Source organism: Nicrophorus vespilloides, unplaced genomic scaffold (genome assembly GCF_001412225.1).
Source record: "Nicrophorus vespilloides isolate i.1.1-1 unplaced genomic scaffold, Nicve_v1.0, whole genome shotgun sequence".
Classification (NCBI taxonomy): Eukaryota; Metazoa; Arthropoda; class Insecta; order Coleoptera; family Silphidae; genus Nicrophorus; species Nicrophorus vespilloides.
The window spans coordinates 1-115,524 of NW_017098659.1; the positions used below are offsets into that span (position 1 = coordinate 1).

The following is a 115,524-nucleotide window of genomic DNA, read 5'->3' on the forward strand; positions in this document are numbered from 1 at the left end:
TTGCATACTTCCACTCCTTCGGAGTGGAAGAAACAGAAACAAACGAAACAAACTTTTGAATCTTTGATTTAATATGATTCTAATAAAAATTATTGATTTTAGTATACAATACAAACATTTCGCATATTCACGATATTGTGTACAAATTATTCATTTAATTCATATAATTTGTAATAGCACAGTGAAGTTCAATAGTAAATTACTGATATCAGAGTTATGTTAAATAAATTATTTAAAAATGACAACACTTTGCACTAATTGCAATTAATATTCTAATTTTCAGATAATACTTGATAGAAACATGAAAAATATTAAAATTGTTCACATTTTTTATTGAAATTTACGTGAATTTACGGAAATAAACATTTGTCTTATTAAATATGATTTTTTATTGTATTAAATACTGAAATATCTCCTTCATATCTCATGCGCAATAATGAAATGTTTGGAATAATCTAAGGTGAATTAAAGTTTTTTCTAAGAACTCTATTAGAAAGTACTCTGGTTCATTTAATTCGGATGAAATGGACGTCTGTTTATTAGATTGATGGTTTGATTACACGCATAAATCAACCGGAATAGCATGCAGTAAACCATAATTATTTAAGAGGTTTTCGCGTTTACTTTGGCTAGGCGAAATGTAAATAGGTTATTCATGATTCAATGGGTCTTTTGCCTGAGGGGAGTAAAACTATTGATTTGCAGACGCCGCAAGTCGGAACTCTCGCGGAACAGTGGTCTATGCGTAGGAGAATCGGGTCGATATTTGCTTTCTCACTGGAAAATTTGCGGCCGAGCGCAGCGGAAGACGGCAGCCTAAGATCCACCACTCCAACATATAAACAGGACGTCCCGAACATGTCCAAATATTTGTATTAAATTGATACCAAGGATAAAATGCGAACGCGTAATTATAGAAAACAATAAACAAACTGCCGCGGCTCTAGGCGATACTCAACGCCATGCCTCTCACATTAACGTACTTCTGTATATACATAGCGCTGTTAACTTCGAAAATTGGTAAGTGCTGCAGTAATCTTAAATGAAAGCATGTAATCTCTCTCATTAATCTTCTGCCCTGGCAGCTCAATCAATTGATTGCTTCAAGTGTATTTCGATAAACAACGATTACAAGCCTTGCGATGATCCTTTCCACAACAACTACACCACGGATATTTTCGAATCGCCTTGTATGGGTGGTCGGAAAGGACGCAACGGACTCTTCCCCGCCACCTCCTGCATCAAGATTACCGGGAACTTTGGTATGAAGAGTGCTCTACTATTCCGTTAATTACAAGTAAATTATAATGCAATTGCATTTTTTTAGAGGATAATGGGGAGCCAATAACGGTGCGTGGATGTGCCTTGGATAGCGGTACCTTAACCACTGATACCGAATTAGTAAGGATGTCGCATTGCGGTGGATTCTATTACAACGACAGGTAATTGATACCAGAGTAACTTGAAACATTGATTCCTATGAAGAGAGGCTTCTATCCATTTCAGATACGTTAAAGGATGTGTTCAAAGCTGCAACGATGCAGATGCTTGCAACGGAATCTACCAGACCTACGCGTCCGTAGCTCTAATATTCTCGTTCGTTTTACTACTGAATGCTTCGTAATCTTTAAACCATGGGATCAAACATGTATATTTTGGCCGTCCATAAAGCAATCTGTGCTTGCCTTTGCGCATTATGTTCATCAGTTACATGTCAATTTCATATACACATTCAAGAAACTTTCTTCAATATCCTACATTGTCATGAAACCAAGCTTTTCAACCACACCATTTTCATACAATTCAATCCACAGATCTGACTTAATATTTACAATAGTAGAAGACTCCATAGTTCATTTTGAATCGCTTAAACCGATCTAAATATCAAAAAAAAAGAACTGCTATTGCAAAAGAAGGCCTTAATATTCAATGATCATTGATACAAATAAGTATATTTTCGTATTGCTCACATCGTTCAATGTACAATATTGAAGAACGCTTCGTTCTGTATACAAGAAAAGAATTAAACATATCATATTCATTACAAAAAAAAAATAATATCAAACATTAACATACGCATGGATTTGAACTTAAATTTAAGTACAATTTAACTCATATATAGACTTAAGAAAACAATTTTCCGAAACGCGTAATTCATTAAATTGTACTTACGTTTAAAATTCATTAATAAATAAAGAAAAGTGCCTAACTCTTGTGTTTATCAAAATAAAAAATAATTATATATATATTATAACATTGAAATAAAATCGACCAATATAAAATGATTTTCGTTTTTTTTTAGTATTGACTATATAATATAATTAAATACCACATAAAAATTGTTTAAATCTCTTTGTTAAATATATATATGTATTGATTGTTTAAAAAGGAGGAATTGATGAGATGAATAAAAATAAAGAAATATGCAAATACTTTATAAAAAAAACATAATTAAGACGAACTATATTTCGGTTTTGTCTCTTGATCTGTCACTGTCCTTATGTAAATGGTGTCTTCTGGTAGCGGATTCGGTGGGTTTTCCTCTTCCAAGAAGTAAGAGCATGCAATAGCCAAAATTGAACCTTCACCATAAAAAAAGATTATTAAAAAAAATAAACTTTATTATTATACATTGGATTCTTACCGTTATGACTAAAGTTGAGAGAAGTAATTGATGTGTGGTATTGATGGAACTGGCAAAGACGCTTCTTGTTGAAGCCGTCCCAAATATTAACGTAACCGTCGGATCCTCCCGTAGCAAAAGTACTGTAAATCGGATGAAAGCTGCGAAAAAGAAAACCATGAATATTACATGAAATCTGGATATTATAAATAAAAATTACCTTATAGCATTAACGGGGTAAATCTTTTCAACGCCATCCACTTTAATCCTGTGACACTTGAAAGCATATTTCTTCTTCTGTACCTGCGGCACCGAATCCAAATACTCGACAGCAACTCTTCCTTCAATACTACTCAACGCAAACCCTTGTTTATTGGGGAAACAACGAATCACGCGAGTTTGGTATTTCAAATTAGATTCCCTCCTCTGCAGAATGTATGACATGTTGCGAATGTCCCAGACCAAAATCTTCCTACCCGCAGTGCCAACCACAAGTTTTTCTCCACAGACACTCATTGTGAATACTTTATCTCCTTGATTGTAGTTACCATTGCATCCCTGAGTTCTGGGATCCCACAACTTCAAGTGATGATCCCAGCTGCCAGTTAAGATTCCATTCACCTCATTACAATATTCCACACAACGGATTGCATTATCATGTGAACCTATTGTTGTCTCAGTGGCAGCATTAAAATCAAATGTTTTTAATGTATTGTCTAATCCCCCACTATATGCATGTGCAGTGTCCTAAAATAAGATTAAATTAACAATATCTTAAGAAAAAAATGATTTACACATTCTTATACTCACAGTAAAGCAGCAATCAAGTACTGGTGCATCATGCATATATTTGTGTCTGAGGTTGTTGGCATTGACATCATAGAGCCGAACACTGCTGTCCCAAGAACTTACCAGTAAATACTGACTTGTGTTTGGGCCAAATTTAACAGAAGAAATAGCATCTTCTGGTGCAGATTTCAACTTGTATTCTGTTTGGGATTTCATTAACATTCTTCTACAATAAATATATGATTAGTAAGTAAATATTATATGCAATAAGCACTCACTTCTTATGCTACTGGTTAAAAAAAATATTGCCTCTGTACAGTAAACAATTTATTTTGAATGAGGTTAACTTAATATCAAATGCAGATAACTTTTGTAGTTACTTTTTTGGTTTACAAGTAACCAATATAGTGCCAACATTAAATTCCAATAGGATTATAAACAGTTTACATATATAAAGATAGTTATTTTAGGATATTGAGTAATGTTTTTAAATAAACTAACGAAAGTTTTAACCAACATTTGCTTAAAGATTGATGTTAAAGTTGTTAGTTGGTAACTAGGACATTAAAGTTATTCCACCATGTCAAATTTGACAGTTAGAATAGGTTTGGATCGTTGGCCGTCATACTAGGTGTGTATTAATCATCGTTGCAAATATTAATTAAGTAATAATGGAAAGTTATGATGTTGCGTTTAATCAGCCAGTTGTGATAGATAATGTGAGTATTATTGTGTGTTTCTAATATATAAAATGTTAACGTGAAACCTTAGGGCTCGGGTGTTATAAAAGCTGGTTTTGCTGGAGATCAAACACCGAAATGCCGTTTCCCGAACTAGTAAGGAAAAATACACTGTTAACTGTAGGAAGTTATATGATGAAAATCCTATTTTAGCATTGGCAGGCCCAAACACACCCGTGTGATGGCAGGTGGTTTGGAAGGGGACATTTTCATTGGGCCTACAGCTGAAGAGCATAGAGGCTTGTTAGCTATTAAGTATCCAATGGAACATGGCATTGTTACTGATTGGAATGACATGGAGAAGATCTGGAGTTACATCTACAGCAAAGAGCAACTGTCCACCTTCAGTGAGGAACATCCTGTTTTACTGACAGAAGCTCCTTTGAACCCTAGACCCAACAGGGAGAAATCAGCTGAAATCCTATTTGAATCTTTTAATGTGCCTGCACTCTTTGTTTCCATGCAAGCTGTACTTAGTTTATACTCAACTGGTCGTACTACTGGTGTAGTATTGGACTCAGGTGATGGTGTCACACATGCTGTTCCCATCTATGAAGGCTTTGCTATGCCACATAGCATCATGAGGGTGGATGTAGCAGGAAGGGATGTTTCCAGATACCTCAAGTAACTTTACACTAAATGTGTGATCAAGTTAGCATTTACTATTCATAACTTTGTTATAGATTGTTGTTGAGGAAGGAGGGAATCAATTTCCGTACCACCGCTGAATTTGAAACTGTGCGCACTATCAAAGAAAAGGCATGCTACTTAGCTAACAATCCATTAAAGGAAGAAACTTTGGACACTGAACACATTGATTACATTTTACCAGATGGCAATAGCATAAAAATTGGTCCTGCTAGGTTCAGGGCTCCTGAGGTGCTATTCAGGCCTGACCTGATTGGAGAAGAATATGAAGGCTTGCATGAGGTTCTCGTATATTCTATTCAAAAATCCGATTTGGATTTGCGTAAAGTTCTGTTCAAGAACATCGTTTTATCCGGAGGTTCTACATTGTTTAAAGTACATATATTCATACATTGATCACTCTCAATATACTAATTAATAAATCAATTTTTTCAGGGTTTTGGTGATAGGCTTTTAAGTGAAATCAAAAAAATCTCGCCAAAGGAAGTGCAAATAAAAGTAATTAAATTATATTTCAATTGATGACGTAATTTGCTAATGTACGTTTTGTTTCCACAGATTTCCGCGCCTCAGGAGAGGCTATATTCCACATGGATCGGAGGTTCAATTCTGGCAGCTCTCGACACGTTTAAGAAGATGTGGGTTTCGAAGAAGGAGTACGACGAGGAGGGCCAAAGAGCCGTGCATAGGAAAACGTTTTAGTTAAAATATATATAATACCAAAAAAAAAAGACAGGAGAAAAAAACACAATAACAAAAAAATTATATATATATTAAGAAAAAAAAAACAAAGAAACTTTCTTCTTGCGGCTCTATATGTGATAAATATTGCATCATTAACAACAATTTGTTTCCGAACAATATTTTTATATAAGATTTTGTTGACTCTTACCTTGTTTTTCATTTGTGTGAGACAGATGCACAGTTTATTCGGTCGGAGTTTGCTTTCTAGTAACATTACGTACATATAAATATACTTACGATTTTCTTTATTTTTGTGATTTTGTGAAAATCATCATATTGTATACGTTACTATAATATATAATACTTTTTTTTTTGTCAAAAATTGATAATTACTAAATTGATTAAGGTGTAATTATTTATTTAATATATATATACAGATATATATTTATAACATATAATTAGATCTACTTGTAGATGTTTTTTTAATGCTTTTTCAAATAACATTCTTGAGCACATCAGCTTTAAATAGAAACAATATTAGCAACTCTTTACTATTCCTTACTATATGATTTTTTATGCAATAATAAAATCGAATTCCTTTTACTAAATTGGAATCTGCTCTTGTTTTATTTTATTCTTGTATTCTAACATTTTTAAATTACTAACTACAAAAAAAAACATGTTTAAACATAAGAGCATCTTGGCTTTGCTCTGCACAAGATTTAGGACGAAACAAATTATGAAATCAAGATTTAAGAAAAAAATCCTATATTTCTTGGAATTCTTTTTTTTTAATTGGAACAAAAAGCACAAAATTAAAGACGAAACAAATTATGTAACGAGATTAAAAAAAATCATATATTTGCTCTTGCAGTTGCTCTTGTTATGTTTTATTTTAACATTATTACAATACTGAGAAAAAAACAACAGCTTTTGGGCTTTGCTCATCACAAAATTAAAAAACGCAACAAATTATGTAACCAAATTTTTTTTCTATGTTTGTGAGAAAGAAGTTTATTTCTCATAAGAAAGTACTTTAAAATGATGAAATATTTACGATAATGTATCATGTAATAAAGTCTTCTTAACTATATGATCATGTAATTGTTTATATCTATTACCATTTAAAAATTACCATTTTTTAAATGAAATGAATTATATATTTCCTTGTGCTTTAAATATAATCATCTTTTATCGCCATGTGTGATATTATGAAAAATACATGATATAAATATATAATTTACCTTTTATATTTGTATCATTTGAAAAATAAATATTGAATAACAATAAACAGTTTTTATATATTAAAAAAAGTATAATTTTTCACATTGACATTATTATAAGGAAATAAGTCTATAACCAATTATTGAAAAAACTCCGAAATAGTTTGAAAATATTTATCATAAGACCTAAACAATTTGTTTTTTTACTGAAATATTTTACAACTTTACTGCATTTATTGTTTTTTTAATAATCCAGAGAATTTTCATGGAATAAAATCATGTTTAACAATATAAATTCTTCCACATACTGTTCCTGTTTTTTTTTTGTATACCAACAGATTCTCCTTTATCTTATTTATACATGAAATGAGAATATAAATGAGATTTTAGATAAAGTCACCTTATAACAATCCAGAGATGCACTTATGAAATCCATAAATATATTTAAGTCATGTAAAACACAGGAAAAAGTATTATTACGACTTTGTTAATAAAAAAGAAATATTAAAAATAAAGCTAAATTTTGAATAAAGTCGTAACGTTTGGTCAATAAATATAAAAAAATAATTCACTAAATAAATATCATAAATACAACAAAATAGTGCTTAATAAAAAAAAATATAATAATTTTCTTTAAATAAAATATATCTTTAGTGAATTATTACTTTTCAGTTAAATGTAGATACTTTCAAAGCGTGAGTGTTCTACATGACCAAAATCTTGATAAGTAATTTATTTACTTTTAACAATGGATTGTTAATAAATATATGTGTAATAAACACATATTGTTTACAAGTGGAATTTTGTTGTTATATATTTACTGGTAGATATCATGAAAGTCAATATTGTTTTAATCTAATTATATAATGTTTATCGTTAACAGGGGGAGATAACGTAGTTTAAATATTTCTGACCGCAGCCAATTCCCAGTCAGTAAAATGTTGTTGATAATAAACGTTCTCTTTGTATTATGTGCGCTTTGTAATTTAGATAATTAGTTTATTGTTTTAATATTAATGCATTTTAGATAGTTGCCTTGCAAAGGATCTTCCTCGAGTTACATTGAAGGATGGTTCAGTTGAGGGCTATTACAAAAGTACTCTGAGTGGTACGGAGTATTCGGCTTTTGAAGGTATTCCTTACGCTTACAAACCAATTGGAAAGTATAGGTTTGAGGTGCTTAGTTATTTTTTTTTGTATATTTATTGTGTATTCATTGAATATTTATTTAGGAGCCAAAGCCTATAAAGCCATGGAAAGGTACTTGGCAAGCTAAAACTCTATCAACTTGTATGCAATATTATCAATACACTAAACCAGGAGATGACTTTGTCATTGGTAACTATCTAAGGAAGAATAGGGAATTATGATATGCAAGATGTTGCTTCTAGGTGATGAAGATTGTCTGCACGTTAACGTTTATACCAAAAGCACCAATCCTAAACATCTAAAGAATGTGATAGTCTTCATTCATGGAGGCGCTTTCATGTTCAACAGTGGAGGATCTTATGGAGAGAGGTTCTTAATGGACTACGATGTAATTTACGTGACTTTCAATTATAGATTGGGACCATTAGGTGCTATGCTCATTAATCTTCAATATTTCTTTGTAACTTTTTCATTAAAGGTTTCCTAAGCACTGAAGATCGAGTTGTGCCTGGAAACAATGGCTTGAAAGATCAACAATTGGCTTTGAAATGGATCAAAGAAAACATCCAACGGTTTGGAGGTAATCCCGACTCTGTTACTTTAGCAGGAATGTCGGCTGGTGGAAGCAGCGTGCATTACCACACCATGGCTCCAATTAAGAATGGTAACATTCGTTTCATGATTCAACTTGGAAATACCATAATTTGATTACAGATGTGCAATTATTCCACAAAGCCATCATCCAGAGTGGAACCGCTTTAAATCCTTGGTCTCAGACTGAAAACTCTAGAGAAAAGGCGTTAAAGATGGGAGCAATTTTGGGTTGTCCAACGCATGATACCTATGAGATGTTGAAATGCATGAAACTCAGGCCCGGTAAGCAAATCGTGGCTGCAGTTAAACAATTTCAGGTAAAATAAATTTATTTTATTTTACATATTATGTAGTAGTTTCTTTTAGCCATGGTTGTATAATCCATTCACACCTTTCGGTGTAGTCGTTGACAAGTGGTCTGAAAATCCAATCGTACCGCAACATCCGTACAAAACTCTGAAAGAGAAGAACGTTATGAGCGTTCCAACTATTTTCAGCAACGTTCAATCTGAAGGATTGTATCCATCAGCTGGTAAAAATGAAACTTCAATTATTTTTTAGTTATACTTAGATTATAAGAATATACTAAGATATAATGTTGTAGAGTTCTACGGAGATAATCATTTTGATGAAATTGATGCAAGGTGGAATGAAATCATACCGCATTTGCTTGAATATAACTACACTCTCAATCCGACTGAAAAATTAGATGTTTCGAGTAAAATCAAGCAGTTTTACTTCGGAAATGAAAAACCCAGTCGTGATAATTTCAATAAATTCATTGAGGTAAGATAAACAAAATATTTGGGTTTAACTTTCCCAAATTGTAATGTTTTTCTAGATGATTTCGGATCGAATATTTTTGGTTGATATCGAAAAGTCTGTTAGATTGCACGCCGCAGCTAACGAAGAATCAACTTATTATTATTACTATGGTTATCAAGCTCTTCATAGTAAGGTGGAGCCAAGATTGAAAACGCGTAACATCTTTGGTAAATTTTCTTTGTATTTGTTGTAATAGTAGATTTGGTAAAGTAATTGTATATTATAGGTCCGGCTCATGGAGACGACACGATCTTAATATTGTCTACAAACATTGATACTACCTCTAATAAAGAAGACAAGGAGATGTCTACTATTTTACAAGATATGTGGGTCGAATTCTGTGCCACCAAGTAATGATTAAATTATATAAAATATATAATTATATAAAAATATAATATTTTTTAGGAAACCGAAAGTCTTAGATGTGAATTGGGAGAGCGTCAGTAAGGATGTTAGCAAACCGATCAAATTTTTGAGGATCAACTCGAAGGATGACATCCATATGGAACAGAAAGAGTATCTTGGAAACAGGATTAACTTTTGGAATACGCTTCCGTTCAAGGAGAACGAAAAATTGCTTAATATGAAAGATGAGTTATAAAGCATATACATATATATTTCTTCTGATAATAAAAATAAATTAAACTGTTACACCTACTTCACCTAAAATGCTAGTTAACCTTTTCTGATAGGCATTTACAGAATTCTGGTTCGAACCGTTGCTGCTTCTGCTCAAAAGCTGGAATGCATTTATATACTCCAATTCGGAGAATTCCGGTCCATTCTCGACGATACCATTTAAAATTTCCTATAAAAAAAAGTTATATAATAATTGTTATTTTATATATGACATATTTGTTTACTTCTGGTGTCAAAAAGAATAGTTCGAAGTAATGCCTGGCGTGATCCAAAGCCACTTCTCTGGTCATTGTAATATTAGTTAACGTTTGTTGCAAAGCGAATACGTTTCTGCACATTCTCTGAATGCCGCCTTCATCAATGTTCTTCATGTACTGAGAGGAACTGATTAAAATTTTCGCTATTAAATGTCCTAAACCTTCAAAAATATACTGCAAAAAAATATATAAAAATACGGTGATCATAAAAAATATTAAATTCAATACTTTGCATTTTCTGGGATGTAAACTGGAAGTCATTGCTTCGTCTACATTCGCTAATACTCGACTCAATTCGAGTACTTTTGGGTCGGGCTCGTGCGTTTCTTTGTTGTAATCGCTTTGGGCTAACAAATAATGGAAGCATTGGACTCGAACTTCCAAATGGAGGAGCAAGAGACAAGTGTTGGCAAGTTCATCGAAGTCTTGCGCGACGCTTGTCAATTGTTGCAAAGTGTTGGGGGATATGGTGACAGACGCATCCAATGCGTTTGTTGTTGGAGATAAAGTCGGATCTTGGCGAAAATCGCTTGCAAATTGGAACATCTGCACTGAAAACCATTCCTGCCAAATCAAAAGTAACATTATTATACCCGTCTATTCTATAAGATAAATCACCATGCTCTCTTGTAATTGCGCAAGTTCCTTTAGAAGATTCATGTCGGAGAGGATTTCACCGGCGCCAACTCCTCCTTCGCCTAAATTACTAGCCAAAATCTCAGCTTCCCTTCTATTACGTTGTCTAATCTCTTCAGGACTCTCCTCTTCCATCGTGTGCTCACGGCGCACAGTCTTCCTCCTCTCGTTCCGCGCTTGATACTCCTGCTGCGCCTTCAAATTTTGCCAATTAGGTAAAGACCTGAAACACGAAGTAATTTCAAAACTTGCAATCTTTTTGTTACACAATGAAAATCAAACTTTAAAAATCTACTAATATCTTCATCTTTTAACCAAGCGGCACTGCAAATCCTTCTATCTTCAGAATGAGGTTGCACTATTCCCGCGTACGCCGCATTGCAGGTCTCTCTGTAGTCGCGCAGAGCATTACATACATATTTGATGATAGTTTCGCCGTATAAAGGTAGCGATTCCAAAACCGTTCTCCATTCCTTCATGAACTTCTCCACCGTTACAGTACTCTGCAAAGCGAGTCACGTTCAATACGATTTTACATAATAAAACAATTCAATTATCTACCACTAAAAGAGGCTTGTAATCAGTTGTAATGTCTAATAGGACGGTGGATTTCCAAGCATCGGCCATTCTAACAGTGTCCTCTATTTTTCTCAGCGTCTCAATGTGCCGCCGCGTTACGAACCTGTCCGTTACGTAATCGGAGAGGAATTTGTGCAATGGACACTGCGCCCTAAAAAGAAAGTTGATGTTACATAATTGATGCGATGGAAGCGTTCCCGGTACCCTTGTTGCAGCTCGAGTATTTGTTCGATGTCTTCAATGAAGCACATAAATGGAACGAATATGTGCAGAATGTTGTTCGGGTCCGCCGGGCATAACAAGATCTTGTCCTTTTTCTTGTTGTTCACCTGAGAATCTTTGAATTCGTTCATCGTTAACGCACTCGTCGATCCATCAAACTTGAAGAATGATTTCTTCTTGCTAAAATTATATAACAAAATTATTACTGTTTAAATTTCGAAAAACAGGTGAATTGAAATTAATTTGTTAGAAAAAATACTGATTTTTAATATATTATAAACATAATAATATAATAACTTATTAGTAAAATTATACTAAATATATTAAGAAAAAAAAATTAAAAATATTACAATTAAAATAAAATTTTAGAAATTTGAAAAACAAGTAATTTTTTTAAAAGCAAACGAAAGAAAGAAGAAATATTGAAATCATATCACATAGTTTACCTTTGTGGTTTTCTACGCGAAAAGTAGCTAGAAATATCGTTGGGATTTGTAAAACTGTCGTTGAGTTGAGGATCACTGGTTATGTTCTGAATATCCAGGTAGTCATTAAGCATTAATTGCAACTGAAATACGCTTCATATAATCAATGTTATATTAAGTATTTTAATGACTTACAACTCCCTGGACCTGAGCCCAATAATTCTTAATGCTATACAGATTAACATCGACGTTATGGCACTTGGAGGCTTTCGAGAAATGGTCGAGAACAATTATGTGAGCTTGACCAATTTGCTTGAATTGATCGAAAATCGTTTGAACCAACTCGACGAGTGCAGAGTATTTGGTTTTAGTATCAACAGACTGCAAACTGTTATAATCGTAAATGTGATGCGTCGTCTTTTGTACGATATGCATCAACTCATTTTGCATTTCAGTTTGTAGCTCCTTAAAAGTATAATTAATAATATTCTAATATTGAGTTTAAATCTAATCTTACATTAACTGAAAACGGAATTTTCTCTAATAAAGCCAAACTTTTAACGAGTATTGCCATGAAGTGCGTAGAATCCGATTCTGGATCGAGTACATCAATATCTTCAACCACATCAAAATCGTTGGAGGATGTATTCAACCTAGAATTCAATCAAATTAATGCTAATACTATTATTATTTGGCTTGATTTTACTTGGAGGAATCAAGGAGATTTTTTCTTATATTCGATTTTTGTCTGGAGGATATTCTCAACTCCAAACTTCTTTGCAGAGGAGAATTGAATAGTCCTTCACGACTCGAACCTTGCCTCCTGAGCATCAACACCTTTTGCGACGTTTTCAAGTAAATATGTTGCTTCAATTCTTGCATCAGTTTAATATGCAACTGCTCTTTCTTCTGCTCCAACTCTGCTGTTAATTCCTTCAGTGCTTCAACCTTGCTCAATCTGTCCTTCCCTAATGTAACTGCTTGCACCAACAACTCAGTGGCATGTAAATATTGCTTTCTCATCATATGATCAGATAATTGCTTAGGCACTTCTTTCATTTTTTCTCTTTAAACAAAAGTTATAATTAACACAATATATAAAATAGGTGTCTGCTTACATCTCATCCAAGAATTGTAAAACATATTTGTACTCCAATCCTTCCATCCATTTCTTCTGCAAATCATCCTTTTTACAGTACAGTAACTTCTTGCACTCCTCCAAATTTGTTTTGACTTTGTGAATCCGCTGCCTGGAGTCACTCACCAATTGAGAAAGTGTACCAAATACTTGCATTACCTAAATTATAATAGTATGTGGGTTGTTATTACACAACTCATGTTTGTATTACCTGTGTGAGATCAGATTCATGTTTAGATACTAGCTCACCCAATTTCTTATCACTGAGCTCATACTCTAATTCTAGCTTAGCCTTCTCCCTTTCCCTCTGTTCATTGGTTTCACTAGCCGATAAGGTTCTTATTACAGACATAAGTAGCCCACTCTAAAAGACAAATTGGTTTAACCATTAACATCTTCATTAGGTTTTATGGTAACTTACAGTTTCTTTGATAGGTTTTACACCCCTAGGTGGTTTTATCGGCGGAGAATTATCCATTTCTTTAATACTGTTCAAACAGTGTTTTGGTAGGTAAATTAACGCCAACCAAAACACCCATTTGATGGCACTTGACGTTTATCCAGCATGCAACCAAGTTTACATATCGATGTAATAACAAGTAGTTCAAAGGCATTGAAATAAGTTTGGTGAAGTTTCTTGCAGTATTTGGCTAAAATTAATGTTATTTATTATTTTCTTGATAAAACTAACTAATAAATTGTAAGTTTCGCTAAGTACATACATAATAATATCGAAATCAATCATTAAAATTTAAATCTATAAGAATCTGTTCGGAAGTCGAAACTAACTTCCGGCGATTCTTTCTTGTTTTTTGCGCGATGTGTTCACAAAAAGCTATTTTGTTCCAATTTCAAATCATTTGAGCGAAACTGTTTTTTGCATCTTTAGAAGTCATATAGGGTCATTTTCGGTCATAGAGTGTTTAAGGAAACATCGAGATTAACGAAGAAATAAGGTAAAAGTTTTCATTAAATTAAATGATCCAGTCTGTGTAATGTGTTAATTAATTATAAAAAGTCCAATATTTGATGGAATCCATATAGGAAGATTTATTTCATTTGTTTTGTAAACACAACCGTGGACTACTTTTAATCATTTGTTTCATTTTTGTACATTTAGTCATTGATTATATACAATTATCTAGTATATTGTGCGTGACGAAATTATATTCGAAAAAAAACAATTCAACTAAAGTTCCTGGCATAGCAAATATATAAGTTTCAAAAGCTTGAATAGATTTGCCTACTACAAAGAATTATTTATTTTAGAATGCCGAAAATGGAGAGGCAGAAAGGCTTAAGTAATGGGATATATAGGAGGACGTATCCCGACGAAATAAACGAAGATTTTCGTTTAGAGATAAACGATATAATTGCGGATTTTGTAATGCAAAACGATATGAGATCCTACAAATTACCGGAACTACAAGCCGACAAAGTACTGTACGTATCTAAGCAGATTCCCAGACAGTTTTTGTTCACAGATATCGTAGACAACCAAATATCTTTAATAAAACGTCTGAACAACATCCAATTCCAATATGATATCTCCGAAAAAGCTAGAAGCATCTTGAATGAAATGCAAATTCTTACCGTCGTGATGCCACAGTGCAAAAAGACCGGAAGGAATCCAAGAAACGTTGAGAATCTCGTGGGAAAGTTTTGCCTGAGCCCGATGCGTTTCCTAATCCCAGAACCAACGGAGATGCGGGAAATTCCGGAACAGATACCAATTACTGCATACAAGTCGTACATTTTAGGTAAAATCTCCGCATCATCGAATGTTTTGATTGCGGGATGTTCAGGGAGAGCAATTTACGTTCCAAAATTCATATTGGAAGATGCATGCAAAACAAAAAGTTCCGTCAACATAATTTGTTCACAGCCTAATAGGTTGTCTACGATTCTAGTGGCAGAGAGAGTTGCTGCTGATAGAGGAGAGAAAGTTGGAGAGACAGTAGGTTATCAGGTTAACTTGGAAGGGAAGGTCGGCTCTCAAACTTCATTGATTTACTGCACGAACGATATATTGTTGAAGAACTTCATGTTCAACCATGAATGCCTGAAGAATATTTCGCATTTGATTCTTGATGAAATTCAGGAGAGGGACAAGAACACCGACATGATTTTACTTTGCTTGAAGAATGCCATGACTATCTTTCCTAAATTGAAGGTCATTTTAATGACGGCTGCTTTGGATGTTGAACTTTTAGTCAATTACTTTGACAATTTAAATGTGATACAAATAACCGAACAATGTACCGCGTCTGATTTGTATTTGGAAGAGATCATTGACAACTTAAATGATTTACAAGACTGTTCCGAAAATGATGATGAATCGAAGAATACAGTGGGTAAAAGGTTGCTGGAGGACTATTATAGTACAGGAAATGATAAAAGTATTGATGAGCTTCTGAATATGATTGTAAATAAAGAAGTATCCATCAATATAGTTGCTGATAACAATGTTACTCCTTTTATCGCTGCAGTAAAGCATGATAATGTACATTACGTCGAGAAGATGCTTGAATTGGGTGCCAACGGCTTGATTCTGGAAGAATTAAATTCTTTAAATATTCTTCCCAGTAATCAAATGCTTAAAATTTTAGAGCAATTAGACGAAACAAATTGTCTCCATACCAAATCAAATATAAATCGTCCTTTCGGTTTTAATCTTCTCAAGGGCATTATTGAATATATCGAAGGCTTGGGTCAACTTGGATCGATCCTCATCTTCCTGCCTAGTATTGATGTCATAGATCAATGTCACAGGCATTTGAAAAACATGGACAATTACAGAAGTTTTAAATTATACACCGTACATAATAACGTAAATTATAAAGATCTCGCAGGTTTATTTGAACCCTCGCATTCGGGAATTCGTAAGATTATTTTAACAACGAAAATTTCTGAAACTTCGATTTCTTATAATGATGTAGCTTTCGTTATTGACGACGGAATCGAAACTACAGACCGTTTAGATGCAGTAAGATAATGAAAAACTGTTTATTATTTTTCATTAATTATTTTTTTTTTAGATGACTCAAAATATTTATTATGACGTGGAATGGATTTCAAAAGATCGCATTCTAAAGAGGAGAATATTAGCTGGATCTGGTATTTGCTTTCATTTATACGAAATTGACGAATCAACATTTTTTAATATGAAAATAAATGCAGAGATTTCTAAGGTACCGATACATGTAAGTATTATATCATTGTAGCAATTAAGTCCAACAATATAGCGCTTATTCTGAAAATTAAAATATATTAAAGTTCTTTAAAACTTTTGGTAATACCAGAAGACATATTTTAGAAAACAGCTCATAAAATTTATAGACTAATAACCATAAAAGACCATAAAGGAACCACAAAGAAATCTATTAAATTTAATTTTGACGCTTCCTATTTCAATTTAGTTTTTAGGGTTTGTATATTAAATGGTATAATGATTACACATATTTACCTGAGAGTCGTAAATAAATGATTTGGAGAAGTCTCGTTTTCTTAATTCTCTCGTTAACTGTAACTGGACGATTAAGAAAAATAACATATTTTTAATATAAGAAATAAATATTATCGATAAAACACAATCCTTATAAAAAAACATTTACAAATCAGATAAAGTTAAGAAAATTTGTCAGAATTTTTAAAACATTTTAAATCTTTATTACTTAAGTCATTTAAAATAAGATGAAAATTCTACGTTTTCGAGAAATCTTCGAGAAATGATTATATAAAATAATTATTACTTTTTTAGAATATATGTCTTCAAAGTATTGTCCTGAAAAAGAAGCAAGAGTCAATTGCAATGTATTTAATGCAGCTCATAGAACCACCACCACTGAATGTGATCCAAGAAGCTATACTCTCGCTCTATGATCTAGGCGCCATAAATCCCAACGAAAACTTGACGACTTTGGGCGATTTCCTTGTGAAATTTCCTACTCAACCGCAATTATCTAAGATGTTGATTTACTCGTGCATTTTCGAATGCCTAGATCCGATTTTGACTTTTGTCGCCATGTCTCATAATTAGTAAGTGAAAATCTGGTTAAAATTTTGATTAATTAATAATTAGAACATGTAAATAGTTTTAGCTACTTCGCCTCAAAAACTGAGTTAAACTTGTTGGACGATAATGGTCATAGCGATCATGTGATTCTTATAAAATTATTCCAAAAGTGGCAGGTAAATTATAGCTTGTATGTTTTTTATGTTTATGTTAATTATTTTACTATTATTATGTAGATGAATAAAATCAAGCAGATTAATCCTGGATCTGTAATAAGTACTGCAGTGATGGAATCAGTGATGTCGACCCGATCGGAACTGTTGACCCAATTGAGGGCTTTAGGATTCGTAAACACCACCCACGTCGACACTATGGCTTTACTGAATAACAATTCTAGCTGTTGGCCTATGGTAAAATTTTGTATTGTGGCAGGAATGTTCCCGAATATCGCCACTTTCGTCGATGATTATCTATGCTCAACTCAAAACAAGATCAAAGTTGATGAATCTTCAGTACTCGCCAAGAACAAACAAAACTCCAACAGTTGGTTTGTTTTCCAACGGATTAACAAAGTACTGAACTATAGTTACGTAAAGTATTTAACTGCAGTCAATCCTTTAACTGTATGTAAACATATTATATAATTCATCTATCAATATCTTATGTTGTTTGAAAAATTGTTTAGGTCGCTTTAGTTTACCGCATCTGGAATCGTCGTAAAGAGTTGAATATTAATTTCAATGGTATTAACATTGAGATTTTGCAGAACAACTTAGATTACATAATTTACAAGAAATTGAATTACCCTCGCTCTCGTTATAGTCACGGAGAGAAGACTTTTATAAACTTAGTATCTCAAATTGTCTCTGCCGAAGACGTTGAATACGAAATGAAGCAACCCGAAAATGTAGGACAAAGACCAGCGTTTTTAGACATTAGACACAATGTTGAAAGCGGCTCATATGTGCCAGCTTGCTTTAGGAGTAACAGATTTGTGAATTTGAAACCTTCTACAAACGTTGTTCAGAAAGAGATCAAGAAAAAATCAAACGATTCTTTGGAATATCGCAGCGATTACTTATTTTTATTCCCCGAAAACGCTTACTACGTTATTATAAAACCAATCGAAATTAAGAGCGTCTTGATTAGCATGAAGCAGAACGTCTGGACGTTCTCTCCGCAAACAGAAAAGAAATTGATGGAAGTTTTTGGAGTAAGGATTAACATTTTTAAGATCATTTCTAAATCTAACTTTTTTTTTAACAATTCTAGGCGGGACAAACAATTATTTTGATATTCACTGTACGTAGTACCATGACTTTCCAAGGAATTGCTAAGCTACTGAGCACTAATTTTGGGGAGCAAAGTCGTTCTTGCAGAATTAATTGGATCAGCAAGACCAACATGCAGTATCAAGAAGTCAAGTATGTCATTCATGTTTGAACGCAATTCGTATATTATATCATCATAATTTCAGATCGTTTATACATCCTAGGATCCATTTGACTGAAGACGGTCAACAGTTGGATTCTAATTTGGGTAGGCGATTGTGCATTTCTATGGTTTTGGATAAATCTTCGGATATCACTAATCCATATTTGAAACGTGCAATTTTAGGTAATAATCGCAGTGAAAATGCTGCTAATTTTGAGTAACAAATATTTTATTTCTAATATAATTATCTATTTAAAGAATTTCAATTTAATTTTAAGAATATTATATTATCCTGATTTACTAGTATTTTTTTATGTTTGTCATCTAAGTATATTATATTTTATTTACGTATTTTCAATTTGATCCGTTTTCAATTTATTTATGTAAATTAACCATTAATTTTTCTTGAGATAAAATTACATTTCATTGAATAATAAGAATTATGATACACTTGTATATCTTAATTAAACCATATTAATATTAAACTAACCATGTGTTAATAAATAATTGAAAAGGAAGATCTAAATTTGTTTGATTTTTATTACAAATTGAATTTGAATCTTAGCGCTTTTTGATGCTTGTAATTGTTTTGTATTCAGAAACATAACCTACTTTTGATGTGACAGTGACAGAAGAAACGTCAAAGATGCCAGAAAATCGTTCGATTCCAATAAGAAATGTGAAGATGATGTTATAAAATTATCAAAAATTAAGACGTCAAGACATTGTAAACATAGGAAAATGAGTTCTGAAGTATCAAGTGATAAGTTGGAGGAACCAAGTGAAGAAGTGGATTTAAAACAGGGAGAAAATGTTGAAGATACACAAGTTAATAACTTGGAATCAGACAGTGTTAAGGAATTAAATGAATTGATAGCACAACTTAGGCTTGAAGTGAATTATGGTTTAGATAGAATAAAACAATTGGAATCACAGAATGATAGGGTGCAAGGTTCATTGAAGGAATTGAAAGGATCTTATGATTTGGTGATAAGGGAGAAAGATAATGCATTTAGGGAGAAGGATAATGCTATTAGGGAGAAGGAATCTATGGTGATGAGGTATGCAGTCAGTGAGAAGAATGTTTTACAACAGCAAAGTGCCAAAGAGATGGCAGAGAAGAAACTTAAAGAAGCTCATCGTGAGAATGATTTGCTACAACACAAGCTCACATCTATGGGTGCTGAAAAAACAAGGATTTGTAATTTACTTGATAATAAGGTAAGTTTAAAATTGGATTTGTGCAAGTTTATAGTTTAATAAAAGTTTGTTTCTTTCAGTGTTATGAATTGAAATCTAGTCAACAAGAATATGAGAGAATAAAAAGTGACTTAAATGCCTTAGAAACTAAACTGAAGTGGTCTCAGAATAGTTTAAAGAATGAGATTGAGTATAGGAAGGATGCTGAGGCAAAGGTGGATAGTCTTAATGGAACCATCCAAGATGCCATTAATGATGCAGAGAAGACTAAGCAGAAAGCTTTGGATTCTATTAAAGAATTTGAAACATCACAAGAGAATAGGGCATATACATTAGGTAATAATTTAATTGATCTTAACTCAATGTAAATTTGACTGTTTTAGATCAACAAGTTAAAGAGCTGCAAGCTACGCAAATTTTGTTGCGACATGAGCGGGAAGATCGGGAATTGCAAGTTAGGAATTTGCAGATGGAGCTCGAGAAGTCGCAGAAGAAGCAATGCGAGACTTTGCAGGAGAATAATTGTTTGTCGATGAAGGTGCAACAGTTGGAGAAGGAAAGATCTGAGTTGGAGCAAAAATTCAGTGAGCTTAAGGAATGCTCTGATCAGCAAAAGCAGAATTCCGCGGAATTGCATGCAAAGACTGCCCAATTGGAACAAATGAGATTGCAATTAACAAAGTATTTAAAAATATTTTTCTATTTTTTTAAATCTTAAAATTATTATAATTTATTTCAGTGAACAAGAACAATTATTAGCTGCAAATGAACAGATATTCATTTTGAGACAACGCAATTCCGATTTGTTAGCTGATATAGAATCTTGCCGACATCACGAAGCTGAGCTTTTGTCTTTTACGCATCAGTTGACTGACAAGAACGTACGTTTGCAATCGGAATTTACGGCGATGGAAACTAAGGTGCAGCAGTTGACTTGTGAACAGGCTGTCTTGAAGAGATCAGCTAAAGAGCACGAAACAAAGGCTAGTTTATTGTCAACGCAGTTGTTGGAATTTAGAAATAAGTCTTCCGAAGAGATTGCGAGACTCACCTATGACCTAAGCGAGGCGGTTAAGTTGAGTGAAAAATTAAAGCAAGACGTGGCAGATCAGAAGGGAGAGAATACAGTTATTAAAAGAAAGTTGGAACTATCATTAAGAGTATTGCAATACGTTATTTTGTCAATATTAGAGTAATTTAATTATACTTATTTGTAGGAAGTGAATAAAGAGTTGACTCAATGTAGGAAAAAGTTGGAACAATATGAAAATGTTGGTACTGCAAGCAGTAGCAGTTCAAGTACTTCTTTAAATACTGTAGAGAGGAATGACAATTCTCCAACACCATCAAATGATCAAGTTAAGGTAAATTTATAACTTAAATTTACTTATTCAGACTTGAATGATGTGTATATTTATACCTTGATATATTTTAGGTGGTGCAACCTGAGAGAGAAGTGGATAAGCAAACATTGATAGAACATATCGTTAAGCTGCAAAGAGCAAGCGCTAGGAAGTCGGAAAAACTGGATTTCCTCGAGGAGCATGTAAATACTTTAGTAGCCGAGCTGCAGAAAAAATCAAGGTTGTTGCAGAGTTACGTACTTAGAGAACAAGCGGGAACGTTGTCTTCCAATATGATGGATAACAACAAGGTAATTTCTTAATATTAGTATTTTCATCTGAATTGAAAATGCTGGAAACTAATACTTTTTATTTGGTTAAACGCTATCTTGTCGATGAAATGAGATGAAACATAATCTATAACATATTAATGCTTGATATCTACATTTGCCTGAAATATTCAAAGACTAATTGGAATTCTTTTGCTTCTTTCTTTCCTCTATTGCTTGCTATTTTTAGTCCTCAAAATTTTGGTAAGTAACCAAATTGTTACATCAAGGTTTGCGTAATTTATAGATGAGGTTCATGTTTCTAATATTGTTTTTATTAATAATGTGTTTATAATTCGAAAAGGCGCACTTAGCAAAGCATTCTGGAGTAATGGCATCTATGTATGGATCAAAGGTGTTAGATGAAAATCTAACATTGGAGCTTTCTCTCGACATCAACCGAAAACTCCAAGCCGTACTAGAGGATGCCCTGCTCAAGAACATCACCTTAAAAGTAAATAATTAAAATAAAAACTTTTAACTTTTTCAACTTTTCTTTATTTATTTACAGGAAAGCGTCGATACGTTAGGAGCAGAAATTGACAAGCTACTGAAGAAAAGCGAACCATAAGATGCGTATCATTCCATAAATATTAAAAAAAAACAAGTATTAAAAAAAAGTACCTGTAATTTGCTTTTTTTATGAAATTACGAAAAAAATATATTATGTCATGTTTTTGTTTTGTTTTTCTTAAGTTTCTTATTAAATTTTTTAATCATTTCTCGAAATTTATTGTGCCAAAAGAAATGTTTAAAAAATAGACGTTAACAAGTAATTTACGCGTTGGTGCACATTAGTAATCCACGTTCTTGTCCTCGTCTTCGTCGCCGTAAGCCTCCGAGGATACCTCTTCATAGTCCTTCTCGAGAGCAGCTAGGTCTTCCCTCGCGTCACCGAACTCTCCTTCTTCCATGCCTTCGCTAGTGTACCAATGAACAAAAGCCCTTTTGGCGTACATTAGATCAAATTTTCTATTCAGTTTGCTCCAAGCGGAAGCGATTGCAGTAGTATTTGACAACATGCAAACAGCTCGTTGGACTTTAGCCAAATCACCTCCCGGAACTACAGTCGGTGGTTGATAGTTGATACCCACTTTGAAGCCAGTAGGACACCAATCGACGAATCTCACATTGCTTTTGGCCTTCATTTGCGCGATTGAAGCGTTAACATCTTTAGGGACTACATCACCTCGGTACAATAAGCAACAGGCCATGTATTTACCCTGACGCGGATCGCACTTCACCATTTGGTTTGTAGGCTCAAACAATTCAGCTGTAATCTCAGCTACAGACATACCTTCATGGTAGGCCTTTTCGCCAGAAACGACTGGTGCGTAAGAAGCTAGAGGGAAATGGATTCTAGGATAAGGTACCAAATTCGTTTGGAATTCTGTCAAATCCACATTCAAAGCGCCGTCAAATCGCAAAGAAGCTGTTATCGAAGAGACTACTTGACTTATGAGTCTATTCAAATTCACGTAGCTCGGCCTCTCGATTCCTAATTTCCTGCGACAGATATCGTAGATTGCTTCGTTGTCAACCATAAAAGCACAATCCGAGTGATTCAAAGTGGTGTGCGTGGTAAGGATAGAGTTGTAAGGCTCCACAACAGCAGTGCATACCTTGAAATTATTATTTTTTAAATGATTGTTATTTTATTTGAAGTAATGTTAATGTACTTGCGGGGCCGGATAGACGACAAACTCCAATTTGCTTTTTTTTCCAAAATCTTGTGAAAGCTTCTGCATTAGTAGAGAAGTAAAACCGGAGCCGGTGCCTCCTCCAAATGAATGGAAGACGAAGAAGCCTTGAAGGCCGCAGCATTGCTCCGCCAGTTTATAGATCTTCTCCATCACAGTATCGATCATCTCTTTGCCAATGGAATAATGACCGCGCGCATAGTTATTAGCGGCGTCTTCCTTTCCGGTAATCAATTGCTCTGGATGGTACAGTTGCTTGTACGTTCCGGTTCTTATTTCATCTACAACTGTTGGTTCCAAATCTACCATAATAGCTCGTGGCACCATCTTCCCATTTTCCACCTCGGAGAAGAATGTTCCATAGCTATTATCAGTAGTTGACGAAGAGGGTTTGCCGTCCACCTCGATGCCATGCTCCAGGCAATACAATTCCCAAGTAGCATTTCCAATTTGGACACCGGCTTGACCAATGTGAACCGATATACACTCCCTCTAAGAGTGAAAATATTATAGATATAATGAAATGATGATTAAAATCGGTAGCACTCACCATGTTTCGAAAGGAAAACGAAAATTTGTACAAAACACGAAATTTCAACACATTAAGAATTTATTAGTGAGAGAATCTCCTCACCAAAAATTTTGATCGACGCGAGTTATTGAATTGAATGCATTTACTTGTTTCGCCATGGCTACGCCTTTAAACTCTAGGCCAACTGAAATTTCCATTTAAAATAATAAAGAGGCAATGGGTTGAATTGAAAAATATAGATGTTTTTGCTAATTATATATATATCAATTTATTTGTTTTCTGCTGATCTTGCACTAATCGACAATCATAGCAATTAATTTCGCGATTCGAATAATTTGTATCATCTCCAAGTATTGGACAATTTTGGGTAGATGAGAACATTACTTTGTTGGATAATCCAAAGTAATGTCGGTAGGCAGTCAATATAATGAGGTATATGAATGTGAATTGCTTATGTCCATTAATGGAGTTAGAGTGTGTATCGCAACATTTTACAACTACAAAATGACAGTGTAAAATTGAAAAAACCACCAAATGATTGTTCAAAATCGAAATACGTATATAACAAACGTGGTTTATTATTAATGTTCACGTTAAATGCAAGAAAGATCCGTATAATATTACTAGGAATAAATCTTTTTTAAACAGCTCACAATGCGCAATCATTTTTGTTTTCCTTATATAAAATACTATTTTTTTGCAGAATACTCTCAAAATGATTCACGTTCAACTTGCTTATAAGTTTTATATAAATATAACAACCATCAAATATAATATAGAATATTAATACTATATAATGAGATCTTAACTAATACTATATATAATTAAAAATAATATATTAAATTAATCTATGCTTAACCTACGCGATAATACTTAAGTGAATCTACTTCTTTCCGTGACGTGGTCTGTACTGGTGATTTCTCGGACTACTGTTGAAGTTATTTCCCGGGAATTTGTTTTGCTTCTGGATTCCCATTTTCACCATCGGCACTTCGCATTCAATGTCCTCATTGGTCAACAATATACCCAAGTTCCTTACGATGTTGAATTCCTCGTTATTGAAAGACGTCCTCGGGAAACAAATTTTCTTCTTGATCAGCTCGTCGACGTTCGTACGGAACTTTTGTAAATCGACATGCATAAATATGAATACGTGTTTATCATCGAGGCACACTTCGTCTACTCCATCCGAAAAATCAGCATCAACTCCACACAATAGTGCAACCTGTAAATTCGATAGTCGTAATACATGCTTTAATAACATCATCATCTTAACTTACCGTCAATGCATTGAAGACAGTCGTGCATTTAATCATGTTCTTGCCGTAGTTGTTCCTAAAATTTTTGGTCAACTCTTCGTAACCGATCCAGAGTTCACGTTGCTTCTCTCTATTAGCAGAATCCTTTCCTTTGTTGATGGATGAGCTGTGAACTTTCACACGTTCACCGGCGTTAATCTTCAGTCTATCATCATCGTAGTACGCGAGTTTTGGGTATAAACCTGTGGCAATGCAACCTTTCACCATAGGCCAACAGTTAGAGTTGAAATTCAACTCGTTATTATTAGAAAATGCAGTGGGTGGTACGAAACCTAGCGATTTCAATTGATTCAACAGTTGCTTAGCAGTTTGCTTCGCTGTGTCCATGGACGACGGACTGATAAAATTTTCATAGCAGAAAGCAAAATGCTTGCCCACGGATCGAGCTTCATCCCATTTCTGGAATAGTCTTATCAATATGAAATGATCACTGGATGAATTATTTCCGAAGTTGAAACGCTGCGTTCTGTTATTTGCTCCCAAAACAAACGGATCCCTGAAAATATGGAAATTAATATAAATACTTACTACAATTATTAATTGCTATACTTACTTTTGAACTAAAACTGATACCAGGATAAGAATCGGTTCTAGACATTTGAAAATGCAAGAATAAACAAGCATTTTTCCTAAATGCGCAGGCAATGAAATCTTGGCCAAATGTTTTCCTAAATCAGTTAAATTTTCATGAGCGTCCATGGCTCCCAGGAATTTCAAAGACATAATAGCACTATTAATTGAATCTGTTGATGGTGGTTCTATAGCTTCCTGCAAAAAGCAAGTGACTGATTCTTCTTTAGAAGTTAGCACTTTAGCCTGAAGACACAATTCCTAAACAAACAAAAACATACAATTAGTTTATGTTTTATATTGCATAAATATATATTATTTACCTGCAAAGGAGTTCTTAAAATCTCCGGTATCGTATTATCTTCCAGAGACTCGTAACATCTCTTGGAATATATATGAAAACATAGGCCATCCTGAGTACGACCGGCTCGGCCTGCCCTCTGCTTCATACTGGCTTTGGAAATCCATTGTGTTTGCAAACACGATGCTTGTGTCGCCTGAATAATAGTTTAGAATAAAAATAAATATTTTAACATTTTATAAATAAATGTATACTAACCAAATCGAAATCTTTAACTTTGGCTTTGCCGCAATCCACAACATATCTAACATCGTCGATGGTTATGCTGGTTTCAGCAATATTTGTGGACAGTATGACCTTCTGCTGATTCTGAGGAACACGCCTAAATATCTTCTTCTGTTCACTCATCTGGATGTTACTGTGTAGCGGGAAAAGAGCGTAGTTCTTGTTGGTTTTCAACTTGTTTAAACAATGCATTATATCATCGTATCCTGGTAGAAACACCAGAATAGCTCCGCTCCTATCGTAATTGGTGTGGATATAATTGATTACAGACAAAATAAGTTCGTTATCCAGTTCGTAATCCTGGCAGAACGTTAGTTTTTCGTATAAGTTGAAGAACTCATCTGCGGGAACCCTTTCCAGGAACCTCCTTTTATAGTCCTCTATGTAATTAGCAACATCTATATGTCCATTTTCCCGAGCTACCTCTATCACAGATTTAGCATAATATGTAGAATGTGTTGATGCACCTAAAACAAATTACAATTAAGTTAGTGTAAATTAATAATTGTTGTTAATTTGTTCATCATACCTAAAGGTAAAAGAGTCTGAACTAAGTCAAGTCTTCCATGATAACACGCCGCTGTTAATATTGTAGGAAGACTAGCGTGGAAGCCTACATAGTCAACGGGGATGTTTTCACATTTGATCAACTGCATCATATGATCGAAGCTTTGCGGATTCCCTTCATTACAGCACACGCTCAAAGTTTGGACGACTTCCTCGTCCAAATCGGGATCTACAAATTCTCTGGATGTTTGTTCTCTTGGTACCCAATCATACTCTACAAAATCATTCTTTTCTAAATGATTCATAATAGTTAAATCCGTGTATCTAGTCATCGGCAATATATCATCAAGAAACAATGAAGTAATAGGGTAGGATCTTCCGGCAACGCTAACTATTTCGACTTTTTTAAAATAATTCACGTATAAATCCATATCCATTGTGGCTGACATCAGAATAATTTTCAAATGTGGAAACTTCTCCAAAGCCCTCCTCAAGCAGATCAAAAGGAAATCATTATTCTTATCCCTCTCGTGAATTTCGTCCACAATAATATGCGACATGTTTTTAAACTGTTCTTCACCAAACATAAGAGTTTTTAACAAGATACCGCTAGTGCAATATATCAATGATGTTTGCGCTGAAATGCGCGATTCTAACTTTATCTGATACCCAACCGTATTTCCTATTTCTTCTCCCCTTTCTGCAGCCACTCTGTTTGCCACTGATATTGTGGATATTCTCCTTGGTTGAGTGCAGACAATCTTCACAGGTTTTCTCTTCTCTGCAGCCTCCTCCAATATATACTGGGATACTTGTGTGGTCTTTCCAGAGCCTGTCTCTGCTGACACTATGACCACTGAGTTTTTAGCTATCGCTTTTAAAATTTTCTGTTTACTGTTGAAGATTGGAAGTGATTCTCTTTCTTTCCACATGGGGCTTTGAGTTTTCGATACATTTTTCATGGGTTCCAAGCACAACTTCCCTAGTGAGTCATGAACTCTATTGTCTTCAATACTGTTTGCTGCCATAGATATCTCACACTTTACATAATTGTTTAAAATTTCCTTGTTCTTGTTGCACATACTATGTGGATGGACTCTTTGATCCATACTTTTGAACCTCGATTTGCTGATACATAATGTTTGGAATCCGGGACTGAATGAGTTTACTTTTGTGTAGAGGTTTAAGGGAATTGTCTTGGACATAAAATAGTTCTGCTCGACATCAGACAATCCACTAAGTACTTGGGAGCCCAATGAGGGATTTTCGACAAATGATTTCAAGAAATCATCCACATATGTTCTGAATTCATCATCTAATTCAATACGCTCAATTCTGTGGCTCAGATCATCCTCTGTTTCCCAATTCTCCGCTGAATAACCCGACGTGCTGTATAAAGAAATCATTTTAATTAATAATTGTTTAAGCAGTTTTAAGGTTACGGATCGAAATTCTCCAAAAAAAATTGTTAACAATCAATGATTCGTCTGTTAACAAAACAGAGTTAACGTTTGCAACAGTTCGTTTATCTATGAAATTAATTAGATTGCTTGTATTTTGAAATTACTATCTATCGATTTGTTTAACAATAATTAGTCTTCCCAATTAACAGTTTAATGACAATTAAACACACACGAACTACCGTAGTTTCGATACTTTGCAAGTGCTCTATCAAAAGAAGTAATGTTTGCTACAAACCTTGACATTTTAGTTTATCACAAAAATATACACTCGCACAATGCACACAGCACCAAACTTCAAAACAGGATCAGATGTTAACCCTGTGAAAGCAACAAACTAAACTGAATTCTGAACCTGGACAACCTAGACTATTTAAGGGACTTTTTTTTCCCTTTCCTCTCCTATCTTTGGTTATCCAGGTAGTCCCCCTCGGTCAATTTTTGTGCGAATTATTAGTATACAATTAACCCTGTCATAAAAGTGTTTACAACTCCCTTTACCTTCCATAAGTTATTGTTTATCATTATTAGCTACGCTACACACGTGTTTAGAAAATAAAGAATAAAGAAACAAATCAATATTTATAATTTTAAGAGTAATTAGGGTAGTTCTTGAAATAACCACACCCTAATATTTGTCTGATGATGAAGACTTTAAGACAATTAATTAGAAAAAAACAAAGTTTTATGAAATTGTTCTATTATAAATTCAAATTATTTATTTAAAATAACATGACAAGAAAACAGTTGATACATAGTCTTTTGTTTTTAATAATATAACATATATACATAACCATATAGAATTATTTGAATATAATTTACTTTTTGAATACCACAATTAAATCGTTTTGATTAATGAAGTTTACATTAATTTCACATATGTATGCAACTTATTCAACGAATCAAAAAAAAAATAATAAACTTTATTTTTTACAATAAACTTTATTTACAACTGGCGCTGGTAGAAATAGAAAAAGAAAAAACTTTAATTAATAATAAATTATATAAGATTTATTTATGTTATGTTTATTAATAATAATATTCATTTATTGCAACAACAAAAAACAAAATTAAAACTTTTCATGCAACAACAATAATACTAAAACAAAAAGTTATTTGTTGAAAAGTGTTATTGACTATAGGTCTTTCTGACCAGGAAATAATAATATAGTGTATATATAATTAATAATAACTTCAAAATTAATCAATACATGGACTAGAATATAAACAAAAATGTATAATATTATATTTAATTACAATTTGTTATATTCCTTAGTTTGGGTGAAAGAGCTAACAACATATGTCCTTCTACCCAATAATATAATTTAAAATAATTATAATTTAATACAGAAAAATTGAATGGAAACATTTATTGAGTTTATTTTAAATGATTTATTGTCATTAGTTGGGTAAGTTAATGATAAATACGTAAACCATTTTGGACATTAATCATGTTTAAATTGTATTTTTGTTTATATTGGAAATTACTTGTTAATAATAAGAATTTTGTGTGAAATTTAGAGAAGTAAACTTTTATTTAATCCATTAATAACAAAAAAGATGGCGCATCAAGGATTGAAATGAAAATAAATCGTTACAAGTCACGGTCACAACGAGAAAGTTCTCCTATATTTCAATTAAATTCAGCAACAAAAAATACTTGCCAACAATTGTTTAAGAAATTTTGGTCATTAAGAAAAAAATCGCTTTTACTAACAAAATATTTTAAAAATTTATTAACACATACTAAATATCTGTAACATCTAATTCTAACATATTGAAGTAACAAAAAATATTGGAAACAAAAATGAAAACAAGTTACTGAAAGAAATAATATGATGTTTTTAAATTCTTTATTATATTTAAATGCTTATTTCTTTTAATTGCGTTGTCAAGAATACATTTTTAATTTTATCAATTTTAGTTATTGTTATACTATGATCTACTGTTTCATTATATTTTTGCATGTCATTCATAAATATTTCTATTCGAAATTTATATTCTTCATAATAATTATTATTGTTTATTGTCTTTAATATTACTTTTAATTATTATGAATTCTGTTTTCTTGGCCCTCAATTAGGACAAAATTTATAACCCACAGTCTTTCTGGCTAGAATAATTAGTTTACTAATTATTTTTATTAAATATTATTAAAAAATAATCAGATTTGTAACAACTAATTAAATTTTTAAATCTTTATTTTATTAAATTATTAAGAAAGTCATATTTTTGAACAAATTACATTTATGAAATTATATAAATAAATATAGTTCTATTTCGTTGAAATTTATGATTTTCACAATTAAGCAACAAACAGAGATTACCATTCTGGAATATTCATAGATAATAGAGGTCAAATTGAAAATAAAACATGTTGTTCTTTAATGAGCCTCCAATTAGCGTCATGTAATTAAATTAGGCTTGAAAGTAAAAATAAAATGACTTGAATATATTTATTAATCAAACGGGATTGCGCATATTCCGACGGACGTTTTGTTTTTGTTGAAAGTGATTTTGCTATTTTTCGTTTATCGTCTTCGCAGATTAGCTTTTATTTGAATATTATCGGTAAATATTCCGCTGGAATCTATATAAATGGACGAATCAAGCAAATTCTGTGCAGATGCTACTAAATCACTTCACTATGCGATATTCTCTGCTTGTAATTCTGGGTACGTTATTTAACCAATGAAATTATTACATAAAGCTTAATGATTATTTGCTGCAGGTTTGGCTTACACCAGTTGCTCGGAAGTTCCATTAGCTGAAACTCCGAATGGAAAAATTCAAGGAACTTTCAGGACTTCTTACGGAGGTCGTGAGTACACTGAATTCGTTGGCATTCCTTACGCCAAAGCTCCGATTGGAAACTTAAGATTCGAAGTGCGTTAATGATAAATTTGGTGTGGATAGTATTAAATTTTATGTAATTTCAGGAATCTCAACCAGCTGAACCATGGAAAGGTGTATGGATTGCAAACCAATCCACTTCTTGCTTGCAAGTGAGTCATTGGCCTAAACCCGCCGGCGGTAAATCTGCAGGACAAGAAGATTGTTTACACGTAAACGTTTATGTCCCAAATAAAACCATTTGTCCGAAAGCTAATTTGGACGTTATCGTTCATATCCACAGTGGATGTTTCATGTATGGCGCTGGAAACGCTTACACAGGTCCAAAATATCTCATGGATAAAGATGTCATCTTCGTGACATTTGCCTGGAAATTTGGGCATGAAAGATCAGGTTTTGGCGCTGAAATGGATCAAGAATAACATCAAGAATTTCGGTGGAAACCCAGATTCCATCACCATCACAGGATTATCAGCTGGTGGTGCTAGTGTCCATTACCATTTGCTCTCTCCTCTATCTAGGAATTTGTTCAACAAAGCTATTTCCGTATCCGGAAGCACTTTGAACGCTTGGACTTTGCAAGAAAACCCGTTGAAGCAGGCAATGAAAATTGGAGAAGCCGTCGGTTGTACACAAACCTGCAAAAAGGAATTAGTCGAATGTCTTAAGAGTAGAAACGGAGCGCAAATCAATGAAGCTACTAGGGTTTTGAGAACTTTCGCATTCAACCCCATGAATCCTCTAGGAGTCGTCGTTGATGGTTATTCCAAAAATTCCTTTTTGCCTCAACAACCATACGAACTTTTGAAGCAAGGAAAAGTTTACGATGTACCTTGGATTGCTTCTGCCACAGCCGACGAAGGGCTTTACCCAGCGGCCGGTAAGTTACCTTTAACAGCATATTATAAAATTAGGTATCTTATAATTATTTTTTCCAGAATTTGCTGTGTGCGACAAGAACTTCCAGAAAATGAACAACGAATGGAACCAGGTAGCTCCAGACATTTTACAGTACCGTGAAACCGTTCCTGAAAATATGCTAGATAGCGTTTCGCAAAAGATTAGAAAGTTCTACATGGGTGACAAAGACATCAGCAGACAGAACTTCCATCCTTTGATCCAAGTAATGCAATTTACATTAATTAAATGTTATTTATCAATTATTTCTTAATTAGATGATTGGTGATCGCCATTTCACTGCAGATATAGAATTATCTGCCAGGTTACATGCCAAGGCCATCAAATCCCCAGTTTACATGTACTATTTCAATCATTACGCTGAAGAAATTGGAACTTTCGCTACTGAATTTACCGGATTAAAGGAAAAATATGGTAAATATTAAAAAACTAAACTAATTATCGTCTTCATGTACACTTCATCTTCTAGGTGTATGCCACGGTGATGATGTCATGTTCATTTTCTCCGACGTAAGCAAGTGCACTTTACCGAAAATGACATTTAACGATGAGCAAATGAAGGAGGACCTTCTGGGAATCTGGACAAGTTTCGCTAAAACCGGGTATACTTAAGTTATAAATAATATTTGCGAAATATTTCTCATTTAAATAATTCATTTCAGAGTGCCTAAGACCAAAGTTCAATGGAAACCAGTAGGTAAAAAGTGCGGAGAACCCATTGATTACCTGTACATCAACGGAGGTTTTACAATGAAGACTGCCGATCAATTAGGACAGAGGAAATTCTGGGAAAGCCTCCCATTCGCCGAAAGTGCAAATCTGTACAAAGAAAACGCAAAATCCGAGTTGTAAATATTTAAATTAATTGTTTACATCAGCAATACAAAATAAATCTCTATTTTTGACATTCAATTTTGTTTTGTTTTATTGCAAAAATTATATTTGTTTTTTCTAAATGCAAAACATCCTTTAAGCCATGATACAATAAATGTTGTAGAAGCGTTTCAAAGAAGTAAGTAAGTGTTTGATTGGAAAATGCATTCGCTTTAGTTTGATGCAAGAAATTGCTGTTGCGTTCATGTAATAATGTGATAATTATGGCCTAGATTTGTACGGAAAATGAAAATTATTGCAAATCAACTTGATCTGCGAAGAATGAGAACATGTGATATTTATATTTCTTAAAATGAATCCCTCTGTTATAACTATCATAAAACCTTTTACAATGTATAGAAAAAAAAATAATGATTTTTATTATCGTAAAAAATACGATGAATAGTCAACTTTCAAAAAATCATGTAATAATAAACATTTTTTTCTTTACAAAATTAACATTTCTTATATAATTAATCATGAATGAAAAAATGCTTGAATTCAAATTAATAATTATTGAATACAAGTAGAGTTTAATTATGCGATAAAAACAGTTCAAAAGTGTATAACGTTATAATGAAGCTAATGAATTCGGAAAGTACTTGACATGATTTGCAAATTCAATACTTTCGTTAAAAGTTTCGTAATAATTGATTTGATATTTTTCAGCTTGTTTTGATTGCAGAAGTGTTAATTAATTGATAATATATTCAACAAATATTTTCCGTTCAAAGTCATATACAAATATGCGTTTTCTATCTATAGTTTATATATTAATCTATTTCTTGATACTGAGGTCAAACCATTTGATATTCGTGCATGTGGGACAATACTTGATTATGGACTGGTATCTATGATTTGCATGCTGCGATTACGTAAACACAATTTTTGTAGGAAACTGTTTATCATCACAAAATCGTTAAATGACTTGACCATTCTATCGAGGTTTATCAATTAAATAGTGATTATACGACGATTGCCGTGTTTACACAACTTTATCAAACTTAATATATATTAAGTGGAAGGTTGTTGAGATTCCCGGCAGTTCTGGAGTTCATCTCTAATTGAAACCATGCTTTATTTGTTGTTATTACTTGGTATGTTTTTTTCTTAATTTCTTACATTCACAAAAATTGTTTTTGATAATATTTTTGGTTTAGTATTCGCTTTCGCTAATGGCGAGGAATCGCTTTTGGTGAAGATTCCCGATGGTTTGATCGAAGGATATTTGTCATCTTCTTACAAAGGACGTTCGTACGCCGAATTCCGTGGAATCCCTTACGCTAAAGCCCCAATTGGTAATTTGCGTTTCGAGGTAAGTTATAATCCTGTTTTTTTATTTAGATTTAGTTAATCAATGGGTATTTTAGGATCCTGTTTCGGTTGAACCGTGGGAAGGTAAATGGATTGCTAACCAATCGACGGAATGTACGCAAGTTATGCATTACACCCCAGAAGGTGGTGTTTCCTTGGGACAAGAGGATTGCCTTCACGTCAATGTTTACGTTCCTTCCAATAAAATAAACTCCAACTCCAATTATGATGTAATCGTTCACATCCATGGTGGTGCTTTCATGTTCGGCAGTGGAGATATGTACGCCGGTGAAAAATACCTGATGGATACAAATGTAGTTCTGGTTACCTTAAACTACAGGGTAGGAGTGTTTGGATTCTTGAGCACCGAAGATGAGAATCTTCCTGGTAACATTGGAATGAAGGATCAAGTCATGGCTTTGAAATGGATTAAAAACAACATTAAATACTTTGGTGGTAATCCCGATTCCATCACCATCACCGGTCTTTCAGCTGGAGGAGCTAGCGTTCATTTCCACTTGTTATCTCCATTATCTCGAGGATTGTTTTCAAAAGCTATTTCCTCTTCCGGATCTTCCCTCAATGCATGGACTATTCAAGAACATGCTATTGAAAAGACGAGGAAAGTTGCTGCAGCAGTTGGATGCAATCAAAAATGCACCAAGGAATTGGTGAAATGTTTGAAAACTAGGAACGCCGCTCAATTAAACGAAGCGACTAGACTGCTGAGAACATTCATGTTCAATCCGTTCTCGCCAATTGGTTTGGTCGTCGATTCTGCTAGCAAAAATCCGTTCATGCCTAAACATCCATACGAGATCTTGGTTAAAGGAGAAGTTTACGACGTTCCTTATATGATATCCGCAACTGTTGACGAAGGATTGTATCCAGCTGCTGATTTCGCAAGCGAAACTATTTTGGAGAAGATCAACAAAGATTGGGATGAAGTTGCTCCACTTATAATGCATTACTCAGAAGTTATATCAAAGGAGCAAATGAACGAAGTTTCGCAGAAGATTAGGGATTTCTATATTGGGGATACCGACATCAACAAAGAAAACTATTACCAACTCATTCAGGTATTTATTTAAAAGAAATATAGGAAGAAATTTATAGTTTATAATTTTAATTTTATTAGATGATTGGAGATAGGATTTTCGTTGCTGATTTAGATTTGACTGCAAGATTACACTCGAAAGCGATCAAATCGGATTTATATTTCTACCATTTCAATTATTCCGCTGAAGAAGTACCATCCGTGGCTCTTTTATTCAGTGGAAGTACTGAAACATACGGTTTGTAATTCAAGAAAAAAAAATAGAAATTTTTATTGAAACTTCATTTTATAATAGGTGTTTGTCATGGAGATGATCTTATGCTCATATTCTCTGATACCCATTCACCAACTACAGCAAAGTTGACGGAAGCTGATGAAAAAATGGTGCAAACCATGATTGGAATTTGGATTAGTTTTGCACACACAGGGTAAGTTTTCATTAAAACTATTTTTTTAATAGAATCATGCTTAATGTCTTATATTGCAATTGAAAAATATGAATAGTATCTTCTAATAATTGATGAACTTATATTTTGCAGAAAGCCACAATTTGTACCAGATTGGACACCAGTTAGCAAAAACACCGATGATGCATTGGACTACCTCTTCATCCAAGATAGTATTGAAATGAAGAAATCCGAGGACTTTGGTTTCAGGTCCTTTTGGCATAGCCTACCCTTCGAGGAAAATGCTAATCTCTTCAAAACGAAGAACGTTAAAACCGAATTATAAATAATTTTGTTATATTAACAAAAGTTAAATTTTTATTTAATAAAGAATCTTACTTAGTGATTAAGTAGAAAGTTATGTAGATTTAAGATAGACCTAAAAATAGGTAATCAACCACATCCTGTTTAAATATTTACCAAATCCATTGTTATATTATTTTCCTATTCCAATTTGATAATTTATTTTTGTTGTATGCAAATATTTCCATAGTCGAATTAAATTTAAAAAGATTCGAATCTCTTTCGGCTTCCGGTGAATCTAAGTCATTTTCATACGTAACGATATTATTGTTTTTTTTTGGTTGGTATTCCAATTCCGCAGTGGAATAGAATAGAAATCTTCCTTTAATCTGAAATTATTTTAATATGCAATATGCATCACAATTTTACGAGTACCGTGAACTTTCACATAACCAACAATCGGATGAATTTATAGACTAGGAGAAAACCCATCATTGTGAATCATTTATTAGAAATCCACAAATTATCATTAAATATATACACACACACACACCATTTACCAAATATAGTTGAACGAAGATTCGTAAATTCTGTAACAAACGATGTTCACATGCATTGTTTGTTAAAATAAATTTTTATATACTGTTAATATTACATTATTTTAATGTATTTTTTGTTTTAAATTCGGCTATTATTCATTTTAAAGCTACAATTTTAAGCATTTAGAAAGTGCAATTTAATAAATCATGACTTTTGCCGAACGCTTCTTGTTTTTCTATTTTTAGTGTGTTTTAATTATCATATTTGCACATAACTGTTTTCTAAATGTAATGTAATTGTATAGGGATTATCACGATTCAACAATGAAGATAAACAATAAAAATTGTGATCTTCGAAGATATCATCAGGAGCGTGATTAAAAGTGGATTTGAACGAAACGTAACAATGCTGCTATAGGTAATTAATACAAAAGGCTTTGCAATAAAATAACCTTTCATTTAAAAACTTCAAGATTATTTTGATTTATTTCATAATTTTTTAGTAATAGCTTTTTGCTGTATAGGAAAGTATATTTTATTATATTCAATATTATTTAGAAGTTAATTTTCATAAAAATATAAAATAATTATATAACATTTATTTTTTCGTAACCAATCTTTTAATTCGTCTCGAAAATTTATAAATTTTACTTTTAAAATATATCTATTCTTTGTTGAAACCAAGCTTGTCCTATGGGTTTTTACAAACTTTTCAATTTACTCGGTTTTAAATTCAAAAAGTTAGAATTTCCATTTACACGGAATCAATCTATAGTGAAAACGGGGTATAAGTGTACTTGCATAATTGTAAACGTAACATTCTATATACAGCAGTATCTCGCATATTGCGGATTCGATCAGTGTCGTTTCACCATAGTACAAAAGTTAAAAATAAACTAAATTTGAATTAAAAAATAAATTACAAAATTTATTTTGTATGCATAAAAGATCAAGTTTCTTTTTGTACAATTTATTTTTATGCAACTTTAAAGTCCTCGGTTAGTCCCGTTTCAAACAGTGCTCATATACCGCACTATGTGAGGTATTGCTGTATTTTGAAAATAATATACATTAGTTCATCATTTCTAAGCAGTTTTTCATTAAAAAAAAATATGAATTAGATAAATGATTAAACAATTAAAAAATATTTTTTTTAAACGGTTAAATTTTTTTTGTAGAATTTATATTTAGTTAAAACAGTATCTTTTCTAATATATTTTATTACATGGATAATTGATTAATAATTAAAAAATAATAGAATTTATTATTTTTGTTGATGAGCAATCTATAAAGTTCTCAATAAGTTAAAATAATATTAAAACTAATTGATAATTTAAGACAATCTTGAAAACAATTTACACAATCCGAACTTTAATCCGAAGAGAGCGGTCCATGAAGAAAGACAACTTCTTCATGGGGTTTCTTTGGCTTAGAGTTCGGGGATAATTCTCTTTTTGTCCTTTTCGGTGTACTTCCCAGGGCTCTCAAATATGTTCTTTATAATATAACATATTTTGATACGATTTATGTGATTGGAACCCTGATGTTTTATTTACTACAACCGTGATTTCTCACTAGACAAAACTAGACACATAGATTGTGAACCTTCAGTCCCTTCTGGATCTGGTGGTGCGAGGAGTCAGCGAAATCTAAACTATTTATTCCATACAATCAAATTAAACCATCCTTGTCCCATGTTATAATCAGCAGCCTCTACTTCGGTGTAATATCTTGGTGTCATGTTCGACATAAAGCTTAATTTCAAACTACATACAAAAACAATAAAGTGCAAGTTGAAGCTATGACTAGGTATTTTAGGGAGCTAACGATATGGGACCAGAGATTGAACATTCAAACTCTATCATCTATTTATAAAATCATCTGTCGACCACTCATTGATTATGCCTCAATTTTGTATGTTCCTATTGGAGACCAGTACTTAATAATTTTGCCGAGGCAAAAAGGGTGGCCTTTCGAGCTTAAACACCTGGACAATTAAGTACTGTTGATATTTTGAATAAAACACTTTTGTATATTATATTATTTCATTTGCAGCAGTTGAATTTTATTCCATTTTTTATTATTGTATTGAGTTTTTCTTTTGTAATTTATTGTTGCAATAAATATAATAATATTATTAGAAAATTGTTTATATTAATTAGTTGGTAGGAAGATGATGGAATTTAAATGAATTTATATATAAATAATAATGGGTTATTAATACCATATAAAGAAATTATATAAAAAGTTTTTTGAATAAATATCGAAAACTATAGTTTTGACATGATTTGATGTAAACAATGGAATGATGAAAAGTGTTTAAAGATTATGTAATACAAGTGAGGCACTATTGGAGATATAATAGTGAGAAACGAGCAATAAAAGGAAGCAAGGAAGTTGAGTTTTGAAAGTAGAAATGCTGGGGCATCGTGTAAGTACGGTAAGAGCGTAGAAATAGATTTATATAACTAAACTTATGGATCCGAGGGGGTGACAGTGCATTGAACGAATTGCGTTAAAGCTTTCACCTGAACTTAATTAACATTTGACCCGACGATCGGATTCTTCTGCTGTGGCCAGTAGAATAATCGCAATTGAATGTTCCTAAATTGGGTTTCGTGCAGACTCTAATTGCGTTCAACAAACAATTCTTTGCTCATCCTAATTTCCATGTCCGTGGTCAAAATCTCGGTATGAACTTTGGCAATCGCCGTGTACGGCCACAATAATGAGGAGTTCTCGCGGCCTTTGTCTTCTGCAAATGCGTGTGAGAGATGTGTCCCTCTCTTCTCCCGACCAACTCAATCTCTCGTTCTTTCCTTATTTTCTATGCTGTCTCTCTGTTCTCGCCGCATGAGATATGTGTTGTGAAAGGTCGCAGGCTGCACACGGAGAGGATTAGGAAATTTTCGAATGCCGCGAAAGAGATGGAACGGGATGGAATATTGTGTTTAGGTTCATCTAGAGATGATCCAGTGAAGCGCAAGACTTCTCTTTGGTAAAACCGAACCGCGAAGAGCTACCGAATTGAGAGATTTTTAACACATTTCTTACCTATTTCTTAGCTACTCTGGCTGAAGCTGGATTCGCGTGTGACCGCTATCATCGAATAGCAAATTCTGTGAGCGATTTTTGCCATAAAATCTATTTTTTGGATTTTTTTAAAAACAGGTGAGTTTTATTACATTGAAACATAATTTTTATAAATGAAAAATCCATACTCTATATTAGAAATTTTAACTAATATTTTATATTAGTCAACGATTTTTTTTCTATAATTATTCTATAATATTTTTATATTGGATATTTAAAATGTTTCATTAATTTATTATTTTATCAAATTGATTTTTGGCTTAAAAAATAATTAACAAAAAAAATGCTATAATCAAATTTGTATATAGATTATTATAAAATGTTAAATATTAAAACAGTAAAATTAATTATTAACTAAAATAATTGTATAATCAAATTTATTACTGATTAGGACAAAAAGGACCATTAAATATTGTACAAAAATATTACTGATTATTTTTATTACATTTTAATAAAATAAAATGTTAAGTACTGACACAAAATCTGCAAAATAATTGTATATTCTGTAATTAATAATTTTGTGGATGAAATATTTGCTTTAAATTAAAAAAAATGAGATAAATATATAAATCTCAAGTTTCTAATAAAACTTGATTAAATTAAATTATTTCAGTTACTTTGTTTATTTTACACACAAAAAATAATCATATTTTTTTAATAATTATCCTAATTTTTTAATTTTGATTATTGAAATAATAATTTAGTTTTTAGGAAATTTATATAAATTAATCTACATAATTTATTAATCTTATTTTAATATAAAGAGATGTTAATTATTTTTGTTTAATTCACGTATTAATTAAGAATTTTCTAAATAATGTCGATGATGTAATATTTTCTACTTTTCATCATTTTGTAAATATAAAGTAAATGAATATAAGTAATTTATTTGTGTGCGTTGAGTTGAATGTAAAGTGGATTCGATAAATTCACTGTTTTCTCTGGTATGCAGAAAATGTCGCTGATATAAAATGCTGCATGGGAGCAATTTCCTATTTGATTACGTTAATCGATGTCGTGCAGCACTCTTGAAAATTGATATTAGAAATTTATTTTCCATCCGATTGTCACGCGATCCCATTTCCATAAGCCGGATTTAAATTACTCAATTCAAATTTATTCGTCGTTGCCTTAATGAGGCCTTAACATATTTCATTACGATATTAATAATAAAATATTTCTTTGTTCTATTTATTAATCAAAATATTAATTAAAATCAATTGTGTTTTAAAATTTTAGAAAATTTTAATACAAATTATTAATAACATGAAAAAATCTAATTAGTTACTTGTAGGTTCTGTCCGTTCTCGAAAAGTGTCTTTCTTTTCGATATTTTATCGACGATATTAAAATCGATGAAAATTGTCTGTTTGAAAAAATTAGAAAACTGAATGTATATTTAAATTCTGATAAATTAGAACAATGGGACATCAACATGTTGAAATTGATAAAAGATGGGTGGACATATTTAACCATTTCAAAAATGAACACATTCCATATGAAAATTTAGTTATTCTCTTTGCATTTACCTTGTGTTGCACTCGAACTAATGTAGCAATTGAAAGAGTTTTTTTCAATTGGTAATGATTTTTGGACAAGTGAGAAATCAAGGTTGAATGTTCATACTCTAACTAAAATTCAATATGAAGGATCTTTCTTGCTCCGAAATTTCCAATACAAAGATACAAAAATATTCATTCAATGAAAAAATACTCGTTTAATTAAATAATTAAAAGGGATGTAAGCATAATCAGTGTATTTTTATTTGAATTTATAAAATGTTTCATTTATTCATTAATTTCCCCTTTTTGTTCAACTTTTCATTGTAAAAAAATTGGTGACCTTAATATTAATAATAAAATATTAAATAAATTATTTCGTGCTTGAAATATTAATTACAATCAATTTTAATTGAAATATCATGAAAATTGAATTGAAATTGACAATTAGTTAATTTATAGTTCAAATAGTTATAAATTTATTATGCTTTGTTGCAGATGTTATGGTGTGAATTTATAAAAATAATTGTCAGAAGTTATAGAAGTTGTTCATTTTAGGTTAATATTTTTTATAGTCTTACTTAATATATCTTTTTTTTAATCCTAATCTTTTTTCTATTATAATTATCGACATCCGTAGTAAAAGTACTTTTTTTTTCATTTTATTTGATCACTCCAATTTTCCTTCATAATATATTGTGAAATTGTATATTATCATTGAATATCTAAACTTTCTAAAATTCTTTTTTTTAATTGAAATATCATGAAAATTGAAATTGACAATTAGTTAATTTATAGTTGAAATAGTTATAAATTTATTACGATGTGTTGCACTTATTATGGTGTAAATTTATAAAAATAATTGTAAGTTATAGAAGTTTTTTATTTTAGGTTAATATTTTTTATAGTCTTACTTAACATATGTTTTTTTTTTAATCCTAACTTTTTTTTCTATTTTATCGAAATCCGTAGTAAAAGCACTTTTTTTTTCATTTTATTTGATTCACTCCAATTTTACTTCATAATATATTGAGAAATTGTATATTATCATTGAATATCTAAACTTTCTAAAATTATTCTTTAATTATTGATTTTATAATTAAGATTATTATTATTTAAATATTCTAATAGATGCAAATGAATTAATAAGCAGAAGCTAAACTGTTTGTATTTTTTATGTATAATTTAAGTGTAATATTATAATTCAGTTTTCGAAAAAGATATACAAAAGATATACCTCTCATAGTGCGGGTTTAGCCAATGCAAGTATCCTCCGACTTACGAATTAGTTCCGTCCCAAAGGATTGTTCGTAAGTAGAATTTGTTCGTAAGTCGGGAGAATTAAAAAAAATCTAAATATACATATCTTTATCATGGTTTATACTTTTATATATGTTAAATTCCGTATTACTGACTGCATAAATTTGAAAAAAATAAATTAAAATAAACAAAATACTTACAAATACTTTTCAATGTAGACATCACTATAATTTGGTTTAAAAATTCCAAATTGCTGAGGTATTGCTGCACTCAATATTTTTTTTTTAAAGTCGATTGTAAATTGTGGAAAAAACCTTCTAACAAACTATTGAGATATTCGTGATGCGTGACGTGAAAGTGCGTTACAAATAGGCAAAAAAAGAGTTAATTATATTTTTTTTGTCCGTCTACGAATGCAAATTAAGATTAATTACAATATTCAAACTAGCTGACACCTATACGTCTTTAGTTATTAAATTATTCGCTATCCGCGTAATTTTCGTTTGTATGCAAATCTCAGCGTTATTATATTATTTTTTTCTTTTCTTTTTCTTTTCTTTCAATGGACGCAAATAAAGATCGGCGAGTTTCACATGTCGCAAAAATTAATGCACGTGAAGCGAAAGTGACAATAAATCAATATACACATGACCATTCGGCAGATGCCTCCGGTTTCAGTAACAAAACAATTGAAAAGACCTCTCTACAAACCAACGCTCTTCATATTTATTTATGCACATAATGCACGATTCTGATGATCCATGGACACTTTCACGCCATAACCGTTTCATCTTTTATACATTCCTTTTTTTTGCTAATGTTTAGATTATGATTTATTATCTATATTTATATAGATAATATATTGTAATTTAAACTTAAGATAGAAAAAAAACTGTACTTTCTTACTGTAGAAGGATTTTAGAAAAAATGAAATTCCTGATAAATAAAATATGAAATTTCCAATTTACTATAAATAAATACATTATAATATATTGAATATAATTAAGAAATTTATATTATTTCTTAGGTAATTTTACTCGAATTGTTTAAGTCTATATAGGTTTTCCTTAAATATTTACAGTAATTCAACTTTTACTTAAAGATCTCAATTCTTCATTATTTAATAACAATACATTTTGAGCTCTTAGCGTATATGTCGAGATACATTTTTTTAATTTATTCTTTCAAAATTAATACAATAATTCACATAGTGCGGATCGATTGCTGTTTAAAACCGGACTAATCGAGCACTTTAAAGCAGCATAAAAACAAATTGCAGAAAAATAAACTTAACTGTGAGAAAAACGATAATTTTGCTTAATTTAAATTTAGTTTGTTTTGATTTTTTTAAACCGAACTATAGTGAATCAGGACTAATCGAAACCGCTTATGCAAGATATTGTTGTACTAACGATTTGTTAGAAAAATCGCCAATTTGATGTAGATTTCTGTCGCTGCAATATTTAGAATTTTTATTGAATTACGATAAAAATTCTATCTATTATATAATTTTCAATTACAGTATTTTTCAACTTGGATGTTAATAAATTAGCTAATTTAGTGAAATAGCTTCTATTCTTGGTTACTTTCAATGCTAATAACTTATTTAAAAATAGTTCAAAAATTCTATATAAATAAATTATGAAGTCTACAAATAAAAGGTTTGGTCGTCTGCACATATTATTTTGATTAATGTACTAAATCTTAAAACGTCATTATTGATATTTAATTAATTATGAATCATTTATTTATCTGGTCTAATCATGTTTTTCAGTAACAGTTTTACTAAAGGGAAAAGGTAAATGCATGCATGCAATTTTCCTGGTAAATTAATCAATTTTCATATTTACATGTCTCTTTAAATTTTTGAAATTCTAAATAATTTACAGTTAAACCTGTTTTTGTGCGGTCTTTTTTATGCGATTTTTTTTATGTGGTATATGAAATCCAACCAATTCCAACGGCGTAATGTTTTCTATAAGTGTGCATATGTGCAGCCTGCTCAAACGATTCTGTTAGTCGATTTCGAACTAATTAATCACAAGAAGATGCGCATATTGGATTATCACAAGTAGCAGTGAATTTTGCATGTGCAATTTGAAAATTTCTCCATATATAATATGAGAAATTAAATGTTTTAAAAAAAATCTCTTATTGTACAAAGTTATTTTTTATATGTAAGAATTTATGAAAATCTACCGCATAAAAATAGGTTTTTCTGTATTAATAACAATAAAATTTAATACAAATACGTGTGGAGATAAATTTGGAAGTTGAACTGATCATATCTTTCTATCGAATTGAAAGAAATTATTAATATTATATTAAAGTTATATTCAAATCAAGGTTTTTGTATCAAGAAAGTGGTCGAACGAAAAGCATTCTCGAATCGTCTCTTGCATCTATAATTATTATATAATACATGGCTTACATATTTATTTAGTTTCTTTAAAACGATTGAGTATACATTTTTACTATCACAATTGGATCATATCAGTTTCGGATTTTACGAACTTTCTTAGAGTCAATCGCAATTGTAGAGCAGAGGATCATTATTACACACACACCTTTTCACCTGCCGCCGTCCGCATTGCATCACTTCCATTTCCATTTCGGCCAAGTGTGGAGATTTTTGCACAACAATGGACGAAATTTTTGAAAATCCTTTTTAATACAATCGAAGCGTGAATGAAATGAATGAAATGGAGAGGAAAGCGACGGCGCGAAGGAAAATCCGAGCATACGATATCATAATAACAATAAGGCGACGGTAGTTGTTGATTTCTTGCGCAAATTTCTCCTCGACTTGGTTATTGCCGGATTATTATTATTATACAACACGAGATTTCCCATAGCAATTAATATGCGTATATATGTATATCTCTCTTATTTTTGTTGTTATTTGTTTTGTAGTTGTCGTGTCGCAACGGTTTATGGCACAAATCTCGCGGTTTTCATGAATACATTTGATATTTACGTTTTTTATTTGGATATATTTTATGCAGAAGACATAAAGTTCTTCGAGCAACCGGTCTTCAGGCGTTGCGCAAAGCGTAAATTTAATTCACACTAAAATAATTTTAATTGCTCAAAAATTGCCGTGTCGCAATGCATCTCGTACATTTTTTTTGTGTTTGTTTATTAACCAGAACGTGTGATTATTTCTTCTTTTTTTCTCTTTACGAAAATTAACAACCTTAATTGCAAATAAATCTAACTTACATTTATAACAAAAAAGTGTTTATTTATTGAAATAGTTATCCAATAACAGAAGTAATTATAAAAACAGAAAGAAATAACTCATATACACCAATCCTCTGATTTACATGGTAGATAGGTTTCTGAGAAAAACGTGTAATTCGATTTTGTAACTTTTTGAATGTGAAACCGTGCATAAAAAAAACATAGTTACGTTGTTTATTGATCATGATTTTTTTCATTTTTTTATGGTACATTAATCAAACAAAAATATTGATAGGCAAAACAATTGTTCCTTTTGAACATATCCAGTTTATTTATTTACCGTGTAAAAGCTGAAACGTGTAAAACCACGAATAGGTTATTTTGAACATTTCTTTTTTATACCATATAAAAGCGAAAACGTTTACAAAAAGTACCGTATAAAATGAGTGGTATGTGTATAGTACGGTTTGAAGGAAAAATGCTTTATAATTAGTACACAAAATCTTTTTTTTTGTACATAAATAATAGGTTTTCTTTTCTTGTAGTTAGTTCTTCGATTAGTCCGGTTTAGTAGAGGTATATATAAATAAGCTAAATAATATTGTAATAATTATATAAAAAATTAAATAAAAAAAATAAAATAAGAAAATTTATTCTCTTCAATTCTGAAAATATAAATAATTTTAATATAAATTAAAAAAAAAACAAATAATTGTAGTAAAATGTCTTTAATTAAATAATAGTAATGTAAAATGTTAATGAAATGAAACTGTACATTGAAATATTTGTTTTAACACAGATTAAATGCTAATAAAATTGTCTTACTTTGATGTAAATCTAAGAATTTGCAACTGTTTCTTTCGATGGTTTCCTTTATTAATTCCATTAAGATTAAATCAAGGTTTTTGTTGCATATGGGCTTTGCACGAAACGAAAGGATTGCAATGTCATTGGTAAATCTTTCTATTATTGTGTTTCTTATACTCTAGGTAAAATACGGGTTATTATCATCATAACGATTTTATTTTTTTTATAAAAAAAAGTATTTTGTACCTTTAAGGTATAGGACCTCGCAAAATATCGGTTCCGCCTATAATCCGGACTGTTTGAAACCGGACTATTCAAGAAAGTAAACACATTCAAATACAAATCTGAAAAAAAAAAAACGCAATTAAAGTATAAAAAAATATATTTTTAGAATTTCTTTGTATTTTTCTAAATTAAAATTTTATTCTCTTTTAAAATTTTCCAACCCAGTCTATGTATATTTCATAAAATTTATAATTTTATAGTAAGTTATTAATATGAATAAAATTACTCGAAAATATTTAAGTACATATTTTATTGTAATTTGAAGAAAATTCATTAAATCATGTTTTTATTTTTCTACTTTAACCCTTTCCAGCGCTTTTTTTTTTTCAAAAATTTTATTTTTGTTTTATTCAAATCTTCATAATAGCACTTCTTTAATCTTAAAAAAATATGTTAGCTATTTTTTTTCATTATTCAACATTTCCTAATGTTAAAAATAAATCTTACTTCAATTCACATTAGTCAATTTGGAATCACAAGGCTGAAAAGGGTCAAATGTATTCAATAAAAGAAACCTAAATCATACAGTTAAAATCAAATTAATTTGTTAATTATTTTTCAAGAAATATTCATATAGTTCAGAAACTGTTTTACTTCCATAAATAATTTTATTTAGTTTCCATGCAGGAATATTTTGTATGTATTTTCCAAGTTAATTAATCTAGCTTTAAATTTTTGTAATTCTAATACAAATTTTACAGTATTCAATTAATTATTAGTTATATAATTTCATTATATAAAAAATCATGTAATTTTATTAATAAGTAAAAAAAAAGATTGAAAATAATGACATATTTCTTCTATAAACTTGAAGGATAGTCGAGAATTAAATAAAATTGCGTAATATTTAATACGTTTTTCAATTTTTTTTATTTATTATTGATTGAATAATAGCTACTGTAATTAGCGATAATTTCAATTTATTACACTTCGTTTTGTCTATTGAAAAAAAAATCTTTGCAAACAATAAATATTTCCATTACAACATAATACATATATAAATTATCGAAGATGATGTAATTATTATAAATAAATTAAGCGCATAAGAGACATTTGCATTTAGAAAGAAGATTTGCACGGATTGAGTAATTGCATCGGAGGATTAAAAAGAAGAGAAGAAAAGACCGACAAATGATTTGTTTGCAAAGATCTATCATGGATTGGACAAAAAAGGTCTATGATTAATGTAATTAAATGCCAAACGTGTTTTTTTTGTGTGTGTCTTTTTTTTACTTTGTTACGAACATCTAATAATACACTGAATGCATCATAGTTCAAGAACACGATGCTCCCCATCATTGTTTCAGTATTTTCGTCTTCCAAAAAAAAAAACGATGTTCCCATCGCACTGTTTATGTTTGTTGCCTCTCTATTATTTATTATTTTTTTGGCACTTTCTAAAATTTAAGTGGGAAAAAGTGGAAGACGTGATTTTGTTTTGTATTCAATTTCACGATTCAATTGTCCTTCTACATACAATTCATTGATGTGAACATCTTCATTATTAAATATTAGTAAAATAGTCAAATGAGAATTAAATATTTTCAATAACTTTTTTGTGTAAAAACGAAATATAATAAATATTAAAAAAAAAAATAGATAAATTGCAAATGTAGTTTTTTTTATTAATTTTATTAATATAATTCTTCTTATTTAGTAGCAAATATTATTATTATTAAATATTAATTATTTAATTTAATTAAATTAAGTTACTTTAAGAAGAAAATAAAGTAAAAATTCAGAATTAATTAGTTCCAATATATCTTTCTTTTCTTTTGTTATTTATTTTGTAAATTGAGAACTCATTTTTTCTATGAGAATTATACTAAATATGTCTTCTACTTTCCATAAAATTAAGTATATGATAAAAAAAACAACAAATGTTGTTTATTAATTCATTAAAAAATCATAAAATACGGATATTTTAATTAAGAATACTTAAATGTTTTTGGCAATAATTTACTTTATAAATAAAATAATACAAAGAACAAATAATATAAAGTTCTATCAAAATGATTTTTTTTTATAATCACATTGAGAACAAACCAATAAAATTATTATAAATGAATAACTAGATAATTATAGAACTAAGATTGCACATGTAAACATATTTTATTATCAGGAAGGCGTATGTAAGTGAGTAAATATTTGACATAAAATTGAAAATAAATATGTGAAAACGTGCTATGAAAGAAATCTAATCAAATAACTTGATTATTTCTAAAATGTTTTCATTTATATAATGTAATATAAGTAATATAATATAAGTAAATGAAATGAAATTTATTTAGAAACAATTTTTTAAAAAGAAAACTTTATCAATTCTGAATCTTCCCATGTCGGGACTCACGCCCAGCCGGCTTTGAAGATTTTGTATATTTTGTCTTTTCGTACGCGAAGCACCCGTCGTGTTACAGTATTGCTTTTTCAAATATTATATGTAGAAAATACTTTAGTTTTTACTCAAATTTAGGGATGGAAAGGAATTTATCTACAATGAAGACGATGTGTTATATAGAAATCTTTTTAATAAGTAAATATAAAAAATATTTTTTTTTGCTTTTTGAAAATATTAATTTTACTGTATTATATGTAGGAAATAGTTTATTTTTAACTAAAATTTAATTATTGACTGGAATTTATGTAGAATGGAGACGATTTTGCTACATTAACGCTTTTCTAAACCGCAAGCTTCCTAATAAATATAGAATATACATTTCAAGTTAACAATATTAAGCATAGTAATTATTTTTAAACACTGTACTTCCTTATTATAAATACTAATTTTGCAAAGTTAAATGTAAAAAATTGTTTATTTTTAATTAAAACTTAAGTTATTTACAATGAGAATATAAGAAGTGGTAAGAGTAATAATAGAGCGATGAATGAAAAGGAATGTTTCTCATTCCTAAATAGAAGAAGCATCATTGCATAACATACTACAAGTGTAGCTTTCCTACCATATTTGTTTAAAATACTTTACAATAAATACCGTAAACGTCAATCTTCGACGAAGATTTGTAAATACTTCAACCGAATTGGAATCAAACTTGAAACAAGTTATGATAATTGACAAGGTAAACGTTATTTATAGACACTAAAAAAACACTGATTTTGTATTTAGAAAAAAACATTAAATTTACTGCATGTTTTCAAATAAAATTTATTCCACTCATGTAAAAAAATAAATGAAGATGTCATACAATTATTTATAGATGTTTATTATTAATAATATTTTTTTAATATTCCCATATGATGTAACATTTCCTTTCCTTTTTGCCATTAACATAATCATTATTATTATCAGTATCGAACAATAAACGCACGTGAAAGGCAAATTGCTAGTAAGCCCTTGGTGGATCCGCGTTATGTAAGAAGCTTAATTCTATAAGCGGTTCAGTAATTTCTGTTATTAACATGGGAGACCTACTTGATTATCATTTCCGGAATTGTTCGATCCATATTACACATTCATAAGTCTATAATCATTACATAATTACGTTATTTTATATAATCTGTACACGTTTTACAGTTTGAAACAAATAAACGCTGAATAGAACAAAAAAAAGTATTCTATAGTTTCGTTTTTAAAATAAAAATGAAAGCAGAGATTCCATTCCATATTTTTTTAAAGAATAATAATAAATGTTGAAGACAGCAACATTTTCTCATGAAAAAAACGAAAGTTCTGTGCCGTACAGAAATGACTTTTGCAACAATCCACGATTTGAATTTACCTAAGAATATGCAATACAATTCCGTTACAAAGATGTTTTTATTTTTGCTTTTAAATAACAAATCTGTTTTTCTGTTAAATATTATAATATTTCCTATTTACATATATTTCAATAATACATTTGTTTTTATTTTTCACATTATGGCAGCAATACCTAATATAGTGCGGGACTGTTTGAAACCAGACTAATCGAGGAATTAAATACATGTAAATTTCTTAAGAATTTATTTTGACATTTTCAAACCATACTATAATAAATCCGGACTGATTGAAGTCGCACTATTCGAGATATATCTTACAATATTACATCTGTTTTTGTTTTTCGCATTATATTAAATATAGCAATAACTCCTATAATGTAGGACTGCTTGAAAACGGACTAATCGAGGAATTAAGTAATTATTAACATAAACCATACAAAAGTGAAAAAAAAACAATCATTTATGTGTGAAGAAAATAATTATGTGTAATGATTTTTTAAACCGTACTATAGTAAATCCGGACTGATTGAAGTCGCACTATTCGAGATATAGCTTACAATATCACATCTGTTTTTGTTTTTCGCATTATGTTAAATACAGCAATACATCGTATAGTGCGGGATTGTTTGAAACCGGACTAATCGAAGAATTAAATACATATAAACATAAAGAGAATCCGGACTGATTGAAGTCGCACTATTCGAGATATTGTTTACAATATTACACCTGTTTTTATTTTTAACATTATATTAAATACAGCAATACTTCGTATAGTGCGGGACTATTTGAAGCCGGACTAATCGAGGATTGAAATGCACATAAAAGTAAAAAAAAAGTTATTTATGTGTGAACAAAATAATTATGTGTACTTATTTTTTTTTAATCTATTTTGTTTAAATAAAATATGATTTACTTTGAAATTTTCAAACCGTACTACAGTGAATCCGGACTGATTGAAGCCGCACTATTCGAGATATTGCATCATATAATTAAGTAAACAAATAATTATAGCAATTGGAAGATAAATATGATAGAGGTAATAATAATAATACAGTTACTATAGCATACAATAAATATGTTACATAACAGTTGTAGATAGTGAATTATGCAGCATCTCCTGGTATAAAAACTTTTCCTTATTATTTTCCCTGGAGTGTATTTTATCCAACGTCCGGGTTATTCTCTTCGGTTCGAGTGCGGTGAATATACGTAAATAACGTTACATTGTATCGGATGCAAGAAAGGTCATTGGTTTTAACAATCCAATTAATATTTATACATATATATGTGAATATAAATGCATACATTTAGGTAAAGACATTCCATTCGCGACAGCAGGAAACTTTCGTTTTCGAAGCGTTTGTTCTCTCAAAAAAATATATAAATTGCGGAGATGAAAACTGGCAGAGACGATTTGCATTAATTATCGGCTGCAAGAAAGTGATTAATGCTCGTACAGGATTATCAGTAGGATTCCTACTTTCATTCTCGTTGATTTATGTAATAAAAGTATGCGGTGAGTTATGGAAATAGAAAATACTAAAGACAGAGAGTAGTATTTGATAGTTATGTAAGGGTTATCAATGTTTTTTTTTGTATCTTCTTTTCTGTAGAAGTATTTTAACTACTGTTCTTAGAATTGAATATAAATGGATATTTTGGATGAAATAGATCCAATATATTTTTCACTTTGTCTTCTGTAGAATTATTTAGGAAATTATTCTTATTTAAATTATAATTATAATATATTATAAAGTTTAATAAATAAATATTATTAACAAGGACAGAAAGACCTAAGGTCAATAGCCCTTTACAGCAGTTAACTTTCTGTATTATTATTGTATTATTTTGTATTTATATTGTTTCAAATATGTTACGTTGTATCTTTTCGGGTTAGTTTTGGTTAGGTTAGCATGTAATAAATTAGTTTAATAGATAATACTTTATACACTTTGGGCAAAATTGTCCTATGTAGAATTGAAATTAAAACAAACTTTGTTTTTTTTTGTGTTAATGCAATTTTTGTAACTATATACATCATACGTCTGTTAATAGCTCTGATAACGAAGCTTCGATATAACAAAGAAGATGATCCTTTTTCAGTAGATTTACAAAACTTTGTTAGTAATTAACGAATTTTCTGCAGAAATTATATTAAGAACCAGAAGTACTGTTATGTCCATAGGATTTTTACTTCTGAAAACGATGTATCGCTTAATCGAGGTATGACTCTATAACTTGTTGATCTGTTTGACCTACTTCTATTTATTTTATACTTTTTATTGTAAAAGGACGTTTTTTTATACAATAACTGGGTAATATATAGAATATTTAGTTAAAATTTAAAATAATATAAAAAGAATATAAAGTAATTACAGATATGTCATGAAATAGATATTACATAAAATCTATACTATACTATAAAGAACGAAAAATTCAAAACTGTTGATTCATTTTTTGATTTGCTCCAATGTAAATATGATGATTGAAGCTATGAAAATAAAATTATCTTATGCATTAATATTGTTTACGGTAACCAATCACAATTTGAAGGTGAATTTGGAATGCAACGTTTGAAATGAAAAAGTTGTAGAATTTATTGAATTCGATCACGGAAATCTCTGAAGAATTCAAATGTGCGTTTTCTTATTCATGGAGAAGACGCGGATGGAAAAATAAATGCGAAGGCCGCTACGGCAACAGAAGAAGAAGCACTTTCAAATCGTAATTAGTATGTGCGATTTTGTGCGAACGACACAATCTCCTACACATTTCGACAAGAGCTTGTGTCTTTTTTTTCCTAACGTAATGGGAAACCTATGCAAGTTGGGTCTACTTTTACTTCCGCCCGAGCGCCTTCCTCTCAGAGGGGTCACAGGTCACAGATGCGACTAAAACTGTATTAAGGTTACATAAGCCGTCGCGTGCTTCGACGGGATGAAGAGGTTATGGAAATCTGGAGCGGCGATTTAATTGCATGCAACTTTCACGTGCATTTCGGAAACGAAATGCTCATAGAAACAAAACTTAAAAGAAAAGGAAATCATTGCTTGATAATCGTTCGGGGGAGGTGAAATTAATTCTCATACAGATATTTCGAATCCTCGGGACGTAGTCTTCTTGTAACAATAACTACTAGATATGATCAATTCTGACTGAGAGCGCAGCTCCAATATAAACTTCCGACAATCCAATCGTAACGTGCAAATATGAAAGTTTCTTTGGATCTTCTCGCTATTATTCTTCGTCTGCATCGACCGTTTGCCAATTTCCTACAGCCACTAAATTATCTCCACATCTTGGAACGCTGTATTCCTTGATTGAAGATACCGCGAATTCTAGTTACTTTTTTTATTGCTTTTCTACACATCATCATTATCGATGCGGTTCTTCTGTGGTCGTTTTATTGTTTACATTTTATTTTAAAACGATTTTTCCAAACCGCACTTAATGAAACAGTTAATCACATCGCATATAATCGTTTCAATCCGAACTTTTACTTTTCTCATTACTTCTTTAAATGCATCGAAGTTTGTTATTACTTTCTTTATTAATTATAGCGACAAATTGAGTATTTTATAACTGCTTAAATTATTCCATTAAGAATTTTATTTAATTAGTTTACCAAAAGCATTTTTGTTTTGCATTATTATGGAAGAACTAAAGTTTATTTATTTTTGTAACGTGCATCTTCCTTTAATAGAAACTTGCAGCAAATTACATTTCGATATGCATCATGACTTCCTAGAACTTTTCTCTATTATTATTATATTATACTCTAAACAATTCCTTTTTAGTATAATCAAATACTTAATATTTTTTTAAGATTGATGAAAATAACATGCATCCTTTCAATGTTAGTAAATTATGTATTAATTTTTTATTTAATTTAATTTTTATAATGTTTAAATAAACATATATACATAATAAATTATATTAATAAAATAATATTTATTTATATTATAATTTGTGAAACATTTTCCTAATTGTAGTTAAAATATATGAAAAGAATTACAAAAGTATTTAATTATCGGTTTTAATCTAATGAAACAATTTTAGTATGTAGTTTTCAATAGAAGCGAATGAATATTTAAAAGAAGTATTTCATGCAATAGCTGGAGTCTCATGCGGCTTTTTAGATGAGAAATTGCGGCTCTTAGCTCCCATTCTGAAAAAATCAACATTTTTTTTTAAAGTCAATACTTCTAACCTAACGGTAGATAGGTTCCTGAGAAAAACGTATAAATCGAAAAATTTCATTGTTTATCAAACAAAAATATTGAAAGGCAAAAATATATAATAAGTCTTTTATTAATTAAAAACAAAATACAAATGAATACAAAAATAAAATCTAAAAGATTCATAAAAGAAATATTGTAAAGGTTGATAGCATTCATCACTATCATTAATCACTGTTAATCTCTTCTTCGTGATTGGTTCGATGTCACTTCTATAAGTCGAAATTTTTGTGCTGATTTGATGTTTGAAGTAGAAATATTTATACTCCGAGGAGATTTGGTAATGAAATCCGTTATTAACATTTTCTTTCTTGTTAAATTTGTATAGACCTCATCATATTGAGCCAAGCTGTGATTAATATCACGTTGGAATAGAATTTTTCTTCCCAATTCGAGTCCTTTGCAATTGATTTGTGTTCGCGCATCATTGTCACAATCACTGGTTCAATCAACCATGATCTTCAGTTAATTTTTTTTTCTAAAACGTGTAAAAAAGAGTAGCGTGTAAAACGAGTGATATGTGTATTTTAAAAATGGCTTTCTGGAATAGAATTTTTCTTCCCAATTCGAGTCCTTTGCAATTGATTTTTGTTCGAGCATCATTGTCACAATTACTGGTTTAATCAACCATGATCTTCAGTTAATTTTTTTTTCTAAAACGTGTAAAAAAGAGTAGCGTGTAAAACGAGTGATACGTGTATTTTAAAAATGGCTTTTTGCTCAAAAAATGTTGCCGAATCCTGATTTAGATTTGCAAACGATTTTACATATAAGAAGTTCTAATACTAGATTTATTTTTTTTTAACTAAAACGTTCAAAATCGGTGTATCAATCTAATGAGAAGACCGTTAATAAATACATTTTATATAGCTTAACCAATTTAAAAAAGGAACTTTCCAACATATCACCACGTATGATATGTTGCCTATACTTATGATGTTATTTATGAAATAATTATAGCAGTCCTTCCAAAATAAATTGTCTACCCGAATTTCCTTCAATCTTCTTGTCATCAAAGTCGATGAAACCCCCGAGTTGTCTTATAGAATCTGTCCAATTTTAAAGCACAAAGGTTTCTTCTTTTTCTTTTAAATCTCTACTCCCTTCACTGTGACTGAAAAAATTGTGTCAGTTCGATACAGACTAAGTGCATTAGGTGAGACGAAAGCCTCCAATAGGAAGAAGAACAAGAATTATAGTAGTCTTCAGTCAAATAATAAAAACAATATGATAAGCATCATTTTATGATCAAAAATATATACGTGTTAGTTAAGTTTGGTTTCACTATAAACCGGTCTGACATTTTTTAAAATTGGTATACAAAATTTAATTTTTTTTTAATACATAAATGATCAATTTTTCTCTTTATTTTTATGTGATTTTAAAGTTATGCACTATACGATACATATTTCCTCGATTAGTCCGGTTTCAAACAGTCCGATAACATAGATTATGCGAGTTATTACTTACCGAACATGAAACATTTAATGTTTGTCATCTTCTGCTCATTATGTATTTATATATATATATATCCTTTATATACATACAATAATATTTTGTTTAAACCTCAATCCTCTCAGCTACGTGAATGTTTTGATTGTTTTTTAATTACCTTTGAGGAACATTGATAACAACCATTTGAGTTTTTGGAAATCTGTCATCAAATGTCAAGATTCTTTAGTGTTCTGCGAATAAGCAGATGAATGAACCTAATCAAATTTTATATAGAACGGATTTCACTTCTACAAAATAAATATATGTCGTTTTCCGTTTTCCCAAAAATCATCGAATAGATATAATCTATTGTGTTTATATAATCCACAAATACCTTATCAAATTTTAGATATACTTTTTTTTATAAATAGATACAAATAGTGTTTGAGGTCGATTAATAAATTGATAAAAAAAAAACTGTTTTTGAGGGTTTATTAGTGCATATATTAATGCATATATCAAATAAATAGAATCTTTTAATACAAAAATGAATAAAAAAATATAAAATTCGTAACAATACTACAAAGTTTATAATAATATCAATAAGCTATGAAGTATGTTAGCATTTTTGATAATAATTTCATTAACTTAACCCAAATATAAATTAATATAATGTTTCCCTCCCAACGAGCTACTGTATGAGTGCATTGGGGTCACACCCATTTTGGAACGCATCGTTCGCAAAGTTTTACTTCAGACCTTCCAATCTCGATACAGTTTACCGGTTTTGCACGTTGAGAGTAGGTCTGTGATCGGATTTCCGACTCTTTGTGAACACATTTTATCAACTTGAAGGATTTTGTTATAATTTTGGATTTTTTTTCATGTTTTTTTTTTGTACTATATATTATTATTCCCCGGGCAGAAAGAACTATGGCCAATAGCCCTTTGTATCAGTTAACTTTTTTTGAAATTGTATATATTTATTTTGTTCTTTTTATTTCTGTATATGTTTTTTGTACGACTGATGCAATAAACATTATTATTATTATCATTTTATTTATTTAGTTTAATGTAGGTAATAATATAATTTTTAAATTGAAATAAGTGTTTGTTAATTATATTTTATTTTAATATTCCATGAAATGTAAAAATAATTATATAACAGAAACACTTCGGTTGTTTGTTTTTTGGCCCACATTAGAGCCAATAAAGGAAATAATTTTATGAAAATAATATAATTAATATATTTAGATCAAAACATTTACATTTATCCTTATATAATCATATGTAATTAATAAAAATTTTAATATCTGAATTGAATTACTTTGATTTAATGCATTCGTTCAATTGAGTGATGATCTTGTTTGAAGCATTTGTAGCTTCGTTATCAGTATTAGACAAACATTTATCCACATCACTTTTGATTTGACTTAATGAGAGTGCGATTGGATCAAAACGTTTCAGAAGCTCCTCAGGGTATACTTTGGTGTTTTCCTTAACAACAGCGAGAAGATCGTTCAAGCACGATTCGCTATTCTTTTTAATGCAAGCATCCAATTGATTGAAGTACCCTGCACGTACCCTGTACGCATCACCTCCTAAAGTATTCTGAACCTCATCCAAAAGTTGATTGCTTTTGCTCTTAGCATTGGAACCGCAGTTTTTGATGAGCTTCTTAAGACCATCCAAAGAAGTTGTCAAATCTGCTTTAGCAATTTTCACACAATCATTTTTACCAGTCTGTTCCAATTTAACAATTTGCGTATTCGTCGATGTCTTTAGCTCATCCAGTTTCTTCAACGATTTATCTTCGGCCGAAGCTGAAGCGGCTTCAATTTCAGCAATTAAAGTTTTCAGTTTTTGGGATCCTGTGGCTAAAGCAGAGCTAGTTGCATCCTGAAATTTTCCGATGGAGCTTCGCACTTCTTCGGCGTTTTGTGGATAAGCAGATGCGCTCTATAAATGATAACTTTAGAAGAATATTATAAAATAAAATAATTACTTACATCAAAGGCTGCTAAGGCCACAAGAACAAGGATTGTTTGTAATTGCATGATGGTTGAATATGCACTGGTCACTTGGTCATGAAGAGACGCCTTTATAGTAAGACTATAAACCGGTTGTTTATTTTCGGTAATTTACATATGGAATTCTGGAAATCATAAAGTATAATTTAACTGCTTATTATTGAATATTCAACGACTATTTCTTATAGAAACGTGATTATCAGATTGTTTTTGTCGAACGGTTAACAAACTAAAGTAAATTATAGTCTTATTATTAAAATTCACAATTCCCAGTATCTTTCTCTACTAAATCACATGCAATTAATTTACTTTTAAGCTTGTAATTAATGTTGATGAATATAATAAAATGATATTTATAAAGATTACAAAAATAAATAAATAATTTATTTTTATTGATTAATAAATAATAATTTATGATATTATTATGTTTTTGTAATATTCTCTTTAAAATGAAATGAAATAATTTACTTGTCATTAATTTATAAGTGAATATTGACGTTATTTTTGAAAATTATTAATTATATTAAAACTTACAAATAATTACTGAAAATTAACGGTTATATGATTATTAAATAGCAGAAATACTTCGTTAATAAGATAATAAGTCGAAAATTTTTATTATCTGTTGCATAATCTTAAAATTATAAATAACTCATATAATTAAAACCCTTTTAAGACCGTTGCAACCTTTTATAGTATAAAGATCTAAAGTTATTGACAAGAGGGATTGAAGAGGTGACTTAATTTAAATCTATATTTTTTTATTTTCAGGAAGAGTTCGAATAGAAAGCGCAGATAGGACAATTTTGTGAAATACCTGGTAAGAATACAGTACATAATTTAAAATAATTAGTTTATAGTAATTTAGGAGTTAAAAAACTGAAATTTATTATAACATAGAACAACAACTACAGTTTCTAATAATGATAATTTTCTGATAATAAAAAGGACAATTATTGAGTTTGTGAATAAATCGACCTAAGTGTTTTTGCCCTATTTTTTTTTAAATTTATTTTCCTATTTAAATGAAGCAGTTAAAGAAAATTTAAAAACCGTTGTCTTAAGAATCATAAATATTTTTTTTACCTTTTCTACAATTATCAAAGTTTATGAACGTTTCTAGCGCACTTAGTATCATTACTTTTGATAGCACTTAAAGGTATTGTGATTTGAGTGAAGTCTCATATTTTAGTTTGCAGAGTTTTCAATAAAAGTTCATTTTTACGATAATCAGAACTGCAGAAATATCAATTCCTTTGTGGTTAGCTTCTTCTTGCGATATATCGACTTGCTCATACAAGGCCTATATTAGTCGACTAGCTCGTTTATAATAGAAATTTTATAGCTTTGAATCAGGGATCAATTGACAAACTACAAATTTTTATTAATTCATCGAATCTTAGAGTTGTTGATTTTTAACAAAACAAAGCGATTTCTTTATTAAGTTTTTCAATATTCGCTTAAATAAAATGAAACGCCCTGGATTTAGAATTATTTATTAATTAGAAACAGCAATTATAGCCCAGAGGACAATCAAAAAACAATTACTAAATTGCATTAATTCTTATTTTATAACTTATTGGGAAAACAAGTAGTGAAAATTCTTTGGACAATAAAGAAATACGCAAAGATTGATGCAACTAATAATATCATTATTTCTAAAGAAATCGATATTATAAATATTTTATTTATAAATTTGTAAAGTTTTACTACATATAACACAGATAAATTAATGATTTATTTTTAACCATTCCTTTCTGGATTTGAAGCATTCAGACATTTTGATTACGATACTTTCTATTAATTTTGATGCGTCATTATCAACGTTGTCAACGCATTTATCCATGTCTTTTTCTACATCATTCAAAGAAGTTACAGTTATATTGAAGCGTTTTTTAAGCTCTTTCGGAAATTCTTTGACATTTTCACTAACTACAGCCAAAAGATTATTCAAGCACAATTCGTTTTCTTGTTTCATGCAAGCACTCATTTGACTAGAGAAACCTTCGCGTTTGTAATAAGCTTCGCTTCCAGAAGAGTCAAGAATCTCATTTACCATTTTATTACTTTCCTTGCGTGCTTTAGATCCGCAATCCTTAACTGCTTTGTTAAGATGAACCAATAAAGTTGCAAGATCTGCTCTTGCATGTTTAGCGCATTCGGAAATATCAATTCCCTCATTGCTGGCATCTTCTTCTAAAATATCAATCTTCTTTATAGCTAAAATAATAGATTTATCCAGTTTTTTAAGTTTTTTCTCTTCAACTGCGGTGGAAGAAATGTTGATTTTAACAACCAACTGATTCAGTTTTTGGGAACCTTCGATCATTGCTTTGTTTGAAGCTTCTCGGAATAGATCGATAGATTGTCCTACTGCTTCCTTATTTCTAAGATAATCACCCTAAAAGTTTTAGGTTTTTACAAATATATATATTTTTTAAAATAAAATAATTAGAAACTTACTTGGCACGAAACTAAGGCGGCGAAAACAATAATTGCTTTTGAAAACATGTCTGTAGGTGTACTGATTACTTACCAATTAGAAGAAGCTTTATATACTGGGTTTTTCTACAGTTATTATGTCGTTGAAAACCAAAAATAACTTCGATTTAAAGAATACGGGAAAAGAGATAACATAATTATTTAAAAAAACTAGTTTCTTTTTGATTCTTTAATTTATATAATCCATGCAAGATTACAGATACTATAGCTATCAGCAGTTACGTAGAAATCTATTTTTATTATACCTGAACAACAAAACTAAACTGTCTTTTATCGAAGTATAACAAAAAAAACTTTTGATATAAGTAAAAGTATATAATCAGTAATTATATAACATTTAAATACAAATTAATTAAAGTAAATATTTAGTATACTAAAATCAATAATAAATATATATAATGTAAAATATTAATATTTTTAAACTATATAAGTTTAAATACAAATAACAACACTTTCAAATACCTCTGATACATTCAGACATGTTATTGACGATTTTTTTCGTTTCAAATGAAGCTTTATCATCAGTATTTGCAATGCACTTTCCCAAATCAGTTTTGATGTCTTCTAAAGAAGTTGAGGTTAGGTTGAGACGAGCTGAAAGCTCTTTAGGATACAGTTCAGAATTTTCATTGATTCCTGTTAAAAGTTTATTGAAGCAAGTTTCGTTCTTGTATTCAATGCAAACATCTATATTTTCATAATAATTATCAATAATCAGGTTAATATCAATGGACAAATAGTTTAAAATATCATTAACTATATTAATTTCATGTCGAGCATTTTCACCACAGTTGTTGATAAGCTTACTGAGATTCTTTATTAGACTTGAAAGATTAGCTCTGGCTTCATGAACGCATTTAGTAACATAAACACCTTTGTTTAATTCAAGGTCAACCTGTTTGTTTGTTGATGCCAATGACGCATTAATTTTTATAAAACCAATTTCTACAACTGCAAACGATAATACTTCAATTTCAGCAACTGAAGACTTCAGTAGCTGAGTTCCTTCTTCCAACACAGTATTTGACGCATTACGAAACCGAGCGATCGCTTGACGCACATCATCTGCATTGTGTGCTTGACTAAATGCATCCTAAAAACACGGTACATTCTTATTAATATTATCGAGAAATTAATTTGAAAACTCACTTGAAAACAAATTAAAGATACAATGACAAGCACAGTTGGTAGTTGCATGATTGTTAAATACGTTATGATCATTCACCAACCAAGGAAATCTTTTATACTGAAGATACATCCGGTTATTTAACTTTTTTTTTAATAAAATTATTTGTAATTATTTTCTTCCATTGGTAAAATTACATTAACTTCCCATCAATCCATTTACATCGTTATTGAATTGTTCATTTTTTTTGTAAATTGACGCACGTCTTCAAGAAAGGAATTTAATTGAAGGTCATTGAATATTAATAATTTTAAATAAAACTTAAAATTTTGATTTTGATTTTGATTGTATTAATACAATATTGATTATATAAAATATAGATTAACTGTAATATACAAATGGATTGTTACTTGTGGATTAAGAAAGATTATTGATGATTTATTAAATACAAAATATTTTTATTTATTTTTAAATATAACGAATAATGGAAATTCCAATTAGTGGATATTCTTAGAACAACATTATTTGTTATTATTGCAACTAGCATTTGTGGTTTCTTTCTCCAATTATTTAAAACGAGAGGAATATAAAATTTGATACAATGAGAATTGTTTATATTAACCCTTTGTAAACGGATATTTTTTAAGGTCGCATTTTTAACTGTTTATTGCGAAACTGCTGAGTATTATTATGTTGTTGTTTTGTATTAAGATTCGATGTGTGCGCCAACTCAGATGACTTTCAAAGAAGCGTAGTCTTTTGTTGTAAAGAATAGGACAGCTATATCCGCTGCTCGTCCGCAAATGTTAGATCCAGAATAAATTTATTCTGGATCTAACAAACAATGGTTTGGAATTTCATTCAGTTAAAAAACCTTTAGGACTTTACAATATAAATTATATAATATTGGGATTGATACTAAACAACATAGGGAATTGATGGATAAATTAAAGTACATTTTTTATGTATATTTATTTTATGTTTATTTAGACCACGTTATAAATCATGGAATTAGGGTTTTGATGCATTCATTCATATTAATGACGACTTTTTCCGTTAAATCGGAAGCTTCAACATACACGTTTTGGATGCATTTATCCATATCTTTTTCGACATCTCCCAAAGAACTTTCGGTTTGATCGAAGCGTTTTAGAAGTTCTTTAGGGAATACTTGAGTATCCTCATTAACAACAGCCAATATATCGTTCAAGCATGCCTCGTTCTCCTGCTTGATGCAAATATCCATTTCATTGTAATAACCTTTGCGTTTATAGTAAGCTTCGCTTCCACTAGTTTCCAAGACTTCATTTACAAGTCCGTTGCTTTCACGACGAGCATCCGAACCGCAGTCCATAACCATTTTGGATAAACGTTTTAATAAAATTGGAAGTTCTTCCCTTGCAGCATCAATGCATACGTAAGCATCGATTCCTTCGTTGTTAGCTTCTTCTTCGGACAAATTGATTTGCCTATAGGCCAACTGCATTGTTTCATGAACAAGTTCGTGACCTTTCTCTTCTGCTGCGACGGAGGAAACTGCGATTTCATCAAGCAAAGGTTTCAGTGTTTTGGATCCTTCTACCATTGCAGCGTTTGATGCTTCACGGAACAAATCAATTGCTGTTCTTACTTCTTCCGCATTTTGGGGGTAGAAAGGAGCGCCCTGAATTGAGAAATATATATAGTTTATTTTTATTAAAATAATTAATTAGATACTTACTTGGCAGGCAACTATAGCCCCGAGAACAATTACAGCTTTGAATAACATGGTTGTTAGAAATGTACTAATTTGATAACTAAATTGTTACCTATTTATATAGCATTGAACTAGTATTTTTAGCACTTTTCCTGGATCTCAAAAATCCAAGTTCATTCCGACTAATCGATAAAATCTTGGAGTATTATATCAGATTATAGATTATTTGGTTTATCGATAAGCGCAAATAATGCATTTTCTAGTAATATTCCGCAAATGTAATTTCTGTTAATGAAGCAAATGTTGTAATGACACGAAATAATTTTATTTCTCTTACTTTATTTAAACAATTCTTTTAATGTTTTTTAGTTCATTCAATGAAAAAGTATAAAAATGACAGATACTAACGCAAATAGTTATAATTTCTTGACTTGTAATTATTTTTTCTTTGAAACAGGCCTGATGCGTTATATTATTATGGTACTTCTCAATATTTAACGAATTTTCCTCACCCATATCAATGCATGATTACAAATCTTTGCAGATTTGATGTTTGAGATCTTTAAACTGTTCTATTCATCCGAATTCGAATTTGTTATGAAAACCTTGAGAAACGCATTGCTCAACAACATGTGTTCAATTCTCCATTAATATTTTGGCATACACGTTCCTAATTATTAGAATAATAGAAGATGACAACAAGGCTTTTAAAAAAGTATTGTTGTTTATATAATTGGTTGACAACGAACGTTTAAAGGGCAATTACTGCACTTAATTAGTAACATGATGGAAAGTGTACTGATTCGATATTTACGATTTGGTTCTCCAGCACAAAACGTGGTGACTTTTTGACAAAATTTATTCACGAATAAATCAAAACAAAAACGTTGTTATTATTCGCTGGTATATTATAAAGAGTTTAAGAAAATACAGCATAGTTTAACTTTAGATGTACGAAGATCAGACAATGGAGGTCTAAAGAAACCTAGGAAAACTTGATCCTGACATAGTTAATAATTTAAATCATATGAAAATAATCATATAAAAAAATATATTTTCAGAGACATAAAATAGAAATATTAGATATTTTTTATGATGTCGTTCATTATTTAAATATTTGTTACCAATGTAAACACGTAATATATGTGGTTAAGAATCACTCCAATTTGTATAAAATGTAAATTAAACGGAATCTATATTGGTGACATCTGTTGACCAGCTGAAAAGTTAGAAAATTTCAATCGTTCTGAAGTAAACCGTGTAATTCGCGTTTTCATAAATGATCCTTTCGGACGGGATTTCGAATGCCACCAATAATTTTTAAGTATTTTGACATTATTTAATTTTTTAATGTATAAGATTTTGAATCTATATATGTAAGTCGAATCATTATTATTAAGAGTTTTGACCATGAAATTTACGCTGTATCATACTTTGGTAAAAAAAAATGGAAATAAATTAAGAAATATTTTTAAACGTAAAATTTAATAAAAAAATCTGTAACTATTTTTTCATTAATTTAAAGTAATTTATTTAAGATACACACATAATTACAAAAAGTGTAAAACTTACCGAAAAATGATTTAAATTATTAATAGTAATATTTGAAGAGAACAAAAATAATTTAAGTAATAATCTTACACGAGAATAAAAAAAAACAGTTGTTTAAATCATTTATTTAAAAAAATACACGCACAGTTTATAAAATAATTATAAGGTTACAGAAAATATATAAAAGTAATGATAAACAATTAACGCATTAATTTTGGAAGATACATATTTTGTAGCTTTAATTAATTAAAAATAGTGAATAATGAATAAATTAAAAAAATATTTAAAAGAAATGTTAAAATTAAAATTAGTTATTTAATTTTTTTGTATAATTACGTTAATATGTTACTTGACATACACAATTGTTAAAATATGGAATAAAAAAAGAAAGTGAAAGAAAAATATCTTAAAATGCATTATTTGACTGCGGTTTTAACGCATTTAGATAATTCTATAACGATCATTTGCGAAACGTTAGAAGCATTGACGTGGTCGATGCATATATTCATATTATTTTCAATATCATCAGGATTGATTTTATTATCATTGAAGATTGTCAAAAAGTTATTAGGGTATTTTCCTGTGAAATTATTATTATCTACATGATGTTTAACACATGTTTCGTTATTTTTTTTGAGGCAGTCATCTGTTATTTTATAGTAAACATCACGGTTGTGGTAACCGTCGTTTCCGAGAACATTCATAATTTCGTTTACAAAGTCGTCGTCTTCTTGGATATCTTTCGTGGGTCTATCCATCCATAATTCATAACCTCTTTCTATAGAGATGGGCGAATAAACTTTAATTCTATTCGGGAACGGTTGTAACGCTTTGAGTATCGGAGGTTTTGATATTTCGTTTAATAAATCGATCGCCTGCTTTTGCGAATAAGCACCCTAGATAATTGAAATTTGGAAGTTAATTTGAGAATAACATAGGTTAGTTACATACTTGGCAGGCAAATAATGCCCCGATGAGGATTACAGCTTTTAATAACATGATGGTTAGGAATGTACTAATATTTTGAGTTTCGGATTTTGATTTCGTTTTTGGCTCGTATCATACAGATTTTTTTTTACAATAACTCATACATAAAAACAGTACCAATAAGAAATCCGAGAGAAGTTAAATGAAAAATTAAAAGAGAATACAATTTGGAGTTACTAAAATAGCAATGGGCGGAAGGACTTATGGACAATAACAGTCTTTTGCTATAGTTAATTTTTTCTATTTTTTTTTTATTATAAGTGTAAAAATATTTATTTTCTTCCTATATGTAATTGAAATCACTATTTTGTAACGTTTATATTATTTGTAATTAATAGATACAAAATATGAAATTATAAAATCCTAATTAATATAATTACGTTTCTTTTAATTAAGTTATACGTTTGAAAATAGTACTAATATATTTCAAAGATAACAACAATTATGCTAATTAAAATTTTGTAAGTTTTATCAAATATAATTAGTAATTTGTATATTAGTATATTTTAATCTTTAGTTACTTGCATATAGGTAAAATAAAGAAAATAAAAATTGTCTTTGCATTTATTTAAAACTCATTACTCAGATAAAGGGTTAAGATAATAAACATTTTTTCACTTATTTATAGTCATTTATTGAAAAAACTAAAACATATTTATATAATCATAATAATGATAAAATGTCTACATGAGATAATTAAAAAATCCTATCTGAAATTAATTATAGAACATTAATTATATAATAAAAAAGCCTATAAATTAAAGAAATGAGAGAATTAAGTTCAATTTATGAGAATAGTTAAATAATTTTAATATATACATTTCTCTTAGACGATTGCAATCTGTACAATTTTTTATTTTTTTTTAAACGTACATCTTTCTATAGCTCAGTTGAAACTAGCAAACCCTTATTTTTGCCTACTTTTTGGTACTGCTTTTTTTTGTGTGAATGCAATATAAAAATGCATTGTGATTCTAAACCCAAATATTGATATCGAATAACAGTATACACGAGGCCGTGCCAGCACTGTAAGGGTTGACGCCCCATCACAGTGCTGCCCGATTGCCGTCTCGCTCATACATATTTTGAAGACTTGCATCATACCAATAAAATCTACAACACGGCCCTGAATATTTCCATGATGTTCTTAAAAGCTATCTCAATTGATACAAACAAAAATCTTCTTTTAAATTTGAAAATATTTTTTAATGTAAGAAATTAATTCAAAGATATACCTAAAATTATTGAATATCAATGTCAAATGTAATGATTTTTTCATATTTGAATATGTAAACGCGTTTAATGAAAAATTGATGTTTAGAAATTTATATCAGTTTTGGTGTTGGTGTTTCATGCAGGTACGGCGACTTTGAGAAATGTACTACTGCTCTGCAAGATTTGTTGAATTCTCCATGAAAATTTTAATATCTTTCCTCGCTGTCTTAGAGCATTTTGAAATATCAATTCCCATGTCCTTTGCTTCACTCTAAAAATATTGAGCAGCGTCAGGGTCAGTTTGTCCAGTTTTTCGATGTAATCCCGACCTTCCGCGTCTTTATCGATGATATAATCGTTTAATAATGGATTTACTGCGTCGGTACCTTCCATCATTACGTCGTATGTTGACTCATACATATATTGTAAGCTTCATCACCTCTTCGGATATTCATGCTCTACACATTAGAAGATTAGAAGATTATTTAAAATAAAATGTTATTTACTTTCCTATGAGTCCACAAATGCTCAAAAGAGAATTAATATTTTTTCGTGCATCATGAAAACTGATGGAAAGCACGAAAAAATAACAAAATATATTCACAAATAAATCAACTGTTTGCAGTGGATATTATTTGCTAATTTATTAAAAAAAAAATAAGAAATGGCAGCAAACTTTGAAAACCCTCTTCAAATGTATGAAGAACATACAATGGAGGCCCAAAGAAACCTCCGGAGAAGACTGTTTACGATGAAGGGACGAAATGTAAATAAACCAGCACTATAAATTGTGGCGGTTAATAGAAAATCAGCGTCAGCAATGTTGCCAAGTCCACAAGCTTTATTAATAAAAGCACTACAATGTTCAATTACAAACAATATGTAAATGAAACATTATTAACAAAGTTCAACTCTTTAGGTTTTTGCAAAATTATTCTTCATAGTAAGACGTAATACAATGTACGTTTTCTTAGTACTAAATTTATATCGATTCGCCAATTCAAGGATTTCAACAGTTTTTATTAGATTTAATAGATTTGCTCAAAATTAAATTTCATCCATTTGTTTTAAGGTAATGTTCTTGAGATTGATCGTTTTACATTATTTTTCAATCACATTAATACATTTATTTGACGATTAATTGTTAAAGAAGTTTGGAACAACAAATTTCCGCTCATTGTTGTAGAAAAAATAAGAAATTTATTAAGAAATATTTTCAAACGTAAAACATAATTTAAAAAACATAATTAAATAGTTTATATAACTTAATATTTTTAAATTATTTATTTAAGAAAAACATATTTAAAAATATATTTCAAAGTTTATAACAATTACGTTAATTAGAATTTTAACACGGGTTAAGATACTAAACATATTTTTCACTTATTAAAAAAAATTAAAACGTATTTATATATTCATAATAATAAAGTAAACAATATCAACAAGTGATATTTAAAAAGCCTATCTGAAATTAATTATAAAAAATTAACTATATAATTAAAATAAAAGAAATGAGAGAATTAAATTCAATTTATGAGAATAGTTAAACATTTTTAACATATACATTTGTCTTAGACGATTGCAATCTGTACAATTTTTTCTTTATTTTGAAGACTTGCATCATACCTAAAATATCTAATAATATATCCAGTGATGTTGTTAAAACCAAGTCAAACCAAGTAATTTACCATTAATTATTTTTTTAGTATATATAAGTAAACCAAATATAACTTTCTAGGACGCAAATATCTAAAGAATATCTAAGAACTAAAGCGCAGTTAAGAAAAAGATGAATTGAAGGATCCTAACAAACACGGACATAGGTTACAAAATGACGAAAATAGGTTACATTAGAATTTAAGAAGTTACTAAATATTTGCTAGTATTTTAGACTCTATATAAGTATATCTATATCTAAAATAATTTATGTAATCATCTTGAAATTCAACTTAATATTTGAAACTTAAATGTAAGTCTTTCTGAAATAAAGGTTTATCTGAATTGATAAAGAAATTATTCTTTTAAATGCGAAAATTCAGAAGAAAAAATGCAAAAGTATTAGCTTGATACAAATATTTTTAAATTTTTTCTACTTATTTTTAAAATGTTTACTCACATTAGCTAGTGTTTAAGACTTTTCATGCAATTTCAATATTGCTATGAAACCTCTGCAAAAATGAAAATTAATTTTTAGATATATTTATGTAATTAATATTTATATTTGTAATATTTGGAATTTAACTTACAATTCCCTATTCTGCAATCATCTTAGAAATCTCAATTTTGAAATGTAAGTCTTTCTGAAATAAAGCTTTGTCTCAATTGATAAAAAAAATCTTTTAAATTTGAAAATATTTTTTAATGTAAAAAATAAATTCAAAGATATATCTAAAATTATTGAATATCAGTATCAAATGTTATGATTCTTTCAAATTTGAATATGAGATGAAAACTATTTTTTTTTTGATTAACTTTGTTGTAAACGCGTATGATGAAAAATGGATGTTTGAAAATTTCAATCAGTTTGGGTGCATGTGGGGGTGCATGTTCCATGCTGATACGGCGACTTTGTGAAATATACTACTGCTCAATAACATTTGTTGAATTCTCCATCAAAATTTGAAGATCATTGGAAAAACTGATTCGGTTCCCTTTTGCTTTCTTTCCTTTTGTATCTGTTTTTTGGTCAATAAATTTGATTATTATTATTATTATTCCTTGCATGTTCTTTGCTTCACACTCAAAAATATTGAGCTGCGTCAGAGTCAGTTTTTCGATGTAATACCGACCTTCAGTATCGTTTTCGATGATAATTATCACTATCGTTTAATAATGGATTTAGTAAGTCGGTGCCTTCCATTATTACGTCTTGTACATATACTGTAACCCTCATTAACTCTTCGGATATTCATGCTCTACACATTAGAATATTAGAAGATTATTAAAAAAATATAGTTATTTACTTACCTGGGAGTCAACAAATGTCCAAAAGGAGAATTACTATTTTTTCGTGCTTTCCATTATGTTACTGATATTCCATGCTGGTCGACATACCAGGAAGTCACAGTAGGAAAAACATACAATGGAGGCCCAAAGAAACTTTTTCAGAAGACTGTTTACGACGAATTGTATACTGTTATTCGATATCAATATTCGATTTTGGGTTTAGAATCACAAAGCATATTGCTTTCACACAAACAGTACCAAAAAGTAGGAAAAAATAACGATTTGCTATTTTTATCTGAGCTAAAAAAAATGTACGTTTAAGAAAAAATCAAAAATTGCAATCGTCGAGAGAAATGTATATGTTAAAATTGTTTAACTATTCTCATAAATTGAACTTAATTCTCTCATTTCTTTAATTTATAGGCTTTTCCATTATATAATTAATGTTCTCATGTTCACATTTTTTATATTATTATGATTATATAGATATGTTTAATAATTTTTTTCAATAAATGACTAAAAATAAGTGATTTTTTTTATTATTTTAAATTATTGCTTAAACTATCATACTAATACAAAAATTACTAATTATAATTGATAAAACTTATAAAAATTTAATTAACATAATTGTTATATCTTTTTTTAAATAAATTATTGAAAATTAAACGAATATTTAATTATGTTTTTTTTTCAATTAAGTTTTTCATTTGAAAATACAGGTGACCAGTACATTTTGTCCCGATTAAGCAGTTGGCCCAAATATCAGAAGTTACACAAACATTACATGATTAGTGTTTTCTAATAATTTATTTAATAAATTGCACAAAATAAAACAAGTCACAAAACTATACATATGCATTTATATTCAAAATTATATACGTACTACAAAATAGATAATGATAAATTCTGAAATATTAATATATTCTAATAAATTCTGAAAGAAAAATTGTATTGTTCAAACTTAAGTTAAATTATGTATTATAGAAAAATAAGTATAAACTGGTTTGCCTTTTCTTTTTGCAAGAATCAGTGCAGATATTTATTGCTGAGAGGACTCAAGTCATACGCTTGTACATAATGATATCAAATAGAACCCCAGCGCAAAATATTAACGTGTGAATCCACGTTAATTAATAGATGATTACTGTCCAGATTAAATGAAATATCGTCACTAAAAAGTGAAGTAAATATTTCAAATTTTTTTTTTTTTTGTTATTTTTTCGGTTTTGTTTTCGTTCTTTAGGATTTGTCCTTAATAAGCGGCTTTGCCAATTAACCGGTGTCTTAATTCAAAGTAAAGTTACAAGTTATAGACTAAAAAAATAAATTTTTTTTTTAAATAAACAGTATTATTTTTAAAAATAAATACAAAATTCTGAAAAAAAAACTTACAAAAAACTTAAAGGCTTTTAATAGAGTGATATACAGTAATACTCTCATTTGCGAAGACGTGAATTACGCGGATCACGTCAATGCGAATAAATGTTTTAAGTTGTCTGTTAGTCGACAGATGTCACCACTATGGTTATTTTTTTTTCTACAAATTCGAGAACTTCCCAACCTCCTTTATACCGAAATATTGTATATAAAGTGGTGTAGTATTTGTTTAAGTTAACGTAATAACAAATATTTAAAAAATGAGCGATAGAGAAAAAAACAATGGTTAGAAAAAGATTTATAAAATTAATAATTTATGTGAATAAGTTCAATTTATTGTGTGTAAACATATATTTTTAAAAGAATTATCAAAACTATATTATATTGGGGAATTAGTAAGCTTGTAAGCGTATTAATGTGATTGAAAAATTACGATAGACAAGAAAATTACCTTAAAATAAATTGAATGTGTTGAAATAATTGAGTTGGTTAATAGAAATAAATATTGGTATTAAGAAAAGAATTAAATTGTCTCATGGACGTCGTACTACAAAAACCAAGAGAGTTTAACTTTGTTAACAATCTCTCATTTACTTTTTATTAGGCATATAACATTGTAGTGATTTTGCTATTGAAGCTTGTGGAGTTGGCAGCATTGCTGACGCGGTTTACCTAATTTTCTATTTACAGCTACAATTTCTAGTGCTGGTTAAGGCTGGTTTCTTTACAATTCGTCCCTTCGCCGTAAACAGACTTCTCAGAAGGTTTCTTTCGACCTCCATTGTATGTTCTTCAAACATTTGAAGTTATCTTAACGACGAGTGATTTTAAAGTTTTTAATACAACAGCTTATAGTATCCACGGTTTCGTTTCGTTTTATTTGTGAAAACATCTTGTTATTTTCCATCATGTTACTATTAAAAGTAGTAATTCTCCTTTGGAGTTTTGTTGACTCACAAGTAAGTAAAGAAATATATTTTTTAAATTAATCTTCTAATATTATTATGTCTAGAGCATAAGTACCCGACGAGCTAATGAATTAAGGAAAAAGTTACAACATTTGTACGAGTCAACACAAAACGTAATGTTGGAAGGTACCGACGTACTGAATCCCTTATTAGACGACGTTCATACTTATACTGTCGAAAAAGGCGTAGAAGGTCGGGAATTTATCGAAATACTCTACAAACAGACTATCACGCAGGTCAATACTTTTGAAAATCAATCGAAGGGCAAAGGAATTGATATTGCAAAATGCTGTCAGGCAGTGAGGAAACTTCTTAAAATGGAAATGAAGCATTCAACGGCTCTTGTTGATCAATGCATTTCCCAAAGTCGTCGTACCAGCATCAACAATTCACCTAAACTGAACGAAATTTCCAAACATCAATTTTTCATCATACGCGATGACTATAATAAACATATGACAACATGCATTAAAGATAATGATGAGAAGTGTTTGAATAATATTTTCGAAGGTATTAACAATGATATTCAGCAGTACCGTAGTGAATTAACGAGACTCTTTAATGTGGCAATAAAATCAATTACAAATCAAAAAGATCAATTCACAACCTGCATCGAAGATATGAAAAACAATACTGATAGCAGATCACAACAAATCTTTAATAGAGTGATGTCTTGCTAGTATATCTAAATTCAATTACTTTGAAGGTACTTTCCTTTTTTAATTCTAATTTTAATTATTTTATTTTTCAATTATCATCTGCCATATTCTCACAATAAATAATTGAGCAAATCATTATTTTCTTTTTCATACAATTTTTTTTTTAATGTGTAACTACTAAACTTTATATATTAATATAATATGTTTTTTTATTCATTATATACAATTAAATTAACACTGTCTTAAAAAATAAAATGTATTAGTTTAAATTTATTAATAAAATATATTTGTAATTGCAGCAGTTGAATTTTAAATTTAATTATTGTATTGAGTGTTTATTTTATTGTAATTTTTGTTTTTTACAATAAAAATATTTTGAAATTTAAAATAAGAAAAAAAATCTTTTTTTTATCTAATTAATTAATGAGATATTTTTTTATTCCAGAAACACATAAATTAACTTACGTCTAAAATGATTACAGAGAATACAGAAAATTGACTAGCAATGACAAACTTACATACAAAAACTTAAAAGCTGGAAACATGTGGAAACAATTTAAAAATATTTGCATCAATACAATTTTACTGCTTGTCTTCTTGCAAATACTGTTTCTTTTTTTTTGCTGATTTAAACAATAATTTTAGTTTTTTTTAGAAAGAAACATGACAATACCATAATGATTGCATCAGTTTTATTTGTATAAATCACATTTTTTATCAAAAAAAGTAAATATTAGTAAAGTCTTAAATGCTTGCTAATACATAAGTGAGTAAAAAAGTTATGAATATGCTTATCTATTAGTTTTTGCAAGTTTTTTTGTTCCTCACCATTTATTATTTAACAAAAAGTTGATCTTTCGTCAACATTAAAAACTTTCAATTTTCGGACAATTCTTCAGTTATGTTTATTTGTCGATGCGTCAATATGTACGAGTCAACTAGCGTTTTTCAAAAACCTAATTTGTATATCTCATAAATTGAAGTTAATTTTCTCAATAATAATAATATTTGCAACAAATTCCAAAATATAAACTTAACATAATAACAAAAATAAAATGAAACTGCTGCAAAGGGCTATTGACCATAGGTTTGCTCGGTTAATTCTTTTACAATTAATAATATTTAATTAATATCAAAAAGTATTTCTAATTATCTCTTTATTATTTGTTTTAATCCATATTTCTTAATAAGTTAGGAAGTTTTTTTTTATTTGTTAATTATTTTAAAAAATCCAAACCTTTATCGTCTACATAAATAATTGTGCCTAAACAATAATAAGTAGTATTGTTTTTTTTTAAACATAATTAATTTGTTCTATTGTTCGTAAGATATTTTAGATTAGAAAATCAGATAAAATTCTATGATTCATGTGTATTAATGTAAGTTAGTGACAATATATATGCGTAAATATGAACATTGTATAAATATGAATAATATTTACAAAAAAAAGAATAAAGTATTTTGGTGAATCATTAAATTTATTGTTTTAATATAATATATAGAATTTGTTGGTCGTTTTGACCAAATATTTTCTGACCATAAAAAAAGCGAATCTCTTATCAAAGTTAACAGTAGCAAAACGGTACAGGTAAGTTTTTGAACTTAGAATAAATATGACTGTTCTATTGTATTAATATAATTAAACCTCGATTAACAAATTGGATACATTCCATCATATTATTTATTTAAGCGAAACTTGGAGGTAAAAGCACTATGGCTAAAATGGGGATAATTTCTGAGTAAAAATAATGATTTTTTTTTTCGACCAAAGAAAAGTTTTTTCACAAGTAACTTCTTTAGTTTCGTCTTCATTTTCTTTGATTTTGTTGTTAACAAAGTTTCGTCAATATTTCACTGAAAACAACGTAATAATTTGCATCTAACAACAACTTCGACAACATATTCATAGATATATGTGGATTACTAATCTTTTGGTTATCTTCTGAGTTAACGTTAACCGAGGTGTACTTATACATTTAATAACAATATACTAACGAAGTTATAATTAAGACTATATTTTATATTCAAAGTTAAATCATAAAAAAGTATATATTAAAGAAGCCAAATATTTTATATGTATATATTTATTTATTTATTGAGAAACATACATTTTTTTAATATAATTATAATAAATACAGGTAATGTTTTAGAATTTCTATAAAATAATTATTCACGTAGTATATAATGCATCATTTGTGATTCAATGCAGATGTCCATATCGTTTAATAAATCTTCAGTAAACATGGAAGCATCGATGCCAATTTTGTCGAGGCATTTTCTCATGTTATTTTCGTAAACACTTATAATTTCTTCTATAGAATCGAAACGTTTCTGAAGCGTCTTAGTATATACTTTAATTTCTGAGTTAACTGCAACGAAAAGATCGTTGAAGCAGCTTTCATTTTCCTCTGAAATACAGTAATCCATTTGGAGATAATAATCATCGAATTTGTTGGAAGCTTCCAGGTTAGAATCTTCTAACATGTTTTCTAACAACGTATTTGTTTTGTTTTCAGCATTTTCAGAGCATTTATTAACATCACTCATGATATTATTCAGAAAATATAGAAGTTCTGTCACCGCATCGTCCTTGCATTTAGTAACATCATATCCATCCTGCATTGCTTCTTCTTCTAACATCAGAAGATCATAGTATGCATTATTTATGGATTCACGAATTTTTTGTATTCCTTTTTTTTCATCTTTGACGTTAGACAAATAGAAATTAGTTATCAAACCTACATAGTTTTGAAAATTTTGAATACGAGCGTCCTCTACTGCTTCTCGAAGCAATGTGATAATAGTTCTAACTTCATTAGCTTTTTGAGAAGAACCAAAAGCGTCCTATATTTTATAAATATTAAAGCAATAAAATAAATCATAACATTATTAACTTACTTGGCAAGAAACTAAGACCACAAGAACCACAATTGATTTTAATAACATGATGATCGAATGTATTTTATGGATGATTCAATGAGTCTGTGGAAATAATATATAGGGAAATTTGCGTTTTTTTTACTCATTTAATCATATAAGATAATAAGATATTCATTTGATAAATAGACAAGAAAAAGTGCATTTATTACTAATAACTTGGAACTTATCATTTCGTTGTATATATATATATTTTTAAAACTATTGTTTTATTTCTTTAAAAATATTGAAAATTAATTTGCAAACTATTCTAGACATATTATATAAATATAATACTAAATATATAAAACCTACAAAATAATATATTTTATTACATAGATTTTCAACGTAATAAATGGATGACTTGTTTTTGTCTGTAGCGTTAATCCTATAATTTATATTCTGAAGTTTATATTGAAAATTGCGTTATTTGAGTAATGAACTATTTATAGAATTAATAGTTGTTTACGGATTTACGTAAAAGCATTTCTAAAAATAGAAATAATTTATCGTAAACATATTTTTTTTTATGGAAAATAAAGTATTGTATCTTATGAAATTTAGCAAAATATAAAAAAAAAATGCCTGCTGTAGATTCTAGAAGCTACATTATATTAAACAAAGGAAAAATATATATATATATATATTTTTAAATAATTGATAATAGACAATATCTCCATGAAATGATTCATATTTTATTTCACAGCTTTTTTATCTAATTATGTGTGTAATAATTGTATGACATATTGTTATTATTAATAAATACAATAAAACCTCGATTAAAGCTGTTTCGTTTTGCGCTTGTCAAAACGCATATTAAGTGCTAATAAAAGTTTTACTGTAGGCTAAAAGTTTAATCCGACTAATATGAATATAAAACAAATGAGAGTTTATTTATTGTTTATTTTAGGAAGGAAATAAAATAATTTTAATTAATGAAGAATTATATTAATATGTTATTTATTTAAATAGAAAATAAGATATTTTAATTTACATAATAGATCACTTCATTAATTTTTGTTGGTTTCGATGCATTCATTAAATTCTCTGAGATACTCTTCGCATTGAACGGAAACTGCGTCTTCGGTGTGTGCGATGCATTCGTTCATATCATCTTCGATGTTACCAAGAGAATTTGCTGTTACATCGAAACGTTCCACAAGCTCTTTGGGATAAAGTTCGGTGTCTTCTGCGATAATAGCTTTAAGATCAACCAAACAAGGGACACTCTCTTTATCAATGCAAGCATCCATTTTGTGGTAGTAATCTTCACGTCTGTAGTAGGCTTCGCTTCCAGAAGTATCCAAGACCTCAAATACAAGACCAGTGCTTTCGTGGCGCGCATTTGATCCGCAGTTCTTAACCTCATCGGTGAGACGTACCAATAAAGTTGCGAGTTCTCCATTAGCAGCTTTAACGCATTCAGAGGCATTAACTCCTTCCTTTATGGCTTCTTGCTCCTTAAGATCAACCTCATCCTTTGCGATTTTAATGGATTCCTCAATGATACCTTGAGCTTTCTCTTCAGCTGTTTTGGAAGACTCTTCGATGTTTTCTACTAAAGGTTTCAGTTTTTCACCACCTTCGTGCATAGCTTCGTTTGAAGCATCACGGAAATTGGCGATCAAACCGCGCACTTCTTCCGCATTTTGAGGGTAGGAAGATGCACCCTAAGAATGGTAATTTTGGAAGAGAATATTCGATTATATTTCTAAGAATCTTACCTGAAAGGCGATTAATGCTGCGAAAACAATAGTAGTTTTAAATAACATTGTGTTTGTATCTGTACTGAATCAATCACAATTATAACATGCTTATATAGCAGACATGTCAGTTGTTGTCAGAAAATACAATAAGTTTTGCATTTACACGGAACGCACTAACTCTGGTTAATCCTTCTATATAATCCGTGAGCATTACATCAGCTTATAGATATAAATTTCATCATTAGATAAAAATAGTACATCATCTTCGGGTACAATGATCAAACGCGTGCGAAGCCCCAGGTTGTAAAACTGTTTTCAAATAAATAACAAATACAATTCACGAATTTTAAATATTAAAAAAAATTTAGTATTCAAATAATCAATTAAAATTGTTGTAGTCAATAGCCCTTTGTAACAGTTATTTTTTTTCTTCTTTTATTATTATTATATAATTACGTTTATTTGTTTTTCTGTGAATGTTTCAATAAATTTAGCATTCAAACAAGTGATAGTTGATATAGAATACAAATGATTATTAATCCTTTGACTTTTATCTTTATGTTTAATTAAAATTGTATACAAATAAATCGAATTATAGAAAAATATAGGAAAATAATAAGAGAAAAGATAAAATATTTTTGTCGTTTTACAAGGTACTTTCTTTTCACGTTCTCACTTTTACACTGTTTAAAAACAAATAATGTTCAAAATAACCTGTTTCTCGTTTTACACGGTCCTTTTTTTTACACGTTTTTGCTTTTAGATGGTTTAAAAAACATTTAAATTAAAAATAAATGTTCAAAATAAACTGGCCATGATTTAAAGTTACAATTTCCATTAAACACGTTTTTCTCATAAATATATCTACCGTGTAAATCGGGGAATAGGTGCAATATAAAATTCATATAGTTTGTCTTAGAATTTATTATTTTGTTAAATTGATTTTCATTTAAATTTTTAATCTAATCCCAGGTTAAGGTTAATCCCAAGATGGAAATACTAAGAAAAATAACAATTTCTATTAAAATACTATTAAAAATAACATGAGTTTATTGTCGTTCATTTTCTATAAAATTAAATATAAATGACATTAATAATAATAATTTAAATTAATTTAACAAATATCTAAAATCAAGTGATTATGTCTTAAGATTTGTCCAGTTTACTTTTTATTTATTTTTAATTTTGAACTAAAAATATAACCAAAGATGAAAATATAAGAACACAATTATTTATTTGTTATTAATTAAAAGATGAGAAAACAATTACATTTGAATTGTTAAATAATTGTAATGCATCTATTATTATAATTAGTTTCTTATTTTATTAAATTGTAAATTGGTAGTTAACCTACAGATTAATGTTAGTAACGTGATGGGAATACCTGGAATTAAAAATGTTTTTTTGTAAATAATATTTGATTTTATAATATTTAAATAAATTTAAACCATAATTTATTGGCCAGAAATATACATAACATATAAAAAAAATATATGAATGAAAAAATATAAACCTTGAAGAGAAATAATTAATTTTATATTAATAAATAAATATTAACGTAAATAAAGAAATATAATATAAATTCAACTAAAAAAATTGTCTTGCCCTACCAAGATCAAAAATATTAAATTATTAAGTTGAAAATAGAAGAAAACTTTTTTGTATTTAAAATTTGTTTTTCATAATATGTGCAGTATATTTCCGTTTAAATTGATAGCGTAACCTTCAGATAAACGTTAATCCGAAGATGGAAACACGAGAAAACAATTTAATATATTTGCAAATAATATAAATCGTAAATCCAAGGACACTTCCTGATAAAAGGACGTTATTTTTATATTTACTTTTGCAATGTAAATAAGGAATTAACCATTACAATTACAAATTTAGCGATACCTTTAAGATAAGTTTTATTTAGTTTAATTGTTTTCTATAGAACTGTCTTCTGTCTTATTTATTTAGGTTAATTAAAATACCTAATTAGTCCTGGACTTGAGGCTAAATTACAAGATCTATATCTCTCCGATGCAACTCGCGTTACCTTCGTTAAGCTATGATCCGGCTACGATCATCCCATCCATCGCAGAACGAAGGTTGAATTCTAGAGAATCTCGGCATTTAATTGCGTTACGTAATTGGGCCATTCCAATGTGTACGCAAATCAGCGAGATGCAATTTTCGATGTGTATTATTTCCACTACGATATTTTTTTGGTGCCAGATTTTTGAAGGTTACGTGACGCGAAATGTCAAGTGAATGATTGATATTTTTTTTACTAATGTTATTGTTTTTTGCTGCTCTCGAAAAAAGTGAATCCTTTCATTTGTATATGAGTAAAAAAATAAAGAAGAGAGAACTAATAACGGTTTCTCATCACGGCGCGCATCAAGGATATCCTAGCGCGACGACATTCCCACATTTTTCTTTTTCTCTCCTCGGCAGCACTTAAACTTTCAATCGTTTCATTATTAACTCATTAGCGTCGATCGCATGGAGATTATTGTGAATTCACGTTGATCTCACACAGAAGAATAATATCGGTTGTTCACATCCTTAACGAAGAATCGCTATAATTGTTTAGAGTTTTTTGTTGTTGTTGTTATGTTGGTTCTTCACATCAGAGAGGAGGAAGAAAAAGGATCAGGCGTAGGCGCAGGATGACGACTTTTACTTCACGATGCGACCGTTTCAAAAGGTGGCGATAAGGTCAAAATAATGTATAAATATGTAGATTCGAGAGCACCTGAAATTGTTCCACTTTCACCATTTATTGGAAATGCTCGAAGGGTTGAGCTCTTCGAGTTGAGATAAATTTATAATCTGATGGAAAATCCTGAACTAATAAAGATTAAGCTCAATTTTCGGAGCGTGAGAATTATGCGACTGTCGATGAGGATGAAACAGAATTAGAGAGAGAGACAAAGAAATGCCTTGAAGGTAGAATTATTTTGCTCTTGTGTACAAATAAGTGTGATGAAAGTGAATTGAATTGCCGGTACGAAATAAATAGTGGATTCAAATTGATGAGCCGTAAGACGTAACAAGACAAATAAACAAACAAAACCAAACGAAAAAAAAAATAAACATACGTAAACGTACACAAGTCTTTGGAAAGTGATTGTGATTTAATGGGAGACGCATCTTCTTCTTATTCTTCGCGTTTCCAAAACGCCATTCGAACATTAAACGCTCTTGCAAGAACTTCTGTTTTACTATTTTCGCTTTCGATCTTCGGAATTGGAACGACGGGGATTCCTATAACTGCACAATTTCCTATAAGTGCACATTTCAATACTTTAACTGCGCATTTTACTTATAACTGTGTATTTTCTTATAATTGCACTTTTTTTTCTCGATCACTTCAATTACTATTAAGATGCAAAGATCAGAGGTCCACTCATGCACCAAATATTGTGAACGAGGTGTTGCACAATCCTAAACTCTATGTTTATAACTTTTGCAACGTAATCACTGTAATTAGAAGAAGACTCCGAATTTACCGCTACTTTTTTCTTACATAACGCAATTATATAATAAAGCTCTTTTTTTAAACGTATTTATACATGTTGAAAACAAAGCTTATATTTGGAAATAATCACTTCTATTTATAATTTATATTGCACAATATATTTTTATCTACTGCTATTCACAAAAGTTTTTTTACAATTTATAATTCATAATTTCCAAATAAGTGCAATACTTCCTATAGTACGGGTAATCGATTCCGCACTATTTGAAACCCGACTAATCGAAAAAAAAGAGACTTTTATGTAGTATTATTTTGTTCATTTAAAATTTAGTTGGTTTTGAAATTTTCAAACTGGACTATTATAATAAATCCGGACTGATCGAAGCTTGTGTGCTATATATTTTACTAGTTTTTAAACAATCATGATTATTTTGTTATAAAATTAATATGAATTAATTAAACGAAAATTTCTTTAAAATAATAATGTCTTATATAAAATTTTATTTTATCCAATAAAAAAATATTTATAAATTTCAAAATATTTATCTATTTTATAAGTATTTTAATAAGAGATCATTAGCATTGAGTACAAGATTCACAACTTATTTTCTTGGATCATTATTGATTCACTTCAAGGATGAAAGCGGCACGAATTGTTGATTCTCATTTTATTTAGTATGTTCATTATATATCTTGTTTTCTCACAGATTAAGTATTCATATTATGTCTAATTCCAAATATGTACTTTAAATTATGTTGTAAGCATATTATTCCTTGCGAGTTAATAAAATTACAATTTATTTTTTTAGTATTTTATTAATATGTCAATGCTTTTTAAATAAAGTTTTCACTGAAGAAAAGAAAGAAAATTTATAAAAATATTCTTTTCAAGGTTCAAAATTCAGTGGAATTTCTCAATTTTTACTCGTATAATTAAATATATTAAAAAATACACATAATATGTCTACACAAGTTTTAAAAATAATGTATCAGACGCGCAATCCGGTACTTCTCTTCTCATCGTCGTTCGTTCAGCGAGTCATTTATTTTACAATTTTGTTCTTTAATTGATATAACTTTAAGCGAAATGCTTGTTATGCGAGGTGCTCGCTAAGCTAGGTTTCACTGTATTAGGAAAGTACCAAATAGCAAATTTGTCTCTGTTACATAATATTAATTTATATCAATTAATCATTTTTTTTTGAAGGCAGTGATTTACAACCTTTTATTCAATGATAAGTTGATAAGCTGTTGTCAAGCAGATTTTAAATTAATTTATAACGTATTTTTATAGTTACTTTTAATAGTTTTTAAATTAAATCACACTTTTATGATTTCTATAATATCAATGATTTTTTTTTCTAAATTACATAATTTAGTTCAAAAAATATAAAATATTTTGTGATAAAAAATTCTTATTTTTACATTTTTTAGTTTTGAATAATAAAAGTTGAACATAAATCGAGATAATTAATTTTAGAAACTTTTCTCTATATGACACGATGCATTTTTTTTTTTACATTAAATCAAGGTTTTCTTAGATGATCTTCAACTTGAGTTTGTAGCGGATGAAATTATTAAAGTGTCATCAGCAAATGTTGCAAATATCATATTCTTCTTCAATGTTATTTTTTTCTGTACATGTCAATGAATGTCAACATTTTATATTTTTTATTATTCAACAATTTTTTATTGGCATATTTTGGACCTAATTATTTAATATTATCGCATTTTTGTATGATTATAAAAAAATCTAACGAACAAATATGTTTTTATCTTCTTATTAATTTTATAATTATTTTACATAATTCTAAAATTGTAAATGTATTCAAAGTATTTTAATTAATCAATTATTAATTGAAAATTTGTATGAAGTTGCAATTCGATAATTTTGTTTTATAATTTGAAAGTTGGCATTAGTTTAATTATAAAAATACATTTTGTTACACCTCAATATAAATTATATTTGATTATATTTTCTCAAATATGAAGAAAATACAAAATTTATCATATTAATTATAAATTTCATAAATATTCTTCTTAATAAATTATCGAACATTTTTTTTGTTAATTCAATGTCTCTTCAACTTAATTAATAAACTACTAATTAATAAATTTGTCATATATTTAAAATTATTCAAAAATTGCAATAATTTTGCAAATTTCACGTGTATTGGCAACATTTTCGGTTATGTCATCAAAACCGGTATGTGCTAACTTAACAGTAATGCAACGAAAGGACGGAATAAAAATTTATAGAGATACCCAACATTTACATGAGTTGACATTTAATATTAAGTACCAATTCTGTGTAATTTTCCTTTGAAAAAAAATATATATATTCACCAGTTCTTTCTACTTTGAACCGCACCTTAGAACTGAACAATATATCTTCGAGAAATCTCAAAGATCACGGTAATTACCTAATTGTGTTTCAAAATCAAGAAGCGCAAATTATAATTACATGAAACAAAAAAAAAAAATACAACAAGAATGTGCTTCGATTTCTTAACTACTTTCAGTTATATATTGAACAACGTTGTAATAATAAGGGATTTATAGTCTTCATTTTATAATCTTTGTTTTCTCATCTTCGCTTTTTAGAATCTTCACTTTCGTTATGTAATTTACGGCGTGATTAATCAAAAAGATTTGGAGAAGATTACGGTTGTTATGTTTTTTTTTTTATTGTTGGATGGAAACGTGGGTGTTTGCCAAGAAATTTGATCTTCTTCATATTTCACTTTCTCAAATAAAAAAGAAATTTAATTTGACAATTTCATTTTTTTTCACATTAATTATGATTCTTTTTTTGCAAAAATTCTTACGTTTTTTTTTACATTGTTTTTTTTTTGCTGTTTATATAAGATTATTACGATTTATTGACGGCAATATTAAGAAGAAATTTATTAATATTTGTATTCAATTATTACTTTAACATTATTAAATTTATTGCAATGTATATTACAAAACTCTTTGAAAATAATAAAAATTAAATTTTGTTTTCCTAATTTCCATGGTTTGAATCTAATTTAAGCTAAATTTAATAAATCAAGAATATTTTAGTCTGCAAAAATTTATTTTCTAAGAGATTTTCTTTGGAAGCAATTATTTTTCATACTTTATTTTTAAAGAATTGTTTAAAATTTATTTTGGTTTTTCTTTTAATATTTGATAAGCATTTACTGTAAATTATATTTGTTTGTAAGAAATGTTTACTTTGAGATCTTTGTGAAAGGTGTGGTTAACAAATAATGTTATTGTATGTGTTATGTAGTGACGATTTTGCAACTCGACTGCAATTATTCTTTGTCTGTACGTGAAGCTAATTGTTAAGACGTCGATTACAATTAGATGTTTGTTTGGTTAATGATAATTGCGTATAAAAAGTGAGATTCCATTGAGAAAAGTGGAAAGTAATTAAAGCCTCTGTGGGATTGATTCGCACGATCAACAGTTTAATATCAATTGAATTCGTTCAATTCTCCGATTGTTCGATGCGCATACCTCGTACGTGCGTTACGTAACTTCGAAATGGTCGCAGACAGATCGAAGCTGCAAAGATCATCGCGGTAGAGGAGGATATTTACTGTCCAGGTCAAGGAGGATCTTCGGAAGATGCTCGGTATATGAGGATCCGCACAATCACTTTGTGACCGTCAAAAATAAAAATCCGTTTGCTGCGATAAATAGAAAGGTCGACCTAAAAGCTAAACTAATTGCTCATCAATTTGCATCCTCTCGGATCGGTGGAAGTGGTAGGAAAGGTCGATACCCAAGGCTCATCTTCAAAGCTGATGATGCGCATTCCGTGCAGCATCCGAAAGAAAGTCAATCGAAGATCCTCGAGGAACCATATCTCATAGCTTTCTAAGATATTTAACACACTTATGGACTTTAATAAAACGGTACGGGCTTTTTAATTACGCGAAAAGTAAAATAAATAGAAAGAGAGAAATAATATCTTTGGCTTCTGGTAAGAATGATTTGATTTCCTTTCCCTTTTTAATGGCGCTTAAAACAGCAAGTTTCATTTCTTCTTGTTATCATTTCATCACGTATCAAATACACAGCTTTGAGTGGAAAACTATCATCTTATATTTTCCTCTTGATCGTTCATTTTAAGGTCTCTTTAATAACAGTAGATTTCTGCTAATTACACATGCAATTTTCATGCTATGCATTTCTAAAACTACTATAATTGTGATTTACTTGATATATAATTGATTGGACTTTTTTTTTATTACAAATGATTTATAAACTTAATATGATGAGCACAGTCTCATAAAAACTCGAGCACTGTCTCCGTAATTTTTTTAAAGACGAATATAGTCTTTGACAGAAGACTAGGTAACGAATAAAGTTATGAAAAACCAAACGAATTTCATTGAATTTCCAACTATTGAGACTCCACAATGACAACACCAGACAATATTCCACTGTGTCCATCCCTGGGACACGACATTATGGACATTTTTTGTTAATAAACCTTTATTAATTTATACACACAATATTTGGATTTATACATTTATTAATGTTAAATTAAATTTATAATTAATGAAGTTGTATTTCTTTTATTTACTTCATTATAATATAAATCATATACGGATCAAAAGGAGTAGAGGACCAAGTGCGGCTCGCGGGCCTGTTTTGCCAATATGTGCTTTATGTTTGAGTATCTTAATCTTTCAGTTGTACTGCGACTCAATTGCTAAGAAATTTTCACCAGTTCCTCGACTTGACATATGGTGACAGCTGTCATTTCAAGACCATTGTAAATGTAATGCTACATAGTTTATGGTTTCAATTTGTAAGTTAAGAAAATCTGATTTAAGTGTTATTAATTAAATAAATTTTGTATATTTTTAAATTCTTTCATAGATTTTCTACCATATCTAGGTATATAATTGAAATAGTAATAACTAATGTGTTTCATTAATTATGTTCAATAGCCCTTTGTATCAGTCGACTGTTTTTAAATTATATATATTTACTTTGATCTTTTTTTCAAACAATTTGAATTTTATGTGGTTGTAAAGACTCTTTATTATTTAAAAATTAAAAAAAATATAAGACATTTTGTATGTGTCATTAAATGTAGTAGCTGATAAATATTATCAATATAAATTTAAGTAAAGTAAATATGGGAAATTTTGCGTATAAAATAATAGAATTTCAAACGAGTTATCAAATTATTAAAAAAAGAATGTTATGAATTGAAATTATAAATGATAATACCATTAAGATTTATAGAATTAAAAAAAAATCGATGTGTAATCATGAAACTAATAATCCTTGCATGTATGTAAAGCTTCATTAATCAAGTTTATCTTAATGTATTATGTAAATCTTTATTGCATTTCCTTGTAATATTTAATATGTTTTGATAATCAATGAATTACGTTAAAGGTCAGTTATTGCTAAATCATATTATATCTATTAAATAATACTTTGATATATGTGTTAATTTATTGATATCTATTCAATGTAAGTCATTAATTAATTAGAAATGAATTATTTTATTAATTATATCTTTGATTTAAAACTAACATTCCAAAGAGTGATTTATAATGTTTTATTTAACAGTATTAAAGTTGTTTTTTTGATATTGACTATCGATGAACTAATGGATTTTACATGTTTGTTGCTCGAAATAATCTACTTCCTTCAGAAGATCGCTTCGGATGAATGCCATCTAGGAAATACACGCAAACCTTGTAAAACCCAAGAACGGTTCTGCAAATCCCGGAAGAATTGTTCTTCATTTTTGTGTCGCCGTCAACTCAATTCTCTATCGGAGTGAAAGTGGAGAAATTGAATTTCATCGAAAAGCGCGGGCGAACAATGCCTATTTTCAAGTGCAAACGGTCACAGGTGAAAGGTCAAGAGCTTCGCGAACGCACATATACGGTCTCCAGAACGTCGTGCTGGGAACTCACGATCCGCACCGAAAAATACAAATGGTACGTGCATCTAGAAACCCGAAATAAGATATATAAACAAGGATAAACAGAGGCATCTTGATTTTTCATTTCAAATAATAATTTTCTTTAATTACTATAGATGGATCAGCGGGATACGCTCAAATGGCATATCACGATCCTATAATGTGTGTTTGGTTTACGGTTTGTTGTTGCGAATCTCAAGCGAGTCCAGATTTTTAAAGTTTTTTTTTGTTGTTGTTGTTGGTGGAGATTTGGTGTTGTAAGATGATGAGAGAATGAGATAGAAGAGGAAAGACGGTGCTTTAATTTTCTTTTGTTTTTGATGGGCATGAAAAATTGGCGGATGTAAAAGAAGTCGCCTTGGAGATTAGATTGATGGGCGATTGGTTACAGCCTTAACATTATATGCAGATTCATCTAAACGTGAATAAGAACAACAAAAACTTGGATGCAACAACATAAAACAATATACACTGTTAACGCTTAATTAACGTACATGCGTATGATTGTTTTCGTTCGCACAACCGTACTTGAAATTTACACAAATGTACAACGACGCTGATTGGCATTATTGTATTATCAAGATTACACTTTACACTTTCATTAGTAAACAAAATTATTTTCGTTCATTTAAATGTACATAAGGCGTCGTCATAACTTGTTATTATTAAGTGTATACATACAACCGTTTATTTAAATTAAGTGTACGTATTATCGAACATATGTTAAATCTTATAAATCAGCGCTTAGACTTCTTATAATTACACTTTTTTTAGGTACGCAGGTTTATATTTGTTCGTACTAACGTACACGAGCTTCATACACTTTATCGTCATATATATACTCAACCGTTTATTGAAATCATTGTGCATTCATACAGATATTTGTACAAATAGTTAAAAAAAACTCGTACAAATAAGCATTTAGACTACTTATGATAATACTATTATGGTAATGCAAGTTCATACAAACGTACACAAAGTTCATATACTTTGTCATTATAATCTTCTACTATATGTATATACATAACCGTCTATTGAAAACATTGTGCATTCATACGGATATGTGTACGTATTATTGAACGTATTATCGAACATATGTTAAACCTCATATTAATTATATACTTTTTTTTAGGTACGCAAGTTTATTTTCATTTGTACATACTTACAGAAAATTCATTGATGTTAATTGTATATACTCAATTTTAAATTATCGTGCATGCATACAGATATTTGTATGTATTATCGAACATAAACAAATCAGCTCTGACTGTTTATATTTGAAAATTGTTACGTAATGGTGTAATTGCGGTGAAATGCACTCGAATCACATGAACGTGATGTCGAGAAGAAAGTGTTCATCAAATAATTAATTACATCTATCGAAAGCTACAATTATTTTACTTTTTTTGTTTCTTCACTTATCGTATATTAACAACACAAAATTTGATTTTAATTTGCAACTTTCCATTCTTTGTTTTGTACTAAACATCAAATTTCATAGTAATTTTATATAAATTGACAATAATTGCAAATGTAATATCAAAAAATTTATTAATTATATAATTGAATTACTTAATCTTTTCATTTAGTATACATTTTTTTTAATTTTCAATAAAAAAATACAAATAAATGTCATTAAAAATGTATATATAATCATAATTTTCTTTATTTTTTGTGTAAAATAAACTTTTTTATTAGATCTTCAATGATTTTAACTAAATTATGTCAATTTCTTTACCAAAATCAGAGTCTATTTTCATACTTTGTAACTTAATAAATTTATAATTATTTAATTTCTACAATTAGGACAAAAAAATATAATTTCATATTTTTTGTTAAAAAAACATTTAAATTATGTAAATATATTTTTAAATACTGTTGCAACACAAAATGCATATGTAATTATTTATGGATTGAATATTTATGCATATTAATAAAGAATTTTTATGAAAACTTTGATAAATAGAAAGTAATAATTTTTATTAAATAATAAATGCACATATTTCTTTAGAAATATATACGGTTTTTGACCTTTGAATAAAAAATACATTGCTAGAAATTTGAATTTAAAATTTTTCAATTCACATTTTTTATTCATAGATGATTTTAAAATTGGAAACCCGAAACTTACATATTTTTTTTTACAATTTGATATTCAATGTCAATGTAAATTTTCTTTTGTCCTTTGTTTTCGACGTTGAATTATATTTTGTTTTGATTATAAAATTGTTTACCTTTTTTTTTATAAATACTCATTTACAAAATTTATTCTAAAAATAAATGTGTAGAAATATTCTTATAAGAAGTATAAAGAAATATTTTTCTGCAATTAATATTTGTATTATGAAAAGGAATGTCGTGATTATTTCCTATTTCATCCAGTTTACGCAACAAAATTCTATGGGCCGGTGAAACAATTGCAAGTGAGTTTTGTTCGTAAAACAAGAACAAAACACTTAATTACTGAGACCCATTCGTCGAGCGCTCTCCTCTCCTGTCAAAATGCGAAACCAGATAGGTTTTCTCCTCTTTCAAAAGAGATCTTTAACAACAACAAAAAATCTACATGAAATAGTTTGAATTCTCAACACGTTCTGCTACATTCTCACACATTATCCAAATCTGATATACAGATGGAAGAAAAGAAAAGTGCATCAGCCTTTTCAATGTAAACGAACGAACATATGTTTCCACATTTCTTACGCACAAAAATTGTTATACTATTATTATTATTATTTTATATTTGCAACAATTAATAAATCAAAAATTCAGTTAACATAAATTTACTTAATGGTATATGTAGTAATTATATAGAAGCTAATTATAGTAATTAATGAAGTTTGTCATAAAATTAACGTTACAAATTTGTTTAGTTGTAATTTTTTTAGTTGAGGTTATGTCAATTTTATAATTGGAAATGAATAAATATTACATAATTAGTACAAAATAATAGATTTTTTTATAAGTATAAGTTTTATTAAATTCTTGAAACAATAATGAAACTATAACATTATCATATTCATGATTATTGATATTCATTGTCGTATATATTTGTAAATAATGTTTAAAGACAAAATAAAAATTGGAATTCCCCTTCTAGTCGTGTCCCTGAAATTTCTCGAAGATCTGCGAAGAAAATCTAATTATTTATAGAAGAACATATTTGATTTGATTAAAGCTTTTGTGTTGAAACATCCTGCAGTTAAAGGCATTGTTTATTTTAAAATTGATTAACAGTAACGAGCATGAAATTCAATTAGAATTTAGAAATCAGCGGAGGGAAAAATTCGTAGCTCGAACGATGATGAGGCCAGATATGCAAGGCGAACCGGGACGATTCGTTTCCAATTTGGTGCGCCAATCAAATAGGAATTTTGAGATTTGTCTAGGTGATTCACATGCATTGCCGATCTACGAACCAACAGTACATCCACCGAGCTATTTAGCTATTCGAAGAAGTCTTTCGCAACATTTGGCACGTAATCCAATGGAGGAACAGTGGATAACCTAACCATCCTCCTTGGAGATCGCCTCGTTCTCACGCGTTAACTAACTAGGTCACCCACTCAATTGTCTTCTTCTCCTTCTATTCCAACAACAACAAGAACAACGCCAAATGCATGCATTCATAATGATTTAATTATTCTTAGATGCAGACGCGCGTCGTTTTTTTTTTTGCAAATGTTACAATTAATTTTCTGCTCATCTTCGAAGTAAATGTTGTCAGTTGTTACAAATCGCTACCTATCATACTCTCGCCTCGAAATCATCATTCACACTTATTAATTTTACATAACGTGCTCGCATATTGAAAAAGAGAAAGAGGGCAGAACTAGAAACGCACAGTTTACAAAATTGAAATAGTTCTAGCTCTTGCATAAATGCCATAGCTCTTAAGCTTTCAATCATAATTAACCTCAGTCGATTCCGCTTATTGAGAACTACCAGCTATGATGATATTAAAGCATGAAATTGAAAATGCAATACTTTCAATGCATATTTCTTAAATGCATATTTTCTAATTATCTTATAAATACCAAACATTTTTGGATAATTAACTTTTAGAAATTGATTTAATCTTTATACTTTATTTTATATATATTTCTTAGAAACAACTAAATGTCATATGACAATTAACGCTTGTCAGCTTTCGAATGTTAAGCAACATAATTTGTGGATTTTTTAAGTCGACAAACCTTTTTATAAATTATATTTTTTTACCAAGAAAATAAACCAAAAGTTATTGTGAATTTTATTAAATGGTTTAATAAATAAATTTAAAGTATAGAAAAATTAATAAATAATTAGTAAAATTTATTAAAAATCATATAACATTTGTATATAAATTAAATTAATAATAAATTACAGTAATTCAAAAATTATTATTATATTCATAATGTTATTTGCTTATTTTTTTTTCTGTGGAAAACCCTATGACGTTTATCATTTAATATATGTCAGATTTGGAAAGTTAACTAACGAATGGTAAGGTTATTTATTCGATTGAAATAATCTTTTACTAATTCGAAAAATTAACAAATTTATTGATAGTTTCATTTATTTACAAAAAGATAAAAGCTGACAGCTGTCATTTCGCGACTAACTCTAAATTTAGCGCGAACTTTCAATTGAGATCCATTGGTAGAGAAACACTGTTATAAGCAATATAAGTATATTTATAAAGAAAATTAAAACAACCATTTTTTTTATATCATGTAATTTCATTTACAATCTGTTCATCAATGTGAACATTGAATAAATTTAAGATCATGGTTAACATTAGGTAGGTAATCTTTCCCGGTGGATAGTTACCATTAAGATGATTTGATTTTTAATTTGTTGGTTGGCTGTCGTCTTGTAGGTTAACTTCAGTTATATTTATGATCTGCGATTCCACTATTTCTTTTGACTGTGAATCTGCTGCTATCCTTAAAATTGTCATTGTCCATCGACTTGGCTGAAGGTCCAAATGTTGAACCTCATTCATTTCACTGTCCATCTGTGATAAACGATGGCCCTATTGCTGCAAGCACTGAGGGGGCTTGGCCAGGATTTGAGCCTGTGACCACTGCCACGTGGATAGGGCGAGTTAACCTTTCGGCTATTATTAGCCTCAAAACAAACATTGCTAAGAAAAATGTTCAATATTACATACATAATTTATATTACCTATAAACGTGTAAATCAATGATAATATTGCTATGTTTATTAATTATATTATACGCACGAGTGAATTTGATATTCAATGCATCTTCCTTCTTGGATATATATCTTCATAACACATTTGAGTATATACGTGCATGAAATATTAATGAAACAACGTGTTTTAATTTACGGTTAATTAGAAGTTATCGCATATTTACAATAAAATAATTGCGCTTTACGTAAGTGAATATAAATTGAAGCAAGTGCTTATTAGTAGTGAAAGTACGTTGAAAATTAGTTTTTTAAGACTCATTCAAAAGATCATATGTTAGGAAGACATGAAATTCGGAATGAAAGTTGTTAATCCTAAAATGTACATCAGAGACTATTTTTTTGTATATAATAATTAGTAAAAAATTATATTAATAGTCTTTTTAGCTATAGTTATTAAATACTGATTATTGAATTTGTAGAAATTTCAATATTTTAAAACTTTACATATATATTAATGATATTATTTTGATTGATTTATTCAAAGTTGAACAATTTTATAACAAATATAATTTTCTTGTATTATTTTGTTGACAGACAAATATTTGAATTTAAGAGAATATTTCCAAATAAATTATTAATTAATTAATAATTTGATAGATTATTAATGTAACTAATCTTTAAATCTTTTTTATAATAGCTCATGATGATGAATTTCTTCAGTTTAAAAGAAACACAAATTTTAGTGAAAAATGTATGTTATATTTTTACTGTAAATTTTATAATGAATAATTAATAAAAAAATTGCAAACAATTTTGTAACAGAGCATTAAAGTAATTGCGACAATAATTAAATTTAGAGAACATTAAAGAAACAGAAGTCGCATTAAGTTTCTTAATTGAATGCAAAGCAAAAGAGGGTTGCAGAGCCGGCGTTGCGTAAGCCATAAATTTCGTTTCCTAGTTACATAAACTCTCCACCACTTATCTTTGTTCGTTGCGTTTGGGAAGATTATTCAAATTACCGTCATTTGATTTAAGTCATTCTTTTGTTTTCTTTCAGATTCCTCCAGCCCAAGAGAAGCACAAACGTCAACGCATACGAAAAACAAAGGAAAGAAGAAGATAATCAAAATGGAAAGGTATCACATTTACAAATTAGGTAAGTGTTCCTTTTGTTTCGCCCACAATTTTAACTATTTGTTTCATCTTCTTCATCACCTTTTTTTTATGGTATTTCCGTAATTGGGTGCAAAGTTGCAAATAATTCAATCGGTCCCAGCCAGACCGGATATTGCGTTGCGCATACATAGTCAATGTTAATTACCGGACGTTCAAGTAAGAAAGGATGTTTCACGAAGATTCACTTAGATGTAAGAAGAAAAAAAAAAGCTAAGAATGTGCACGGAGAAAGAAAAAAAAATGATGATGAAGGGGAAGAAGTTATATAACCGTTTTATGTGTGCTTTCCAATATGATTTTCCTGGCTTCATTGTTTTTGAACGTTTAATTAGCATCGCCTCTAATTACGAGTCGTAGCGTTCTTGTAAACGTGAAAGACATGAGAACAGGACTTTCTTTAATGAAATTATTGTTTTTAATTTTATGGATGCTTCTGTTTCCAGGGCTCGCCATATTGTTCTACGCGATTTACTGTAGAAGATCTATGGTAAGTAAACAATTTAACGATCTAATTTCCAAATGCTTAATTTTTATGTTTTTTGCAGATGGTGAAAGCATTGAATTCCGACCACGGAAGGTATAACAATACCGATCAATACTACGTCTACTATCAAGGTAAACTATTGTTTGTAGTTGTTGTATTTATGTAATGATAATATATTGTTTAGGAGTGGAAGGAAGACCTGGAGTGGATTTTCCAATCTACTCCCGTATCCCTCGGACTACGTTCAGCTGCAAGGAAGTCGAAAGCGGTTATTACGCAGATTTAGAAACAGATTGCCAGGTAATTATTAGGTTTACTTAATCCCGAAATTATATAAACATAGATTGGCTTAACAATGGGCAATTAAAAATTATTTCCGTTTCTTCCCACGCATTATTGAAGAAAAACTTAACTAATTTTTGTTTGTTTGTTTGTTGTTTCTTAGGTGTTTCATATATGCAACGAAGGTGTTAAGGTTTCATTCTTATGTCCAAACGGCACGATATTCCAACAGTCCGACTTGATTTGCGATTGGTGGTTCAAAGTGAACTGCACCAATTCGCCAAATCTGTATGAGGAAAGTGCCGAGCAACTGCGTGAATCCAACTTAAGGAGGAAGGCGTCGCGACGCGTGTCCAATGGAAATGCGGATAACCAATTTGCTAGTAGGAAAATGGATTTGTCTGAAGATTTTGGTGAAAGGCGATCTCAATCTAGAGGAAGGTCGAACTATCGTGAACCTAATAGCAGCGAAGAAGCTCAAGTGCCACAGGAAACAGCTGGATTCTACAAGAGCAATTACAATAATATTCCGAAGACCAAGAATCCTTACCCGAATCACAGACAGACTTATTCAGAGATCCAGAAGCCGAAGAACTATTACACTAATGCTCCGAACTATTACTCATCATCTTCTAGTCCGCAAACATTCGCTTCCACCAACAAAAGCCCTTTGAACAATGGTCAACCCTTTGTGGTTTCCACTCCAAAATTCGGAACGTATCCTACAGAAAGAACTACTTTCCAATATTCTCCAACTGTGCCCACCGTACAGAGAACTACGCAAGTTCCCAGGACCACATACGCTTTAAGAAATCCAAAAGTGTTGTCCACAAGAAGAGAGTATCAAACCACTACTCCATCAGCAATAACAACAAACAGTTTCAAATATCCACCAACTACAAGACAGACTTTCACAGCTACAACTAGAAAACCATTCACGCCAACAACAAGACAATCATTCACATCAACGAGACAACCATTCACAACAACAAGACAACCTTTCATAACAACAACCAGACAATATTACACTACACAGCAAGATTTCGCTACAACGAGACAACCATTTATAACCACTCAAAGATTTATACAAACAACAAAATTACCACCACCAACAACAGTTTCTGAAAGCTTCACAACCTTTGGGTCGCGTACCAACCCAAGAGTACCAAAAACTTTTAACAACAACACACCATTGCCGAAAGCTTACAACAATGTTGTTGAAACCTTCACGAATCCTCCAACTGTTGAAAATGGAAAATCCACAGTTCCTCGCAAAATTAAATCGAAAACTTCTTACACCATAGGTCTTAATAGCGTACAAGGAGCTGTTTCCTTTAAGCTACCAGAAGAAAGAACAACACCTCATACTTACAAAACAACTTCTACCACAAAACCTGGAAATATAAAGATTACTTTGAGCAGCGACGGTGGATTTAAGGCAATCAAACCAAGAGGAAAGTCGTATGAGAGTAATTTCAACAATATCAACAATATTAAAGCACCAAAATTGTCTTTGGAGAATGAGATTCCTGAAGTACCATCAACGGATCGTCCATCAACTGGGTTCTTTGTAACTAAAGATACTTTTAGACCGGCGGAGTTTGTCACTTCTAGTTTCAATGCTGGATCAATTACAGGATCAAAGAACACCTATATTCCAACAGCAGCTCCTGGATATACCACAACAGCAGCATCTACACCAGTTACCGAATATTATTCAAACACTTTTGATTTTGCCAAGCACACTGACATCCCTGCTGGATCAATTACCGGCTCTAAGAATACCTACATTCCAACAGTTGCTCCAAGTTTCACCACAACATCTACTTCGAGTCCAGTTACGGAATATCAAGAAAATACATTTGATTTTGTGAAAAACAATGGTCTTCTAGCAGGATCAGTTACAGGTTCTAAGAACACGTATATTCCTACAGCTGCTCCAGACTTCACCACAACGCCACAACCTTCTCCAGTTACGGAGTACCACTCAAACACTTTTGGTTTTGTAAAACCCACCGGTATACCAAAACCAAAACCGTTCTCTTTGCCATCTTCAACACCTGAACCGAAAACTATTACTACTTACAGACCCCAGGAATCAACTACTCCTAATTATCAAACATCTTCTGCAAGTCCATTTATGAATGTTGGTACCACTCAGCAACCTATTGAATACACAACTCCTACCCATCCTACTATATACTCATCTGCTAGACCGTTCACTGCATCAACTGTAAGCCCAAATGTGTTTGGAATGATCGATACTCTGAAAGAAATTGCCAACGTGAGAGTATCTAAGGACTACGAACCAGAGTCTTCTCGTCCAGGTCTCATCGTTCCTCCATCAGCTGGACCACAAACCTTGCACACCTTGGCTGTTTACTTTGCAAACGCATTAGATAACTTAGTTCCTGATGAAAATACAACCGATGTTCAATCAGAAAATGAAACAACTACAACTGAAATTAACGAGAATCTAGTTATCAATTCATTATTGAGCAAACACACCGTTTCCAAATATCACGAACTATTTAAAGATTCAAGTGCGGAGGCTGAGACCGAAGACAAAGAAGTGGATAAAGACGAAGATACCAATGGAGATGTTAATGATTTAGACAGTGAGCATTCTAGTAACGCGGTCCAAAGTCCAAGGGTTCGTCAATTGGCTAAAGTATTCACGCAAGCTCTATCTTCGTACTTGGATGATCCTGACACTTTCAAGAAAGTATTGCACGAAATTAGACCAACCGAACCACCACCAATTAAAACCTTACCAACGGAAACCCCAGATGATGATGAACTTTTGAACTTCTCAGACGCCGATATTAAACCGGAAACTCCGAGATTGCCAACTCCGGCTCCTCCAAATCCCACTTGGGGCTACATTTTAGCATTCAACAAATCTGAGCACATAGACAATAATAATTTGGAGAATTTACAGAGTGCTGACAGTCAGTCAATTATACCTTCATTAAACGAGATTCTCAATAACAGAATTAACAAAGCTTTGAGTCCACCTAAAGAGCTGCCTTCCAATCACTGGACTTCTTCACCGGAAGTTGCTAAACTCTGGCAAACGACTCTATCCGTAGACCCGGCTGACATCAACGATAAGCTTGAAACCACTGAGCTACCTAAAGCAGTTCCAGATAGTGAATTCAAAGAGAGTGCATCTCAGGAAGTTGAAATAACTTCAACGCAGAAACCTTTTGAAACGACGTATTTCCCAAGAGCATTTGAATATACTTCAACTACAGTTGAATCCACAACCAAATTTGTTATCGAGGAAACAACTAAAAGGCCTTTCGAAGATGTATTAAATGGTTTCAATCCTAACGATTTCGCTCCGATTCCTTCTAAAGATTTCGAAGCTTACGAATATGAAGCTACCACTATTCAACCACCAACTGTGACAGCAAGTGAGGCATTGGAAAGTTTAGATAAATACGTAACGGAATCAATAATTGATTATGAATTACGTGCGTTGCCGGATATTCAATTGAACTCAACGCAAGTTCATGGTATTTTGATTGATTTCATGAATTCTACTAAGAACGAAAAAGAGTCCAATAAATTGAAGAGGATTTTGAATAAATTAAACACTACAGAAAACGAGTTCTTGGATAAAATGCAGCAGATCGAGAAAAATCCTTTGACCAGAAGGCTGATTTTGCTGCTGATCAGCGAATGCGGAAACAAAACGCTGGAAACTAAGGCTGTCAGTGATATAATCAAGTATGGTAGTGGGGAGCTGGGTCAGGAGGCTAGCCATATAGAAACTGTGGCCGTGAAGGAAACGGAAAACAGTCCATTGGGAATTTTCGTGCAGCCCGAATTGAAGCGCGATGATCAGGATAGCAGAGCCCTGCAATTATTGAATTCGCTATACAGCATAGCTTCCAAGTATGGAAAGTGAAAGCTCAAGACGGCTTGGATGCGTGATATTTTGTTAAATGTGTGAGCTTTAATGGATTACAATTACTATTATTATTATTTTTACCTTTGTTATTGTGTGTATTATAATCGTACATTTAGCGTTTAATATTTAGTGCACGGTTATTATTATTATTATTTTTATATCATTATTATTATTATATCTAAATATATATTACGTAATTCCAGGAGTTTAAAAATCCACGAAGAGTTCGTATGCGGGTTTGTAATTAAAAGATATGCAATCCAGTAAAGTGTGCAAATCCCAAAACAGTTTTGCGTAGAACGTATTTTTTTAATATTATGTATATAATGTTGTAAATAAAGTACCTATTTGTATTATTATTTTTTTTTATATAAGTTTCAAAGAAATAAAATAGAATAAAGATATATTGAATAAAACAAGTTTATTATTAAATCACCAAGCTTCTATTTGCATGTCATTAAGGGCACCTTCTATTTTACAAGTATACTAATAAGTATACTACAAGGAAAGACATTAATATGTTGACATTCGAGAGCATTGATAAAAAAATCAAAGAAATAATAAACAAACAATAATAGTCATTACTATAGCTACAAATGATACCTACAGTTGTTTATAACCTCCACTTTTGGTTATAAACCAAAACAATTTTCGTAACATTGACTACAATAATTTGCTTTTATACGACAACTTTACTTAATAAACCAACAGTCTGTGTAGACATGTTTATGTTAAATATTTTTAATATGCTTATATTGCTGCATTACTACAAATTATCATAAGCTTACATTACTACACGATTGAATGATTGTACTTTTTTAGTATTAAAGTTTGTTGAAGGATTGATGTATAATGAAACTACAAGAATACCTAAAACCTTTTTTTTTCTCATATATAAATACAAAATAGATTCTTAAACGTTAATAAATACATTATTTGTTATTCTCCTTACAAATTAAACATAAACAAAAAATAATAATAAAATAAAAGAGTCAATAGGGCTTATCTACAATTCGGTGGTGGTCTCGACTGGCGAATGATCGCCATAGGCGAAACCTAAATGCGAGTAGTCTTTCTTTTCTCTGAACATTACGTTGTCATTCGATGGACTTGCGTTCATGTCGTCATCATCATCGGATGACCTAAAACGAACAAAGTTAATTATAGAAACAATGAGTCAACGTTTAAGTGATCTTATACCTTTGATATATGTGATGATCCCTCCTTAAGGAATGAGTATTAGGATTATTGAGCATGTGCTCTCCAACGCTGGAGGCACGGGCTGTCGTTGCATCGTCGCTACTTACAGGACTTTGTTTCCCTGGAAATTAAGAAGATTAATAAGAGAACGTTGATTAAAAGTAATAATTAATTACCGTATTTTTTCAAATTATTTTCTTTGCTTATATAACTAACATTATCCAAGCTGAAAGCGTGGTTCTTATTGCTAAAGTCTAAATGGAGATCGTTGAAATCGTCTGGATCGTCGACGGGTACGCACATCTGGAGCACTTGCGTTTCGTACTCCTTCAGGTTGGGCTCGACGTACACTGAATCGTACCTGGCCGGACTTGCTGGTACCACGTACGACCTCTGCATTTGGTCTTTAAAAGATTTATAGCGAGACCAGGAAACGCAGATGTAAATGATGCCGACGATACCCAAGACAAAAATGATTATGGCAATTATGATCAGGGCGTACGGGAATACCTCCCCGTTGAATGATGCTATGGAGGAGGTTTTAATCTTGTGCACGATCAGAGGTTCGTGGATGTTGAATACTGTGTGTTTAATTTGACCGGACACGTCGAAGGTGATGTTATCCATGGAGGACTTCTCGAAGATCGACCTCTGAACTATCGAGTGGTTCCTCGGTAATATGGTATCAGTTTCAGGATCGATCACGTAAAACCAGATATCCGTCCCGTCCTGATCCACCTCCAAAGTCTCGTTAACGCTAATATACTCTCTAGGCACTAGCTTCTCCACTCCAAAAATCAAACCGGTTTGCTCTTGAATAGTGGTTGCCAGAAGCTCCGTCTTCGAAGCAACAACATCAGGTTTAGCATCACCAATCACCAGTACCATCCGATTCTCTTCGGTGATCAAATTTATAATAAGAGGAGCTTCAACTTCGTGGAAATCCTTAGTGGAATTTGGATTATCCCTAGCTTTCACGATCAATCTGAACGGTTCTCCATTATCCCGTCTCTCGAATGTCCGCTTCGTTTTAACAATCCCAGAAGACGAATCCATGCTGAAATATTCGCTGCTACCGTTTCCACTAATGGAGAACTTGATTTTACCCAGTTTTCCGCTATCTTTATCCTCGGCCTAAAATTACAATGCGCGATTTTATGGTTATTTTCTTATGTTCGTGATAAAAACACTCACTTTGATCTGAAGAACTGTTGTGGCCAGAGGCGCACTCTTCGTGATTGCTGCGTAGTACTTGGATTTAGCCGTCGGCTGGTAAATGAAATACGGCTCGTTGTCATTAACGTCGGCCACGTGAATTGTGACTTCGGTTATACTGAATTCTTTGTTAATGAAGCCCTGAAGCGACATTATTTGCACCTCGATGTTGTAAGTCTCTTCAGTCTCATAATCCACAGTCTGGTTTAGATACAAAGCGCAGTTTCTTTCTTCTGTGACGTTAATTCTAAATTTACCTAAAATAATATACTTAATTAATATAATTGTAAAAGAAAGTATAATTATATATATACCTTCTTCATTTCCTGATATTATTTGGCATTTCAGAGGTATATTCATACCGTGTCGTATGCTATTAACTATAGTCAAAGTTTTGATCAACTTATCAACAGTTGCGTTTTCAAAAACTTGAACGCTGTAAGACGTGTCTGCAAATCGAAGTCCAACTTCTGGAGCTACAGTGGCCACGTGTTGAATGTAAATATCTAAAGTTATTACTGAAGATAGTTGAGGTTCACCCAAATCGTAAGCTCGTACATCCACCTGAAATATTATAAATGTTATATTTATTAATGTTATTAATTTATTTATTTTTTAGTGACTTATATAAAATAGACTAACTAATTACCTGATATTCAGTATCAATTTCTTTCTTCAGGTCATTTGTAACTTTTACCACTCCTAAATCTGGATCTATTTGGAAATACTTCGAAGACTTTCCACGTCCGATTATCTCGTAACGAACCTTTAATAAAATATTTTATTTTAAAAACATGTGCAAATTATTTAAAATATCTGAAATATTTGAGAATTACTACTAATGGATTTAGAAATATTTAATCTCTTAATTTCAGTGAAAAAAAATCAAAAGTACCTTATTTCCTGGAGCTGTACCATCGGAATCTGTCGCCATGAGAGTAGTTACTGAAGTACCAATAGCAACGTCATCATCAAGTGTTATTGGATGTGGAACAAGAGTGAAAACTGGAGGAATATCGTTACGATCCTGGAAATAAAAAAATATGTAAAAATTGTTAAGGTAAATACAAAATATAAATATACCTCAACGTTGATGATAACTTTTGTTGTGCTTCCATTCTCGTTGGACATATTTTCCAATGTACCAATAACTAAAACATGTTGTGTTTCCCTTTCGTAATCTAAACCTCTGATAGTATAAATGGCTCCACTACTTTCATCAATCCTAAATAAATCTGTTGGACCTCGAACTATCACATAATTGATCTTTTTTATAGTATCCGGATCGAAGGCCTAAAAAGAATACGAATTAAATTTGTTACTAATGAAATACTAAGTTTTAGACTGACCATAACGTCGGTAACAAAATAATCGGGTACGTTTTCAGGAACTGAAGCCACATATTCGAGTCTATGGAAAATAGGTACTTCATCCTCGATATCGATAACGGCCACGGATACTGTAGCTGTAGCAATCCTAGGATCCAGAGCCCCATCCTTGGCAGTGACCACAAATTGGTAATTCTAAAAGTACAAATATTTAATAAAGTTTTGTTAAAAAATATTTTTTTATTATTTACCTTCTGCGTTTCGTAATCTAAGGCGCGGCTTGTCAGTATTTCCCCGGTGTCGGAATCGATGTTGAAGGGAAGATTGTTTGGTATAGCATAGGAAACTATGGCGTTGACGCCCTCATCGGCATCCGTGGCTCGGACGAAGCCCACGGAAGTGTTGTTGACGCCTTCTTTCACCGTGAAACTGTACGGATCGCCCACGAACTCAGGATTCTTGTCGTTAATGTCTGTCACCTTGATATTTACAGTCGCCGTGCTCGCCAACTTGCCAGCATCCTCCGCTTTTATAATCTGAAGAAAACGATACTCTAAACATAAGCTCCATAAATCTAAACCATCCGGAGAGCTTACCAAGCGATAGCGCGTCAAGTCCTCGCGATCCAGTTTCCTAATAACGGTAATTATACCAGTCTTAGCGCCGATCGCGAACTGCCGTAAATCGTTTCCAGACATTATTGAATAGGTGACCGGATCATTTTCCGGATCCACAGCCTGCAATTAAAGCAATTCATTGAAATCTGATCTACACGAAGAGTTTGTTTTATTGATGCATTACCACTATCGAAGCCACCGTTGAGTTGATGGTAGCGCCTTCGCTCACTTCGATGTCGTAGACTGTCTGCTCGAAGATAGGACTTTGCGTGTTCGGACCCGGACTTATGGTCACTTCAACTATAGCTTGAGTGTACAAGCCTCCTTTATCCGTAGCTTGAACTGTTAAACTATATTGATCACCGGCATTCAATTTGCCAACAGTCTCCAACAACCCAGTTTTTGGGTTTATAATGAATTTATTATTGCCGTTGTTCGAGACGTGGTAAATGGAATACACGATTTCTGCGTTTTCTCCTTCGTCGTTGTCGGTGGCCTGTATGGTCATAACCTTCCGTTTAACATCACCGGCGGGAATGGAGACCGGGGCTATTATGGGGAGAACCGGAGGATTGTCGTTAACATCGTTCAGATTAACGGATAAAGATTTCGGAGCACTTGCTGCGACACCGGTTTTCTCTCTCGCAACAACCTGAAATCTGAATCTGCCCGGATTCGGAGGATCCCTGTCGATGTTGTTCTCATTGACCACCAAACGGTTACTTTTATCAATGGTAAAATACGGCGTCGTTAATTCATAACTGTATTCTGGCTTCTCATCATCAGGTCCCTAAAAACAAAACTTATTATTTCATTTCACAACTAAATCGTAGTTCAATTATTACGAAATCTTTATCGACAACGCTGATGATTAGAGGATTTCCATCTTTATCCACAACATTGGTTCCTATAGGTGAATTCTCATCCACAAAACCTTCAGTTGAAGTGAGCATTATTTCAGGAGGATGAGCATCAACTGGTTTAACAGTGATACCAAGTTTAGCAGTGGTTGAGCGTTTAGCTTCGGAAATCTCTTGAGCCTGAAAATAATAAGTTAAAAATTGAATTATACTATTACATAGTGTGATAAATAATTATTACTTTCAATATAATATCAAAGCGTTTAGCAGTTGATGTGTCCACGGATTTAATTTGATGCACGGCCCCAGTTTCCGGATCAATGCGGAAGTACTCTGAGTAGGTGTCAGGAGTGCCACTAACGAAGGTGTACCTTATAGGTGCGTTTATAGTATCCATATCAACAGCTTGGATTTTCTCCGGACTTATATTTAAAACACCTTGATTACCTCTACTTGATACCTACAATTGATGGAATTAATATGAGTCACTAGTGAATAAATTGGTTATTTAATTACAGAAGCAGAATATTCCGGATTGATGCAAGCTCCATCCAAAAGCATGCAACCTTTGTAAATGAACGATGGATTCTGATCATCGTCATCTTTAATGTTAACCGTCAGCGTGGTCGTAGCTGACAACCTCTGAGACACGTTCCAAGCCTTATCTGTAGCCAAAACTGTGACATGGTACTTCTGGGTCTTCTCGTAATCCAAAGTCCTGTTAACTGTTACTTGCCCTTGATGTGGTAAATTAATGGCAAAAAAGCCATATCCATCTGCCACATCAGAATTTTCATCCTCTCCTGGTATTATCGAGTATTCAATCAAACCATTCACACCATTATCTTTATCCGTTGCGTGTATATTTTGGAAAATCGTTGTACCAATTGGCGTCAACTGAAATTTATTATATTTTAGAAATACCCAACGATTAAAAACTTGCAATTAAATTACTTCTGATATAGATGTTTCGTATGGAGTATTGACAAACTCCGGGACGTTATCGTTGATGTCGGTCAGTCTTACTATCACAGGAACAGTCCTTCTTTTGTGCGTGGCTTTTATGGTACAAACCAATTGGAAGACAATGTGCGAAAGGCCATCCTCATCTCTATCCAGCGGCGACAACAGCTGCAGTTTTTTGCCATTTAGGAAGAAGATTTGAGGTCCTTTCTGGAACAGTAGTTCCAGGAATATATCCACAAACGGCTCACCGATTATGGGCAGCTCAGGTGGATTCGTTTCTTGACTAATAGCTGCAAAAACAATAATCTACATCTCTTCAAACAAAAACACAAGTTAATAATATACTTACATGAACCCCTGCTCTCCTCGATGTCCAAGATGATATTGGATTGACCGGTTTCCACATCGCATAATCCTGAAAGCAAAGACACTCGCTTTTAGTGACTTTCATTTGTTAGTTGTAATTATGAAGATTATTAGTTCACGGATGGATTCTCCGTGTTGCTATTATCCAAGGAAATGATTACTCTTGCTGTCCGAGTCCTCGATACGTTGAGGAGCGTGAAATTGGTAATAGTAAGCGAGAGAATATGTTTATTTGATGACTTTCGACATTTTGTGCTACCGTAAAATTGAAATTGGTTAGGAGAAATTGAAATTTCAAAATGCAAGCATATTATTTGATTTTTTAAATGCATAGAAAGTAAGCAAACAACAACACAACTAATAAGTATAATTGTACATAGAAAAATTTAAATTAAAAATTATTGTTACTTCTACAATAATGGTGAATAATATTAATATAGAATAGGCAAATTTCCAATATAGTTTATTTCAATATTAATTCCTTGCAAAACAAATGTTAGAAGGTTTCTCTTTTAAATGACCATTGATCATATAGAGCTTCAACCAATTATAATTCGCATACATATTTCTAATATTTACATCATTTATCCTAAGAAATTGTGTCACTTTATGAACATTATTCCATATCTAGTGTTTTTAAAGATTTAACAGGTGACCTTGTTTAACTATAGTAAGTATAAAAGCTTAATTGGAATAAATCTTACAAAATTCAAAAATATTAATTATAAAAAATCTAATTACATTAAAATCATTGACATCTCCTAAACTAGAAACTTTTAACCCAATTGATCTAAATGAAACAGTTTTAATAATACAATTTCAAGTTCAACAAATTATGCATTTTCTCTTCAAAGAATAATGCATAAATTACTAAATAAGGTATATTTATGTTGATTTTTACGCTTGCTTTCAAATGTCTAATTATACAAGTATGTTAAGAAATCATTCGAGCGAATTCCGTTACATCTGTATACATTTTCCAACATATATTCGTTTTCTACGTCAAACACAACTTTCAATATTAAAAAATATATTTTATCAATAATTGCATCGCTTTTCTTAATTTTTAGATACAACCTATATGTTAACAATTGTCTAAATTAACACCTGTTTCTGTGACCCCAGATGTTTACTTTCTTCAGAAGGTAAGATATATTCATTTTTATTATTAAAAATTGCAGTAGAAAACATTAATTTAGAACGTAATTATTTGTCTGCTTAGTATGAAGAGAAAAAAGTTATTTATTACTTTTGTTAAGAGTAAATATAACTTATATGTATGTATGAAAAAAATCTTATAATATAATATAACAGTTATCAATAGTATTACAGGAAGTTTAAAAAGTAGGATAAACATATTTACTTTGCAATTTAAATGTGTAAGTTTGGAACTCGAAACTCAATGACTGAAATATTTTAAATCTATGATTTCTCTATTTTGATTACACTTAATATTACCAAAATTATACATTTTAAATAATTTTTTTCTAATTTGCTTATTGTAAATGATCAAATAAGTTTATTAATATTGACAAATATTATTATAGCAAAAAATATTAATTAAACAAGTAATTAATGACAATCATGTAATTACTTTTCCTAATAAAGATTGTAATTAATTTAATTTTGTAAATGCAGCGAAATTTTTTAATAATGTAAAAAAAACGCTTATTTATTGCTCATCTCTTCGAAGTAGTCCACGAGACTGCAGGTCAACTCTTTTTTTCTCTTGTGAAAAGGAGGCCAAAAGTGCTTGGTTTTCCTCCAGGCGTTATTCTTAAAACCAAAAGACTCATTCATGAAACGTAACTTCGAACAACAGAAAAATGAGTAATAATAATTCTACCTCGATACTTAACACACACTATATAAATCTACAAATATAAACTCAATATTTATTTAATGTTTATACAACAACAAAAACTATTGAGATATATTGTTTCTTTTATTTAGAATATTGATATAAAATATTTATTTATATCATTTTTAGTTTTTTTTTGCATTTAAAAAAGTATACTTTTGAAAAGTGATCGTTATTAATAAACCTTAAAAAATAATATATAATAACAAAATTTATTAAAAAATATACAGATATTTATTATAATATTTCAAAATAAGAGTAGAAAGACCAATAATTTTATGTAAATATGTTTTGTTTATTGTTTCATTATGTATCTGATCTTCAAAGCATAAATATGTAATTATTATTTTTTTAATTTATTGAGTAAATTATCAGTACGTTGTGATAAATCGAGTAAGCCAATAATAGTAATAATAACAAAGAAGCTTATTATCAGATGGCGCCTGGACTTGCTCTTAGCCTCATGATTAATTACTGTATCTATCTGAATAAGGAAACAATACGAATCGAAACGATAAATCTTTCGCATAATTTTTGCGCTTCATTGAATGAGGTTAATACGAAGCCAAGGGAAAATGCTAAAAAAAAGATGTATCATTCATCTTAAGCTTCCTAGACAATTGCGGAAGACGATAGTACGATAAAATGTAATGTTATTGCCGTGCGAAAGCCTTGAATGGTTTTAAGGTGCTGTTGCATGATTTATTTGAAACGATTGTTCATGTAGAGCAGTTCTCTTCAGGCTGATACGTATATCTGACTTCAAAAATCAAGTCTTCTTGTTGTGTATTTCTGCCTTGTTAAAAATAATGAAGTTGAAGATTTTTATAAAAACAACATATAATAAAGTAAGATCTTTTAAATCTAAGAAAATATTAGAAATTAATGATAAATATATAAGTTATAATTAAAATTTAGTACTCACTTAAAATATATATTTTTAAGGTAAGTTCGATTTTACTAACGTGTTTATAGTTATTTACGACCTTATGTCCGTTTGACGTACACACATCTGCACTAACGTACAAATATCCGCACAAAAGTAGAAATATCCGTACGAACGTACAATGATGTCAACCATATTTAGTTTTTATTTTATCAGATCGAGACGTTAACTATCTATTTTTTTTTAATTGATCAAGAAATAAAAAATAACATAATAATGCAAGCTATTATTAAAAAATATCACGATCTGAATGAAATAAAAATCTGTGTGTAGATATAAGAATATAATGCCATGATTTCAATGCAAAATGTACATTCCTATAGACATCGACTATGTTCGTGCGAACAAAAAGACAAGTATGTTACAAAAATAACAAATACACACATTTGTTAACATTTTTGACCTATGAACGTATGTATACGCTTTATGTACGTTAACTGAGATTATAACCTATAGTAAAAAGATACAAATTTCATTTTTTTAATAGAATTTGAATAAAATATAAAATAGAAGAAAAAAAATATTTTTTTTTTATAATTTTGTTATATCTTATAGCTAAAATATATCGGGGTGTAAACTACGGTTTAAATCTAATTTTATTATTATATAAATCGTAAATATATTTATGTGCAGCTTGCGACGGTCGTGCATATAATATTATGCCGGCTTTTATACGCTATACAATCAAGTTTACTGCTTTTTGTTCGTACTCTCTTTTTTTATTTCATTGCATTTTATTTTATTTTTGCATTTGCTTGCGTTTTCTTTTATTTCGGTTTTGTTTCAGAATAATAAAGGAGAAACAAAGGATTGAATGGTTAATGTGGGGTCCATGCGGCCATTTATCATTGGCTCGGTTGACATGCAACGCAACGCAACCTAACTGGGAAAACATAGATAAAAGTGAGACATACTTAAATAAAATAATAAAGTTTATATATAATATATATATAGTATATACATAAGCATGTTTGAATAAAAGTTGGTTACCTCTGCTACATGAACATCATGAGTCAGAGAGTGGTAGTTGGCTTGGAGCGTTGGCGTAATAAAGTAATAAAGAATATGCAGCATACACAAATGCATACATAGAGAAATGCGATAATGATGCGATACAGAGTCGCATATTTTCATCGTCGGGGCAAATTGCCAATTAAAACTTTTACTCGCTTTTCTAACTGATAATGCAACATTTTTACATTATTTGCGCACGTGCATTACTTGATAATTTCAAGTAGAAATGTTTTTTTAGTTCAAAAAGTAACATGTTATCATTGACAGAATGACATCAGTCATTATTTCGACGCAGAACTATTTTGAAATAATTATTTACAATTTTTTTCAGATTTGTCCAATTTTTTTTAAGAATTGTATTAATAGTCATAAGGTTAATTTAAATAATTTTAATATCTTAAATAGAGATTTAGTCGAACAATTCGGTATTCGAACAACGGAAGCTGTAAATTTAAAATTTCATTACTTTTTGGTTTTCGAACAATAGCAACAACCTTTAGGAATGAAATTTGTTCGATGTTCAAAAACTTGGTTTTGAAATAAACAACCTGTAATTTTTAAATTTAGGAAAAATGTTCTACAACAGAAACTTCAGTTATGACTAAATAAGCTACATTTCTTTTTAGTTTTCGGTTTTCGAACATTTTTTTATTCATTTTTTATTTCGAACAATTCCATATTCGAACACTTTTGTTCGACAACCGAAACCTTAAACTATTTTTTTTTAATTTTTGGTTTTCAAACAATTCCATGTTAAACAACCTTTAGGAACTGAAATCAGTAAATTTATTTTTTTTTAACTTTTACTCGGTTTTCTAACAATTCGATATTGGAATGAAAAAACTTCTACAACTGAAACCTCGGTTTGTGAACAAAACAATCTTTACAATTTCTTTATTTTTTTTCTATTGCGTTTCATATGTATATTGTTCTTACATTACAAACTAAAATCATAGTTCTCATAATTAACATTGATGGATGAAGAATCTTAAATGTCAACACAATGCGGCATTGCTCAAATCCAATCATGCACACGTTCATGCAAATGCAAATAACGACTTTTGCGCTAATACACGTAATACATTACAGATACATACGAAGGTTTTTACATCATCGTTTAGCATAATTCGCAAAGCCATTGATATATAGTTGGCACTAAGTCCGTATTTACGAATGTAAATGTATCCCATCTCAAAGTACAGCTGCACCAATGATTTCATAACCATAAAAGTAAATAATCATTTTATTTATATTTTATCGTGATGTCAAGATGCATAATTTGAATAATATAAATCTTATAAATTCATATATTTCTTAACATTTTCTATATAAATCAAATCATTTTAAATCTATGTATTACGTTTCTTATTGTATATTAATGATATTATTCAGGACAGATTAAAATTTTGCAAAAGGTAAAATTATATTATATTTAGAAAGAAGTTTACATATTTCTGTATGTTCCTGCGGATAATTGTACGTTGGTGCGGATTGTTCAATTTAATATCCCGGATTATTTGAAACCGGACTAATCGAGTACTTTGAAGCCGCACACAAAAAGATTACTGTATAAATGTAAGAACATTATTTTTTTTATAAAAAAATAATTTTATGTACTAATTTTTTAGAATTTAAAATTTAGTTTATTTTCAAATCTTCAAACCGAACTATTCTGAATACTAATCGAAGCAGGGCTATACGAGGTATTGTTGTAATACTTAAATCAATGTATTAAATTGTTAATTCTTGGAGATTGCTTCAGTTTTTCTTCAATTTACTAAATATTAAAATATTTAAATTTCTTTAAATGTATAATGATTAAAGTTTTGATTGATTTTAAATCACTGTGGTAAAATGTTGTTTCTTCTTGATTTTCTACAAGTTTTATAAGTATTTTTCAAACGATTCCATATTGAATTCTCATTGAAATGTGTCATGTAAAATATAAACATATATATGAAATAGATAATAGTTCAATAAATATATGATAGCATAATAAATTATTATCAATAATCCCCTTACCTTGAATACAGTTTGAATATGTAAACATTATTGAATGAAAAAGAACTGAAATATGAAGGTTGTTAACCTCACCCATTTATCAAATTGATATTTCCTTTTTAGCAAGAGACTTTATTACTATACTTTTACTATTCGGTTTGCTTGGAAATTTACGATCTTATTTACAACCTATCATTCGACTGAAGATATTTTCCTTTCGAATGGAACCATAATTCAAAATACTACCATTCTCCGCAGATCGATCAAATTCATACGTTCAGCATCCTTTTACGCACGAATCCTTTCACTATTAAATTTCATAGCAATTTTAAAATCTGCGACCTTCAACGAAATTCACTATATACTATGGTCATAAATTCTTTGTTCGAAGGTCAGAACAAATTTTAGCATCAAGCTACATTCAAGTTACATTATTCTGTTGGTTTATTGGATATATTTTTAAAGTATTTAAAATGTTTAATTGTTAAATAAATAATTATTTTATTACCGTAGTATCTCGAGGATATTAAGTATAATTAGTATTCGTTAAAGCGCGCAAAAAAATGGAAAATGTGTATAACTTTGTTCAAAAGTTAGAACAAATTTAGCTTCAATTTGGTTTAGTTCACCAACCTACTAACTAAGCAATCAAAAGTATTCTGTTGATTTAGAGAAGATTAAGATTTATATCATCGTTATAATAAACATTCTTATTAATAAGTATTTAATTAGTCTGAAACAATCTGAAGTGCGCATTATATTCGATATTTTTGAACATAACCATTATCAAAAGTATAATAACTGGTTTATGTAAAATCTCGAATATAATACGCACAAAAATTGAAAGTGCGCATATACTCTTGAGTATAATACGAAGAAATTGCAAAAAAATAATGGATGGCAATATTAAGAAGATTTTTGTTAATATATAGTTCAAGTTTAGTTTTATGCAATTTAAAATAAAAGTTGATATGTATAACTATACAAAATTAAGCATGCGTATTATATTCAAGTTTGAATTATATTCGAGATTTTACCAAAAAAGTTCTATAACATTTGTAAATTCTCGAAGATAATACGCATAGTCTGTTATAATCTCAAAAATTGAAAAATGTGGATGCGTATTATACTCGAGTATACCGATATTTTCAATACTGAAAAAGTGATTTTTGTTAACTTTTAGTTGAAGTTTAGTTTTATGCAATTTAAATTACAAATTTACCATAAAAGTTCTATAACTTTTGTAAAATCTCTAATATAATACGCATATAGTCTGTTGATTGAAGTCCATCAAAATCTAAGTGCGCATTATAGTTGAGTACTAATCTCGAGTATAATACTCAAAAATTGCAAAAATGTGGATGCACATTATACTCGAGTGTACCAATATTGGCAATACTGAAAAAGGGATTTTTGTTAACTTGTAGTTGAAGTTTAGTTTTATGCAATTTAAATTACAAAGTGATGTGTATAACGATGCAAATTTTTATTAGAGGTTTTTGCGCAAAATTAAGCATGCGTATTATAAACAAGTTTGCATTATATTTGAGATTTTATCATAAAAGTTCTATAACTTTTGTAAAATCTCTAATATAATAAGCATATATATGAGTATTATACGAGTATAATACTCAAAAATTGCAAAAATGTGGATGCGCATTATACTTGAGTGTACCGATATTGGCAATACTGAAAAAGGAATTTTTGTTAACTTCTAGTTGAAGTTTAGTTTTATGCAATTTAAATTACAAAGTGATGTGTATAACCATGCAAATTTTTATTAAAAGTTTTAGCGCAAAATTAAGCATGCGTATTATACACAAGTTTGCATTATATTTGAGATTTTACCATAAACGTTCTATAAATTTTGTAAAATCTCGAATATAATACTATATGCGTATATATACTGTTGATTGAAGTCCATAAAAATGGAAGTGCGTATTATAGTTGAGTACTAATCTCGAGTAAATAGTCAAAAATTACAAAAATATGGATGCGTATTATACTCGAGTGTACCGATATTTGCAATTTTGAAAAAGAGATTTTTGTAAACATTTAGTTGAAGTATATTTTTTTTTCGTTTTTATTAAGTGTTGTTTACTTAATACTTTATACCAGGGGTGGTCAACTTTTGTGTACAAAAGATCTAACTTTTATCTTAAAAATGAATCGCAATCGACTTGTCTTAGGCATAGTCTAAGTGGGTAGATTTGTGAAATACATACAATAACATAATGATTTAGTATAGACTTCGTGAGCGACCAAAATTGGCTTTGCTATCGACCGGCCGCCCCTGATTTATACAATTAAAATAAAAGATTATATATTTGTATTACATGCAAAATTTTATTTTTTTACAGAAAGTTTCATTCATGCGTATTATACACGAGTGCGCAATATATTTGATATAATATAACCATAGCTTTTCTCGAACGTAATCATTTAACTTAACTAAACGAAAATCTGTATATTTTTTTCAACAACCTTCTCTTCTATGTTTTTGTAAAGGTTATTGAGAGATTTGCAGGTTTAGGGTGTGCGATGGTATAAAATGAGTGGAATAGGTTAAACGGTGATCGACTTTTGTTACGTGTTTATATTGGGAGGAAAAGAAACTGCATTCGCTCTTCGAGGCCGTTACTTTCACATTATTAACCACTTCATCATTTGCTACACATATTTACATTGATCAAAAGTTGAATACACCATTAAAATCATCATCATGATCAATAGCGGAGAAATCAAAGTCTCAAGAATCTAAGTTTTTGTTCATCTTGCGTACGTACACGCAGATGGGATGCACGATCTCAAATTTCTATGGGCATCTAAATATCCGTCCTCAATGGAACGAAACACACGCAGAAAATGCTTTGTTACGCTTCATTGGATCGGTATTCAGATATTCTTTGAACTTGCAGACTATTGAACTATTCCGATCTCTCCTCTATTTCTGAACTTTATTAAATTATTTAACAACAAAAATCACTTTCATTTACTAATGTAAATCAAGTTAACTAAAAGTATTGGTATTTTTTTATATTTATTAAAAGCTGATTAAATTAAGGAATCCGAAGGTTGCTCCATGCATTTCAAACGTATATATAAAAAACCGCTGACACACATTCGTTCGAATTCATTTCATTGTCGGTATGAAATGTTGAGAATCCGGCGGAGTTCTTCGGACAGAGAGGAGTTAAAAAAGGAGCAGGATTTTAAAGTCGCGTGAGTAAATAAATAGCGATTATATAACGGCTGGAAACATACCGATTGCTCGTTGTAATCCCGGTAAATATACACGTGAAGTCATCTCCGTCCGCTGGAGATTTTAATCGGTTGATATTTAATATGGAAATGGTATTTAAAGAACAATTTTTATGTACATTATAAAATCTTAGTTTATCTTCTTTATTACCAATTTTTTTTAAGAATAATTTTATTGCATTTGTAAATTATTATATCTTTGAGATTTACAACAAAAAATACAACCTGTACAAACAAATTAGTTAAAAGCCATAATATTTATTTTCAAATAATTTATTAAATCAATTATGATCTTTCCTTTTTGTTACTTAACATCAACATTTTATTAATATTATTTTCATAAATTTTATAAATATTAATGTTATAAAAAGTTGAAAAAATTAGTCCGGACTAATCGAAGAACTAACTACATACTAAAATAAACCGCATAAAAAGAGATTATATAAAGAGAAAACTGATAATTTAAGTATAAATAAAAATTGTTCATTGTTTGTCAATTGATTAGTTCATTTCGAAGATTTCAAACCGGACTATAGTGAAACCGCACTGAAGCGAGGACTATGCGAGGTATACATGTATTTTATTTTTATGACTATTTACATCTATATACTTTTACATAATAGTAATTTAGTATTTAAAATTGTAAATTTGTAATAAAAATATGAAATAAATGAGTGAAATAAATAACTGAAGAGAACTTTGTTGAGAATACAGAATAAGTATACCAAACTAGGAGTGTAGTTTAGATCCGGATTATTTTGTAACCATAATTTATGATAATAACTCATTGCATTATTAACAGTGTTGTTGTACGACGTTGGTTGGTTGGTTCTTTATATTAAACACATATCCATATGGATATGTTGGCCGTTCATTATTCATAATTCACGAAGGTAGTGATTTCAGACTCGGATGAGGGTGCAACTGGCTCGTACACGACCGAGACGCATTATTCAAAAAGCAAAATGTAAACATATTCTGGATATAATTTATAGTTTGAAATTCCATAAACATTAATCAAATACAAAGTAAACCGTTAAAATTTTGTAAAGAAATGAATAAAATACGTTTTTTTAATAAACAGTAGATGACGTCCATACTGATATTTAACAGGTAATGTCATTACTTCGTTAAGCGCATCTTTGTTTTAGAAAGCGTGAATGGAAACATGCATGAAATACTAATTTGAATAAACATTAGATGACGTTCATACTAACATTTGACAGTTTATGTTAGTTAAGCTTAAGGATTGAAACAGATTCAGATAGCAAAGTTTAATTTTGAAAATTAAAATTATATAGTCATACCTCTATTAACAAAATTACTTTGTTAATCGAAACTTTGTTTTCAGAGGTGAGAATGTAAAAATGCATGAAATACTTATTGTAATAAACATTAAATGACGTTCATACTGACATTTGAAAGTTTACGTTAGTTTAGCTTACGGATTGAGACAGAAATTGATACCAAAGTTTATTTCAGAACATTAAAATTAAATAGTCATATCTCGTTTACCGAATAATATGCGTTTCACAAAATTACTTCGTTAAGCAAATCTTTATGTTCAGAGGCGAAAATGTAAAAATACATGTATAACCAATGTAAACTGTAATGTCAGATGAACGTTATTAATGTTTATTAAAATAAGTATTACATGATTTTTACATTTTCGCCTCTGAAAACAAAGATTCGCTTAACGAAGTAATTTTGTCAAACGCATATTATTCGTTAAACGAGGTGTTACTATTTAATTTTAAGGTTCTGAAATAAACTTTGGTATCAGCATCTGTTTCAATCCTTAAGCTTAACAAACGTAAACTGTCAATGTCAGCATGAACGTCATCTAATGTTTATTAAAATAAGTAT

The 115,524-nt window shown here is 30.1% G+C and overlaps 20 protein-coding genes and 1 pseudogene across 24 annotated transcripts; 9 read left to right on the forward strand and 12 right to left on the reverse strand.

Moving 5' to 3' along the window:
• Positions 1 to 646: 646 nt before the first annotated feature.
• On the forward strand, positions 647 to 2,166 carry LOC108562977. Its single transcript, XM_017921490.1, has 4 exons — positions 647 to 1,020; positions 1,086 to 1,262; positions 1,328 to 1,442; positions 1,507 to 2,166. Exons 1-4 carry the CDS (start codon positions 963 to 965, stop codon positions 1,622 to 1,624), a joined length of 468 nt encoding a protein of 155 aa, XP_017776979.1. The 5' UTR covers positions 647 to 962; the 3' UTR covers positions 1,625 to 2,166.
• Positions 2,167 to 2,419: 253 nt separating this feature from the next.
• LOC108562976 (mitotic checkpoint protein BUB3) lies at positions 2,420 to 3,791 on the reverse strand. The gene is made up of 5 exons (XM_017921489.1): positions 3,691 to 3,791; positions 3,434 to 3,638; positions 2,844 to 3,370; positions 2,645 to 2,784; positions 2,420 to 2,582 (listed from the first exon to the last, which is right to left on the reverse strand). Exons 2-5 carry the CDS (start codon positions 3,632 to 3,634, stop codon positions 2,452 to 2,454), a joined length of 999 nt encoding a protein of 332 aa, XP_017776978.1. The 5' UTR covers positions 3,635 to 3,638; positions 3,691 to 3,791; the 3' UTR covers positions 2,420 to 2,451.
• Positions 3,792 to 4,083: 292 nt separating this feature from the next.
• Positions 4,084 to 5,879, forward strand: LOC108562974 (beta-centractin). The gene is made up of 6 exons (XM_017921488.1): positions 4,084 to 4,131; positions 4,184 to 4,248; positions 4,306 to 4,776; positions 4,836 to 5,175; positions 5,236 to 5,298; positions 5,359 to 5,879. Exons 1-6 carry the CDS (start codon positions 4,084 to 4,086, stop codon positions 5,500 to 5,502), a joined length of 1,131 nt encoding a protein of 376 aa, XP_017776977.1. The 3' UTR covers positions 5,503 to 5,879.
• Positions 5,880 to 7,574: 1,695 nt separating this feature from the next.
• On the forward strand, positions 7,575 to 9,933 carry LOC108562971 (venom carboxylesterase-6-like). Its single transcript, XM_017921486.1, has 11 exons — positions 7,575 to 7,679; positions 7,735 to 7,883; positions 7,940 to 8,045; positions 8,099 to 8,284; positions 8,335 to 8,520; positions 8,571 to 8,767; positions 8,817 to 8,982; positions 9,055 to 9,236; positions 9,292 to 9,442; positions 9,502 to 9,625; positions 9,681 to 9,933. Exons 1-11 carry the CDS (start codon positions 7,646 to 7,648, stop codon positions 9,874 to 9,876), a joined length of 1,677 nt encoding a protein of 558 aa, XP_017776975.1. The 5' UTR covers positions 7,575 to 7,645; the 3' UTR covers positions 9,877 to 9,933.
• Positions 9,828 to 13,746, reverse strand: LOC108562969 (exocyst complex component 4). Its single transcript, XM_017921484.1, has 14 exons — positions 13,593 to 13,746; positions 13,383 to 13,535; positions 13,152 to 13,330; positions 12,740 to 13,099; positions 12,551 to 12,686; positions 12,229 to 12,498; positions 12,055 to 12,176; positions 11,591 to 11,788; positions 11,369 to 11,537; positions 11,090 to 11,310; positions 10,790 to 11,030; positions 10,400 to 10,735; positions 10,139 to 10,345; positions 9,828 to 10,083 (listed from the first exon to the last, which is right to left on the reverse strand). The coding sequence occupies exons 1-14, from the start codon at positions 13,647 to 13,649 to the stop codon at positions 9,916 to 9,918; spliced, it is 2,817 nt and encodes a 938-aa protein (XP_017776973.1). The 5' UTR covers positions 13,650 to 13,746; the 3' UTR covers positions 9,828 to 9,915.
• Positions 13,747 to 14,450: 704 nt separating this feature from the next.
• Positions 14,451 to 18,841, forward strand: LOC108562961 (probable ATP-dependent RNA helicase YTHDC2). Its single transcript, XM_017921475.1, has 7 exons — positions 14,451 to 16,157; positions 16,932 to 17,209; positions 17,266 to 17,362; positions 17,423 to 17,809; positions 17,872 to 18,399; positions 18,459 to 18,610; positions 18,664 to 18,841. Exons 1-7 carry the CDS (start codon positions 14,451 to 14,453, stop codon positions 18,839 to 18,841), a joined length of 3,327 nt encoding a protein of 1,108 aa, XP_017776964.1.
• Positions 18,842 to 19,249: 408 nt separating this feature from the next.
• LOC108562970 (coiled-coil domain-containing protein 186) lies at positions 19,250 to 22,102 on the forward strand. Its single transcript, XM_017921485.1, has 8 exons — positions 19,250 to 19,841; positions 19,901 to 20,156; positions 20,204 to 20,501; positions 20,560 to 20,980; positions 21,038 to 21,184; positions 21,256 to 21,474; positions 21,797 to 21,946; positions 22,004 to 22,102. Exons 1-8 carry the CDS (start codon positions 19,362 to 19,364, stop codon positions 22,061 to 22,063), a joined length of 2,031 nt encoding a protein of 676 aa, XP_017776974.1. The 5' UTR covers positions 19,250 to 19,361; the 3' UTR covers positions 22,064 to 22,102.
• Positions 22,103 to 22,260: 158 nt separating this feature from the next.
• LOC108562972 (tubulin alpha-4 chain-like) lies at positions 22,261 to 23,800 on the reverse strand. Its single transcript, XM_017921487.1, has 3 exons — positions 23,743 to 23,800; positions 23,172 to 23,684; positions 22,261 to 23,114 (listed from the first exon to the last, which is right to left on the reverse strand). The coding sequence occupies exons 1-3, from the start codon at positions 23,743 to 23,745 to the stop codon at positions 22,287 to 22,289; spliced, it is 1,344 nt and encodes a 447-aa protein (XP_017776976.1). The 5' UTR covers positions 23,746 to 23,800; the 3' UTR covers positions 22,261 to 22,286.
• Positions 23,801 to 24,526: 726 nt separating this feature from the next.
• LOC108562968 (DExH-box ATP-dependent RNA helicase DExH1-like) lies at positions 24,527 to 28,691 on the reverse strand. Of its 2 annotated transcripts, XM_017921483.1 has the most exons (7): positions 28,405 to 28,691; positions 26,729 to 28,095; positions 26,173 to 26,666; positions 25,937 to 26,110; positions 25,597 to 25,874; positions 25,005 to 25,539; positions 24,527 to 24,949 (listed from the first exon to the last, which is right to left on the reverse strand). In XM_017921483.1, exons 1-7 carry the CDS (start codon positions 28,410 to 28,412, stop codon positions 24,608 to 24,610), a joined length of 3,198 nt encoding a protein of 1,065 aa, XP_017776972.1. In that variant the 5' UTR covers positions 28,413 to 28,691; the 3' UTR covers positions 24,527 to 24,607. The 2 variants fall into 2 exon arrangements, with proteins under 2 accessions (XP_017776972.1, XP_017776971.1); XM_017921482.1 differs by lacking the exon at positions 28,405 to 28,691 and having other exon boundaries at positions 26,729 to 28,337.
• Positions 28,692 to 30,735: 2,044 nt separating this feature from the next.
• On the forward strand, positions 30,736 to 32,849 carry LOC108562973 (annotated as a pseudogene).
• A 947-nt stretch (positions 32,850 to 33,796) lies between these two features.
• LOC108562967 (venom carboxylesterase-6-like) lies at positions 33,797 to 35,984 on the forward strand. The gene is made up of 6 exons (XM_017921480.1): positions 33,797 to 33,907; positions 33,971 to 34,125; positions 34,181 to 35,203; positions 35,263 to 35,419; positions 35,477 to 35,609; positions 35,721 to 35,984. The coding sequence occupies exons 1-6, from the start codon at positions 33,883 to 33,885 to the stop codon at positions 35,911 to 35,913; spliced, it is 1,686 nt and encodes a 561-aa protein (XP_017776969.1). The 5' UTR covers positions 33,797 to 33,882; the 3' UTR covers positions 35,914 to 35,984.
• Positions 35,985 to 39,311: 3,327 nt separating this feature from the next.
• On the forward strand, positions 39,312 to 98,298 carry LOC108562978 (mucin-5AC). Of its 4 annotated transcripts, XM_017921491.1 has the most exons (8): positions 39,312 to 39,407; positions 39,475 to 39,580; positions 58,727 to 58,775; positions 93,220 to 93,318; positions 93,782 to 93,825; positions 93,884 to 93,953; positions 94,007 to 94,122; positions 94,268 to 98,298. In XM_017921491.1, exons 4-8 carry the CDS (start codon positions 93,291 to 93,293, stop codon positions 98,018 to 98,020), a joined length of 4,011 nt encoding a protein of 1,336 aa, XP_017776980.1. In that variant the 5' UTR covers positions 39,312 to 39,407; positions 39,475 to 39,580; positions 58,727 to 58,775; positions 93,220 to 93,290; the 3' UTR covers positions 98,021 to 98,298. The 4 variants fall into 4 exon arrangements, with proteins under 4 accessions (XP_017776980.1, XP_017776982.1, XP_017776984.1 ...); XM_017921493.1 differs by lacking the exons at positions 39,312 to 39,407; positions 39,475 to 39,580 and adding an exon at positions 45,188 to 45,415; XM_017921495.1 differs by lacking the exons at positions 39,312 to 39,407; positions 39,475 to 39,580; positions 58,727 to 58,775 and adding an exon at positions 84,896 to 85,049.
• Positions 57,223 to 58,000, reverse strand: LOC108562982. The gene is made up of 2 exons (XM_017921499.1): positions 57,935 to 58,000; positions 57,223 to 57,884 (listed from the first exon to the last, which is right to left on the reverse strand). The coding sequence occupies exons 1-2, from the start codon at positions 57,980 to 57,982 to the stop codon at positions 57,249 to 57,251; spliced, it is 684 nt and encodes a 227-aa protein (XP_017776988.1). The 5' UTR covers positions 57,983 to 58,000; the 3' UTR covers positions 57,223 to 57,248.
• On the reverse strand, positions 59,685 to 60,466 carry LOC108562962. The gene is made up of 2 exons (XM_017921476.1): positions 60,419 to 60,466; positions 59,685 to 60,356 (listed from the first exon to the last, which is right to left on the reverse strand). The coding sequence occupies exons 1-2, from the start codon at positions 60,464 to 60,466 to the stop codon at positions 59,685 to 59,687; spliced, it is 720 nt and encodes a 239-aa protein (XP_017776965.1).
• On the reverse strand, positions 60,912 to 61,654 carry LOC108562963. Its single transcript, XM_017921477.1, has 2 exons — positions 61,607 to 61,654; positions 60,912 to 61,550 (listed from the first exon to the last, which is right to left on the reverse strand). Exons 1-2 carry the CDS (start codon positions 61,652 to 61,654, stop codon positions 60,912 to 60,914), a joined length of 687 nt encoding a protein of 228 aa, XP_017776966.1.
• On the reverse strand, positions 62,537 to 63,406 carry LOC108562980. The gene is made up of 2 exons (XM_017921497.1): positions 63,304 to 63,406; positions 62,537 to 63,246 (listed from the first exon to the last, which is right to left on the reverse strand). The coding sequence occupies exons 1-2, from the start codon at positions 63,349 to 63,351 to the stop codon at positions 62,587 to 62,589; spliced, it is 708 nt and encodes a 235-aa protein (XP_017776986.1). The 5' UTR covers positions 63,352 to 63,406; the 3' UTR covers positions 62,537 to 62,586.
• Positions 65,100 to 65,835, reverse strand: LOC108562983. Its single transcript, XM_017921501.1, has 2 exons — positions 65,782 to 65,835; positions 65,100 to 65,726 (listed from the first exon to the last, which is right to left on the reverse strand). Exons 1-2 carry the CDS (start codon positions 65,827 to 65,829, stop codon positions 65,247 to 65,249), a joined length of 528 nt encoding a protein of 175 aa, XP_017776990.1. The 5' UTR covers positions 65,830 to 65,835; the 3' UTR covers positions 65,100 to 65,246.
• Positions 72,245 to 73,003, forward strand: LOC108562965. Its single transcript, XM_017921478.1, has 2 exons — positions 72,245 to 72,314; positions 72,368 to 73,003. The coding sequence occupies exons 1-2, from the start codon at positions 72,264 to 72,266 to the stop codon at positions 73,001 to 73,003; spliced, it is 687 nt and encodes a 228-aa protein (XP_017776967.1). The 5' UTR covers positions 72,245 to 72,263.
• Positions 75,123 to 75,930, reverse strand: LOC108562979. The gene is made up of 2 exons (XM_017921496.1): positions 75,881 to 75,930; positions 75,123 to 75,826 (listed from the first exon to the last, which is right to left on the reverse strand). The coding sequence occupies exons 1-2, from the start codon at positions 75,926 to 75,928 to the stop codon at positions 75,149 to 75,151; spliced, it is 726 nt and encodes a 241-aa protein (XP_017776985.1). The 5' UTR covers positions 75,929 to 75,930; the 3' UTR covers positions 75,123 to 75,148.
• On the reverse strand, positions 76,877 to 77,775 carry LOC108562981. Its single transcript, XM_017921498.1, has 2 exons — positions 77,623 to 77,775; positions 76,877 to 77,568 (listed from the first exon to the last, which is right to left on the reverse strand). Exons 1-2 carry the CDS (start codon positions 77,668 to 77,670, stop codon positions 76,909 to 76,911), a joined length of 708 nt encoding a protein of 235 aa, XP_017776987.1. The 5' UTR covers positions 77,671 to 77,775; the 3' UTR covers positions 76,877 to 76,908.
• A 675-nt stretch (positions 98,299 to 98,973) lies between the features above and the next one.
• LOC108562966 (protocadherin-15) lies at positions 98,974 to 104,643 on the reverse strand (the record flags this gene model as incomplete). Its single annotated transcript, XM_017921479.1, has 17 exons — positions 98,974 to 99,165; positions 99,224 to 99,344; positions 99,400 to 100,357; positions 100,418 to 100,695; positions 100,753 to 101,002; positions 101,088 to 101,204; positions 101,334 to 101,465; positions 101,522 to 101,731; positions 101,788 to 101,961; positions 102,018 to 102,302; positions 102,363 to 102,503; positions 102,568 to 103,173; positions 103,229 to 103,423; positions 103,485 to 103,703; positions 103,760 to 104,140; positions 104,198 to 104,499; positions 104,559 to 104,643. Coding segments are annotated over 17 exons (4,590 nt in total), but the record flags the coding sequence as incomplete, so codon positions are not given.
• Positions 104,644 to 115,524: the final 10,881 nt, after the last annotated feature.

Excerpts from the sequence above, each read along its gene's own strand:
- LOC108562979 (XM_017921496.1), bottom strand. The coding sequence starts at position 75,928 with ATGTTATTAAAATCAATTGTGGTTCTTGTGGTCTTAGTTTCTTGCCAA. Across the intron at positions 75,827-75,880 it reads TGGTCTTAGTTTCTTGCCAA|GACGCTTTTGGTTCTTCTCA; the intron begins GTAAGTTAATAA and ends TATAAAATATAG.
- LOC108562981 (XM_017921498.1), bottom strand. The coding sequence starts at position 77,670 with ATGTTATTTAAAACTACTATTGTTTTCGCAGCATTAATCGCCTTTCAG. Across the intron at positions 77,569-77,622 it reads CAGCATTAATCGCCTTTCAG|GGTGCATCTTCCTACCCTCA; the intron begins GTAAGATTCTTA and ends TACCATTCTTAG.
- LOC108562970 (XM_017921485.1), top strand. The coding sequence starts at position 19,362 with ATGAGTTCTGAAGTATCAAGTGATAAGTTGGAGGAACCAAGTGAAGAA. Across the intron at positions 19,842-19,900 it reads GTAATTTACTTGATAATAAG|TGTTATGAATTGAAATCTAG; the intron begins GTAAGTTTAAAA and ends TGTTTCTTTCAG. Across the intron at positions 20,502-20,559 it reads ATGAGATTGCAATTAACAAA|TGAACAAGAACAATTATTAG; the intron begins GTATTTAAAAAT and ends AATTTATTTCAG.
- LOC108562963 (XM_017921477.1), bottom strand. The coding sequence starts at position 61,654 with ATGCAACTACCAACTGTGCTTGTCATTGTATCTTTAATTTGTTTTCAA. Across the intron at positions 61,551-61,606 it reads TATCTTTAATTTGTTTTCAA|GATGCATTTAGTCAAGCACA; the intron begins GTGAGTTTTCAA and ends CCGTGTTTTTAG.
- LOC108562971 (XM_017921486.1), top strand. The coding sequence starts at position 7,646 with ATGTTGTTGATAATAAACGTTCTCTTTGTATTAT. Across the intron at positions 7,884-7,939 it reads TTGGAAAGTATAGGTTTGAG|GAGCCAAAGCCTATAAAGCC; the intron begins GTGCTTAGTTAT and ends ATATTTATTTAG. Across the intron at positions 9,237-9,291 it reads ATTTCAATAAATTCATTGAG|ATGATTTCGGATCGAATATT; the intron begins GTAAGATAAACA and ends ATGTTTTTCTAG.
- LOC108562978 (XM_017921491.1), top strand. The coding sequence starts at position 93,291 with ATGGAAAGGTATCACATTTACAAATTAG. Across the intron at positions 93,319-93,781 it reads GTATCACATTTACAAATTAG|GGCTCGCCATATTGTTCTAC; the intron begins GTAAGTGTTCCT and ends TTCTGTTTCCAG. Across the intron at positions 94,123-94,267 it reads ATTTAGAAACAGATTGCCAG|GTGTTTCATATATGCAACGA; the intron begins GTAATTATTAGG and ends GTTGTTTCTTAG.
- LOC108562967 (XM_017921480.1), top strand. The coding sequence starts at position 33,883 with ATGCTTTATTTGTTGTTATTACTTG. Across the intron at positions 33,908-33,970 it reads TTATTTGTTGTTATTACTTG|TATTCGCTTTCGCTAATGGC; the intron begins GTATGTTTTTTT and ends TTTTTGGTTTAG. Across the intron at positions 35,204-35,262 it reads ACTATTACCAACTCATTCAG|ATGATTGGAGATAGGATTTT; the intron begins GTATTTATTTAA and ends TAATTTTATTAG.
- LOC108562972 (XM_017921487.1), bottom strand. Across the intron at positions 23,115-23,171 it reads TCGTCTATCCGGCCCCGCAA|GTATGCACTGCTGTTGTGGA; the intron begins GTACATTAACAT and ends AATAATTTCAAG.
- LOC108562977 (XM_017921490.1), top strand. The coding sequence starts at position 963 with ATGCCTCTCACATTAACGTACTTCTGTATATACATAGCGCTGTTAACT. Across the intron at positions 1,021-1,085 it reads GCTGTTAACTTCGAAAATTG|CTCAATCAATTGATTGCTTC; the intron begins GTAAGTGCTGCA and ends CTGCCCTGGCAG. Across the intron at positions 1,443-1,506 it reads GGATTCTATTACAACGACAG|ATACGTTAAAGGATGTGTTC; the intron begins GTAATTGATACC and ends TATCCATTTCAG.
- LOC108562969 (XM_017921484.1), bottom strand. The coding sequence starts at position 13,649 with ATGGATAATTCTCCGCCGATAAAACCACCTAGGGGTGTAAAACCTATC. Across the intron at positions 13,536-13,592 it reads TAAAACCTATCAAAGAAACT|AGTGGGCTACTTATGTCTGT; the intron begins GTAAGTTACCAT and ends TTTGTCTTTTAG. Across the intron at positions 10,346-10,399 it reads TACATCCCAGAAAATGCAAA|TATATTTTTGAAGGTTTAGG; the intron begins GTATTGAATTTA and ends ATTTTTTTGCAG.
- LOC108562982 (XM_017921499.1), bottom strand. The coding sequence starts at position 57,982 with ATGCAATTACAAACAATCCTTGTTCTTGTGGCCTTAGCAGCCTTTGAT. Across the intron at positions 57,885-57,934 it reads TGGCCTTAGCAGCCTTTGAT|AGCGCATCTGCTTATCCACA; the intron begins GTAAGTAATTAT and ends TATCATTTATAG.
- LOC108562983 (XM_017921501.1), bottom strand. The coding sequence starts at position 65,829 with ATGTTATTAAAAGCTGTAATCCTCATCGGGGCATTATTTGCCTGCCAA. Across the intron at positions 65,727-65,781 it reads GGGCATTATTTGCCTGCCAA|GGTGCTTATTCGCAAAAGCA; the intron begins GTATGTAACTAA and ends TCAATTATCTAG.
- LOC108562965 (XM_017921478.1), top strand. The coding sequence starts at position 72,264 with ATGTTACTATTAAAAGTAGTAATTCTCCTTTGGAGTTTTGTTGACTCA. Across the intron at positions 72,315-72,367 it reads GGAGTTTTGTTGACTCACAA|AGCATAAGTACCCGACGAGC; the intron begins GTAAGTAAAGAA and ends TATTATGTCTAG.
- LOC108562968 (XM_017921482.1), bottom strand. The coding sequence starts at position 28,112 with ATGATTTCTTTATACAGCACGTCGGGTTATTCAGCGGAGAATTGGGAA. Across the intron at positions 26,111-26,172 it reads AAGTTAAAGATTTCGATTTG|GCGACACAAGCATCGTGTTT; the intron begins GTTAGTATACAT and ends ACTATTATTCAG. Across the intron at positions 25,540-25,596 it reads GTATCAGTTTTAGTTCAAAA|GGATCCGTTTGTTTTGGGAG; the intron begins GTAAGTATAGCA and ends CCATATTTTCAG.
- LOC108562961 (XM_017921475.1), top strand. The coding sequence starts at position 14,451 with ATGGAGAGGCAGAAAGGCTTAAGTAATGGGATATATAGGAGGACGTAT. Across the intron at positions 16,158-16,931 it reads CTACAGACCGTTTAGATGCA|AATATATGTCTTCAAAGTAT; the intron begins GTAAGATAATGA and ends TTACTTTTTTAG. Across the intron at positions 18,400-18,458 it reads AATTGATGGAAGTTTTTGGA|GCGGGACAAACAATTATTTT; the intron begins GTAAGGATTAAC and ends TAACAATTCTAG.
- LOC108562974 (XM_017921488.1), top strand. The coding sequence starts at position 4,084 with ATGGAAAGTTATGATGTTGCGTTTAATCAGCCAGTTGTGATAGATAAT. Across the intron at positions 4,132-4,183 it reads AGCCAGTTGTGATAGATAAT|GGCTCGGGTGTTATAAAAGC; the intron begins GTGAGTATTATT and ends GTGAAACCTTAG. Across the intron at positions 4,777-4,835 it reads GATGTTTCCAGATACCTCAA|ATTGTTGTTGAGGAAGGAGG; the intron begins GTAACTTTACAC and ends ACTTTGTTATAG.
- LOC108562962 (XM_017921476.1), bottom strand. The coding sequence starts at position 60,466 with ATGTTTTCAAAAGCAATTATTGTTTTCGCCGCCTTAGTTTCGTGCCAA. Across the intron at positions 60,357-60,418 it reads CCGCCTTAGTTTCGTGCCAA|GGTGATTATCTTAGAAATAA; the intron begins GTAAGTTTCTAA and ends TAAAACTTTTAG.
- LOC108562976 (XM_017921489.1), bottom strand. The coding sequence starts at position 3,634 with ATGTTAATGAAATCCCAAACAGAATACAAGTTGAAATCTGCACCAGAA. Across the intron at positions 3,371-3,433 it reads TACTTGATTGCTGCTTTACT|GACACTGCACATGCATATAG; the intron begins GTGAGTATAAGA and ends ATCTTATTTTAG. Across the intron at positions 2,785-2,843 it reads TACCCCGTTAATGCTATAAG|CTTTCATCCGATTTACAGTA; the intron begins GTAATTTTTATT and ends TCTTTTTCGCAG.
- LOC108562980 (XM_017921497.1), bottom strand. The coding sequence starts at position 63,351 with ATGTTATTCAAAGCTGTAATTGTTCTCGGGGCTATAGTTGCCTGCCAA. Across the intron at positions 63,247-63,303 it reads GGGCTATAGTTGCCTGCCAA|GGCGCTCCTTTCTACCCCCA; the intron begins GTAAGTATCTAA and ends TTCTCAATTCAG.